Source organism: Dermacentor albipictus, chromosome 7 (genome assembly GCF_038994185.2).
Source record: "Dermacentor albipictus isolate Rhodes 1998 colony chromosome 7, USDA_Dalb.pri_finalv2, whole genome shotgun sequence".
In the NCBI taxonomy this organism is placed as follows: Eukaryota; Metazoa; Arthropoda; class Arachnida; order Ixodida; family Ixodidae; genus Dermacentor; species Dermacentor albipictus.
Genome location: NC_091827.1, coordinates 119232568 through 119338970, shown reverse-complemented (window position 1 = coordinate 119338970; position 106403 = coordinate 119232568). Strand labels below are relative to the sequence as shown.

The 106403-nt window shown below is 46.7% G+C and overlaps 1 protein-coding gene across 5 annotated transcripts; it reads right to left on the bottom strand.

Moving 5' to 3' along the window:
* Positions 1 to 1853: 1853 nt before the first annotated feature.
* LOC135909583 (epoxide hydrolase 4-like) lies at positions 1854 to 69379 on the bottom strand. 5 transcript variants are annotated; one of them, XM_065441555.2, is made up of 7 exons: positions 69286 to 69379; positions 33891 to 34294; positions 27557 to 27681; positions 8167 to 8279; positions 5997 to 6165; positions 3026 to 3162; positions 1854 to 2391 (listed from the first exon to the last, which is right to left on the bottom strand). In XM_065441555.2, the coding sequence occupies exons 2-7, from the start codon at positions 34095 to 34097 to the stop codon at positions 2132 to 2134; spliced, it is 1011 nt and encodes a 336-aa protein (XP_065297627.2). In that variant the 5' UTR covers positions 34098 to 34294; positions 69286 to 69379; the 3' UTR covers positions 1854 to 2131. The 5 variants fall into 5 exon arrangements, with proteins under 5 accessions (XP_065297627.2, XP_065297626.2, XP_065297628.2 ...); XM_065441554.2 differs by lacking the exon at positions 69286 to 69379 and adding an exon at positions 34738 to 34857; XM_065441556.2 differs by lacking the exon at positions 69286 to 69379 and adding an exon at positions 34694 to 34730.
* Positions 69380 to 106403: the final 37024 nt, after the last annotated feature.

The following is a 106403-nucleotide window of genomic DNA, read 5'->3' as shown; positions in this document are numbered from 1 at the left end:
CTAAGTAAAATGTACCCGGCACAATACAGAAACTCCTGCCCATGGTGCGGAGAAATACTAACTCTTTACCACATAACATGGGAATGTAAGCATAACTACACATTCCATAAACATAAAAACCGGAGTGCGGAGCAATGGGAGGGCCTGCTCACCAGCAGCGAGCTCGCCACCCAAAGGGCAATGGTGCAGCACGCGTGCGAAGTGGCTAGGCTCAGTGGAGCCCTGGAATAGAGGCACACCCGTGCTGAAGAGCCAGGCAGCAAGCGCAAGACGGCTCACCGCTAAACCCCTTGATAGACTCAATAATGTTTTTTTCTCTCTCTCCAATAACGAGCGATGAGATCAGAAGGGCCTTGCAAGACATGAAACGGGCTAAATCGGCAGGAGAAGATGGAATAACAGTTGATTTAACCAAAGGTGGAGGAGACATAATGCTTGGAAAACTGGCGGCTCTCTATACGAAGTGTCTGTCAACTGCAAAGGGCCCAGAAAACGGGAAGAATGCAAACGATATATTAATCGACAAAAAGGGAGACGTTAAAAATTGAGAAATTGTAGGCCCATTAGCTTATCCCCAGTATTATATAAAATATTCGCCAAAAGAATTTTTGATAGAGCAAGGGCAACACTGTACATTAGTCCTGGGATCAGGCTGACTTCAGAAAGGGATACTCTACAATTCATCACATCCATGTCGTTACTCAGGTAATCGAAAAATACGCAGATTAAAATAAGCGTCTCTATATGACTTTCATAGATTACGAAAAACCATTTCATTCAGTAGAGATACCAGCAATCATAGAGGCATTATTACATAATCAAGGAGTACAGATCACCTACGTAAATGCCATGCAAAATATCTACAGAGATCCCACGGCTACCTTAATTCTAATAAACAAGAAAAGTAAGAAGATACCTATAAAGAAAGGGGTCAGACAAAAATACACAAGCACGCAGCGAATAGCTGCGTGCTTGGAAGAAGTATTCAAGCTATTAAACTGGGAAGGCTTAGGAGTAAGGATCGGCAGCGAATATCTCAGAAACCTTTGGTTTGCCGATGACATTGTTCTATTCAGCAACACTGCAGACGAGTCAAAACAAATGATTGAGAACCTTAACAGGGAAAATGTAAGAGTTGGGTTGAAGATTAATATGCAGAAGACAAAGATAATGATGAATGAAAAGGAACAAGAGTTCAGGTTCGCCAGTCAGCCTTTAGAGTCTGTGAAGGAGTACGTTTACCTAGGTCAACTAATCACAGGGAACACTGGCCATGAGAAGGAAATTTACAGAAGAATAAAAATGGATTGGTACGCATTCGGCAGACATTAATTGTCAGCTACTGACTGGAAGCTTAGCATTATCGTTGAAAAGGAAGGTGCACAATCAGTGCATTTTAGCGGTGCTGACATATGAGGCCGAGACTTGGAGACTGACAAAGAAGCTTGAGACCAAATCAAGGACTGTGCAAAGAACGATGGAATGAAGAATGCAAGGCATAACGTTAAGAGACAGAAAGAGAGCGGTCTGAATCAGAGAGCAAATGTGTACTGCCGATATTCTAATTGACATTAAGAGAAAGAAATGGAGCTGGGCAGGTCATGTAATACGCAGGTTAGATAACCGTTAGGCCATTAGGGTTACAGAATGGGTACCAAGAGAAGAGAAACGCAGTCGAGGACGGCAGAAGACTAGGTGGAGTGATGAAATTAGGAAATTCGCGGGCGCTAGTTGGAATCGCTTGGCGCAGGAATGGGGTAATTGGAGATCGCAGGGAGAGGCCTTCGTCCTGCAGTTGACATATTATGATGATGATGATGATGATAATACAGTGACGAGTCTAGCTTACAGCGTTACGGAGAGAAAGGGAGATTTGTTTATTTCACTCTTAATAGACTATAATTTTGTCGCACTTGTAGGGGGCTGCCATTCTGTTCTGCCGACTGCAGCGACAGGCGAACGAACGAGAGGGATACAGCTGAACGTGCCCTCGTAGCACGCGCGGTCTATGCAGGGACAGTGAGCTGCACATGCGTCAAGATGCTGGGTGGTAACCCTCTTTCTCGTTCGCCTGTTGCCGCAATCTGCAGAACAAAATGGCCTCCCCTTACAAGCGCTACAAAATTGTGGTTCATAGCAGGAAGTGCCTGATGTGACCGTTGACTACTTCCGACCGCTCTCGCTGCACCCAGTGTCCCGCGTCAGGCACATATTCAACGCGGCCCCCAGTGGCGTAGTCCAAGCTCAGCGTGGCCAGCTCCTCGGTGAGTGCAAAGTCCAGCTGGCCCCACACTACGAGTGCCGGGATGGCCAGTCGGCGGAACTGGAGGCGACGTGCCGAGTGCCTCCGGAACGACGCTCGGTAGTAGTTAATGGGGCCGGTCAGCGCACCTGAGGCCAAATTTGAAGAACAGAGGAGAACAACGGTATATACCTTCTCCGCATACGTAATAAGTATCACGGAGTACTAGGCTAATCGAACCACTTATCAATTTATCGCACTGGGAACCAAAAAAGCATACGGTATAGGTGATAGCAAGCCATGTAGTAACCTGCATTTGATCTGTGGTGCCCTTCTTTTTAGACAACTGCCACGAAAACGCCAACGGACGTAGAGGCTTACTTTTCAGGTTCCAAGCATGGCATCTAGTATGATACCAGCGCAAGCTATCTGTTCCGTTGTTGTTTGTTTTTATTATGCAACATTTATATATATTTCTTGCTTCAATGAAACTTCGCAAATGAAAGTCAGTGCTTGTCCTTGCCTGCTTTTTTGGATTACGTGCACATAAAAAGCAATGCTGTTATACTTCGACTCACGCAGAACCTATTATCTGTCTGTTCTGTCCGCTTCATTTGAATTGGAATGAGACTCAAAACAGCCGCTCTCCGTTCAGCTGTCTATTAGTCTTTAGCTGTCTATTATTCAATAACTCTCACTGCTTGACCTCAAAGCGCCTTCGACGTACTCCTAATAAATGTAGTGCTAGCATTTGCGATGCACGCCTACAAGTGGTGCACGCACCGGGCTTCCCGAAGGTGTACTTGAAGGCCTCCCGCTCCTCGTCGCTGTAGGCGGCGTGCACCTTGTCCAAGGCCCGCATGTCGTTAGCGCGCAAGAATGCCTCCGGCACGCAGGGTGCCTGGAATGCCACGAAGTACCTGCGAAGCGATACACGTCATTGAGAAAATGCGAAAGTGAAATAAATGCTGGAGGCCTATGGATATATGAAAAGTCCTGCGCAAATGTTCTCAATGTTCGATGAAGGCTGTTTATAGATTTGATATCAACGAGAAACTTGTACAGAATCGTGAGAACAGTAGACTTTATTTTGTAGGTGCACGGTCGTATTTTGGTGTGCACACGATGAACTAGCAACCCTTTTCTGGGGACAAAGCTTTGTGACTGATCGCCCCATATTAAGAATAAAAAACAGGCATAAAGTAACCACAGAAGACTTGCGAATCGAGGACTGGAAAAGAGAACGCCGTCCACCCAGCATGCCGGTGCTCGCATAATTTGTTTTGTTTCCTTTAAAGAACAAGACAGTAGTAAGTCCCACATAGAATCAGAAATTTTTTAGCTGCGGAAGAAATTAACTGTATCATTATATCCCGTACCATCTTAACCGAAATAAAACCATATATTCTAGGTGTCATTTTTGTAATATTGATCTATTATTTACTACATACTACGATCTGTATAAATACCACGCACGAGGGTTACGAGACCACATTAGAAAAGGCAATAGTACATGAGTTCGACAAGAGCTAGAGCTATATGCTTCGCGTCAAAAAAATGAGAAGACTCAACATATTACATATAGAACCAGCAGCGATAAATGTTTATCGGTATAAGACGCGTGACAACCGTACGAAAATATGCGTGTTTAAATAGCTTCCTGTTATGATGTGGATTGTGTGATAGCGACGAGGCGAACGGCAGTGACGATGTGTATTATTGCGCGGCCATCACGCGAGGAAGTGGAAACGCGTGGCCACGAGGGCGGCGTGCGGCTCGAGCGAATGGAGCGACTCGGACTGCTGCTCGCCAATTTCGAGTCGCGACGTTCTAGAAGCGGGCGCCCTCCAGCCTGGTGGCGCGGCCTGGGACCAAGGAGGCGCTCGCCTGCGCTCCAGCTGATCCGGTGTGCCCGCAGCCTGCGGCAACAGTGACTGGCTAGCCACTGACTTGTACTGCAGCGGCCTGGTGTTCTGCAGGCCTGCTGTACACTTCCACTGCCCCTGCTACGTCATGGTCTGATAAAAGCCACCTCTGGTGGTGCTGGACTCACGACTCTCTCGCGGACCGGCCAGGACGATAACCGCCATGGCAGCGACACACCGGCGATTAGGACGGTCGATGTGTGCTTAGGTGCGTCAAGAATTCCCCACATTCTAGTTTATTACGATTGTCATTGTTCTGTTTGCCGAGTGTGTAAGTTATCGTGCCTGTGAAGTATAGTCTGGGTTGCCCGTACAGAGCACCTGAGCGCCGTGTCAGTTCTTAAGGATCCTGGGCCCACATTATCTATCATATCACACTTACATTGCAGTGTAATGTGCGTTCACAGGCGTTTGCACAGTCAGATGGAAAAACATGCCTCTGCCGTGAATCCTATTCATTGATTTTGCCTGAGAAGAAGGAGCCCTTGAACTTATCTGTGCGCACGGCGTATTCAAGCAGATTAGCAGTCTGTTCAGTGGGACTGGTTGGTTCATCTTTAGAATAAAAGGAGGAACAGCGCTCTTTACTGGTCCTGTGTTGCACTGTTCCTGTTTCTATTCTCAAGCAGATTATGCGTGCGTCGGTTGTTCCATGATGGGCGCAGGAACCGTAAGGTTCGCATGTATGCTAATTTTGACGAGATGACACGCACAGTGAGTGCAGATACTTGAGCAAACACATAGTGGCCACGACAGACGTAAGAAGGTTCTGCAAGCAAAGTTAGTTGCTCTTGTTTCTCACTTCTTTTAAGTTTGCATCGTATGATATTATTATTCATATTTAGCATCTAACTGTAACTGGGTAACCACCTTACTGAACATTTTAGAGAAGAAGCAGGGAGAGTAATTGGGGCATGTTGAAAAAAAGTAGCAGTAATATGACTCGTTCGGAATTGACAAAAATCATATACGCGAAAGGGCTCCTATGCTAACCGCTACTGTGCGAGTAACGCTAGTTAACCACCGATTGAGGTCACACTCGGCATGGTATTTTTCTACGTCCTAAAAGCAATAGAGAAGTCCCGCTTATGGATTCCTACATGGTGTCCTGCAGTGTAGAACATCGGCTTTTCGAACGCGTACAAGTTAGCGGTCCAAGTCCATTGAAGAAACCTTCTTTTTCCGATGTACTTAAGAACCTGATGAACCTGACGATACTGGAGCATGTACAAATGCCTCATTGACCCTTTAATAATTAGGACAGTACTTCTCGAGCTAGATAACTTATTGCAATTAATGAATTAAATATCAGTAACGAAAGAATTACTGGTGGCTATTTCACTGTACTGGAAGCAATACGCACTAGGTTTTCTTCGAGCAATGCAATTGCTCTTATTCAAAGAGTTAGTGCATGATTCACTCAATAAGCGAAATGAGGCCAAGCTGGATTCATTTAAAATCAGAATCAACAGCAGTAATGTGCAGGATCACTTAAACTTGGACTCGCAGAGAAAGAAAATAAATATACAGGAAGGCTGCAGTTCCCCCGGAAACGCGAAGCAGTATTAGTGATAGTGAAATATGCAACAATTACACAAAGGAAGATTACACCATCGAGAGGCGCCAGATTCTTGGTTGTGCGAGAGGACTCAGGCTTCCAAATTGAACTGTCTCCTACTATAAATCTTCTATGTTCTCATATAAGGCTGTCCCTTCAGTGTCCCTTCATGATGTGTCGGGCTAACACAGAGTACTCGGTGAAGTTGCTAGACCTTGCACTAATTGGCGATAGAGGACAACTTGAAGCACTCCAACTTGAGTACACTTACCACGACATGACGATCTGGCAGAGGCTGTTATGAAGCTGATGCTGCATGGCCATGGGATGCGGGCCATTGACGATGATTAGCTTTTCCACCAGGTCTTCGTGTTCTGTGGCGAAGCACCAGGCAATCACCGCACCCCAGTCATGGCCGACGACCGTCACCTTGCTCCGACCTGCGATGACGCCCATTTGGAAAGAACCGATTCCAATAATACTAAGTGTGTGGCATTCCTATGGACACAAGGGAGCGTTTAACCACAGTGCGCTATTAATGGTGCTGCTTTGTCTTCCGGTGTGTCGTCGTTTCGAAGGCGTTCCATAAGCCTTACGAAACTAGCGTGCCGCCCTCCAGAGCTGGCATGTTTTGTTCTGGCAGGAACTGTGCTTTAATTTAAGGAAAATGGCGCGAAGGCAAAAGTCTCTCTTTGTATGTTTATTAGCGATTTCTTCGCCAGCTTTTTCATCACGATATTAAAAATTAATTCTGTGGGCTTACATACCAAATTCATGATTTTAATATCAGCAACGCTATAGTGAAGGACTCCGGAATAATCATGGCCACCTGTGGTCCTTTAACTTTATTGGATCTTGCTCTTGAGCGTGGCAGTTGGCCGATGTTTAGGGAGACTTGGAGAAATGAGAGTTTATTTACATTATGTACAGGATTAGAAACAAGTAAAATATCAGTGAAAATTCATGGAGGACCGGCAGCAGATCGTATGCTGCAGCCTGTGGCAAGAGCGTCTCTCCCTTTCCGATGGTTGTCTGGCTTATAACCCCTTCATTCTGTCGGAGTCACGTCATTTTCAGCCATTCGTCGAGGACGTGCAGGCATCAACATTTTCATGCAATCGTTTAGCCCGCACAAGTGTCGTCATTTTCATACAATCGTAGGACCCATGCAAGCGGCCAATGGGGACACTTCCTGGGCTCTATCCTCAGATGGGCGTATCCGTCCGGCGTTGCCTCCTCTCCTGGTCGTCCTTGAACGACCTGCCAGTGCTGCAAAGCAGCTTTTCTCGGGACTAAGGTCAACTACCTCGAACCGTGCTGGCCTCCAAGTACACTTTTGGGAAGCGTCCCACAGGAGGTTGGGGAATAAAATCTCCACGAGCCGCACGCGAAGGCGGGGTATCTGGCCTGTCACGGGTCTGCTAGCATGGTCGACGCGGACTGGCGCACCATAATAGGAATGCCACGGCTAGTGGTTGCGCTCGGAGAACTTGAGCGATGCTAATAAATGGCCCGTATCTAACAACGTACGGCTAAATATAAGTATTTGAGCACTTTTGCATTTCGCCCCTACAGGCGAATCGGCATGCGTGGGAGGAGCTTCTGTCTGTGGCGGGCCTGTCAACTGCGGCTGAGCCCTGGTGTGCGTGCTCGGGACGTCCAAGTGCCACAGCGAACTTGACTTCACTAGAACAAGAATAAACCTCGGTGCTCTTCTTGAGGGCGACTGCCCAGTCCAAGAACCCATGTTATCACACATCTAACAATACCATTCCTGCACAGCGCCTCCATTAAAGTGAACTTGCACCAACTGGCCCACGTTTACCCCCGATTGCTTCCTTCAAGCTCACGCTGGTACAGCTATCAGGCATGCAAACTTTGTTTCGAAAAGAAGGCTTGTTAGCCTGCGCACGACACCACTGAGTACGTGAAACTGGATATGAGCCACCGATCCGCCGGTACAGGCATGTGCCAAAGTGGGCCGCCGCTCTGCGCAGCTCCAACCTCAAGACACAAGAGTGGGCGGTCCAGCAAGCCCGAGAGGCGGCGACGAGGCAAGGCCTCGAAGTCCCCTCATGGGAGACCTGAGCCCGGGTCGTCAAATTTGCCGGATTCAGAATAAAGTTGTTTCCATCCATCCATAGTGACTCTACGCGTATAGAACCGCTAAAGGTACTTAAATAGCGACCGTACTTAAATATTGACCACGTTCTGTCAACTTTCTTTCGTCGAAAAGCTTCACGGCTCACCTGCGTTACACAAACAGGTATAGCTACAGGCTCCGCTTGTGTCACCGGCTACTACTACTATCTCGCAAACTAAAACAGCATTCACGTCAGTTAGAGTGCAAAATAGCGTTAAACGCGACACGTTTTATGCGTATGAAAGCGTTTTATAAACGCCTGGAGCATTACCCTTGCGCCTCATCGCGCAAACCTCACCGAGCGATTTGACGAGTCCATGGACGTCCTCGATGAGCTTCAATGACTGATAGTCATCGACGCTGACGGGCTTTGACGACTGGCCATAACCACGGAGGTCGGGAGCAACGACCCTGCATAAAGAAAGGTGTTTTATTTCGCAACGCCGCTTCGTTAAAAAACGCAGGACACGCTAAATATAAGTTACCAGGTGTACACTGATTCGAAACGATATGCCACTATAAAACCGTTCATCCAGCTGAAAGAAGGAACCGTCCCAGCAGTGACTAAATTGACGGGGCTGATCCTATACAACATACCCCAGAGTGAGTTTATAGGTGGGCAATGTACGCTGCTGGATGGACTACAGGGACTTGAATATCAGTACTGGGAGGGAACTACAAGTATATTTTGTTTGGAGGCAAGGCGTTCAAGGTGAACCTTCCCGCACTTCGCTGGCCATGACGTCTAGGGCTGCTGCTGTCTTGTCGAAAAGCTCATCACCCTCCCCAAGCACAACCAGTAACGAACTCATAAAAAGTTAGTGACGTTTTACTTCATGAACATGGGTTACGTGCAAGCGTGTGGGTGCTATTCGCTTTTTGTGCATTACGCACAGAATATTTGAAAAATGCATTGATGTGTAAATTTGGCGGCATTTTCAAGGCTAATATCTTGGTCTGTATGTTTTATGTCCTTTTTATTTTGATAAAGTGTAAATTGCCATTAGGAACTATGGTAAGACATTGTAAGGAAATGCACAGTCTTTATTATTTCAAACCGTTCGGTTATGTACTATTCACATCATTCATTTTCCCGTTCTTCCTCCTCTGGAGTCTCCTAGGCACGCCAAGCCAACGCCTTTTGGCGGACTTGTTCAGCTCGTTTGGCGACGGCTTCGGAGTCCATCGACTCGCGCTCGGCCTGCCGAGCTCCTCCGTCATTCTCGCTCGGCAGCTCAGTCAATAGACGCATCCCGCAGGCTAATAGCGCACACAGAACTCGTAGCAATTGCCAAATGAGGCCAGCCGAGCGCGCTTCCGCCTACGCTCCCCCTCCGCGAGGTTTTGCCTCCTTTCTCCTTCCCCGCTTTGCTCAACACAACCTAGACTTTTCTCTCGGTGGCGTTGCTTTGCCGTGCACTCAGAGGATTTTGTTACGGAGGGACACGTTTTTTTGAGGGCTCCGTGGCGGCGACGAAATCACGAGACTCCTTTGTGCATGCTTTCAGCTCTTTTCTGTTTTGATGTACTAATTTTTTTAGCCTTTAAATAATCATAGGGCAGTTTCACTTTCTTTCACTCTCTTTTTTCGTGTGCGCGGGTGTGTTTCGTGGTTTGGCACGATATTCAGAGCATCCTTTCGCGCCACGTACTTCAACACTTGCAACCGGGTGAGACGTTAAGTCTTTACAGCCTTTAAATAGTAGATTGGAAGTGGCAGACTAATAGCTATTAGTGGTTTTACTGTGTGTGCTATGTATCGGGAATAATGCTTTGGTAGAAAAGTCAGAGCGTGGCCGCGTGGTTGAACACGTGCGAAAATGTCATACCTTAAGTCTCTGCGGCATTGATTGTTTTTAAAAAATTGGTCAGAGTTATTTGCGACATTTTAAGGATTTAGATCCTGTGCGTATCGGTTTTTGCCAAAAGGTACGTGCTCTTCATAATTATAGTATTATAGTATTTGCATGAGAAAAAGCCGTGGAATACATGGCATGAAAGCCGGGAAAGCAGACAGTGCGCGAGGGGTCCCTCAAGGCAGATGAGGGGACGGATGAGAATGCAGAGGGAATCGAGTCAATCGGAACACACTGTGATGTCGATGCTAGGCTGCAGAAAACGGAGGCTTTCCAGGAAGAGCATGTCAAACAGGTTGAAGAGCTCAAAATGAGCTAAATAGGGAGCGTGATGCTAAATAGGGAGCGTGGTGAAAAACATTTCTAGGCAGTCACCTAGGCAGACAAGGAAGGGGGTTTGGTAGTGCTTTCACAGGGTGTTTACCGTGATAAAGCCTGTGCTGCGGTATGTGCTGTCTTTAATCCTATTCGACGTGTTTGGCTGAAGAAAGTAAAGTTGCGAGCTAAGCAGATGTGTAAAGATCTTAATTTGGCAAACGTTGCTAAGAAAATCAATGGCACTGACGGTGACTGCCTAGAAATGTTTTTCACCGCGAAGACCCATAAGGATGATTGTCCTTTTCGTGTCATTGTTTCTGAATCCGGGACGTGGCAGAAGTGCGTCGCAGAATTCCTGCAAAATAGCCTGAGACTCCTCAACGTGGCGGATCCATTTCGTACCAAAGATTCTTCAGATGTGATCAACTTTTTAAATGGAGCTGACGGCCAGTGTCCAACTACATTTTCTGTGGACATAAAAGATTTGTTTTATTCATTGCCACATGAAGGTTTGCTGTGCAGTGTTGAGGCGGCAATAGATGAGCACGGCGCTGTCCTTTTTTCTAACGCTTGTGGTGTTAGTGTGGCAAGGTTTTTAGAGCTTTTATCATTTTATTTGAGGCCTACCTTTGTTCAATTTGACAATAACATTTACCTGCAAAAGCAGGGTGTTTGCATAGGCTCTTGCATAGCGCCCATTTTAAGTGACCTGTTTTTAGCTCGTTGTGACAAAGCTTTTGCTGTGCGGGTGGGTGATTTGGGCGTTTTGAAGGTTTTTAGATATGTAGATGATTTTTTTGGTATTTTTAGATAGACCACTACTTGTTCCGGCTGCCAGTTCTCACGTAGATTGCCGTTTTGACTGTTCAAACCCTGCTGTTAGCTGTATTCTTGCCTCTTTCAATGAGTATTATAGGCCACTTACGTTCACTACTGAATTTCCAGCGCAGGGCAATATCAGGTTTTTAAACTTGCGTTTGCATTTCAAAGCCGAACACGTGTGTTGGGTATATGAACCCAGAGCTAACAAGCCGCCCTTGAGGTACAGTTCCGCACACTCTAAACTCGTAAAAAGAAACACCGTACGTTCTTTCCTGTCATGCGCTCTATCTAAGTCACGTGCTCACTTGCTAGATGAAGGCCTTAGTAAGCAGGTGGCTCGTCTGGAAGCAGCGAACTATCCGAAACATATCATTATCTCGGTTGCTGAAGGCCTGCATCGTCAAAAGAAACTAACTTCAAGCATGAGCGATGAGCAGAGAGCGGACTACGTAAGAGAAAGGAAAGAAGAAAGAGAAAAACGTAAAGTGGCGGTAATTCCCTACTTTCATAAGGTTTCCCACAACCTAAAAAAGGTCGGGCAACGTTCTGGGGTAAACGTTGTGTTTACAGCACCTAACAAACTCTTGAGGTTGAGTGTGATGAGCTGTCCCATGAGGAAACCAAAGCCTGGTTGCGCTACCGCGCACAAAGATCCTTTTGTTCCATGCACTCGTAATGTGGTGTATAAGATCCCACTCTCGTGTGGGAAGTACTACGTGGGCCAGACGGGCAGATGTGTAAACGTGCGTCTGGCGGAGCATAGCAACAAAGTGGAGAGCATTGCAATAGATGGGCATCTGGCTGCCCATTGTAGGAAATGTGACGCGAAGGCTCCATGCTTCCCGCTATTCGAACGAACCGTTGTTGTCTATCGCCACAGGAATAAGATTACGAGGGAAATTGTGGAAGCAGCTGAGATAGCCAGAGCAGGTGAAGAGTGCGTTCACGCCGTCTATATTTTTATCAAGGAAAGAGCTTGAATTTTTGGGCATAGTAGTCACATGACTGTCTTTTCCTCCTTCCCTTCAGTCTGTTCTATTGTAGTGGCGTCCCAGTGAGTATATATATACTCACCAGCTGCAATAAATCAATTGTTGAAAGTTAGCGCTCGTCCTGTGTTCTGCTTGTCCCTGTGTAATAATTTTTTGCGCTATGTATCCCAGTCTGAATGCATCCCACCAACACGCCTAAACTTCTTCCCTGCTCATTAGCTGCTAAGAAGCAACTGTGGAGAGGGAGAATGACGATAAAAAAGTGGCGGTAGGGGCATTTCCGGAACGGACGCTGGGTGCTGTCATGGAGCGAATAAACGCAAAGCTCGCGGAAAATGCCCACGTACGCAACCTTGTCATAGTAGCAGATGGGCTAAATGACGTCCTAAACAGGAAAGGGACATGACTAGCCCAGCGTTTGGTGAAGAGGGTGGATGACTTGCGCGAGCTGTCCCCTCAGGTGCTGATCGTGGTGTGCACGGTGCCGGAGGTGCCTGTACGTGTGAGTCACTTACAAAAAACCGTGGTGACTGCTAATGAGGCAATATGGAAAATGAGCCGAGAGAAAGGCTTCGAGGTTGTCGAAGTAAACAGGGAAGTGAGAAGGTGTGGTGGTTTTCAACGAGACGGGATCCGCTTCAATTACAGGCTTGCACGAGAAGTGGGCTTGAGACTTGCTGGTCGTGCTGTTGCTTTTTAAGGGTTCCACGGGCGCTCAGGAGGCCCGAGTAGGTAGTAATGACGACGGTCCCCTAACGGAACCTCAGTATAGCATCGCCGTCAATAACAGAACAGTTTGTTAGTTAAATGAGGTTTAATGGTGCAAAAGCAGCTAAGGTTATGCTACGCCAAACACGAGGTGTTTTAAAATCCTGTTTGTGAAGGAAAAAGCTCTATTAGCAATCTATATTTTATGTAAAAATCCAGTGTCGTCTAGAAATTAACGGACGTCACATAATAGAGACTTTTAGCTTGTACGCTATTCCGGTAAACGGGAGCGGTTTGGGAGGATTACCGTATGGTCGGGGCGTAAACGTGAGCAGCCGGAGTGGTGAAGCCGCCTGGTGTTGTTGAGCTCAACCAGACAAACGCATAGCTACAACGGCTGTAACTCACCATATCCTGCTTCGCCACTCGTGCAAATTTTTGGCAGTGGCGTAATTGTGAACACGATTACACCACTGTCGAAAATTTACGCCAGCAGCTAAGCAGAATATAGTAATTAGCTCTGCATTTGTGTGGTTGAGCTTTGCGCCACCAGCTGGCGCCACCAATCTGGCCGCTCACGTTGACGCCCCCGCTAAACCGGAAAACCACCCGCGCTTGTCCGAATACCGGACACGCTAAAACTCTCTAATGGGACTAGCGGATCATCTCCTAAAATTAGAGCAGGGTATAAAGGCATGCGTAGTTGATATAATTTGTAAAAAAGTGTTCGTCTGTGTGTTTCAGTCACCGTACAAGTGAGTAATATGTGCATAACTGTTAGTGGCTGTTCACATTTCTCGCATGTTGGTGTGTCTTCTTTCGTAAGTAAGTAATGGTGTGTGAGGCGTGTGTGCCCAATGCGTAGTCGGCATAAAACTACTTCGATGAACCGCTCCTGATGATAGCATGACTTCCACTCGCCAACCATGGGTTTCGTGAGATGTAGCTTGTTGTCGGTACAACGGTCCCATTCGCGCTGCCATTTTACCGTTAAGGCTTTTCTAATTGCACGGATGCTATCATTATATGGGAGTGTCGTGTTTGTAATTTCTTTGTGCACTGCCATCAATGTATATCTATCAGCTGCTTCGTTACCCGGTATCCCAACATGGCTTGGGACCCAGCAGAAACGAACTAGCCTCCCGTATTCGTTAAAAGCCACCATGTTTAAAAGGTCTACAATCAGGGGTTCACACTCAGATTTCACGTGTAGAGCCTTTAGTGTGCTTAAAGAATCTGTGTATATGACTGCATTTTTGTGTTTATCAGCAATAATCTTTTTAACTACCCATATAGCGAAAACTTTGGCTGTGATAACAGAGGCGTGTTGTGGCAACCGAATACTTTTTTCCCAATTTTCCGTTACGACACCAACACCCACGTATTCTTTCGTTTTAGAACCATCAGTGCAAAATTCTATGTGGTTTTGATATTTGTCCTGAAGAGCACAGCATTATTGTATAATGTGTTCGCGTGGCGTGTCTTTCTTCTTTAAATGTGTTAATGTCCAGTCACACAACGGTTGAAAGTCGTGCCACAGGGGCAAGCGCTTTGGCTTTCTGGCAACCTGGAGCACTTCGCGAGGAATGTCGTAATCCTGGACATATTCCTCATATCGCAGGACAAGCGGCTTAATCATGTTCGGTTTATTTGCATAGTGTAGGCGTGAGTTGCATTCTGTGAGGATGTTGTAGCAAATGTGTTGCGGTGATGACTGAACTCTGAGAAGGTAAGAGAAAGTGAGTAATGCTCTGCGCTGCTGTAATGAGGGTTCATTACACTCAACGCATAAACTTTGAATAGGTGACGTTCTGCAGGCAGCACTGGCCAGTCACAGTCCAAGGTTATGTACTGGATCAAGTCGTTGAATGTAGGGCTATCTGGCTGAGCCGTAAACAATGCAGCCGTAGTCTAAAAGGCTACGAACAAGAGACCGGTAAATACGTAAAAGACAGGTTCGGTCGGAACCCCAGTGCTTATGAGATAACACTTTGAGGATATTCGATGGTTTATTTGCCTTAATCTTTGGTGCTTTAATGTGCGCAAGGAAGTTTAGTTCTTTGTCAAAGATTACTCCCAATAACTTATATTCTTGTTTTACCAGCAACGCAACATCATTCAATTTTAAATCCGGGTCAAAGTACAACCCTCGTTTTTTGCGAGAATGGCACTGTAACAGTTTTCTGAGTAGAGAAGCGGAAGCCATTTTTCTCAGCCCACTCCATTAGCTTATTCATTGTTATCTGGAGCTGCCTTTCACATGTTCGTAAGTTTGAGGCGCGGCACGTTATTTGCAGATCACCGACGTGTATGGAGTGCATAACAGAGGTGGGAATGACTGTTGACAGAGTTCATTTTTACTACAAAGAGTGTTGTGCTAAGTACGCAACCCTGTGGTATGCCATTTTCCTGGATAAACGTGCGCGAGAGCGCAGTGCCTAGACGGATTTGGAATGTTCTGTTGGACATAAAATCTGCGATACAGTTTAGCATTTTGCCACGGATTCCTAACGCTGCGAGGTCACATAAGATTCCAAACCTCCACGTGGTGTCATACGCTTTCTCTAGGTCAAAGAACACTGCCAGGCAGTGCTGTTTGTGTAAGAATGCTTCACGTATTTCATGATCAAGTCGGACGAGGTGGTCTGTCGTTGAACACCCTTCTTTACTCTGAATTCGAGAGTTGTCTATACAAAAGTGATCAGCTGTGGAAAAAACTAAATACCTTTATAAGGCCTAGAAAATCGACACCAGGTATCTGGAAATTGTCATTGGATGGCAGAGAAGTAAGCGGCAACGCACTTGCCGATTCCTTTAATGATCACTTCCATCAGTATTCAGAATGTGGAGTACTCAATGAGTTCATCGACTTCATGCCTGCTCACAACCAACGTTGCGCTTTTTTCAGTCCAGTAACCAGACCCGAGGTGATGTCAGTTTTTGCCTCTCTTAAAATTGGTCTAAGCTGTGACGCAGAACTTATGCAAATTCGTCCAATTAAATATGTTCTTGACATTCCGTGCCCCTATATAACTTACATTTTTAACATCCGCTTGTCGAGCGCCTTATTTCCGAAAACAATGCAAATTGCAAAAGTGACTGTACTGTTCAAAAAGGGTGATGCGAATGACATGGGTAATTATCGACCGATTTCTGTGCTACCCATATTCTCTAAGGGATTGGAGAAAGTTATCCACATTCGAATGTCCAGCTTCCTTGATAAACACAATTTAATCTCACCTGCACAGTTTGGATTCAGCAAAAACAAATCTACTGAAATGGCGTTACTTGAAGAGAAAGAATTTATTTTATCACATTTTGAAAAACAAATGTTAGTACTAGGTATTTATGTGGATTTCTCTAAAGCCTTGGACTGTATTCATCACTGTACACTACTTAAAAAACTTGAAATATATGGAATCCGCGGACATTTGCTACAACTAATTCAGTCGTACCTTAGTCACCGGCAACAGTTTGTAAAAAATTGAATCATATCAATCTGACTTAAAATCTATTCTTAGAGCTATTCCCCAAGGGAGCATTCTGGGCCCACTGCTCTTTAATCTTTACATCTAACCCTGGCATCATACAAGATGTGGACGTGCTCAGCAAGGTGCGCTGCAGTGACCATAGGATGGTAAGAACTCGAATTAACCTAGACCTGAGGAGGTAACGGAAGAAACTGGCACATAAGAAGCCGACCAATGGGTTAGCGGTAAGAGGGAAAAATAGAGGAGTTCCAGATCCAGCTACAGAACAGGTATTCGGCTTTAACTCAGGAAGAGGATCTTAGTGTTGAAGCAATGAACGACAATCTTGTGAGCATCATTAAGGAGTGTGCAATGGAAGTCGGTGGTAACTCCGTTAGGCAGGATACCAGTAAACTATCGCAGGAGACGAAAGATCTGACCAAGAAACGCCAATGTATGAAAGCCTCTAACCCTACAGCTAGAATAGAACTGGCAGAACTTTCTAAGTTAATCAACAAGCGTAAGACAATGGATATGAGGTACTATAATATGGATAGAATTGAACAGGCTCTCAGGAACGGAGGAAGCCTAAAAACAGTGAAGAAGAAACTAGGAATAGGCAAAAATCAGATGTGTGCGTTAAGAGACAAAGCCGGCAATATCGTTACTAATATGGATGCGATAGTTCAAGTGGCTGGGGAGTTCTATAGAGATTTATACAGTACCAGTGGCCCCACGACGATAATGGAAGATAAAATAGTCTAGACGAATTCAAAATCCCACAGGTAACGCCGAGAGAAGTAAAGAAAGCCTTGGGAGATATGCAAAGGGGGAAGGCAGCTGGGGAGGATCAGGTAAGAGCAGATTTGTTGAAGGATGGTGAGGAGATTTTTCTAGAGAAACTGGCCACCCTGTAAACGCAATGCCTCATGACCTCGAGCGTACCGGAATCTTGGAAAAACGCTAACATAATCCTAATCCATAAGAAAGGGGACGCCAAAGACTTGAAAAATTATAGACCGATCAGCTTACTGTCAGTTGCCTACAAACTATTTACTAAGGTAATCGCAAATAGAATCAGGAACACCTTAAACTTCTGTCAAGCACCAGGCAGGATTCCGTAAAGGCTACTCTCCAATAGACCATAGTTACACTATCGATCAGGTGATACAGAAACGCGCGGAATATAACCAACCCTTATATTTAACTTTCATTGATTACGAGAGAGCGTTTGATTCTGTCGAAACCTCAGCAGTCATGGAGGCATTACGGAATCAGGGTGTAGATGAGCCATATGTAAATATACTTAAAGATATCTATAGCGGCTCCACAGCCACCGTAGTCCTCCATAAAGAAAGCAACAAAGTCCCAATAAAGAAAGGCGTCAGGCAGGGAGATACAATCTCTCCAATGCTATTCACAGCGTGTTTACAGGAGGTATTCAGAGACCTGGATTGGGAAGAATTGGCGATAAAAGTTAATGGAGTAACTTTTATCGCCAATTTTTTTTAACTTAGTAACTTGCGATTCGCTGATGATATTGCCTGGCTTAGTCTCTCAAGGGACCAATTGCAATGCATGCTCACTGACCTGGAGAGGCAAAGCAGAAGAGTCGGTCTAAAAATTAGTCTGCAGAAAACTAAAGTAATGTTTAACAGTCTCGGAAGAGAACAGCAATTTACAATAGGTAGCGAGGCACTGGAAGTGGTAAGGGAATACATCTACTTAGGGAAGGTAGTAACGGCGCATCCGGATCATCAGACGGAAATAGTCACAAGAATAAGAATGGGCTGGGGTGCGTTTGGCAGGCATTCTCAGATCATGAACAGCAGGTTGCCATTATCCCTCACGAGGAAAGTGTATAATAGCTGTGTCTTACCAATACTCACCTACGCCCCGTAGGTGAGTACGAAAAGGGTTCTACTCAAATTGAGGACGACGCAACGAGCTATGGAAAGAAGAATGGTTGGTGTAACGTTAAGGGATAAGAAAAGAGCAGATTGGGTGAGGGAACAAACGCGAGTTAATGACATCTTAGATGAAATCAAGAAAAAGAAATGGGCATGGGCAGGACATGTAATGAGGACGGAAGATAACCGATGGTCATTAAGAGTTACGGAGTGGATTCCAAGGGAAGGGAAGTGTAGCAGGGGGTGGCAGAAAGTTAGGTGGGCGGATGAGATCAAGAAGTTTACAGGGATGACATGGCAACAATTAGTACATGACCGAGGTTGTTGGAGAAGTATGGGAGATGCCTTTGCCTTGCAGTGGGCGTAACCAGGCTGATGATGATGATGATGATGAGTCGTTACGTCTTCTACCCCGACCCAGTCATAAAAGTTGCTGATAGCTTGGGCCACTGGATATGCGTTCGGAGTCATGAGGCTGACTTGGTGTTGCATTGCCATCAATGCAACTTTGTCATCCAACTCTTGTCATGCCGTCGTTATGAAGCCATGGTCGTCACGCAGTCGTCGTCATACCGTAGTCGTCACGCTGTACTTTCGTGATTGCCATTTCATTGGCGGCATCCAATTGTCTCGCCATCGTCCTCATACTGTCCTTGTCATTCTAGCGACGTCCATCTTTCTTCATCGGTGCACTGAATTCACACTGTCGTCATTCAATCGGTATTATTTCACCCTCATCCCTTCGGCATCTTCAGACAGTCCCCATCATGCCTCTATTGTTAGGCGGTCGTCGTAATACCGTCAACTAGCGCTTTCCAACTACCTATGGTCGGCACGTGTTGACTACGATGATGATTTTAATACTACGGGTACACACGTACGACGGCGGATTAAAGAAGAAGCAGATGGCTCGTGTCGCGTCACCGAGTAGATCTTTTAGGTGGTCGCCGGGTGCGGATGATGAACATGATGTCCTACAATGTCACGTATCCACGGTGAGGAATCGGCCAAGAAACGTGTCCGCATGTTGACAATGATGATGTTAATTCTTATACAATGGCTCATGCCGAAGAATCAGGCGGTACAATGTCAAATGACCACAACAGGAGATTAGCCAAGAAGTCAACGGTGCATATTCTGACAACGCCAAGTGTCTCTTTTAGATGATCACAGTGTGTTGGTGATTTCGATTTCCATACCATGGCACCAAGAAGGATTAGCCAAGAACAAGGAGATTTAGCCAAGCAGCGTGTTGGTGCGTTGATTAGGTTGATTATTTTTATACAATTGCACATGCCCTCAACGGGCGATCGGCCAAAAGCAGCCGGGTACATTAGAAACAAACAAGAGGAAATGAGGAATATGGGGCGATATAAAGGTTCATAATAATGCGTAGCACGGGTGAGTTCACATATAGACTGTGCGCCTGTTTCCTTAATGCTTTCACAAAATGGGCAAAATTGTGGCATTTTTTACACAGTTTGATAAAAGCTTCGCGTCACATGACTCCAACATACAGGTTGGATCTGCATAACTAATGTATATGGGGGGGGGGGGGGGGGTTGCATGTGTATGTGCGTATGTGTGAGAGAGATTGTCGATATGATTAAATCAAGTGTGTAAACTACAACCGGTAGAATAAGGTGTACCTTGAAATAGGAACACGCGTCATCTAACAATTATTCAGACACCTACACAACCTATACAACTCCTTTAAAAGGCCTTCATATAATACGAAAGGCTCATGATTCAGTGCATATACTTGCACTCATGAAGACATTACGTTTACGTGGTAATTATTTGACCCTACACGAAATTTTATAAATGGCTTGTCGCGTATAGTGTAATTGTATTACTTGAGCTGGATTACCCGAAGCGGTGAACATTACTCCACGAAAAATCGATATGCGTTATCGAATAATCAACAAAACTCATTCATTAGTTTTTAATAGCTTACTTTAAGGCACATATTGCAGTTTACGAATTTTATCCAGTAAAATTGAAAGACATATCCACTTGGAATGACTTCTAAGGATAACGTGTACTTCGAGATATGGGCCGTAACACCTGCAGTAAAATGCGATATCATTCCACTTGCTTTTTTAAACACAGCGATTTTAGGAATGGAAGCACAAATGTAACTGGAACACATATGAATTTCTTCCTATGCATTGGGGATGAATATTTCGAAACTGATGGCATCCGGAAACTTCGTTTCAAATGCCAGGCCATGCGAACTCACCGGCTGCGCGTGGTAAATTGCAATTTGTGCCGAAATGTAATTATTTCAAAAACGAATGACCAATTTTTTTATGAATTAATCGATAATGCATTAGGATTTCTCTTGCAAGTAATGTCTGCCTCTATGAGTAATCCAGTTGAATGACTACAATGATGCTATCATATAATTATTATACCATATGGTTACATTAAAATTTCTATTTTTAGAAATCGCGGAGCAGGAGAAATTTTTTTCTCAACTGCGAAGCTTTCATTCTGATAAATCCATGCGGATTTTCTTTGAAGCTTCGGTCTGCGTTCGGCCGGATGAATTTTTTCTCTTTTCTGCACTTTCTCCCCTTTGCAGGCTTACTCAGAACTCACTTGCAAAAATTCTTTATTTTCTAGATATCATAGGAAAAAGTGCTACGTGATTGCGCAGCTACAGATGAAATATGCGAGATCGAAGCAGCTAGGATCGCGATTACTCGAAAAAAAGCCAACAGGCCACCGGGTTTCCAATCTTCACATTTATGTGCAGCGTATACCACCTATCTCATGTTCGAAAGCCAACAAATTTCATATCACTTCTTTTCACGAATGTCCCAAGCATCAGCAACAAACAAACATCACTGTCATCACATATCGACGCATGCTCAGCTGATATAGTCGTGCTCACGGAAACATGGCTCTCAGCAAAAATAAAAAAAATGTGAAATACTAGACTGTAAAAAAAACATTACTTTTACAGATACGATTACGATTTCGTACAGGTGGAGGGATAGTGATTGCCGTGAATTCGGCTATCAATTTCTTCACTATCTCCATTCATTCGCCATTAGAAATAGTTTGCACTCATGTAGGTTTTCCCACTGGCGATCCTGTCTGTTGCGCATGTTATAGGTCCCCCTCCTCACCTATTACTTTCTGCACTGACCTCCATGATGTCCTTAACAAATAATTGTTCGGTACCAAAAATCACATTTATTTTTACTAGGTAATTTTAACTTTCCAAACATAGTGTGGCAAAACGTTCTTCCCTTCCAAAAGCAGTAATCTTCCGAGTGCACCTATATTTTATATATCTGCGCTGATTTCGATCTAACCCAGCTGATTCATGAAGCCACATGCACTACCAGCACTTTCTCTAATACTTTAAATCTCTTTTTTAGAGCAGCTCCTGATTTGGTCTATCCGTGAACATACCTTAAAGGAATCAGTGACCACTCGCTTCTGCACTTTACACTTAAGAAGAAAGTTCACTCCAAAAAAAGTTGTTAAAACTATATGTGATTACAATGCCACCGATACCACATCCATTACAACTGAACTGGTATCATTCATTGCTGACTACACCCTAAACTTTTCTCAACGTACCGCTGAAGAGAAGTGGTCATTGTACAAGAACAGACTGCTAACACTAATGGATCGCTATGTCCCTAAAAGAAAGATTGTTTCGAATCCTGCCTCACCATGGTTTACTGGAATTCTACGCCGCCTACGCAACAAAAAGAAGCGTATTTTTCGTCGCTCCAAAGCAACTAACCTTTCAGAACACTGGACAGCATATCATCGAATTCACGGGGAATACGCCTTCACTATTATAAATGTAGAAAACCATTTTTTCGAAAACACTCTCCCGTCAGTACTGCAATCTAATCTACATAAATTCTGGAATATTGTTGGTGTCAAAGAAAGCAGAGTAACTAAACTAGCCCGTCCTGATAATGTCGCAATCCCTCGAAACCAGTGCTGTTTTGTTTTAAATGATGTATTTGCTTCCGTTTTCTACAAATATGCTCCGACTACTCTACCGTATGTAGCTAATTGCTCTTATGTACCAATGAGTTCAATTACTATAGATTGGGTCGGTATACAAAATCTGATTGAAAATTTGAAAATATCTTCTCCCTCAGGTTAAAATTCAATAAGTGGTAAAATGCTGAAAATTACTGGACCATATTCTTCCATCATGCTTTCAATGCTCTTTTCGCAGTCTCTAGGTTTCTCGGTACTTCCAAGCAATAGGAGGGTTGGCGAGGTTGTTCCGGTCCCTAAGTCAGGTCAACTAATTATGTCGATAGCTATCGTCTTATATCACTCACAAGTATATCATGAAAAATATTGGAGCGTATTATACATTCTCATCTGATCAATTTCCTTGAGTCTAATTTCTTCTTTTCGGCTGAACAACACTGTTTCAGGAAACCATTTTCATGCGAAACACAGCTGATATGTTTTACTAATGACCTATTTAGCCATACTGACATGGGCTTCGATGTAGACTGCGTGTTTTTGGACTATGCGAAAGCTTTCGACACTGTTTCACATGACCTCCTCATACATAAACTTAGCATGCTTAACAGTGATCCTAATGTATTGAACTGTATGAACTGGTTGAATGTCAATCCTTCTACAGTATTGAACTGGAATAAAAGCTTTCTATCTAATCGAACCCAGTACGTTTCTGCTAATGACTGTTCATCCTCTCACACTTCTGTAAGATTGGGTGTACCCACCCAAGGGATCACTACTAGGACCTCTCCCCTTCCTGGTTTACATTAACGACCTTCCTAAATACATTTTCCATTCGACTATCAGGTTTTTCGCAGACGACTGCGTCATTTATCGCAAAATAACTAACCGCACTGATTCTGATCAACTTCAAGACGATCTTACAAGCATATCCCACTGGTCTGATGAGTTGTTCATGCGACAAAATATTGATAAATGTAAAACATTGCATGTATCGCGTCGCACAAACAAAACTGACAACATACGTACTTACTTACTTCGAGACACTTTTCTTGAATCAATCAGCTCGCACAAATGCCTAGGCGTTCATATTTCACGTAACTTATCATGGCATGCACATATCGACATGTCACTAATAACGCTAACAGGGTTCTTCAATACTTGCGTCGAAATTTCCCTGCTGCGCCTCTGCCGATAAAGCTAACTTCCTACAAAACACTAGTGCGGCCAAAGCTAGAATGTGCTTCCACAGTATGGTATCCCTATCAATTCACACAGATGAACACGCTAGAATCGATCCAAAATCACGCAGCACGTTTCATCTTATCTAATTGTTGTCATTGTTGGATCTGGTGTTTGTGTCAGATAAAATAGGTGCTTATACTGTTAACGTTGCGAATGGTATCTCTGACCACAAGATGATTATTGTTACAATCTCAGTGGGAGCAAGTGTTTGTTTCAGGCCTTACATCCCTGTACGCATTAACGATTATGGACGCGTGGGTGATGTTTCCATCCTTGACTACCTGGATTCTGCATTTACTGACTTTGAAATTGAATTCCATACTAAAACAGTAGAAGAGTTGTAGCAGAACTTTAAGGTAATTGTACAACACTGCGAGGACACCTATATCCCTAAACGCGTAAAGAAGACAAAGCACCGAAGCCCCTGGATGACCAGGAACATAATTCATATGAAAAGAAAAATAAAAAGGCTACGTAAAAGCAAAAATAAATCTACTCAGGTTTCGCGACTTCGAGCTGAGATGAAGCAAGCCCTGCACGATTCGAAAAAAAAATTCTTCAGTGACACGCTTAGCCGCTTCCTCAGAACATCACCGCAAAAGCTTTGGCGATATTTCAGTGATAGAAAGGAAGAGGTACAGGAAATCAGGAAAGAAGATCAAGTTCTGATAAACAAAAAAGATATTGTAGAGCACTTTAATCACTTCGTTCAGTCCATGTTCACCACGAACGATGATGACGTCGATGTTAGTTCTGAAAGCATAGAGCCAAGCCAAAGGGATGACATCATAATTACACAGGAGGGCGTATTTCAGCAGCTCTTAAATTTAGATGCAAAAAAAGCATGTGGACCAGATGACATAGCGAACCAGTTTCTTCAAAGATATGCTGAATGGGCGTCGCGTTACTTGACCCTTATATTTCAAAAATCATTGCAAACTCATTCTGTACCCCAAGATTGGCGCAGTGCAATAGTTATTCCGGTGTTTAAAGGCGGCAATCGAACAATAGTGAATAATTACCGGCCTATATCTCTTACATCCATTTCTTATAAACTTCTTGAACACATAATAGCTAAGCATATCATTCGCCATTTAGAAAATAATTGTTTACTTTACCCATACCAGCATGGCTTCAGAACAGGCATTTCCACTACCCCACAACTCGTAGAGACAATTCGATTTCTCAATGGCGATTGATGCCAGGCAGCAGATTGACGTAATCGCCATAGATTTTGCCAAGGCCTTTGACAAGGTGCCACACAAGAAGCTGATTTACAAACTGGAAATAACCGGCCTTAATGCCACTTTAATAAAATGGATTAAAGCTTACTTAACGAATCGCAACCAGGTGGTCAGAATGGATGGTCATGTCTCCGGCTCACTGGCAGTACTCTCGGGAGTCCCGCAGGGATCTGTCCTGGGACCGCTTTTATTTTTGGTGTATATTAATGACATATTTGCTGTGATGGAACCAGATGTACATCTTAAACTGTTCGCGGATGACTGTTTATTTTATTCTACAGTACGAAACACGGCTGACCAACTTAAGCTTAATAACTGTCTAAAGGCGTTAAGCGGATGGTGCAACAAATGGAGTATGGAAATAAATTATTCTAAATCAACATATACACATATTACCACACAAAAAAGGGGCCTTCTTTTGTTTCCATATACTATCGGTGACAAGTGTCTGATGAATACAAGTCAGTTTAAATACCTGGGAATAACGATAACAGAAAGCTTATCGTGGAGTATACACATAAATAATCTTTGTTCAAAAGCATACGGGAGGGTATATTTCTTGCGAAAAAAATTGGAGGGTGCTACATGCGATGTACGACTCGCCGCATACAAAACTTTTGTAAGGCCACTTCTTGAGTACGCGTCAGAGGTATGGAGCCCTCATCAAGGTTATTTGAAGAAACAACTAGAGAAAATTCAGAGGTACGCGGTGCGCTTTATATGCTCCCGATATCGAAGGACTGATTCAGTCACAGAAATGCTCCGTTTTTCTAAACTGGACCTGCTAGAAACGCGTAGACAAAAACATCGATTGAAATTATTATTCCAAATACTTCAAGGCCAAATAAATATTAGGAAGGAAACATACATACTAGCACCTGGCAAACGGAGCTCCAGAACCAACCATAACCGATCTATCCAAGCTTATACCACTCACACTAATACATTCAGGCACTCCTTCTTCCCCGACGTGATTGAAATTGGAACAAGTTACCGATGTGTGTAGTGGAACATACTGATTTGTCCCAATTCAAAAAATCTCTGGATGACTATCTGTGCGAATGTGCCGCTTGATTTCGATGTATTCTGTGCTTGTGATTATTCCACAGGTTCTTTTCTTTTATACATATTTTTTCATAACCCTCTCTGCAAGGACCCTCGCAAAGGGGTTGACAGTATTGTTAAATAAATAAATAATTATTCCCGTTATGCCAGCATTCCTTCCATGAAAAACACACTTACCTTACCGGACCTTTCAGTGCGCCGTAAGTGTTTCAGACTGTGCCTTTTCCACAAAATGTATCACCATAACCCACTATTACAGGATCATCTTATTGCTCGCCCTTCATATATTTCATCCCGCTCCGATCGCATGTTTAAAGTTGGTGTTCCATTTTTAGAACCAATACGTGTCATCAGTCTTTTATTCACAAGACCAGTGCCAACTAGAACGACCTTCCTTCCTCCCTCCATCGCTGCCATTTCTGACATTGACAAATTCAAGACTACTGAATTTTCAGCCGCTCTTTAAAACCTCTTATTGTTTAATTATGTGCTACTTTTTCGTACTTGCCACTCATTTCTGTAATGTCTTCGGGTCAGGAACATAGTCGAAATCAATAAAGAAATAGACATGAGGAAACATACGTTATTACGATAAAGAAATAGATTATGAGGTTTTACGTGTCAAAACCACTTTCTGATTATGGGGCACGCCATAGTGGAGGACTCTGGAAATTTGGGTCACCTGGGGTTCCTTTACGTGCACCTAAATCTGAGTGCAAGAGTGTTTTCGCATTTCGCCCCCATCGAAAGGCAGCCGCCGTGGCGAGGATTTTTGTGGTAGGGCTTAGCAGCCCTACCACAAAAAAAAATATTCTTGAGACAGTTGGGAGACGGTGGAACAAAATAACAATAAATAAAGTCCTCATGTAACATTGCGGTGCGTGATTGCATGAGTGCAAGAAATAATAAAATTATAGACTGGAATGAATTAGGGGTAGATGATACCAAGGAGCCCCTCAACAAACAGCGGTTCACAGATCATATCGCCCAGCTAAGCAAGACTAAATATAACTAACAAGAAACTGTCCAGATCTTGAACCGGCTATAAAGAAGGTTTAAAGTTTGTCACCCACAAAACAGAAGCAAGCTGCAGTACCTCGGTAATGAAAGACCTGGTGATTGAGTGTCACCCTTTCGAAACTCTACGGGGGTATATTTAACCAAGTCGATTACTATAGTTGAAGAAGGCTCCTTCTTGGGCAAGTTGGTGTTTGCTTAGCATGATGCTTTTTAGCGCCTAAACTCGAATAAAAAGAAAACACAGAGAGGCAGAAGGGAAGGAAAGCGTTCGTCTTTCCTTTACTTTTGCTTCTCTGCTTTCTTTCTTTTTTCAATTTTTGCGCTAAAAAGCATCATGTAGAATAATATAAGTAGGCCCAGATTACAGGAGGTATAATTTTCGAGCGGATGAAATGAATTGTAGTAGGTGCAATAGCTTTTAAGCAAATTTAAGTGCTGCTGATAACTTTGTAGTCGATTTTGCCAAAAGTAGAGGTGAACTATCACTGGATTTTACTAGCACTATCAAATAGCTAGGACAGAAACTCGGAGAATGCCATAGAAGCTTGAGGAGAAGGCAAGAACCGCGCAATGAGCAGCGGAAAAAAAGTCAGGCGTAATGTTAAGAGACTGGAAGACAACCGTATGTATGACGCAGATAACACGCGTACGAGATAATCTCATTGATATTAAGACGACATTTAGTTAGTCAGGTAATGCAGCGCGCACAGCAGATGACTGGTGAGAGATAACGAAGTCTTTAGCGGGACAGAGCAGGTTCCAAGAGAAGGGAATGAGCGCAGTTGAGGAAGGTAAATGTACGGGTGCTGTGAAGATAATGGGAAATCGGCTGGCATTGTATGAGGTCAGCTAACGCAAGACATGGGTATTTGAACATCGCAGGCCCTGCTGTAAGCAGAAATTAGACACTGGAAAATGATTATGAAAATAAGTAATCAAGCCATAGGCACGCCCCACAAAAAAAAACATACCCTTCAACTCTCTACACACGAAAAACTCAGTCCTAAACAAGCGGTGTCTGAAACCCTTCTCACAGCACGTGTGTAGGGCTTGGCGAACGTACCAAAAGTCCTTCTTTAGGTCCAGTATCTGGTACTTCCAGGAAAACCAGAAGTCCTGGAAGCCGTGCAGGAGCAGAACCAGCGGCTTGTCTCTGCTTCCGGCCGACACGTAGTGCAACGTAACATCCTGCGGCGTTGGTAAAACGACACCGTGTGAGCGCATGACTAAACATAATTAAAGATTGTCTTTTCATACCTCGGCAATGATACTGAAACGCTAGTTTCTGATGCGTTCACCCATCAACATTATTGTTTTCTGCTTTATTTGCCAAAGCTTCTGTCAGGCGGACAGTGACACACGAATGAAATTTAAGAACGTCGCATTCTACTTTAGTGCCTTGGCACAAATCAGAACGACAAAAAGCTGAGCTAGTTGGCAAGGATTTATTATGCAAAGAAGGGGTAAAGCGTGCAGACACGGACACAAGAGAAGAGAAGTGGACAACAGGAACGGGTTGCCTCTATTCTTAGTGATATTTACCTGATAGAGATACACAGTTGCTTAGAGAAGGCCTTGGGCGATTATGTTATTGAGGTATTTCGTTACGTTGATGATTACCTGATTTTCAGCAATAGGAACGAATTTTATTCCGCTGCTACCTCAGTAAGCGAGCAAATTAAACTTAATGGAGGAGGATTAAAGTTTACCAAGGAATTTTCGCAGAGACGCGTAATGCAATTTCTAGACATTTCCTTGGTGTTCGAATAAAATCAAATCGTTGGCAGTACTCCCCTAGATCTTCGAAGCCGTTGTTAAGCATTCAATCCAAGTATTCCAAAAAAGTAAAAAACATAATTGCCATGTCATGCCTTAAGTCTTCTCTCACCAGATCGTGCATGCACAAAACGAGCGCCAGTCTTAATGTACAGGTCCGGCGCCTATTAGAAGCAAGGTATCTTATTGTAGCAGTCACCACTGTGGCTTAACGTGAAGTCGATTTTGAGGGGGACGGACGTAATTACAGAAGGCAGTAATAGCAAGAAAAGAGTAGTGGCTATTCCGTACATTCATTCAGTATTGCACAGGTTTAAAAAAGTTGCAAGTAGATATGTTCTTAATGTTGTTTTCGCTGCTCCCAATAAACTAGGATATGTGCTACCGTGCAGAAAAAGAAAGGAGCAGGTGAAAGGCAAAAAATAACAGATATTTGTTCAGTGAAGCACAGCAGGAAGAATACTTTTACTGACTGTCGTATGGGTGTGGTATATAAAGTTCCATTTAGCTGAGGCCATTTCTACGTAGGGCAAACGGGGCGGTGTATCAAAGAGAGGCTAATGGAACAGAAAAGGTCGTTAACCGGTGGATCGCCTTCTAATCTTTCCTTACACTGCCAAGACTGCCACGATTGTAACTGCACCCCTCAGTTAGATGAATGCACGATAGTGTACGCGCATAGAAATGAAGATACATGTCTTATGGTCGAGGCATGGCGTATCAACAATGGTGGAAGTGCGCGCGTGAGTCAGCCTTCGATTACCTTACCTAAGGAAGAGATCAAGTGCCTTAACAGTTACCTGTCACGTGGACCGGCACGCGTACCCGATCGACACGTGGTGCTACCATTCCAGAGCATGCGCAGATGAGTTTTGTGTCTTCTTTCTTTTTTTGCCTCAGTGCTTCCTTCAGTTGATAGTCGGCGTTCGTGCTGTCCTCTTTTCTTTTGTCCGTGTCTGCACGCCCTAGCTTTTCTTTGCATTATGAACAAATCAGAACTCATAGTTACTAAACCGGAAGCCGAGTACAGTTGCACTTTGGAACTGCTGTCACTATATTCTTTTGCCTATTATTTGGGTGAAACCTTTATTTTACGACATTTACGTACCAACAGTAGTACCCACCACAATTTAACAGGCCCCACAAACTCCTTGATACACGGATGATACAATAAATAATCAGTCTATTAATACACTGCGTAGAACAGAAAAGAATGTTTGCTGTGCTTCGCAAGGGAGCTACTACCGACGCGGCGAAATATTTACTAGCGCAGGTAGCATAGGTACATTTATTTTTAAATTCTGGCTAAAGTTATCTGGGGCACCCTGTAGCAAGGTTCAGTTTTTCGGCGGGTATATTTTGCTTTTGTTGCATTTCGTAGCACCACAGATATTTTGGCGGGATTTTCTGTAAAATTCTAAACAAATCAATATACACCCGTGGCACTTGCGATTCTCGCAACCTAAATAATTTAATGTCTCTGCTACCAAAATAGACAATAATAGACAGAGAGAGAAAGAAGAGCGAAAAAAGAGGCAGGTTAACCAGAACGGAACATTTGCATTGGCGTTGACGAAAGTGACAGGAGTGTTTCAGAAAGATTGGGTGTTAGATGAACCCCTGAATATTTATAAAACATCACCGGAAGCGAAGATGCATCACCAATGTTCTTTGAGGGCATGGCAAAATGTGGTGGGAATAGCGCACTGTTTATCATGCTATCAACTGCTCGCAAAGCTACTGCATTGTTAGCTTTTGTTTTGCATATAGCAGGACACAATCATTCGCAAAAGCGTTGATGGGTGACGTGAGGCTGTTAGGGAGATCGTATATTGTAAATATGGAAATATTTCAGTGGTGGGCTTAAGGTCACGAAATAGCGCAGCTTCCTATGCGGATGCCGTAGCAGATGACTCTTGGTTAGTTTTGAGCATTTGTGCATTTTAGTTTTTAGCTTGGACCCAAAGCACGAAACACGAGCATTTTAGTGTGCCGCTTCCATATGAATCTGGCTGCCAGGGCCGGGAGTTGAAGGCGTTACATCATGCTCATCGCCGCAACGTCATAGCCACTGAACCACCGGTGCAGGCAAATAAGAAGCAGCAATAGACGATGCACCGACTCTTGCGGAGCAGCAGACGTTACTGGAATTGAAAAAGGGTCTCGCCAATACTGCAAACGATTTCTCATAATGTTATGGAACCCTTTTAAAAAATTTTTGTCGAAATCAGGACTGCTGCATTTATGTAAACAAGTAAGCTAGGGGCATTTTTTTCAAATACATTCAATATGGCTAAGTATGCACAGCCTACCTCGATGTCATTATCAAGAGTCCAATGAATATAACTTATGAAGGTTAGCAGTTGCTTATTGCCAGAAAAAAAACCAATGTCATGATGAGCATTCACATAAAAAATGAAATTCTTGGGTTTTACGTGCGAGATCCACGATCTCATTGCGAGGCACGTCGTGTGGCGGACTCTGGGTTAATTTTGACCAGCATATCAGGACTTACATTTGGACATACATTTGGAAATGCGCCTGTTTTCTTGAAGTAAGGGTACAGTCAGGACTCAATGGCAGTCAAAGGTCAGTGGGACGCCTCACATAGGGCGCTCACGGGACGACTACAAATGAAACTGTGGAGCATGATATGGGCTGGACAAGTTTTGAAGTTGGGGAAGCTCAGAGTAATATTGATTTTGAAGAACCACTGAAGATTATGAAAGAAAGTATATGGGTGGCGAGAGTGTTCAAGTGTACAGGAAAAGACATCGAATCACAGTGGCGGAAAAGAACTAGGAAGCTTACCACCAAGTGTACGGCTGGTCTAGTGGGCCACATGAAAACAAAGAACGTCAAGCGCAATGTCAGAGATGCTGAGACAATATCCTGGGTGGCGGCCTAGGTAAAAAGGCAATACTACAAAATCTCAAAAAGCTGGATGTATGACGTAAAACATACGCGTACATCAAAGACTTCTTGACGGATCGTACCGCAACGATTTCAACTGGAGAATCCAAATAGGAGGCGTTCAAACTAGGTAATAGGGGTAGCCTGCAGGGTTCAGTCCTGTCTCCCTTTCTATTCAACGTGGCAATGATCGGTCTTCCTGCTAGACTCGAAAAGATAGAAGGACTCGAACACAGCCTATACGCCGACGACATCACCCCTTGGGTGGCGGGTGGAAGCGATCGGCATGTGGAAGAGATCCTTCAAACAGCAGTAAACACAGTTGAAGACTACATCAGAGACAAGGGACTGAAATGCCCCTCGCAAAAATCAGAACTTCTGCTCTATAGACCCACATCTATCTATAGACCCAAGTCTATCTATGTAGTCTTGGTTTTCAATAACCGAAAACCAAGACTACATAGATAGACTCGATCACCTTAAAGAAACGCTATCAAACAGGAACCACCCAAACAGTGACCTTCAAACAGCTTACATCGCTGCAACCAAACTTGATCGAGCCGAGGTCCTCAAGCCCCGCCCGAAGATCACAAGAACAACAACGCCTCTTCTTACTACTAAATTCTCAAACGCACTCCCAAACGTGAATAACATCCTAAGTAAATACTACCCGATTCTCACCAGCAACCAGAAACTTAAGAAGATTTTTCCCGACCCTCCCAGAGTGGCCTACAGACGCAACACTAATTTTAAAGATGTTCTTGTGCACGCCAAACTACAGAAAAAGAAGAAGTTGGGAACCAATCCCTGTGGTCGCCCCAGGTGCTCTACATGCAAACACATTCAATCCACTACTACAGTAAAAAGTACAGCGTCGAATTACACACACAAGGTAACTTCGGCTTTCACCTGCACATCAAGCAATGTAGTCTACTGTCTAGAATGCGCCGCTTGTAGCAAACAATACATAGGTGAAACCGGACAACAAATCAATACAAGACTCAATGGTCACCGCGCGGACACAAAACACAATTTACCCAAAGCAGTAGCCAGCCACTTTAATGAACATGGACATATGTTTGACAAAGCAAGGCTCTATATACTACAAACAAATTTCCGTTCCCCTCGCGAAAGGAAGTACACGGAATCATACCTCATACACAAGTTTAATTGCCTACACCCGACAGGAATTAATTTGGCACGCGGCAACTTAGAATCTTTAAAAGCTGTAACTTAAATCTGAAACTCTGATATCATCAACCAATACACAAAACACATTAGGCCACCAGCCAACTTTAATTCTTAACCTCACCTACTCTTCCATTTCGGGAAAAAAAAATTCCTGCCTACTACTCAATTTAATGTACTCTTTCAGGATTTTACTTCTATACCAACTGTACGATCCCCTTCTTCCATGTACACTTGCCCCCGCCCGCTTCTGCACGCCTCACCCTCCTGTTTGCTATACCGATTTCGCCCCCCCCTTCCCCCTGCCCCCTTTTTTAGTCTTTTTTTTTGAAACCCCCTCGACAACACATTCCGAAGTCAATATGCCTTTTTCGGCACCTCAACCCAGAGTATCGCCTTCTGGATGCCGCCGTAACGACACCTACGTTAAGCGCGTGGGGCAGTGCCCCTTGAAAGACCATGCCGCTGCCTTTCAGTCACCCCACACATTGCACCGCAGACTCCTCGTCGCCACCTTAACTATTTCAAAATTACTCGACCTATTGCTTGACCGGCCGTTCTAATGCCTCAAAAACATGCCGCCAACGACTCCCCCTGAATACCTCCTACCCTTTCGCATCCCCAACACGCTCCCAAGCCCCCGTATTTCTTAAAGATTTCATTTTTCTCTTTCTTTTTCTTTCACCCCCCCCCCCCCTTTGTTGTTTCTTGGTACGACCCTGGCTCCCCCCTCCTTTTTTTCCTTTTTTCCCTTTTTTTCTGCTTCTATTTCTTTTCTTTCCTCCCCGCGTGCCCACTCTCACGCTCTTGTCCCCTCGTCTTGAGAATGAGGCTCACAGACGTCGGACGACAGCGCCTGTTCCCTCTTGTAATCTCTCTCTTTAAAACCAGCCGCCAGCGACAACACCCGCACGTGACGCCACTGCACTAACCCTTTAAAACTAACACGCCGAGGATGACGAGGCCGCCTTTGACGAAGATAGGTCCACCTATCGAAACGTTGGCCAGCCTGTCTGAGGTACTTAATTCCTGTTTAAAAAATTTTATACCACAGGGAGCGGACGATAGTATGAAACGAGCGGTCCGGTTCAGACCAATTACAAATACGCACTGAGCGTTTTGGCAGGTCCGCATGCCAAGTTTCCCGCTCGCACGTCACTGAATGGACTGCTCTTATTGGTCTCCGTCGCTGTGCTCATGCGCACGGTTACGCCGCTTACGCAGCCGACACCGACGCTAACGCTCGGCGCAGGAACGGGCGCCTAAGAACTGCGCTCTAAAAACCACTACCTACCCGAGAGGGTTCCCTGACTCCTTGACTCTGACAGCAGTTCGGAGAAGTTAAAGCAATGCACGTTTGGTAGAACCTTTGTAATTAAACGAAGTCTACACCGCAAATTTATCGCTAGTTTAGGCAGCCGTGTTACCAAGGTAATACACGAATTATTTAGTAAGCTAGATTCAGCGATTATCCCACGGGTGGTTGCCAGAGCTTCGATAGACTTAGCTATATCACTCACCTCAAGCGTGACAAACTCGTGGGAGCCCAACTCCGGGTCCCGCAGGCACTCGGGCTCCTCGCGGCGTTCCTTGGGCTTCAAGACGCGCTTTCCTTTCAAGAGAACTTGAAGAGCGACGCTGATCGTCATCAGCGCACACCGAAATACTCCGATCGACAGGAGCAGGATGGTGCTCACCAACCGTCGCAGTGCACTGGTGGACGCCATATAGAGGACCAGCGCTTCAGCTACAGGCACTCTTCATACACGGCCCACCGCAAAAGTGAACGTGGTTGTAGCTGCGGCTGCCGTCTACACCAGTGCTCCTGGCACAGGCTGAAGACGATGACAGCAACGCGAGCTCGGAATGATGCCGCCTCTGAGTAGTCGAAATGAACGTCAGCAGCTGGAACCCACAGGGTACCCTGGAATAAAAGTGGTCGTCGTCGCCCCGCCAATAATCTCCACAACAAACCTGATGTATTTGATTTTGATTGCTTATATGTTCGCCCTGCGACGTTATGCAAGCCAGCAGGCTCCTGCTTGCTGCAGTAGCAGTCACTTAATGTCCCCACTCGTCAGTCGGACAACGGTAAACAAGAGCCTCTTGCGAGTCTTTGATTCGCTACCACATGGCCAGCAAAACGTTCCGCGGATATGTCGCAGCTTGAAAACTATGGTTTCCAGTTTTCCTCGACATCCGATGCCTTCACTCACGGATGATGACATCACATGCGGCGTCGGCCGCCCTGAAAATTACGAGCGTCACTAGACTATAGAAATGACACGACCTAGAATGCGTGCAGTCAGGGAGATCAGTGCACCTGTCCAAAGGATTTGTGCCGGTGCAGCCAACGGGCATACTCACGTGTACTCGTCACCGTTGTAACAAAGGAATGTCGAGAGGTTGCGCAGGGCGAGCCTACGCGTTCGAGTGGTGCGTTGCCAAGACTACGTCGATAAGGATTGTCGGTGCATACTATGTTCGTCTCTCGAAGGGAATACCTTTTTTTTTCCTATCACGTTACCTGCTCACCTCGCAGTTTCTCAAGATGACGTATTCGAACGTAACCTTCATCGACGCATACGTGACAGCAATAATCGCTTATGACTATACATCTTCAGCAAAATATAAAACAGCAAATAAATGGGCAACTGCTTTCAAAACACCATAAATAAAGTTACAAAGGGGAAGCGATTTTTCGTTAGACGCAGGCGCAAATCGAACAAACCACCTGTTTTAAGCTTTCTAATAGCAGATAACTTTTTCACGCGTGTAAGAAAGTAGAGTTTCATCATCTAACAAGCAAAATAACGAGGAACTTTGTTTAGAAATGTGGAGAAAATACACGTGACCATATGAAAACACAGGCTCAGCCGCTCGACAGATGCCTCGCAACATTAAAAATTAAATTATGCGGTTTTACATGCAATAACCACGATCTGATTATGAGGCACGCCGTAGTTATTTCGAAAACTCGGACCACCTGGGGTTCATTACCATTCACCTAAATCTTAGTGCACAGGTGCTTCCATATTTCGCCCCCATCGAAATGCGGCCGCCGTGGCCAGGATTCGATCCAGGGACCTCGTGCTTAGCAGCCCAATTACTCATTTTGCCTTACTAATTACTTATTTTACCATTTTTTACTCTTTCAGTGTGTTCTCGCCCCGCCCCTCTGCAATGTACAACTATGTAGCTTGACGGTCTCACAAATAAGTAAATAAATAAATAAATATATAAATAAATAAATAAATAAACACGATAGCCACTTAGCAACCACAGCGGGTATGCCTCGCAACTACGGCATAGTAAAGATGGCGGGCGAGACCAGTTTTGCCAGAGAACTGTGTACGTTCAATATCTTCTATTGGAAATGGTCGAGCATTAGAAAGGATGGTAAAGACTGCGATTCGAACGCCACATTTTTCAGTGTGCCATTGTTTACAAAATATACAATGATAAACAATGGCTGGTGGAGACGTCCCCGTGTCGCGATTATGAAATTTCACAATCGTGTTAGTATGCGCATCTCAGTTGAAGCACACACTATCGATAAACACGTGGTCATACATTATTGCCACGGAGGAGTCGTTGTTACGCTAACTTCTGGTTAATTCTCACAACTTTCCTCTGGCACATCGCACGCTGTATGAAGAATCCTCAGATATGCGTAAACGAGAGCGCTACAGCTTATATGCGTTTTTAAGAATCTAACTTTTTTCGTGGGAACGTCTAAGTTTCAAAATAATACGGCGGGTACTGTTTCTATATCTTCTACAAATTCTGTGACATCCTTCGATTTGGGGACAATAAATGTCGAGTGTTTGACTGAAAAACTTGGAAGCTCAAAAATTCATTCTGTTCATTTTCACTTGTGAGGAAATTTCTTCTTCACTTTCAAGCACCCTTTTATTTTTTCTCACTGTGGCGTCCCGAGCGCTCCACACAGTGCTGCCTGCGTTTGACCCCATTCACAAACTCTGCTGCTCCTCTGAACCCAAGAGCAACCTACCCAACGCCGTATGGGAACCCAGAGTATTGGATCCCTAATTCTAAAACTCTGTATTGTCACACCTTTTACACTGACCCCATGACCCAAGTTGTCTAATACCTTGGGCAGCAACATATTTGCCCGTGATCGTGGTGTCATCGTGGCCGTCGCATTGTCGTAACCATTCCATCATCGTTGTGCAACTTTTGTCATACCGTCGTCATCACGCCATCACCGTCATGGAGTCCTTATGTATTCGTCTTCATGCTGTCGCAGTCACGCCGTCGTGGTTATTCCATCGTCGCGACTCCAGCTTCGTCATCCGATTCCCGTCATGCCGTAGACATTACGGCGTAATTGTCATGAAACTGTCGCCACAGAGTCATCGTCACGCTGTCATTGTTACGCCCTCGTCGTGATACTCTTGTCACCAGCCCATTGTCCTCACACAGTTTTCATGCCATCGGCGACATTGCGTCGCCGTCATACACAGGCCGTCATGCACTTGTTATCATACCGTTGCCGCGATTACGTTGTCGTCGCCCCACATTGTCAATAAAACTTCATCACACAAATGTCATCATTGCATCGTCACGCCGTTGTCAACTCCTAATTTTCACACAGCCGTCATCAGAGCATTTTCGTCTTGCCGTCTTCGTCACTCATGCCCGCACTGTTAAAAAAATTACTCCCTTTAGGGCTTATCTTGTCCCACAGCAGTAATCGTCATCTGTGTTGCCCGCGTTTCCTTTCTTCTACGTTGCGAGCTCGGTACTTCCCAGTCACGAACGGCCCGCGCGTTATCAGTGTGGCACAGCATTCTCGACAGGAAAGTAGCGAGCGCCGAGTTTTCAAGAAAAGAAACGCAAGCAAGGCAGATTACGATTACTGTTGTGGGACAAATGCACTCCCCAAAGGGTGCAACCGTTTTAAGAGTGTAGTCTCAGCAACTTCGTCACTTCACACACGTCATCCCACTATCGTCATACCAGCGTCGTCATACCGCCTTCTTCATTCCGTCTGAGTCATTAGTTCTTCGTATTACTACCATAATCATGTCGTCGTTGTTCACTCGTAATTATGCCGCCGCTGGCATGCCATTCTGATCACTGCGTTGTCGTCGGACAGTCATCGTCATGCATTTATTTCTATACCTTCGTCGTCATGCCGTCGTGCTCGTTCCATCATCGTCGTTCCAGTTTCGCCAACCAGTTGTCGTCACATCGTCGTCGTCGTCACGCCTTCGTCATCATACAGCCTTCTTGATACTGTCGTTGTCGCCTCATCTTAATACACTCGTCGTCATCCCACTGTCTTCATGTCGTTGGCGTCACGCTGTCGTCTTTATACCGTCGTGATGATTTGAGAATGGTCATCTGATTGTCGTCACGCTGTCATTGACATCGCCTGTTCGTCATTCCATTGTCGCCATGCAGTCGTCGTCATGCGATCATGCTCATGGACGCTTTTGGAAAGCGAGTGTCATATAAAAGCGATCAAACGCGGGAGACAATCGGGCACTTTCTTTTACCTACACGGGCTGCTCGAGTGTAGCTTACGTAGACAGTCACCATCTTATTTATTTGTAGTAGAAGAAGTGTAGCTCCATCCCCCTACATGAAGCTTTGTACAGCAGAAGTGTAGCACAAAACTACACTTTCTACAACGTAGTCTTGATCAGTGCCGGCAGCAGGTGGCACGCAAACAGGCTAACGTTGCAAACGTGTGGCGTCATGTTGCATGCTACAGTCAGCGCTATCTGTGAACATTTGCGGAGACGACATGGAACGCTCGCTGCAGGGACCACAGCGATGAGCTTGAGTGACCATGTGTCACAGAGGAAGATGAGCTAATCTTCCAAGATGGTGCCATATTCAGACTCAGTGCTGTATTCTATGCATTGTAATGAAGACGACGAATGCCGGCGAATCCTCACCACCAGCGCTCGGCACGTGGTTCGCCGCGCGTACTGGGACTCTTGCTGCTGCTTGACCACCGCGTTGGCCGCTCTAAGTCCGCACCCAATAAATCTTTTCACAGCACAGAAAAACTGTTTTCACGGGCTGCCTATTCACACTTTTAGATGCAGTTTACCTGGTTGTGTTGCTTAGAGAAAACCAATACATCGGCTTTTGATGCTCAGGCAAGTGCATACACGCAGCCAGTGGGTGCTAAGTCAGACGAAGTGCAATGCCAGGCCCCCCTTCGTTTGATTATGCAGAAGACTACGCGCAGCCAGCTCTGATTGGCCACAGACCAATCATTCCAGTGCAGCACACGACGTCATTGCCTCGGCCCGACACTACACTAGTCTTTAAAAGCTTGCACGAAGTGTAGGTAAAAAAAATATAACCCTATAGTATGTCCCTTGCAGCTGAAGCGAGAAAGCCTCAGAATAACCACTGCACAATGTAAATAAAAGTGTTTTCGGTCATATGGTGTGTCGGTACATTGCTTAACTATGCTGATCTCATTATCGTTGAAATTCATGGGCTCTGCCGAATTTCTTCGCTAAGTTGCTAAGTGAACGCTCTGTCATCCAGTCGAGTCAAAGCAGCACGCAATGCCTGTCTTTAGCTGTCAAAAAAGGGACAGTATAGTAAGATATGTCATATGGTCTCGTTGCAATCAGAAACCCTGCATGAGGCACGTGTTCATCATGTCGATAAGGAAGCATTAGGCGTTCGTGAAGGCGACGCCCTGCCACAAGCGACACAGTAAAGTGGCATCGCATCAGGACAGAGCGCACGGTAGTCCAAGTTGCAATGAAGGGTCAAGTGAGTGAAGTCGTGAGTTTTCACATTCCGGTGAATTCTAATGTTCTAGGGTACTACGACGAGCAAGTAGGTGAAGTATCCACGCTGCATCAGGCCTTCACACTGGCACAGGCAAACACTGGAGAGAGAGAGAGAGAGAAAGCAAGTTGAGGAAAGGCAGGAAGGTTAACCAGACGAGCGTTCGGTATGCTACCCTACACTGGGGTAAGAGAAAGGGCGAATAGAAAGTGGAAAAGGGGAAAAGGATCTTCTGTGTGTGAACCTTTTTATTGCAGCCTTTGTCTCTGTATTTACAGAAAAGCCTACCACGTGCCTTCTTCACTCATGTACTAATGCAACATGTGCTGTGCCGACCATGACCGTTTTAGCAGGTGGTATTTCATCGCTAATCGACAGTGTTAAACTCACGTCGTCAGCCGGTGTGCATAACATTATTTCGAAACTGTTAAAGAATGCTAAATATGTCACCGCGCCGTTCTTGTGTATGCTGTTTTCGCGGTCACTTTCAAGTGCCGTATGACTGGAGAGTGGGGAAGGTGGTTCCCATTGACAAAGCAGGTGACAGGAATAGTCCGCTTAATTATCACCCTATTTCATTAATGAGTGTGCTCTGTAAGCTCATGGAACGCGACATGTACACAGAAATCATGAAGTTTTTTTACTCGAATAAATACTTTGAATCTTCATAGCATCAGTTCCGTAAAGGCTTCTTGCTGCTAAACACAAGTGGCCTTTTTCCTGCATGATATTCACACCAACTTAGATTCTAGCCTCCAGACAGACGCGATACCTTTAGATTTTGCCAAAGCGTTCGAGAAGGTACCACACCAACGTCTATTACTAGAATTTTCTCTTGCGAACCTTAACCCCGACATTTTACGACGGATCGAAGCGTTCCTGACAAACCGATTCAACTGCGCATCTAACCTCCTACCAGTGACTTGCGGTGCATCGCAAAGCTCTGTTCTTGGGCCCCTGCTCTTCTCAATATGCATTTATGATTTATCCCTTCACGTGTCTTGCAACGGTCGTCTGTTCGCAGATTACTGCGTCATTTATGGAAGAATTACTAGCATACGTAATCAAGGCTCACGTCAATGGGACGTTAGCTGTTTAAAGCAATAGTGCGACCATTGGTTAATGGAACTTAAACCTAATAAATGCTACTTAAATGTATTTTCTCATCGGCGCGATCCAGTTCCTTACAAATGCAGAATCAATGGCATTTCCGTGTGTGTTGAGCATTCTTACAAGTACCTAGGTGTGACAATCACTAACGACGTATCCTACAAGTTTATCACACCTCGTGTTATCAACCACCGTACGTCCTCCCGAACATCTCATCGTACGAGGCACACTTTCCAAGTGGGCCGACCTCGCATGCGCACTTTTACTTTTTCCCCCGTCATTCTTTTGCCATGTGGCTACAGATTTGAACAGTCTGCCCCCCGAAATCACCGCCATGATTTCCCCATGTACGTTAATGGAAAGTGCCAATGCGCACTTTTCGCAATTAAACGGGCTTGTGTTAACGAACTTACCTTCTTGTGCAATTTTAGTTTGTAATTGGGGTTTTTGTAGTTGTTGTGACGCATTTAACTCTTTACCTCATGTGAAAACATGGAGAAGGCGGGAGGTGGAAATTCAAGACGATGAGCAAAACGACAACAAGGTGGAAGTAGGAGCCGACGTTTCGACAAGTGTACTTGTCTTCTTCAAGGCGACATATGCTTTCCTCGCCACAGTATATATAGGTGGGGTTCTTCTGAAGGGGAGAGGTCGTAAGGTGGGTGGGCGCGGCCACGAGTGAAGGTGTGTTAGCGTGTCGAATTGAGAGTAAAGGAGTGCTGCGCACAAGGCCAGGGACCGGGCCGTCTGTCAGTCACGTGCGAACGCCCGCGTGTCGGACAGCGTGTCAACGGCGTGCGCAGCAGCCCTCTCTTAGCTGTTTCACTGGTGGCCATAGGCTATCGTGTCTCTGAAAGAGATAACAGAAGGAGCGGCACTAACCGGTGCTCGTGAAAAAAGGGGAAAAAGGACAATACTGAAACGGTATAAATAAATAAATAAGTAAATGAATGAATAAATAAATAAATAAATAAATAATGGGGGAGAAAACGGAAGGAAGAACGAAAGAAAGGAGACAAGAAAAAGGGAAAGAAACGCTAAGAAACCAAACTAAGTGTTTTTGCCTATAGCTTGAAATTTAGCATAGCGAATAGGTTATAAAGCTCCCTTTGAAACGTTTATACCTATTGGTTGCAATGTCTTAAACTTATGGATAAGGTATGTAGTTATTTTTACTTTTCTTTCTGTTGCTGTAGTTGACGTGTTCAATCATTTATTATGTAAATTATGTATTTTTGTATTTTGTAAAGAGTCTTTAAAGTAATAAAGTGCGAGCAGTGAGTGCGCGTGGGAGGGTGCACAGGGGCACTATAACTGTCTCTCAAGCCGGTGCACTCAAAGTGCCGTACTAGAGCACGAACCACTTTTTGTGCCAGGGACGGCTGTGGCCACGGTCCGAGTAGCGTTGACTAACATCGCCCCTGTGCTTTGTGTGTGGCATAGGCGAAGACATGACCCACTTATTCTTACATTTGCAGGCTATTTACACTAGGAAGAACATCATTAAGGGGTATTGGCACGTCGACCCAAAGTCTGCCGCCTAGCCCAACGCGGCACAGCGCCCACTTGGACGAAGCGGATTAGGTGCTGGTGGCGCAATCGACCACGGCTCAGCCACGTCATGCTCGTCAGCGGAGTTCGGTTCGTTGTGTGAGTACCCCTTCAGTGGGCGTACGGAACATTAATCAAAGAGTGTCATCCCTTGAGCTAAGACCAGTCTATGGCCCACGGGCTAAAACTGGCTGTGCATCTCGCGCAACAAACGCACATTTAGACTTCCTCGGAGAGACTGATCTCCATACGACACTTTAGCTTCTTGCAGTGTGTGTTTTGTTCATGTTATGTATTTATCGTAGGTCCATGTATACCATTTCACTTTTCTATGATAGCGATCTGGAGTAGCATGCTATAGGCGCAATGCCGCCCGGCAGACCTCTCCAGCACTTTTTAAAGATCCCCCCCCCCCTCTCCCTAAGCGCCGAGAACGAAAGAAGCACGCGACCCTCGCTCTGTGCGCATAGCTGTAACATCTGCTCCTGCGAAACCGCTGACTCACTAGAATACCGCGAAACAAACTCACTTGCGTCGGGCGCAGAGCTGTGCAGCTGTGGGACATTTCCTTCCCCCCAAAAAAATCTGAAAGAATAAAGAAGAGGATGTGCGCCGTACTGATAACATTTTTGGCGGGTAAGAGCTTACGTGTAATGCCAGAAGAAAGCAAATTAAAAAGTTAGCGAGAAGAATCCTACACACACCGAAGGATACTTGCTCTGTACTCAATATGACAACGTTCATTTAAAACAACTTTTCATGTGCATGACGAAAAAAGCTAAATCCAAAAAACTAAATGTCGATTGGAAAGCAATAGATGCCGTGTCAAGTAGAGATACGCAAATTAGAGCAATGTCCGGCCCACATACTGCACTCGCTATTTGTGCACGGCGACTTCTTAGCTATGAGGGCATGCACTAGAAATCTGGCAAACTTATTCTGTCAGGTAACTGCATCCTGAAGGATTCAGAGGCTTCCAATGCTTCAAGTGTTCAAGGAACGACAACAACATGCGAATCCGAGGGACCTCACATTTTTTGTTACTAAAACATTGGAAGTAAGAAACAATCAAGGCTGCGGGGAGGCATTCGTAATGTTTAATTTAAATGTGGAAAAACTAAGCAAATATTAGCGCCGCTAACTCGCCGAGTTTGTGGTGTCTAGGCAGCTGCGTTCACGTGCGTTACGAACGCTCTTTCACGCTCTCATTCATCAAAGTGACGTTTTTATGCCTTGTACCGCTTACCCACTTTCGATTTCGTGCACACTATGACACGTTCAAGTGCGATCGACACACCTCGTGTTTTCAGTAGGACACTTCCAAAGTGGGTGAAATCAGGCTCTACCGCTACAGGTTTGCGAGATCAATGGTGTGAGCGAGCCTCTTCCTTCCAGCGGAGCAGCTCTAACCATTAGGCCACGATCGCAACGCATGATTCGGTCGTGCCCAAGTTGGTCTCCGAAACGTGGCGCGTGCGTCACTCGCAAGTTTCCTGCATTCTTCACTCGTGACCGCCAGGGTTTGGGACACTGTGCTAGACTTCGAAATCGGCCTTCATTTTTCAGACGGCGCTGCTTTTGGGAATAATTGGCTCGCCTTCATTAGGTCTGACCATGACGCCTCCACAGTGAAGTGCGTCTATAATGTTATTTGTTTTTCCATCCGTGTATTTTTAATTCATTCAACCCTCAGAGTCTACCAAATAACATTTCATTGTTAATAAGATATCACGAAATTAAAGTGGCGAAAAGGTAATTTGCGACAGGTAACTTGCCGCGCGTTCTACATTGCGCGTGCTGTGCTTTACTAGTTACGCTACCTATCGCGGTCTTCATCTGGCTCCTTTTCTCAGAGGGCGTTTGTGCACAAGGTTCCCTCGGCATTGTTAGCCAGTGCCGTTCATAGCCAAGGCGGCGGACATGAAACGTCCTGTTAACTGCAGAACTTACAAAGTATACTATAAGTGAGCTTAGGGGCAGGCAACTGGTCAATAAACCCTCGTATGCTACCTCGTGATATTAAGACTGCAAAATTCGAGAACACGTGTGTCCCAGGGCTGATATTGTGGCTAACAGCACCTTCATCAAAAATTTTAGCTAGGAGTAATGTGCATTTGCTAAGGGTATTTCACCCGTTTTTTACTTTCTCGTTTCGTATTGCAGTTACGTAACTTGCACAACGGCCAACCATCAAAGACCATTGGTTTGGAGGGGTAGGTGAAGGTGAGGACGAATATTATCTTTCAAACTTACCAATGAATCAGTTGCATAAAGCATTGAGCGCACTGAATTGTAAACAATTGTATAAAAGAAATTCTATCGTCAGTTCTGGTAGCCATATTTGCCACGAGGCCTTCTGGAAAACAATAATGTCATACTGGACTCAATTTAAGTTCCCTTTCTCTTGAATACAGCAGTTGTCGCATTTCGTTGTCTTTAACATTTATGCCACTGACCCCACAAAGATCGACATCGATCAGATTCATGTTCTCAGGTCATTTCAACGCGACTGGAACTTGCGGCTCTCAGAGTCGCTGTTGACTACATATATCAACAAGCCCCTAACCGTTGGCCCGTATTCAGTTATCCGATGGCGGTCCTCAATACACTGCAGTCAAGCCTGCTTCAGGGTCCTCATCAACAGGCGGTATGTGAGACCCGAGAATTTCATCACCGCGCTGTTAATAACGGGCAGATATTCAAATTTCACTGGCTGCTGGGTGAAATCGTGGCACCGTCGGCAACGAAAGAGCTGAAGAAGCAGCGCGTTCGGCCTACGAACAAGTCCAGCATGTGCCCTTTAGCCTTTTCCCGCAAGCGACACAACCTGCCTCTTGTGGCTGGAAGTGGCGTTCACGAACGCTTGCTGCTATCGTATGAGAATGGGCGAGAGCCCAATGTGCGACTCCTGCAGGGGCAAGGAAACGATCGAGCCGCTATTGTGTGCCTGTCTTCGCTACGACGTACAACGCCTGTGTCTCCTGACAACTTCAATCCAACTGGATTCGAGACCGTTGTCTGATGTCGAATTCCAATGGGAGATCATGATCAAGTTTTTCTGCTCTGTATGGAGCAATGCTATTCCAAAGGCAGAACGGGAGCGTGAGTTGTATGTTCCAATGGCAGATTGGGACCAGCCGCCGATTTCGGATCGCTCTGTGGAGCAAAAATATTTGCTCCGACGAAATCGGCAGATTTGACCGGGAGTCCGCGTGACGTATTTCCTTCACCCGCCTCTAATTCCTGTCACGGTCGCCTGTTTCATGTCGCGGGCACATATGGACAACATGGAAAACATGGAGGCTGCGTCGCGCCGTGCACTTTTGTTCGTGCTCCTAGACAGTGACAGCTGCGACTCGGACACTACAATTTCCAAGTCCAGTGATGATTCTTCGAACGCGGACAGTGAGTGTGACACAGCTGTGTGCCAAGGGCATTTGATGTGATGTTCCGCCTGCCTGCAAAGGGGCCTAAAGTGATTGGCTTCGTCGAGGACGTCGTTCGGCGATACTCGGACGACGAAGTACCGTAAAGCTCAAGGTGGTTCTAGTGTAAACAAAAAAAAAGCCTTTTTGTGCAAAATTATCTTTTTCCCTTGTTCCGCGAGCACTTACATCTGTCGAGACCTGTAGCGGAGCAACGGACTGCGAGATTTGCCGCTTCGCCGGCGTGCCCGTCAAGCAGCCATGGCGGAGTGCCCAGAAAATCTGCAGAAACTCGTGTGCCGACTTCCATATGGTGAGTTCACTCGTGACCGCCAGCATTTGGGACACTGTGTTAGACTTCGGGATCGGCCTTCATTTCTAAGACGGCGCTGCTTTTGGGATTAATTGGCTCGCCTTTAGCGAGTTTTCAAGCGAACGACGGAGCGCTGAAAGCGCTCCGTCGTTCGCTCGTGCCTATCGGCGAGTGAATCGACTGGCATTGTCTCTGCAGCCCTTCGTTACTCTGAGAAACGTGTCCAATGTTTAACCAAGTCGAAGCATTCGTAAGCAACTAGCTGTTTTGCCCAAGCACGCCATGCAAAAAGATCTTTCTTTTTTTCACCGATAGCGAAGAGGAACGCGTGCCTAATGCTCCGTTTGCTAAATAATCAGACTGCTGTGGTTACAAAAAAGGACAAATATCTTTTTAAAGCAAGAGTGCTACAAATCACAGCGCACTTCATTGCCGGCACCATAGTGAACGCCTCCGAACAGACACCGCGCGAACACTGCAGTTTTCAAACATCCGGCCTTAGGAGTTCACTACATGTGCGCTTCTGCAGGTGTTTGGAATGCTTAGAAAGCACGAAGAGGACCACATACTTTGTGCTGCCAGCTCAATGCCGCCTACATCCTCAGATAATTTTACCGGCTGTGCTACAATGTGCTCTCGTCTCTAGACTTTCGATTTCCCTGGAGACTAGGGCTAACAACAGTACCCTGATTTGAGCGAGTTGGTTCATCGTGACAGTGCTCATAAAACAGGGCTGTGGGCGAGGACGAAAAGCACACAAACGTCACCACAGGTGTACAGCCTTGTGTGCATATGCAGTCTTGATTATACCCTAGTGGATTATAGCCGCAGTGCACAAATGCCGAGCACTGACCTTTTTTAAAACAACTGATGCCGTCGCCTTGCTAGGCTCGATCATGGGCAGAATGGCTGCCACGAAATTTTGAGATACAAATGTGTAGCTTCACGTGACCTACTACGCTTCTCCGCGCATATTTGATTCATCCACCTAAACAGTTCGTACCAATACATTAGGAAACAACTGTCTAAAACTAGAAATTTCATACGTTTCTAGTAATTCCTGCGCTAAACCATAGGATACACTTTCCCTGCAAGCTCGCCATTCAGAGCAACTAGAATTATTCAGACCCGCCGTGGTTGCTCAGTGGCTATGGTGTTAGGCTGCTCAGCACGAGGTCACGGGATCGAATCCCGGCCACGGCGGCCGCATTTCTATGGGGACGAAATGCGAAAACACCCGGGTACTTAGATTTAGGTGCACGTTAAAGAACCCCAGGTGGTCGAAATTTCCGGAGTCCTCCACTACGGCATGCCTCATAATCAGAAAGTGGTTTTGGCACGTAAAACCCCATAATTTTTTAGAATTATTCCATTCCAGAATTATTCCAGATGCCCTTGGGAACTATTGTCGTCATGAATACTTTCAGGACACCAGCCTGCAGAAGGGCAAAGGAAAGACCAGGAAGAGAATCTTATGAAACAAGAAGTTTCAAGTTGGAAATCCCAAGTTACATTGCATCAAACTCTGAGCTAGTGCAATTAAGTGTTAGGCACACTTCATAAACATCACTGACGGATGAATTCAGTCCCCGCGAAACAAGATATTGCCGCGTTCAATAGCAGAAGAATATAAAACATAGCATGTTGTATTACTTTCAACCACACAAAGCTACCTGAACAAGTGAAGCATATGTTGGTTAAATGCCAAATCAAAGCATCACATATCAAGTCCAAGGAATTGCTTCAAGTGCCAATGCATTGACCACAGTGCCGCGGCAGATCCACAAGTGACGCGCAGCAGGGAGAACGGCCACATAGCCGAGCGACGACGATGAAAGGCGCGAATTGCTCGAGGTTTAATCCAGCCTGCTCGAGACCACGTCACAAGTTCAGATCAGAACGAAAGAGAATGTGTATTTTGCAGGAGTGCGGAAATGAGGCTCTTGCCTAGGTAGCAGCTCTACTCGGATGCAGCCTGCAGGAGGGGACGGCACTTTTCTTGCCTTGAGACACAGGATGTGAAACTCTAGAGGTGTGCGAGTATTCGAAACATTTGGATAACGACTGGAATATTGTATTATTTGACTCAGTCCTCGAACCGAATAGTCACTACTGAAAATAATAGCTTTCAAATACTTTTTTATCACTTTACCTTGTCAACTCTACAGGATCAAGCACAAAATTGAAGCAAAAATGCAATATCTTTCTCACCTCTCACAGTGGGCACGACGTACTAGAGCATCTAATGGTGTGTCGCTCAGACAGCCGGACTTTTTCGGCTCAAATCGATCACTCGCAATAAAATGGTTTTTAGACACTGCATTCGCCGGTAGCTATTGTTTTGTAATAATTATACATGCAACATCTGTGTTCCACTCATCGGAATAAATTAAAATACTTTCCGTTGCAGCATACTTAAACGATAGTAGCGCCATCTGCCACAGCAATCTCAACTGGACAAAATCGCTGTTTATTTTTCACTCTTCCATCACTGCAGAAAAGACGCATGTTAGGTCGCGACGGTATACACAGATAATAATTGATCTACAAGGTTACCTTTATATATCGATAGTGCAAGACCAGGCATTCTCTGCAGAGCCTCGAGTTTGTGGGGTTCTCAATTAACCGTGCTCTTGGGACAAAGAAACGACAACACAGCAGTGCGAGGGCATTTGTTGTGCCTTTTATACACTTATGCTTGCTAGCCGAATTGCTATCCACAAAACATGCTGATGGGCGCGCGACAAATCGCGGAAGTCCCACTCACCGCGATTGGATAGCGAGCGAATATGTTCGTCCATTCCGGTGTAGGCCTCGCGAGATAGTCTCGCAGAAGCCCGGATCAGCGCACGCGCGGAACGGCCGCGCCGCCTGCCGATCCGGAGCCAAAGTCGCGTTCGACCAACCCCGCCATTAGCTGGCGCTCGCGCCATCCGTCGTAATGCGCTGCAACCTGACCGACCGCCGCCGGAACTAAGCTACGCGGAGAAGCCGGATTTCAGGAGACGTGAGACATGCGGGGAAAACAACATATCAAGGGACGCGTGAGAGTCGAGCATCTGCACAAGTGAGCGAACAATATTAGTTGTTCCTGATGCTCCCATTGTTTTGTTTTGTTTTCTAACGCTTTTTCTATAAAGTGCAGTGACTGAGAGAATTCTTTGGTTGTGAATACCACGGATATAAAATTGTTTGATGATAATGGTGAAAAGGCTGTATATTATTCGCAAACAAATCAAAAAGTATTCGACATTTATTTCGTTTCCTTTATGGCACAATTCGATTTGTATTCGATTCGGTATCAGAAAACTCCTAGTCCAACTGCCCCATGAAGCTCGGTAGTTTTAATCCGCATTGCCACAGCCGGGTTCGGGGGGGGGGGGGGGTGAATGGAGCAATTACTACTGATTCGTTATAAATCACTTACTCAACTATGAAGAAAAAGATTACGGAAAGGATAGTTGCTTGGCACGCGGCCAAATCTCTCTGGATGGCAGCGGAGGAAGCCATGTCAGCCACAAACAAGGCGGCACCGGTGGTGAATGCCATTCCAACGATGCGTATTGTTCGCATACGAGCCCCCGCTTCTGCCATTTTTGCAGCACTACATCTCCTGACGTCTACCTTATCACATGATGTAAGGGGAAAGCGTGAAACTCTCCGAAGGTGCGGGGCCAGTCTTTTCATCTCGAGCTGCACAACTATTCACGAGACGTATGGTAAACACACGAATTACACTTTTGTGAAATCAAAACGAAGGCCTCACGTCTAAATCTCATGAAATCAGAATAGCGGGCATAGAATAAATTTTCGCGCCCCCCGCCACAAAAAAAGTAATATTATGTAAAAACAATCGAAGAAAAATAATTCACATTCAGATTGCTTCAACGGAAGCGCCATTGTTTGTTATATGACATCGAAAATTTTTGAAAACAATTACATATACTTGATATTCATATGTTTTGTGCCTGTATCTTGTTTTCTTGTTTTCCTTTTTTTTTCTTCACTGCCCACTCCTGCAATAGCCTCACCGAGGCTGCAGTATGTATAAATAAAATTAAAAAATAAAATCTCGAATACTTCCTGTAAGCCTTCGCTTACATCCCCCACTGTAAGCACGCGCAGCTACGTGCTTACAGGATATCACTCAGCAAGTCAATCAAGTTAGCACCATCACGTATTGCATTGCTTTTAGTCCCGTTATTCTACACACACAGCTAGTTGTTGCTGAGGTACTATTGCGCTCAGTAACAGCTACAACGCGCGACCGCTTTGCAAAGCGCTTTCGCGTTGTAACTCATGATGAGAGCGGCATTAGCTTTGGCAACTAACCTAGAGACGGCGGCTGTCTACTCCCTGTGCCTCCCCACGCGAAATATATTGATGCAAGGCAGAAACATAATTAAACCACGCGCGCAGGTTCGTGCCCCCCCCCCCCCCCCAATAGGACAACGGCGTATTGAAAGAGGACGAAATAATGGCACGTGTTTTCGCCGCACGCACTCGCATCGTAGGTGGCCGTTGTCGGCGTGTACAAGAAGAAGAGGGGAAGCGACGCTCGAGATAAGACGAAGAAGACATTCCTGATCTCCTGTTTAGAACGCGGCAGTCCTTTTTATTTACCCCCAGGGCACAAATTAGCCCACAATAAATAGTTGTGTCTGGACTCCCTTAACTGTTCGTTACAATTCCGGTGGAGGTGCTGGGTAATTATTTCCAGCCCAATTCGAGTAGGAGAAAGCAGCCCGGAGCCACGCCATCTCAGACCCAACGAGCGCACACCTGTCCACCAGCGCACGAGTCGTCGCCTACGTGGGGAGCCGCCCGAGTTTCCTCTTTTGCCGGAGCAAACTATAAAAGCAGCAGCAGACAATACTGAAATGACATCCCAGACAGCCTCAACCCGCATCGTTGTTAATCAGCCGCGGACGCCCGAGCCTTTTCACGGCGACACCTTCGAAGACGCCGAGGACTGGTTGGAAGGCTTCGAGCGCGTCGCTGACTACAAAGGATGGGACGAAAACCGGAAGCTCCGCAACGTTTACTTCGCGTTGCAAGACGGTACACGAACGAGGTTTGAAAACCATGAAGCTGTCCTCCGGTCGTGGGATGACTTCCGACGGGAGCTCTTGGCCACGTATATATCTGAGCACAGACCGCCGGGAAAGAGCTGAAGCCGCTTTGCAAGCAAGAAGCCAACGAAACAACGAAAGCGTGGCAATGTATCTGGAAAATATGTCCCGCTTATCCTGCCGGGCCGATCCGAGCATGAGCGAGGACAGGAAGCTTCGGCACCTGATGCGCGGTGTGAAGCAGGAGCTTTTTGTCGGTTTGTTTCGCAGCCCTCCACGCACCGTTGCCGGATTCCGCTCCCAGGCGACAACTATGGAAAGGACCGCCGCGTTCTAAACAGGAGATCAGGAATGCCTTCTTCATCTATAGAGTGTCGCTTCACCTCTTCTTCTTGCACACGTCGACAACGGCCACCTACGATGCGAGTGCGTGCGGCAAACACACGTGACATTATTTTGTCGTCTTCCAAACGCCGTTGTCCTCTCGGGGGGGAGGCGCACGAATCTGAGCGCATGGTTTAAATATGTTTCTGCCTTGTATCATTATACCCCAGGAGCCCCGTTCGAGCAAGTAGGAATGGACTTTCTCGGTCCCTTTCCGACAACGTCATCAGGGAAAGGATGGATTGTAGTAGCGACGGACTACCTAACCCGATATGCCGAGGCATCCTCTCTAATCAGTGCAACGGCTGTTGAAGTGGCTGAATTTTTATGCAAAGCATATTACTAGAGCTCAACCCAGCTCCTGAGGCGCGGCGGTGTCACCTTCAATACCACGTGACACCGTGACGTCACGACAGAGGAGAAACGGGGCTCCAACTCGCGCCGTCGCTCGCGGCGTCGCGGCGAGGAGTTACGGAGTCGCCATCTATCGGAAGCGCCTCGCTGGCCTAGTATGAGGGATCACGTGGCGCACTCCTCATAGGTTTTGCTGTCAGCGCTCACTGAAAACACCACGCGCGAGCTCTCCCGGACATTTCTGTAAGTACTTTCGAAACGAGAGAAATTTCTTACTGTATAAATAATAATCTTGGGCAAACTCAAAGCACACAATCGTTTACAGACGCTAACTCTTTACCCAATACGTACAGCGAACGCCACTGCACGCGGTCGCCGCGATGGAGTCTCCCGAACCGGCTTCTTGCGTGAAAGGTAGGTAAACGCTGGGAGCAAACTATGTGAACTATGTTCTTATAGTGTTTGTATAACTAGATGGAGTGTAATAGAACGAAGCCTTAATGCAGCGATCGCGCAGATTCGCAGCGACCGACTGCGCGTCTGCATGCTTGTCCGCGCACTGCGTCGCTTTCCCTGCGCGCGCGTTTTCGCACCGTGCCATGAGCTTTAGGCCGCAGAATATGAGCATTTGACAGTATACAAGCAACCATTGTTGCGGGGGCGCTATCAGAGCTGTTCAAAAATAATTTCTTTGTAGAGACTTCGACGCCTACGGGGACTGTGATGTGCCGTCGCGACGATTCAACCTTTTTTTTCTTCTAAATTCTTCGACCTTTCAATACTATTTCTCGAGTTGCGTCGCACTGTATGTTTATCGGTGTTCTCAGCGTGCAATTTCCCGCTTCTCCTTTTTTATAATCCAGTGCATTAATTCATAACACAAACATGACCATATGCCATGCTTTTTTTTTAATGTGCTTCTTACCGCTCCCTTTCCATTCCAGTGAACTTGCCAGTATATATAGCATCGACAAGTTCATAGACCAAACCATCATGACATTAGTCGGGCAGCGGACTCGGGCGAGCGTCTCAGTGCGCGTTTGCAGAACATCGCAGACCGGGCGCCGTAGCAGAAATCTTCCTCGCGTCTGTGCTTGCTGCATACCCGAGTTGTAGCCGATGACTGTTTGCCGGTTTTATGTTTCGCGAGCCAAGCTTCACGCAGCTTCTTGTCCTGCGGCTACGTGTGAATGAGCCTGACACCGGCCTCCCTTACGTGCGTCCGGCCCTGCGGCACCGAGCAGTAGCCTACCTTGTTGCGCGCCTTCAAAGGCAGCCACTACCTATTGTAGTGCTTTCAAGCGTTGTAAAGGAGACACTCGAAGCGGGAAATTTTCGCCTCTGGACCGCAGCGTACGAGGGAATTTAAACTCGTTTTCAGCTCGCTTCGGCGCGCCCGAAGCAGCCGACGCGGCCGCTATGTCCACGTGATCCCTCCTAGCACGTCACGCCGATGGTGGCGCCAGCTTTTCCAGTGGTGGAGCTCGAGGCCAGCGCTTGCCTCTGCAAGACACTCACGAGGTGAGATGCCTCCTGGAGACAGAGCTGCTCGTTGGAATGAGAAGCGAAGGTTGCGGCGTGCTACAGAGACTGTTTCTAGGTGGCTTTGCTACGGCGCAGCGACTACGCGCCCCGCATCGGACGCGGTGAGCGTCGAGCAACGCAGCGTTCGGCGCGACAACGAAATGTGCGCCTGAGCAAGCGCCGCACGCCTGAGCCGACGCCGTCGACACCGGCTTTTCTGCGACACGAGCTCCTTAACGCTGCCACGTTAAAATAAAGGCTAGTATGCTTCGCATCCTGGGCTTAACCTTAGCTAAGCCACAGCCAGTTTTTTGTCACCAAGATAGTATTACGACAGGGTGCACCTGCAATTATTATCACGGACCGAAGAACTTCGTTCACAGCCGATTTGACGCAATCTATTATGAAACTGACTTATACCAGCCACAGGAAAACTGCTGCCTATCACCCTCAAACAAATGGGCTGACCGAGCGATTGAACAGGACGCTGAACGATGTTGTCAATTTACGTAGACTTAGAGCACCGTACAAGGGACAAGATACTACCCTATGCAACATTCGCCTACAATACCGTATTGCAAGATACCACTCAAGTAACGCCATTCCAGCTTGTTTTTGGTCGAACAGTTACTACACCCTTGGATGCAATGAAGCCTGTCAGCAACAGTACAGAACATAACCCTGACATCAGCGACTTTACACAGAGGGCGGAAGAAGCACGTCAGCTGGCGCGACATCGCATTCAACAAAGGCAGCGCATCGACGCGGACCGATACAACCTGCGGCGAAGGGAAGTCGAGTATGCCCCAGGCGACAGAGTATGGGTGTGGACTGCCGTGCGGACGCGCGGCCTGTGCGAAAAGTTTTTGAGCCGTTATTTCGGCCCTTACCGAGTGCTTCGCCGCCTCAGTCCCTCGAACTACGAAGTTATGCCAGAAGGACAAGTGAGCTCATCACGATGTTGGCGTCGCACAGAAACTGTACATGTGGTCAGACTGAAGCCATATCATGACAGGCAGTGAATATTCGACCAAACATCTATTGTGCCATATACCACTTTAGTATGGGCAACAGCTTGTGAACAATTTCGTACGCATCGGGATGATGCGTTTTGGAGGAGGGATAATGATTCAAGGCAGAAACATGTTTAAACACGCGCGCAGATTCGTGCGCCCCCACAACGGCGTATTGGAAGAGAAGACGACCAGCCCCAGTTTAGAACGCGGCGGTCCTTTTTGTTTACCCCCAGGGCACAAGTTCGCCAACAATAAATAGTTGTGTCTGGACTCCCTTAACTGTTCGTTACAAGATGCATGTAATAGAACCCTGGATAAGCTTTTACCTCAGCTTTCGCAGCCCTTCATATTATTCGGCTATGTGCACAACCATAATGCCATCTGGGGTAGCACGTACGCGGGGGCTCCAGAGGGAGGGAAATCGAATCGAAAAGCTCACTGCGTAGAATCATTCACTTTTATTTTTCTTACTGCTTTTTATGCGAAGCATATTACGAGGGCTCAACCCAGCTCCTCAGGCGCGGCGGTGTCGCCTTCAATACCACGTGACACCGTGACGTCACGACAGAGGAGCAATGGGGCTCCAACTCGCGCCGTCGCTCGCGGCGTCGCGGCGGTATATAAGCAGCTGCGCTTGCCTCTGCTAAACACTCACGAGGTGATATGCCTCCTGGAGACAGAGCAGCTCGTTGGAATGAGAAGCGAAGGTTGCGGCGTGCTACAGAGACTGTTTCTAGGTGGCTTTGGCTCAACTCTTGCAAGATGGGCTGGGTGGGAATCGAACCAGGGTCTCCGGAGTGTGAGACGGAGACGCTACCACTGAGCCACGAGTACGATGCTTCAAAGCGCTACAAAAGCACCTCTAGTGAATGCGGTCTTGCCTTAGAAACGAGCTGTTTCTAAGGCTCAGGCGTGCGTCGCTTGCTCAGGAGCACATTTCATTGCCGCGCCGAACGCTGCGTTGCTCGACGCTCACCGCGTCCAATGCGGGGCGCGTAGTCGCTGCGTCGTAGCCCATTGTCTTACACCCCTTGGCGGGTCGACGGGAACGCTGTCGCGTTCCGCTCTTGAAGGCGAAGCAGAGTAACGCATGAGTTGTTTCTTCGTCTAGCCGAACCAAATATAGCCAAGCAACAGGAGTTCACCAGGCTAAACAGTGGTTCAACAACTAAAATAAAGGCTAGTATGCTTCGCATCCTGGGCTTCACCTTAGCTGAACCACAGCCATTTTTTTCTTCTTTCGTACTTCACGCACATATGCAGTCCACCACACATGGTAAAACGCCACGCATGAAATTAATCCTACGAAGCCAACGGACAAAGAAGCCAGAGAAAGAATAGGGGATATTGATTGAGCTTTTTATTTTGAACGTAGAATCAATAAGAAAAACCGAAAAGAAAGTGGTTCGAAAAGACAAATTCCCGCTGGCGGGAACCGAGCCCACAGCCTCCGGATTACGTGCGCAATGCTCTACCACTAGAGATACGGCGAGGGCTATGAATCCGACCACTATCTTGGACATTTGTGCGTGCGCACGCGATCTGGCTGAGACAGCCAGCGCCGCTGGTGGCCATGGTGGCGGACGGGGCGGTGAGGATGCGCTGGTTCGTCCACTCTCATTACTCTTTTTCTTTTTATATGTACATTTGAATTGAAAGCCACAGTTGTGCTTTTCTTGACTTCATTGCCACTTGGCTTCACATAGTTGAAGATAAGAAAAAACGAGCCCCTCGTTCCCCTTCGCGTTCCATACGTAAACCTATTCTCGCGCCCAACTTCGCGCCCATCCACGACACTTACGCCAAAACTTTCAGTAACTTTCCCAGTCTTCTGTAAATTCTGCAGTCCACCGCGTCGGACACTCAAGTCAGGAGACTGGCACTAATATGCAGGACCGAGGTAGAAATCTGGTGCCTTGCAAAAGGTTAGACCATACGCATGCAGAATTCGTCGTAAAACCAAGCGACATTTACGGCAAAAACCATACTGCGTTTTCTTCATAAAATTGTTCGGCATATGAAGAAATGTAGGGAAAGTGAAAAAGATGAAACATTCTATGCTACGAACTTGAACGCTAAAAGCTCATCGTTTCCCATATCTCGAGGATAAAACGCAGCGAGGAACTGCATACGAGTACACGATAACAAACGTATTTCTGCGTGTTTCTGAGTCTTTGTGGATGTTATCGTGTAAATCCGGGAACCGCCAACAGCTGAAATCGGCCGCACTAGTTCTCAGCTACACGTGGTCGATGAACAGGTTGCACGCTTCTGAACGACCGTCTGAGAGCGATGCCTCTGTCGGGAAGCGTCGCTGGTGAGCTGTTCCCGTTTATCTTCACCAGTGACAGTCGCTTGCACATTTCTCCACCTAAAAACGATTATAACCCTAAGGCCTGCCTCCAATCCGAGATAAAGAAGGACACAGTGAACAAATTAACCAAGAAGGAAACGATACAACTATTTAAATGGGGAAAATCCGTTTCCCTCTTGGCATTGATTTGGTGCTTTATTCATATTTTTTTAAAACCTGAAAATTTAGTCAGCAAAACTGAGCAGCCGTAAGAAACTTTAACTATATATCAATTCAATTCAATTCAATTTTTATTTTTCCAGAAATAATAGGTCCTGGAAAGGGTCAAGAGCTAAAAGCTGTCTCGACAGCTTGACTAGGCCCATGACCCCCTCTACAAGGCAGTATTGATGTACAGCAACAGGTAGTGTCCATGACATCAAGAAATACGAAGAACAATGTATTATACAGTAGCAAATGGATAATTAATTAACAAATCTACAGCATATGATTTCAAAATGTGTGTAATAACTTTATAGTTGTGAACATATGACAATACAAACAAAAAGAAGTTTAAAACACCAGAGTATAAAGAAAATAGAATACATACATGTTCATGTGAAACAGTACTTGCAAAACAAAAGGCAAACATACATAGCCATTCATTCTTTAGATACAAAATACATTCTCAGTCCTTTTACGCCGTAACTGATCACACATTTATGCTGATTTAGAATAAATGGAAGATTATGCTGTAATGACTGAACTTTATAATTATTTCGAAATTTCGGTCGAAACCAAACGTCATCATTACGTGTGGATAGTGTAATATGTCTTTTTCTTAGCGATGCTAGATTCATTAGAAAATCTTTGGAAGCTACAGTGGAAAAGTAAAAGGAGCGGAGCAAGCGATACGGATACATATATTCCGCCCTAATTATATTGTAGCTTATAAAAGCACTTCGCGTGGAAGACTGGTGATCAAGGTTTGCAATATGTCGTACGATCCTCTTTTGAAGTGCACCTATCTTTGCAACGTTTCCCTTTGTCGTTGTAGCCCATACAAGACCACAGTAGTTAATATATGAAGCAAACAGTGCATGATAAATTTGGATTTTAGCCTGTGTTGGAAGAAGATGTCGGCAACGAGATAAGATTCCTGTCACTGCGGCTAGTTTACTACAAACATCTTCTATGTGTTTATCCCAACTTAAGTTTGAAGAAAACGTAACCCCGAGAATTTTGTGTTCGTTCACTACTTTAACTTCTTGGCCTTGGCATTTGACAGCATGGCATGTTTTGACTATCTTATTTTTAGCTCTAAATATTACTACTTTCGTCTTCTTTGGATTTATTCTAATGCAATTCAAATTGGACCAGAGGTGTAATTTGTCAAGTATTTGATTACATTTGATAATTAGATCGTCTGCATTAGGACCCCAAATTAATATGCTGCTGTCGTCCGCATATATGATAAATTTTACGGTTGAATCAATGCTCACAATATCATTAATATATATATTAAAAAGCAAAGGCCCTAACACGCTGCCTTGTGGTACACCGTTTTGCACTGGTAAAAAAAGGATTGTTGATTGTCTATATATACTGCCTGCTTCCTGTTTTCTAAGTAAGACTTTATGAGTGCCAGAGGTGTTCCGCGGATTCCACTAATTGAAAGCTTGTAAATTAAAATATTATGTTTGAGACAGTCAAACGCCTTGCTAAAATCGATAAACAGGCCGAGAGTGAAAAGGTTGTCTTGAATATTTTGCACGATGATTTCTTTAATGGTTAGCAGGGCGCTTTCGGTTGATCGCCCTTTCCGGAAGCCGAATTGGGCGTCACATATAATATTCTTACAATGGAAAAATTTAGACAAACGAGTGAATGTCACCTTTTCTAATCCTTTCGAAAATATAGGAATGACAGAGACTGGCCTATAATTGCTTGTGTCGTTTCTGTCACCGCCCTTGAATAAGACGGTCACCCTACTTTTCTTCATTTCATCAGGATAGACGCCAGTTTCTAGAATCAGGTTAAAAATATGAGCAATCACAGGAGCTATGAATTCTATGACATACTTAACTGGTTTTATTTGAAGGTTGTCTATGTCTAAGGCCTTGCTATTGTTTAAGTTCATGAATGTCCTGTAAACCTCAACTTCATCGGTAGGCTCAAGGAAAATGCTGTCGGTGCATGTGTTCGTCGGCGTTTCTGAATTCGGTATCTGATTTACTGGTATTCCAATGTTCGTGAAGTGAATATTGAAATGGTCAGCAAGTGCTTTTCCCGATAGCTCACTTCCTTTATGGTTTATTCTTCCTACTGACGCGTTCTTTCTGGTGCGGCCCATAACGTCATTTATCAATTTCCAAACTACACTGGGCTGTTTCCATGCAAGTTCAGAAAATATTTGCTGATAGTATGTTCGCTTGTCGTGTCTAAGCTCACCGTTTAGTTTGTTTCGTGCGCTTTTGAATCTAATCAAAATTTCTGGCGACCGAGTACGTAGAAAAGCATGGTAAAGCTTATTCTTGTTCTTTATCATTTTAATATGAGCGGGTGTGACCCACGGTTTTCTGATTTTTCTGATTCTGATCACCAGCTTTTTAGAACGTTGTCGTCATGTTGTTCTCGCTCTAGGTTGTTTTATTCCATACATGAACCAAAGCAACAAGTTAATCATATCCACCAATAAAACGCATTTTTTTATGTTTCGCTTGGCTTCAGTGATTTACAGCTGCCACTCATAGCGGCTAGTTTCTCTTGTAGAAGCGTCTGCTATTTCAAAAAATACTGTTCATGTATTCACAGCACTGTGCGCTGGTACACACATTTCCTGTGTAATCTTCCGTAAATGGAAGAAACTTTAAGAGCGACTATCGAAATTGCCGAAAATGCCTGCATCTTCAATGCTTTCTAGCTTTGTTAACATTGTTAACTGAGGGCGCGCCTTCTCACAATAATAGTAAGCGATCAAAGCTGCAGAAGACTGCACTAATAGTTCATGTGCGGCTCTTCAGCCGTCAGTGGAGTAACCTCGCATGGTTCATTTTGCAGCAGCAGGTCGCTACACATACAGTCCAACGTCACGCCATGCAACGCAATCTATCTGCTTTGCCGACAAACGTTCTAAATGCGCAAATAAAATGAAAATGACAAAAAAATCACCGGCGATTTCTATACATATCCGAACCCGGTGGCCTTCCAACGCTACAACCTAGACCTTTACACGATTAGATGCAGATTCTGTCAAGGAAGGGCGGACCCACAACAAATGGTTTGGGCTTGTCCTCGGACACCCACACAGAATAAAACACACAAGACTAGAGAGCCGTGGGAACCCGCGTTGCTCAGCTCTACACCGGAAGACCAACTTAAGACAATCCGGCAGGCTGAAGACGGCGCCAAGGCCCAAGGGATCGAGGCCATCATCTAAGTAGAGAGGCCTAGGTCTCATAAATCTGCTGTACTAAAATAAAGTTTATTCCTTCTCCCACCTGAGGCCACCACAACCAAAACTGCTGGACCATTCTTTTCATTAAAGTTTATTTTGTTCTTTTCTCCTGCTAATGCGAAATTTTAGCGCAGCTCTATGCACGTTTTCATTTCGCGGTATGTTGGCTGGCGCTGAAAATCTGGCTCATGTAGCACGTTGCAAGTGAAGCGAAGTGCGGCGTGACTGCCTTGCTAATCTGGAGATAGCGATAGCCAGCGCCTTGGTAAAGCGAGGACGCAATTCATAGCACTCGCCACCGACAGACCTCCTAGACGGCGCGCGCTACTCTGGCGCCAAGGCATCATTGCCGCACTAGGCTTTTCTTCTCGCGTTTTCGCCATACGCTCCTCCGCTTTCTGCCTCATTTTTCCGCTGCCCTCCCCTCTCCCCTTTCCCCCTCTCTTCTTTCATCCCCCACTGCGCTCCAGGTTCGCTTTCATCTTTCGCTGTGCTCGTTCGCTCGGTTACGCCACCGCCGATGCCGACGATCACCGCAGGAACAGGTGCTTAAGAGCTGCGCTCTAAACTTGCGCACAGAAAGCAGTAGCATGGTTTTAACAGTAGCTTCTTTATAAATATTTAATTAGCTTAGGTGCTCAAAATAGCAAATAGGTTTTTTTTCGAATACGAATAGTTAGTGTACAACATTCGACTCGTATTCGAAACTTGTGATATTCACCTAACCCTAATTAAGAAATGCTACTTGCGCTAACCAAAATGACGAGTGTATGCGGACCCTTCCGTGAGCTCCTCCGTGCCAGTCAGTGTGCACGTAGTCTTGACACGGTGACTTCACTGCGTGACTCCCAGTTACTGTATCCACACGAATACGCTCCGAAGAGCGGCTGTGTGTTTGTGTGAGAAGCACCGCCCGAACGCGGGAGGTAATAAGGTGCTTGGGTGGCACCTTTGAGGTACCCTGTGAAGCGAGGGAAGGCTTTGAGACCCTGCCGACGTAAGGGTGCACACACGCACGTTTCCTCAAAGGCGAACGGGCACAGACGTACACATTCAAGGATTCTACGCACCTTGGTCGTCGCACACTTTCCGGCACCACCGATAAAACTGGCACGGAGAAACAGACGCACGAAGCAAATACACTAAGTGCGCTTTTCGTTTGCCAACGCAGAGCACAAGGCCCCCGTTTCTCTCGAAACACACAGCCGGAAACTGGCCGCACTAAATTTATGATGTCTGGCTTTCCCGTATGTATTGCAACACTTGTCTGACGTGCCAGGATATCCTGCCTTGGTGTGCTATTGTCTGGGATGTGAAAGACCCGATTCTCCCCAGAATCAGGGCCGTTTCGCTTCGTCCTCCTGCGCTTTCTGACATGCCGCTCTCTTGTAAAACAACTCAGCTGCAGCTGAAACGAGTGTAACGACGATCGGCATTAGTGAGGCTGTCAAAATTCAGCTGTTGCAATGAGATGTCTGCGAAAGCTCAATTAATTTGTGTGCTTCCGTGCTGCACTCGCATTTTTTCACTGTTTAATAATTTACAAATCCCACTGTCAAGTGACACTGCATGGCCCCACGGATTATGTCATGAATAGAAGACGCATAACTCCGCCAAGAGAACTCAAGAACATAGAACTCCAAAGGAGCGTCTGCGTAAGCAGACGTTTGGTGTGTTGCGACATCACCGACCCAAGCACATGAGGATTTGAGCCTCCCGCGTGTAGCCGTACGTGGCTTAGTCTTGCCCGGGGAAAAAAGGATCCTTGGCGTTGAGCTGACGCCGGACGTTCGGACCCTCGGCGGAGGCAATGCGCACATTTGCCCTAGCTTCACGTAGACGGCACCCCTGTATTGACCAACCCGGGGGAAATCGGCAGTCGCCTTTTCTAATCACTCTTCACACCCTTTACCTTTTTTTTTTATCATCTTCCCTGTCGCCTTCTTTTTCATGTCGGTTTCCTTCGCTTTCGGTGGCAACGCACTCTTAAAAAAGTTTACACCCTTTGGGTTGTATTTTGTCCCACAATAATATTCGTCATTTGTCGTGTCCGCATTTCTTTCATGTAACGCTGTGAGCCCGCTACTTCCTAGACACGAACGGCTTGCGCGTTATCAGCTTGACACTACATTCTCGACAGGAAATTAGCGAGCGCCGAGTTTCCAAGAAAGGAAACGCAAGTAAGGCAGATGACGATTATCGTTGTGGTACGAGATAAGCCCGAAAGGGTGTAAACTTTTTTAAGAGTGCGGTTAATCTAGTGTAATCAATCCAACCTAGGGTATGTTATATTGGGTTCTAAACCGCTTCATTGAGGACGCCGCCATCTTGCGATACAAGGTTCGTCTATCATCCGGCCCTATGCTGGTATGTGGGATCGCGCTGGAACGTGCACAGTGAAGATGCTATTGACAAAGAGGGACAAGTTTTCGCTTTTTCCTGAGAGATCTGAACGCGTCTTTGGGATTGGGAAACTTCGAAGGCCGTCGTTACTAAGCTTTGAGCTTTGATATAGTCGCAATGTCGAACGCGACGGGCATAAAAGCGCAGCCACAGCTCTGCCAAAGATTGAAATAGGAGGCGAGTCAATATTATTTGGTGTCTAGCCGTGATTAAGCCGTGCGTAAGGTATCACTCAGGTGACAACAATCAGATGTGTCTCCGTGTGCCGTGCGGTGTGCCGCACTAGCGTACACTGCAATCCAGGCAACTAGTATAGCTGGGAGGAAACACGTTTTGCCAGCTTTCATGCTCCTAGAATTTTTTCGGTACAATTTTCTAAGCATGTTTACCTGTCACCCGGGCATCAAGCTTTACAAAATAAAAACTATAATATAACTCGAGCGGCAGGGCCATTCACACAGATTAAGAGGCCTGATGACAGTGGCCGCGAATATACCACGATAAACCACATGCAAGCGACGCGTAAAATTAATATGCGAACTCTAAGGTCACGAGTGGTGCCTTTGTAAAGACACCTCACCATGTCGAGAGGGATGAAAACAAAAAGTTGCTATCTACAACAGCAAGTTTGTTTTCAGAAATAATACAGCGCGTAATGCGCAGCGTCTACCTGACAGCTTACCGGTGAGATTCGGAGTCACGGAGAGAGAAAGATAGAAAGGGATATAAGGAAGACAGGGAAGTTAACAAATCAAGAGTCTGGTTGGCTACCCTACGCTGGGGGGAAGGGAAAAGGGGAAGAGAGAGAGAGCGTGTGTATAGAGATATGCACCTACAGACAGTCATTGAGTCAAAGCCGCTCGTGGAAACCAGATGTTCTGAGAAAGCACAAAAGTGCCTTCCCTGCCTTCTGAGCCAATAATCGATGCTCTAGTACTGTCTGTTCACTCAGAAGACGATAATCTAGTTTCCTCAATGTGCTGGACAAAGATTGTGTTTGTGCCTGAAATTGAGTACAGTGGCACAATAAGTGGTCAATGTTCTCCTCGCATTCCCAAACATCACATGCAGGAATATCAGCCACTCCAATTATTGCTGAATAAGCTCTTGTGAAGGCTACTCCCAGCCACAACGGACACAGAAGAGACGCTTCGCGTCGGTGCAGTCCACCCAGAGGCCTGAGTTCTAGTGAAGGGTTTATTCTGTGCAGTCTGGTGTCCTTGTATGTGCGGTATTCCACTCTGCTAAGTAGAGTGTGCGTGCTAGAATGCGAAGTTGTCTCGCAGCATCGGTCCGTGAGAGAGGAATGCGGACACAGCGGTCTTTGTTTGACGTCTGAGCTGCCTTATCTGCGTCATAATTTCCGATGATACTGCATTGACCTGGTATCAACTGAAAGGAGATATCATTACATTTTTCTCTCAAGTGATGGACAAGTTCCACGATTTCGCACTTGGGCTGATCGTGAATTCCACGTCGGAAAAACGACGGCACACAGTGCAAGACCGGCCTTCAATTCTAGAAGACTGCCCACTTTCGAGGACTTTCAGCATTTATCGCATGCAGCGCGTCGCGGAGAGCCGCGAGCTCTGCAGCTGCAGACGTAGTAATATGGAAATTATTGAACCACTAGGTTAGTCCCATTGTTGGTATAACTACAGCGCCACCAGAACTGGTTGATGTAGTTGGTCCATCAGTATCGATGTATGTGCAGTCGCTGTATTTCTCACACCAGAGAAGTAAGTAAGGAGCTTGAGTGCTGATAATCGCAAGTCCGACTTTTTCTGAAGTCCTGGGATTGTAAGGTTTACTGAGTACGGCTCACACACCATGGATTAATCGAAGGCCTTGCCGCAGGTACGTAACCTGACCTGAGAGAGGCACGGTGCGCGAAGACAGTTGCACTGAATGCCATGTGGGGCCTTTCTACTGGGAGACTTGCGAGGTGGTGGGTAGGGGTCCGGGCGTAGTGCCTTATGCGCACACGCATTGTTTCAATCGTAATGTGCATTCTTATAGCGTAATCTTGAGCGACTGCAATAACTTCAGTCGTTGACGCACTCCGCGGTAAACCAAGGCATACCTTGAGGGCTTGGGCTTGGATGCTTTGGATTATATTCAGGTTAGATCTGCAAGTGTTGGAGATGACCAGTAGGCTGTACCGCAGAAATCCAGTAAAGAGGACCCTGTACAGTTGCAACATAGATTGTACTGGCACTCACCAGGTCTTTTCTGCTAGGAACCTAAACAAATGGCAAATTCCTGTCAGGCGTTATCTCACATAATTCACATGAGGGTTCCAGGATATATTTCTGTCAATCACCACCCAAAAAATCTGTGAGTTGTGCTGTATGAGATCAGCTGTCAGTCCACGGATATCGCTTATGGAGACATTGGTTTCCTAGTAAATGCGACCACTGCACTTCTTACATAATACATTAATTCCTTGTTCTCCAAGGTAGGTTATGTCAAAGTGGCTGCCTTCTGAAGCCGCGCGCGAAGCTGCAGTCGCATCACACCCGACGTCCACATACAAATGTCGTCGGCATCAATGGACATCCTAACGGTGCGTGGAAGGATGTCGGCGAGTCCAATGAGTGTTATATTGAAGAGCATTTGGCTCAGTACTCCACCCTGAGGCGCCCCACGGTTATTGTAATGCTGGGAGTTTGGGCGATCCTCGGTAAGTATGAAAAATGATCTTTTATGTAGATAGCTCCTAATCCAGAAATAGACCTTGCCGCCAAGCTCTACTGCCTCTAAGGCGTTGAAAATCGCTTCATGCGTTACGTTATCGTATGCTCCTTTAACATCTAGGAACAGGGCAGGAATTCATCTTTTGCAGGACTTCTGGAGCTCGACGTACGTCAGCAAGTCGATAACGTTGTCTAGAAAAGAACGGCCACGCCTGAAACCGGCCATTGCATCTGTATATACCTGGTAATGTTCGAGGTACCCTTCCAGCCGTACTAGAACCATGCTCTCCATTAGTTTTCCGATGCAACTGACAAGCGCAGTTAGTCGATATTGACACGTGTACTTATGTTTATCGGGCGACCACGTTTCCCCGCTTGACAACTGTAATCGCACAGCGAGGGACGCGCCTGAATGTATCCGATGTTTCTGGAAAGTTATCGATGCTTCTACCCGGCTGTCTGTTGTCAATGTCGACTCCCTGTTCTCGAACCACGTTCTGGCGGCGTCTTCTAGGGCGAAGTATACGTGCCGCAACTTGTCGTCGGAGTCCCAGTTGTTGAAAGTCGCGATTCGCTCGTACGTCTCCAGCCAGTATTCCGGGTCCTCAGTTGCTGCTCCATGGAAAGTTGGTGGGTCCCGAGGTTGCTGTAGGATAACGGGGGACGCTGGGGCAGCCATTGGAGTTGTTTTGACCACGATCTTCTTTGTTGACTCAGGTAGAAGTCCGTGCTCTGGGGGCAGTCCTTTCAGTCTGCGGCTAGCACGCTGGTCTTCGGCGATGTTAGTTTGGTCCTCGGGCTTCGGGCTTGGATCGCGGCTTTGCGGGGGCGTTGACACGCCGGGTATTGACACGTGTACTTATGTTTATCGGGCGACCACGTTTCCCCGCTTGACAACTGTAATCGCACAGCGAGGGACGCGCCTGAATGTATCCGATGTTTCTGGAAAGTTATCGATGCTTCTACCCGGCTGTCTGTTGTCGCCGAACCTTGTGTTATCTGATTTCATCACGTAACGCGAATGGTGTAGAACTTTGTGGAAGGCACACGGGTCCGAACGATTAATCTGGAACATTCGACGACGACGCTCGACGCCATGCTGCCCCACGTCACTGACGAAGAGAATGTTGACGTCGCTAGCTACCTCCAGCGCGCCGAAGAAGCCCGACAGCTCGCCCGCCTACGGATCAAGAACCAACAGAGGACCGACAGCCGACACTACAACCTCCGACGACGCTTTGTTGAGTACCAGCCCGGCGACCGTGTTTGGGTTTGGACACCGATACGCCGACGAGGACTCAGTGAGAAACTACTCCGACGCTATTTCGGACCCTACAAGGTCATCCGACGTATTGGCGCTCTGGACTATGAGGTCGTGCCAGACGGCATTTCGCATTCACAGCGGCGCCGCGCACGATCTGAAGTGGTCCACGTGGTGCGCCTTAAACCCTTTTACGGACGCTGACGAAATTCTTTATTTTTTGTTGTTGTTTTCTTTGCTACGGGTGTTTTTATTTCGCTTGTATGTAGCATCGGGTCGATGCTTTTTAAGAGGGGGGTATTGACACGTGTACTTATGACGCGCCTGAATGTATCCGATGTTTCTGGAAAGTTATCGATGCTTCTACCCGGCTGTCTGTTGTCGCCGAACCTTGTGTTATCTGATTTCATCACGTAACGCGAATGGTGTAGAACTTTGTGGAAGGCACACGGGTCCGAACGATTAATCTGGAACATTCGACGACTGCTCTATAAAAGCCGTCGCGCTTGAACCGCTGATCAGATTTTCGACGATCGCCGACTGTGTTCGCCGCTATCGTTGTGCTTTAAGTGTAGCCTGTTTTGTGGGCACAGGTTCGCCCAATAAAAGGTAGTTTTGCCTTTCACAGTACTGCTACTGTGTTCTCTCTTCACCGTCACTACCACGTGACAATATGATGCCGTGTCTACAGGCAACTTGCCAGGCTTGAGCAGTGGAATTAGGCGACTGGTCTTCCATCCCTGGGGGACCGTACCTCTCTGCCATGAGCTGTTGAACAAGAGCAGGAGCAGTTTCCGAGCCTCTTCGCCAAGATTACATAGGGCACGGTAGGTTATACCGTCGGGTCCTCGTGATGAACGCTTGCACAAGGCAAGCGCAGCTCCTAGTTCATCCATGGTAAAAGACTGTCCATGCGGGGGTCACCTGCAACCGGTGAGTGGTCTACTACTACTACTCTACTACAACCCAGCGGATCTACTTTCGCCAACAATCGTCCTGCCGAAATCGTCAGCGACGTCAATCTCTGCGTTCATGGTAAGGGTTGTAACAGCGCACACAAAACAGGGACAACAGAAGGAATGAAACGACGACACAGCCATGACCATACCATGAATCCACGAATACCATGAATCCATACCATGAATCCCAACCAACTGGCCCAACTTGCCGTTCTGATGCCGTAAATCTCTGTATTGTTGATGAAGGGCCAAAGACTTGAAAGGGTGGCGCGGCTGAGGGGTTCCACGGAGACCACGAATAGTTCTCCATGTGTGAGACACAGGTTATCGTGGATCTAAAGACTCGCAGAATTACATCCATCTTTGCGATACAAGTTTGTCCATGCGACGCTGAATTTTCTTTTCACTTCTCGCCAACCTCAAGTCATGTACAGACATTGTAGGCCTCCCACAAAACAGAGAACCTCTTAAAAATCTCTTGAAACGGCTCCAAACGGCTATAGACGTCTTGGTCTATGCTAAGACTGAAAATAGAATTTCTTCTTAACATAACCTCAGCATGTGGAATATACTAGTATGTATTGTATCTGCGGTAAAACCCACTACTGGTGTCACCAGAGCCTATTGTGGTAGACACATTCAGAACATCTAACTCAAGAACATTTTTTAGATCTTTTTGTCTAAAATGCATAAAATGCCAAACGGCTTGTTAAAAGTGCGGTTACCGTCGGCCGTCAGCGTTAACGAATAAAAGACGTCACAGACAAATCGAACTCGTAGGAAGCAACATAGTAAGCTGGCTTTATAGTTAAATAATTTCACACCAGCACTTCAAGAATCAATGGCGTGTTATTGTTTTCCATATGAAGCGCGCGCACGACACCTGGAAACCATTCTTCTATGCTCGCGCAGCAGGTACCGACAGCAGCAGGAGCGAAACGCCGGTGTCGCAGTGACCACAGCAGTGTCACAGAGCCACCGCGCTGCGATCCCTCCATTGTCAGTCAAGTAGACACGCTACAGGCATCTCATTCCGTGATCGAAACAATGGGAGGCAGGAAGTTTGAAAAAAACGGCCACTGCCGCCCGCTATGTCTCGGTCGTGGATTCGTTATGCCAGTTGTACGTCATTCTAAGCAGTTCTGTACATTTATACTAGATATTAACTGGAGTAATTTAGCTGTGCTGATGCTGTGTGCCGTGTGTTTTGCATCAGTGCTTCGTGACATCGGCTGTATTGCGTGTTTTCGCCGACTATTACCACAATGGCGAGATCTGCATTCGCCACCTTCGTTGTTCTCGGTGCGTCTATGGACTTCTAGCCATGATAGTGCGTCTTTGTACGTCGCACGTTCGGATAACACTTTTTGCGGTGAGTGAAATACATTGCACTTCGTTTTTTTTCAACAATGTAAATATTTTTAGGTCTTATCCGTGACAATTCTTGATGGATGGGATCTTCTGCCCTGCGAGTTTTCGTCATCTTTACTTTTATACGAAGGTTATTGCTTGTTAATCTTTGTAGTTAACGTAGCATGAATCAACCGAAGGGAGTGCATTCGAAGACGACGCGCTGGCTGTAATCCTGAACCAGACTGAGCTCGCCCTATTTTGTGTCCTTTTGTTCTTGCATGGATTACAGCGTTGCGTGCGCGCGCGCCTGTGTCAGTGACTATGCAGCATGTAGCGTTCCTACTTTATAGCAAAACAAAAATATAACTGCAAAAATATAACTGCAATCGTATATACAATTCCAAATGCAATCGGCTGCTGATCTAAAAATTTCACTTGTTTTGTTCTAAATAAGCAGCAAAGCTTTTAGCCTAGTAGGTGCTTCATCTGGGAGTGCAATCACGACTGCTTGGCATTTATTCATGAATGACTGTGGGTCACCTCATTTGTAATTGCAAATATGTCTTTCAACTGACATGGTGATCTCATATTTTTTTTCTTTTCACTCTGTAGACGGCTGGGCATCCTTTTTGTCCCTTGGTGCTAGCTAGATGACGGGAACTCATCATGATCAGTTTAAGCCAATGTACTGTACCCTGTCTGGTTCTCCCAGTGCTTTGTATATGGGTTAAGGCGAGGGAGCGCTTCGTGGTAAAATAGCTAGTTGGTGTCTCACAAACGGGCATCTCTTGCACTTGTCCCTTATAAGCTGCCACTATTATAACCATTTTATCAGTGCCAGTGTACATACACAGGTCTACTATTAATTAGTTTCCCTAAGCCTTACAGAAATTAACTCTAGGTAGTCAGTGCTATGTAAGAACTTACAAATTAACTCTGTTGTGTCATCACTTACCAGTTTTCCACACATGAGTAAAAATTTGCTACATCAGTGTATAGGGTGGTCCTTCATGAAAGGGAACAGGCGAGCGCGTGGCCTGTGATCTGCGGAGGCCTTTTAGAGCGCCAGCAACAGGCAGCAAGGGCAAGCACGTCCGCTTGTAGCGCCATCTATTGGCGGCCAGAATAAGCAGACACGGCTGATGGGCAAAGCGGCTGTGGACTGCCTCCGACGGCGCGGCCTGCAACGCAGCGTCTGCTGCTAGCAAACCGCACTCGGAACGCTAGCACAGTGGAAACATGGGAGGGCGAACATTAGCCCGCTAGTTAATAGGCACTCCCAGCGTATTTTAATGCGTAAGCATTCTTTGGCGAGTACCGCAGCAAGATATGTCCGCCACGCGAAAAGTGTAATGCTTTTTATCTGCCCAAAATTGCGCAATGTGTGAAGTTACGAGATTCAATCATTATAATATTGTAAATGTAGATTATTGGTAGCTTTATAAGCGATCAGAAACAATCGAGAAAAATGATTAGAGGGAATAGCCATAGAGATACATCGGGTCCACAAGAAAAGCATGGGTAATCCTATATAGGGGTGGGCTAACTTGAAATTTTGGAGTAGGCTAACATAAATTTGGGAGTGGGCCAATTTAAATTTCGGGATGCGCTAACTTACAATTTGGGAGTGGGCCAACTTGAAATTTCGGGTAGGGCCAACCTAAATTTGGTAGTGGGCCAACTTAAATTTGGGGGTGGGCAAATTTCAATTTGGGGTAAGGCTTATGCACACTTTGACAACTCCAGTAGTGTTTCTGCATACTTTTTTGCAGTACGGAGCCCTGGCTACTCACCCCTCCCATGGCATGAATAAGCCTCGCCAGATTTGAAGCCTTTTAGGAGAGAAGTGCACATAAGTGAAGCTTTAGCTTAGGTAAATAAACGTAATTATATTATTTATTGTCACGTGGTAATGACATTAAAGAACGCAGCAGCAATACTGCGAAAGATAAAACTAACTTTTAGTGGGTGGACCTGTGCCCACAAAAAGAGGCTACACTTAAAGAACGATAGCGGCGAACACAGTCGGCGATCGTCGAAAATCTGATCAGCGGGTCAAGCGCGTCAGCTTTTATACATCAGTCGTCGAATGTTCCAGGGTAATCGCTGGGACCCGCGTGCCTTCCACAAAGTTCTACATTATTCGCGTCGCGCACACATGCAATCAGATTACACAAGGTTCGGTCACAGACAGCGGATGGAAGCATCGATAACATTCCAGAAACTTCCGATAGATGCAGGCGTGTCCTGCGCTGTGCGATAACGTTTGTTAGGCGGTGAATCGTGTCGCCCGATAAAGACAAACAAGTACACGTGTCATTATTATTCAGGCTTCGTTATCTCTATAACGACGGCACTCGCCTAACTACTTAATTAACCTTAGTTCATGATATGGCGACGGCGTTTATATCTGTACATAATTAGTTAGGTCTAACTAATCTCAAGGTACCCTTAATTGTTGATTAGGCTCCGTTGATTTAGCCTCAGTAACTTTTGATTTGTCTAATAGCTTGACATTAATTGATTTTAATTAGCCTCCCTCTTCCATATTACCATCAATTAATCACCGTTACACTTAATTATTTTTATCGTAGCTAATCTTATCATTCATTTTTAATTTACTTACACTTATACCTCTCAGTACTTGCCATAAATAGTCGTATCATAAGTCTCATTAGTCATACGTAATCATAAGACATTTTCATATACACCTCCGTCAGACCTCATGTATAACTATGCATGCAGTTGATCGTGTCTCGCGTTGCAGACAGTAAAACGGATGGACGGACGTACAAAGTTCCGAGGGAAGAAGCACTAGAATGCTTATGCGTTAATATAGGTACGCCTAATAACTACCGGGTGTATATTGGCGCTTCAACGTTTCCACTGCACTTGCGCATCCAACGGGGCTTGCTAGCAGCAGACGTTGCGCAGCCGACATGCGAGGAGGGGGAGGCGGTTCCAGCTAATTCTAGCACGCGTTTGCCTGTCAGCCATGCCTGGTTATTCGGGCCGCCAACAGATCACGCCACAAGCAGACGTGCTTTAAGGTCCCTCGAGGGACTTAACGTGCTTCCCCTTGCTGCCTGTTGCTGCGCTCTGAGCAGCCTCCGCATAGTGTTCCCGTATATGTTCCCGCTCCCTGCGGGAGCATATACAGGAACACTACCTAAGCAGAGCACGGGCCATGCGCTCGCATGTTCCCTTTCATAAAGGACCGCCCTGTACATTACACCTTGTTTTCCTAATGCACAAATGTATTCAAGCCAGTATCTGATTAGTTCTGTAATCTAACTATTTTCTGTGTGATTTAGTTTCGTTACAGGAATTTACTGTAGAGCATCAGCAAACAGTCTAATTTAAGATTTATGTGTGTCCTGCAAAAGGTATGCTTTGCCGCTACAGTTGATAAAACATGGCCCGAGGCTTCCATACAAGAACAAACTTCAATTTGACTCTACCACCATCGGCACTTGGCTGGCGCATGCCAAATGAATCACATCACGTAGCATGTGCAGACTGTTTTAACCTTATTGTGAGGAGATCACACAATGATGTGCCGAGGCGCCTGCATCTAAGATATGCTGCAACATATGTGCATGCAGAACAAGCATCATGCTCAGGGTTCCCGCAGTTTGCGGAGGTGCTTTTAAAATTTTTTCATAACTATATAACTTTACCTGTGCTTTATTTTGTCATCTATTTAAATAATACGATTGGAGGTGTTATCAGAATTTAGCAATTTATCTGCCCTGGCCCATTAAGCTGCCACATTTGACCATTCACTAGGTGGGCAATTATTCAACATGGACCATTACTTAATACATATTTTTGTATGCAGTGGCTTCTCAACTGCAAGTCAACGAAGATGCTAATAATTACCTGAGGCTATAGATGCACTTATGAATGTGCTACCTATACAAATCACTTTGCACTTTCTCGCGCAACAAGCATGTTAGCAATCCCAAGACAGTGGGCAATGTTATCGTTTGATCACATCATGAGATACTTTCTATTGTTATGATGTATCATCCAAAATGATGAGTCATTGCTGCGAGGTATTGCCCTAAGCTAATTAGGGTCACATGAATATATATCAACAAAAGTGATTGATCCAGCCTAGAAGTGTTGCTTTGGGACACTACTTTAGCACCAGTCCTCCTTTGCATGCTACCTGCTCAACCTGTACTGTGTCATGTTTAAGTTTGAAAAAATGGTGACAGCTAGACAGTGCAAAATGCCAAATTTGCTTTTGGTTTAAGAATATAAAATTCTAATTAACTTTTTAATAAAGTTAGTACGTCATTTACCTGCAGAGTGGATTACTCTTTTAGACTGATTATATTCTGCAGGATGCTTCTCAGTCTTGTTTGACAAGTTGATAAGTGCCTTTTTAGCCACAAAACATCATATAAAAATTTGAAGGCTGACTTTGACTCTGCTCTGCAATTTAATAACTATATGCCAGGAAATATACGAGTAATTTTAAACATCATCACATACATACCTTAATATACCCGTAATTTAAGAGAAAGGAGCGGTTAAATTTATTTTTAATGGGAGCCAAGCTTCCTAAAAACCACATATTGCCAATTGAAGTTCCAATTTGAACATTCCTGTTTCCTCCCTCGCCTTTTCCCCCTATTCTGTGCAGGTATTGCTTGCCTATGTCTACAAGAACCTTCACGTGTGGCTTGTGACAGCAAGCTTTTGTGGGCAGTCAGTGCTGTCTACGAAGGCTGGCCTGCTCTGGTAGCGGTGGCAACCATCTTCAACATTCATGCATGATCACCTTTGCTCCTATTTGTCACTCTTGTTAATTACACTTTCTGCATATTTTCTAATTTATTAGGTACTATAGTATGACTAAGTGACATGGTGTGAAGCAGATGTCTTGCTGTATTTTCGCTTGCAATGATGTTTTATGCATGAAAAACTGATCGTACAGCGTATGAAAAAAAAATAAATAAAAAAAATAACAGCATATCATGATTTATGTTTCAGTTCCGGTAACATGCAACGTGCAATGAATTCAGTAATGGGCAGTATGTTGAAGTACTGGCCATTATTTCTGCGTGATGATGTGTAAGCATGTGTTACCTTACAAAAAGCACCCACAAAGTAAGTTACAATTTACTTTTAAATGAGGCATGGCCATCAGAAAAACAAATATTTATATTGCCTGTTTGAGTGGCCCGCAGAGTGTTTTTCCACATCTGAACTATCCTTTATTTCTTAACAATTCATTGCAGCACAGCGTTATGTTTCGTATACTAGTGTCAGGCTGTCCTCCCCTTGTAGCGGAAACTAGGATGTAATATTTGCCTGAACTGCAGCATGACTGACAAAATGTTTCCCTGCTAGAAACTATTTCAATGCGGTGGAAACTCAGCAGGGGGAAGTTTTGTCAATAATGACGTGTTTCATGCAGAGGTGTTCTTGTTTAGTTTGGTGGGCGAGCATTGGCATGATATCAGCATACAATACAGATCTTGTTTTAGCAGCCAAATAATTCTGACAGGCGGCATTCAACTGATTGGTCTAAGTAAAAAGCACTAATAGACCAATATGAGACTGTACTACACTAACCCCATGGCTCACATCTGGAAAAACTACCTGTGCATCACCCCATTCGACAGCATATACTTATTTTCTGAGGTCCGTGCCTCGTTTAAAATAAATTGACTGTGGACAAACCTCGTGTTACTGTAACTGCTGCTGCAAAAATTTATGGGAATGTTTGTAGAGTCTTCAATTGTTTTTGTCAAATTGTCCATGAGCCAACTTTTGGCTTAACGTTAGCAGGGTTCACTGAAGTACTTCTAGACGTCCACGGCTACAAAATGTCTTGATCAAGACAGCTACTAGACTTTTGAATTAGCCGTTCCAGACTTCTTTTAGACAACAAATAGCTGCTTCCGTGTTTCGTGGGCTGTATCTTCGCTCTGCAAGGCGACAAAGTGCACGAAGCTTCTCCAGCTCAATGTCGTATTCGATGCGTGTAGACGTTCTCGGAAGCGAATGCGTCGCAGTCTCTAGGGTACCCTTTATGATGTCCTCTAGGCTAGAGGACAAGCAATCACGACAGTCGTCTTCGACAATTGATTTGAACATCAGCCAGTCGATACATTAAGTGACGCCGGCTAACTTGGAGCCCGTCAACCCTTCAATCCTAAGATAAGTGGGTAGGTGGTCAATTCACCGCGTTTCAACACCCAGAAACCACCTGACCTTTCTAGTGAAGGAGTGTGAAACAAAGGTGAGGTCCAGGCAGCTACACTAGACAGTTCTACGAAGAAAGGTGGAGATTCCATCATTTAACAAGCCCAGTTCTTGTTCGGAGGCAAAAGACACTAATCGTCTGCCCTCGAGTTTATCTTAGGACTTCCCCAGAGGTAGTGGTGGGCACAAAAATCTCCAGTCATCACCAAAGGATGCAGAGTCGCTGTCGTGATTCGCCGTGACCGCTCGAAGTCCCGCCGACTTGAAGGCGAGATGTAGGCTTCAACTACTGTGAAAGTGAGCTTGCATTTCTTTACTGTCAGACATACGTACTGGTTGTCTTGGTCAGGTCGCACTGAATGATGGACATACGTAAGATCACGAAGTGTGAAAACGATAATCTTCCTGCATTCTCCGTGGGTGGCGGACATGAAACACCCATACCCGGACAGTCTGATGTTAGCTGATAGGGGCTCGCAGATGACGATGTTGGGGAAATAATTCATGAACACAAACTGTCGTAAGTCCGACATGTGTGACTTAAAACTTCTGGCATTCCACTGAAATATCGACACGTTCGAGGACGTTTTGGAGAACCATGATTTCAACCAAGAGCTGCAAGTACTGTATTCGAGGTGTCCAGCACCTGTAGCTCGCTTTGCGCAGACGAAGATTTCATGTTGTTAAGTGTAACACGAATGACATTCATGAGCGACCGTAGAATGTTGATGACCTGGAGATCATCAGCCAGCGTCGCTTCAACAGTTGCCGAAGCCATCGAGGTCGGTGCGTTTTCAAGTAACTTTGCAGGGTGTTGTGCCCTCGGTAGCTCAGGCCATTCTTCGGGACGGGTGAGCCTTCCCGCTTTGTTTGCTTGTCTTGTATCTGCATTGGTGGCACTATGCGTGATGCGGCAATCCTGACGGAAGATGACTTGTCACTATCTGCAGTTGCGGCATTCAGTGAACGTTTTCTGTGTCGATGCCGACGTTGCCGAAAAGCGGCAGCAGCCTCTCGATGCATTGAAATGTTTCGCACCATTCGTTTGAGGATCGCGAATTCGTCCCGCACCCGTGGGCACTCCGTTGATGAGGCCTTGTGAGCACCACTGCAGTTAGGGCACTTCAGAACATCTGTGCTGCAGGCGTCTTCTGAATGGGACTCAGAGCACCGCGGGCACGCAACGTTGTTCACGCAGGCACCCGTTACGTGGCCAATCTTGCCACACTTGAAACACTGGAGGGGCTTCGGTACGAATGGTTGTACTGCATGGCGCATGTGTCCTACTTTGACGTGGGAAGGCTGTCTCTTTCAAACAAAATGTTCACACAGCGTGTGCTTCCCAGTCTGAAAATGCTCGTAATGAAAGTTCCTTGTCTTTGGTATGATCAGTATAGGCAGGTCTTAATTAGGGATGGCAATGTCGATGTCATATATGACGCCCGTAGCACCATCGTCGCCTGTAGGGATCGTTGATCACACGTTTACATTATCGATCTCAGTTATATTACGTAGGCCTTGTATGGCGCTGCGATGCAACACATCAACTGCCAGGACATATTTGTGAAGGCTTATTCTCACGTCTTTAATCTCATTTGGTGCGATTCTTTTGAGAAAAAAAGAGAGGACCTGCCTGTTTGGGAGCCGCAATTTGGTCGGTCCACGGGCATGAAGAGCACAGTGTGCGGCAAGCGCTGCGATGCACTCTTCATGGTAAACGCACTTGGCGACGAAGATGTCTACAGTAGTCTACTTTTTGCTGATCGATTCACGACCTTGAAGTCATCGTCCGACCAGTCGCAGCTGTCCGAGCACAACTCAGTGGCCTCGCTGTCTCGATCGCTTGACGCACTTGCACGTTTTCCGGACGTTATCCGACCTGACGGCTGCGCACCAGGAAGATCCTCGGAGATCTCTTCATCCATTTCCGCAAGGAGGGAACGGCAGTTTTCAAAAATGCAGGGAAACAAAGCGAAAAAGCAAAGACAAAAGTCCAAAGTAGAAGCACGAAGAGCCCATATGAACTATAGGAGCGGCCAGTTTCCTGTAGTCTGCAAGGCGGTTTCCTCATTCTCTGCGGCGTGTCCGACATTTCAATGAGCATTCCTTCTCTGCAGCATTCTGCCTCCTTCAAAATTATAGCGAATGAATCCTGCGTCTGAAGATCTGCAGAGGGTCTTCTCCAAGATTTCCACAGCCTTCTTGGCGCCAGCTGAGCTGTACCGCGGGCTTTGTAACGCCTTTGCCAGCTGTTCACATGATCCGAACACTTTGATCGCAGAAGTTAAATAGAACACTGTTTGGAGCCTTTTTATGCGTTTCGGGAACCCAATCAAAGAATGCTCTTCTGCCGTCCGTGACATCCACCTTGTGTTGCTAGAATTTCTTCTAAGGTGCGGTGCACTCGCTCGTAGTTTTCGCGGAAGCGGGACAAGGACTTCACCGCCCAGCGTGTTGGCCAGAGCGGGAATAAGTTGTGAACCTTTAGACTTGCGGATATTATCACATGGCTGGAGTGTGACGTCCATGTACACGCACTTTTTCTTGGCCAATTCTAAGATGACATTCGAGACGTCCTTCTCTATTGTAAGCACCTCGCACACTTCCTCACATTTTCATGATACCTCCTGGAATGCGAAATCCAAAGCATGCATGGTTGCAGCAGTGAATGTAGGTGCTTTTAAGTTGTTCGTCACACAGGATTTTTTGAACCCCATGTAGGCGGCCAGACATGTTAGCGGCGCCGTCCATAGAGTTTCATACAATAATTACTAGAGGGAACTCTGGCGCTAGTGTCTACGGGAGCTGCAATGAGAGCGGTTGTACCAGCATGGGAATTATGGGAAGTCCATGGATTTGCCTAAACTTCGTCTTTTTGGCTTCAAACGGCTCTGTGACTTTGTAAACTCGCCGTTTTCAACAATGTACTGCGCAATAAATGATTAAATAAACATCATCAAAATTGTTTGATGGCAGGATTCGAACACAGGAACTCTAGCACAGAAGCCTGATATTAAAACCATTAAGCCATGGACGCATGTATCGACGAGCGAATGAAACGGCCTTACGAATTTATAGCGGGAAGGCCAGTGCCTTGAGACGCTTGGCGCGTTTCAATTTGGCCACCTGAACAGTCTCAATCATTGCAACTAATACCAAAGGCGCGTGTTCGTGGCGTCTTTTGCACTTCGAAGATCATAGATCGCGCTGAAATATACGACAATAAGATTTATATAGCGCAAAATACAAAGCCACAAGAACGTCTGAATCCACAAGCACGAAGATCAGACAAATCCATGTACTTCCCATCATTCCCACGGTGGTACAACGACTGCAGCGCCAGAATTCCCTCTAATAATTATTGTACGAAACTCTATGGCGCCGTCAGAAGAGTGCCTGCGAAGGTCCTGCACGCTAAGAGTAAGCCTCACGAGCACGTCTTTAATAGAAGCCGTCAGCGTTGCTGCTGGCAGCTTCTGGTGGGTTGTGTAAGCCAATAAAGTCTTCCTTGACAGAGGACAATTGTGTAGCCACGCAGCGTACACAAAGAGCGAGCTGTTATATGCCTGCCATGTCAGTAGTCGAATCAGCAATAACTGCGTGGATCGAATGGAGATCTTTTGATCTCGTCGGCGATGTCTCGCTGCGCCATATGAGTCGGTATTTCAAGTATTTCATTTTAGATGGATGGCGCTGACCCCGCTTTAGCCGCGCCTTAGCTCCCGAACCTCACTTGCTTTCTCTTCCAATATTTACACAAGGTTCCCAACGTCCGCACTCTGACCCCGTATACCATTGCCTGTGCGTGCCAGATACCTCATTGAACTCATAACTACAAATAGAACTCTTAGGGCTTTTTTCTGCTCGGAAATATTGTGCTCAACGAGTTAAAATATCACCGGAGCGCCTTGTTGCCGTTCAATAACTATTTCTGTAGATTTCCGATGAAAAACGCTACTCTTGTGAGATCTGAACTTCTCGGTTGCTTTCTTCCAATTACGACACCCCGTGGTCAGAAAAGCCATTTCCTGACTCTCTATGGACCGACGTTTTGCGATGTCATCATCATCATCATCAGCCTGGTTACGCCCACTGCAGGGCAAAGGCCTCTCCCATATTTCTCCAACAACCCCGGTCATGTACTAATTGTGGCCATGCCGTCCCTGCAAACTTCTTAATCTCATCCACCCACCTAACTTTCTGCCGTCCCCTGCTACGCTTCCCTTCCCTTGGAATCCAGTCCGTAACCCTTAATGACCATCGGTTATCTTCCCTCCTCATTACATGTCCTGCCCATGCCCATTTCTTTTTCTTGATTTCAACTAAGATGTCATTAACTCGCGTTTCTTCCCTCACCCAATCTGCTCTTTTCTTATCCCTTAACGTTACACCTATCATTCTTCTTTCCATAGCTCGTTGCGTCGTCCTCAATTTGAGTAGAACCCTTTTCGTAAGCGTCCAGGTTTCTGCCCCGTAGGTGAGTACTGGTAAGACACAGCTATTATACACTTTTCTCTTGAGGGATAATGGCAACCTGCTGTTCATGATCTGAGAATGCCTGCCAAACGCACCCCAGCCCATTCTTATTCTTCTGATTATTTCTGTCTCATGATCCGGATCCGCAGTCACTACCTGCCCTAAGTAGATATATTCCCTTACGACTTCCAGTGCCTCGCTGCCTATTGTAAACTGCTGTTCTATTCCGAGACTGTTAAACATTACTTTAGTTTTCTGCAGATTAATTTTTAGACCCACTCTTCTGCTTTGCCTCTCCAGGTCAGTGAGCAAGCATTGCAGTTGGTCCCCTGAGTTACTAAGCAAGGCAATATCATCAGCGAATCGCAAGTTACTAAGGTATTCTCCATTAACTTTTATCCCCATTTCTTCCCAATCCAGGTCTCTGAATACCTCCTGTAAACACGCTGTGAATAGCATTGGAGAGATCGTATCTCCCTGCCTGACGCCTTTCTTTATTGGGATTTTGTTGCTTTCTTTATGGAGGACTATGGTGGCTGTGGAGCCGCCATAGATATTTTTCAGTATTTTTACATATGGCTCGTCTACACCCTGATTCCGTAATGCCTCCATGACTGCTGAGGTTTCGACAGAATCAAATGCTTTCTCGTAATCAATGAAAGCTATATACAAGGGTTGGTTATATTCCGCACATTTCTCTATCACCTGATTGATAGTGTGAATATGATCTATCGTTGAGTAGCCTTTACGGAATCCTGCCTGGTCCTTTGCTTGACAGAAGTCTAAGGTGTTCCTGATTCTATTTGCGATTACCTTAGTAAATAGTTTGTAGGCAACGGACAGTAAGCTGATTGGTCTATAATTTTTCAAGTCTTTGGCGTCCCCTTTCTTATGGATTAGGATTATGTTAGCATTTTTCCAAGATTCCGGTACGCTCGACGTTATGAGGCATTGCGTATACAGGGTGGCCAGTTTCTCTAGAACAATCTGCCCACCATCCTTCAACAAATCTGCTGTTGCCTGATCCTCCCCAGCTGCCTTCCCCCTTTGCATATCTCCCAAAGCTTTCTTTACTTCTTCCGGCGTTACCTGTGGGATTTCGAATTCCTCTAGACTATTTTCTCTTCCATTATCGTCGTGGGTGCCACTGGTACTGTACAAATCTCTATAGAACTCCTCAGCCACTTGTACTATCTCATCCATATTAGTAATGATATTGCTGGCTTTGTCTCTTAATATCATTACTGGCTTTGTCTCTTAAGAGAAGACGAAGAAGTGGCTCTTGTGTGGAACCCCGTTTTCTACTGCTCTCTTTTTGCGAGTATTTTTGCGTGTTTTCGGGAGGCGCCGCTTCCGAGACCTTCGGCGATGGAAGCGGAGTCAGCTAGACGTCCGGAGGAGACCGACGTCACAGCGTCGTGCGCTCCGAGGAAGCGCAATCACCTGATGAGCGACACAGGCAGCGAGGACACCTTGATGTACTACTCTGCTTCCGAAGAAGATTTGCCGGATGACGGCGACTACTTGACAGTTGTGAGGAAAAAAGGAAAGAGGAGAATCGTCACTGCCTCATCGTCTTCAACAAGGACGACGGCGTCAGCAAAGGCCCATGACACGGCTCATACCATCCTCTTCTTACCCGAGACGCCGACCGACATCCTGAATCGGCTAAACAGGCAAGCTGTATCTGTAACACTAGAGGCGCTTGTTCCAAATGAGATCACGGATATGAGAATTAACACCCGTAAGAACATCCTCGCGGTTGATGTCAAGAACAGAGCAGCATTGGACATCTTGAATACAGTGAAGATGCTGGGCAAGATAAATGTTCGCACCATAATACCGCAGGACAGCAATACTATATCAGGTGTGATTTATGATGTCGATGAGTCCATCGACGACAACGATCTGCCTATTTTGGTCAAACCCGCCACAGCAGATGTACCTATTATTGAAATCCGTCGCCTAGGACATTCACGCTGTGTGAGGATAACTTTCAAGGGAGGTAGCCTGCCATCCCACATGAAAGTTGGATTTTTCCGTCATCCAGTGCGACCGTTTGTTCCAAGACCACTTCAGTGTCGTAATTGTTTGAAGATCGGGCATGTCAGCGGCACATGCAAAAATTCGACCGTGTGCGCAAGATGCTCTGAGCAGCACAGCGCAGATGCTTGCCGTGCGACTCACTTCAAATGTGCCAATTGCTCCGGACCCCATGAAGCATCGTCGAAAGACTGCCCGAGACACAAGACAGAGCGGAAAGTCCTAAAACAAATGGTGAGAGATAACTCAACTCACAGAGAGGCCGCCGCCAAAGTACGACGGCGTAGTGTCCGCCGTCACCGTAGACGATCCTCGTCTACTAGAAATACTGGTACCATCGCAAGACAGACGATACTTCCTGAGGCTGGTGCTCCCAAGGCGCTGACCTACACTAACACGGTGTCTGATGACGCAGTGAATGCCTCTACTGCAAACGACTGGCCTGCACTTCCGACATTAAGTCCTCCAGCCCAACAAATGTCGACGGTGGACTACCGACGAACCAATGAGGGCACAGATCACGTGCGAGGTCAAGACAACCAAGTAATCGCCATAATAAAGTCTCTAATGAAAGTCATTCGCGTGTTGATAAACGACATGCAGACGCCATCTGCTCGAGGTGCACTACAAGTGCTGGACGGCCTGGATCCGCTTCTTGCGAGCCTCGAGTAGCAAGCACAATGGCTCTATCGCGTCAGCCGTTCTTCAGACAAGTCAAGGAAGCATCTATTATGCAATGGAATGCCCGTGGCCTGAAATCCCGCAGTGATTTTCGCCATTACGTTTTCACCAATCGATTCCCCATTGTGGTCGTCTGTGAACCGAAACTACAGAAACCCGTCCGGATCTCAGGCTATGAACCTCATGTGTCATCCACTTGTGCTGGCATTAGCAAAGTGACCATCTACATACGGTGTGAACTGACTTATGTTGTTCATCCAGTGCGGCCACATGACACTAATCAGTATGTGTGTTTGACCGTGAAAAAACAAAAACTTTCGTTTACTTTAGTGGGCGCTTACCTTTCTCCATCGAGTCGTTTCGATAGGCAGAGACTGAGTGACATTATAGACGCGACACCTGGTCCATGGATTGTTGTTGGGGACTTCAACGCGCATCATTCACTTTGGGGAAGCAACGAGATTACTTCCAATGAAAGAAACCTCGTGTCCTTTGCTTGCGACCATGAACTTTGTTGTCTAAATGATGGCAGTCCCACGTTTCTGCGTGGCCGGACGTACAGCAGTTGTTTAGACTTAGCTTTTGTTTCGCGATGCCTCACTCACAGCGTCCATTGGTTCGCAGATATAGAAACCCACGGAAGCGACCACATTCCTACCTACCTGAAGATAAAGGGCCTCACCAAATCCGTTCCATCAAATGTTAAACAAACAATAGATTGCCCGTGTTTAAATCACTTATGGAAGACGCATGCCACGAAGGCATTTCGTCCACACTAGAATTTGAGATCGCCAAGGCTATGCAGGATGCTATGCGCTCATATCGGCCATCAGAGAAATACACAGACTTTGATTCGGAAATACAGAGCCTCCGTGCAATCCGCCGGCGAGCGGAGCGACGGTACAGACGAACTAAATCATTATACGACCTTAGAGAGGCCAGACGCATTCAAAAGAAAATTCAGCGTCGCCTTGCTGCACTGCAAAATCAACGCTGGAAATCGTTTTGTGAGTCTCTCGACCCGCGTAAACCTCTGTCGGTTGTTTGGAAAACAATCCGTGGACTTCGATCAGCTCCTCAACAGCGTCGTCCATTTCAGTCTCTAGCCCTACATCAAGGACGCCGAGAAGTCGAGGTAGCTGAAGATTACTGCGCAAGGATCGCGCGTCCGGCGCTCAGGTATTCACCTTGCGCACCTACTCCCATTGTGCCCCCTTGCTCCCGAGATCCTCGTATGGACGCTGCTTTCTCCTTCGAAGAACTGGAGGCCGCACTTGCTGGGTGCAGGCGATCTTCGTCACCAGGACACGATGGCATCACATACTCTGCGCTTGCAAACCTTGGTCAAGAAGCCAGAGATGCCCTTCTTGGCCTATACAACGCATCATGGCGTGACGGCCTGGTCCCTACAACGTGGAAATCCAGTCGGCTTGTTCTACTCCTCAAGGCTGGCAAATCCCCGTTGGAATTATCATCTTACCGTCCAATAGCACTGGCCAGCTGTGTCGGCAAGGTAATGGAGAGAATGATCCTCGCACGGTTAGAACGGTACTTGGAATTTTACAACGTCTATCCAGAGGTAATGGCTGGTTTTCGACGTGGCCGCTCGTCAATAGATAGCGTTATCGACCTGGTAACATACGTACAACACCAGAAACATCTGAAACGAATCACTGCGGCCCTATTCCTTGACGTTAAAGGTGCGTACGACAATGTAGGTCATCATGCAATACTGGACGCCTTAGAAGCTGTAGGGATTGGTGGACGCACCTTTCGCTGGATATGCAACTATTTGAATGGGAGATCTCTTTTTATTTTGACTGAAGACGGCCCAACGCAGCCTAGCTATACCAGTCGTGGTGTACCGCAAGGCGGAGTACTCAGCCCTACCCTTTTCAACCGGGTGCTCGTTGGTCTCGCTCATTCGTTACCGCAAACCGTTCAACTCTCCGTATATGCAGACGACATTTGCATATGGGCTTCAGGTGTGACACGTGTACAACTCCGCGCACGACTTCAGAAAGCCTCAACGGCTGTGTCAAGATACCTAAGAAAACAAGGCCTGGAGCTTTCCGCTGAGAAATGTGTACTCGTTGCTTTTACTCGCAAATCGATGGCCCCTTATGCTTTGCGGATTAATGACCAAGTTATACGATATAGCCGAACGCACCGATTTCTTGGCGTCATCATTGATAGAGACTTGTCTTGGAGCCCTCACATCTCGTACATGACAAAGCGTTTGGCCGCCATTGTGGACCACTTGCGTTTCTCGGCGGGAAGTCCTTGGGCGCGACAGTACCGTCAATGTTGCAGCTATACAAAACACTGTTTTCGGGCTTCCTGCGGTACAGCTTACCTGTAATAGGAAATACTTGCACTACGAATATTCGCAAACTCCAGAGCGTGCAAGCCCAAGCACTCAGGACTTGTCTCGGTCTTCCCAAAACAACGTCATCGATTGCGACAGTGGCCATAGCCAGAGACGCTCCTTTGACAGTATACATTGATACAGATGTCCTGAGAGTGCACATCCGACACCTGACTCGGATCCCCTCACACCATCTTGCTTGCTTGCCAGCAAAAAGGCCACTTTCAACTTTTGCTAAAACTATTGCAAGACATCAATCGTACTTGCCATCAGAATTTACGCCCGCTACACGATTGTCAGATCCATTGTGGTGTCTGCACCAGCCCCAAGTTCAACTGACAATTCCAGGAATCAGAAAGAAAGCTGGAGCGCCATTGCAAGCTTTGAAACAAGCAACATTGGAGCACATTCACAACGTGCATAGATTCCGGCAACATGTATACACAGATGGCTCAGTAAAACTGAACAGCTCTGCTGCTGCAGTCATCATCCCGGCACAATCTGAGGAAATCAAATTAAGAACTTCATGTGTGACCACATCGACGGGTGCAGAACTCGCGGCGCTCCGTGCTGCACTTGATTTCATTAAGCAGAAGCCACCGCAACAATGGACAGTCTTTAGTGACTCCAAGGCAGCCCTTCAGTGCATACGAAGCCCAATGCGCCACGGACCGAATGAACAACTGGCCTCAGAAATTCGGTACATATATCATCAAAGCTATGACAAGGGACACGACATAATCTTTCAGTGGCTTCCAGGACATAGTAACATCAGCGGGAATGACCACGCCGACGAAGCCGCCCGATCTGCACATGAAAGTGGTCAACGAGTCGTCATTCCGCTTTCGCGAACAGACGCTGCGGCTGAGTTGCGATTGATGTCCCGTGAGTGTACTTTGCCCCTGTGGGACTCAAATGTTTTCACCATGTGTCGGTTGCGTTCATTGTCTCCGGACATACGGATGCACCTCCCGCCTGGATTACCACGACGTGAACAGACCATGCTCTACCGTCTGTGGCTAGGCGTTGCCTTTACAAACGCCTATGCTTTCCTCATAGGAATGGCCAACAGCCCCACGTGCGACACATGTAACATCGACGAGACGCTCGCACACATTATCTGTGTCTGCCCGCGATACAGTGCTGAGAGACAAGTGATGTGCAGTGTACTGGACCAGTTGGACAATCGTCCACTTTCAGAACTAAAAGCTTTAGGCCAATGCTCCGAAAGGACATCCGCGTTGAAGGCCTTACACGCGATAGTAAGGTTCTTGCGGTCTACGGGGCTTCACGACAGACTCTAAGAATGCCGCCCCCTACTGCTCTGTAGTGTACGCGCTTTGTTCGTGCTTGTCTCCCTTTCTATCTCCCCCTTCTCCTCTGTTTCTCTTTTTATCCCTCTTCACCCTTCCCCCTGCGCAGAGTAGCCAACCGGAACTACCTCTGGTTAACCTCCCTGCCTTTCTCTACATTATTTTTTCTCTCTCTCTTGTCTCTTAACGCGTACATCTGATTCTTGCCAATTCCTAGTTTCTTCTTCACTGTTTTTAGGCTTCCTCCGTTCCTGAGAGCATGTTCAATTCTATCCATATTATACTTCCTTATGTCAGCTGTCTTACGCTTGTTTATTAACTTCGAAAGTTCTGCCAGTTCTATTCTAGCTGTAGGGTTAGAGGCTTTCATACATTGGCGTTTCTTGATCAGATCTTTCGTCTCCTGCGATAGTTTACTGGTATCCTGCCTAACGGAGTTACCACCGACTTCCATTGCACACTCCTTAATGATGTCCACAAGATTGTCGTTCATTGCTTCAACACTATAATTTCCTCTTCCTGAGTTAAAGCCGAATACCTGTTCTGTAGCTTGATCTGGAATTGTTCTATGTTCCCTCTTACCGCTAACTCATTGATCGGCTTCTTATGTACCAGTTTCTTCCGTTCCCTTCTCAGGTCTAGGCTAATTCGAGTTCTTACCATCCTGTGGTCACTGCAGCGCACCTTGCCGAGCACGTCCACATCTTTTATGATGCCAGGGTTAGCGCAGAGTATGAAGTCAATTTCATTTCTAGTCTCGCCGTTCGGGCCCCTCCACGTCCACTTTCGGCTATCCCGTTTGCGGAAGAAGGCATTCATTATCCTCATATTATTCTGTTCCGCAAACTCTACCAATAACTCCCCCCTGATATTCCTAGTGCCTATGCCATATTCCCCCACTGCCTTGTCTCGAGCCTGCTTTTTGCCTACCTTGGCATTAAAGTCACCCATTAGTATAGTGTATTTAGTTTTCACTCTACCCATCGCCGATTCCACGTCTTCATAGAAACTTTCGACTTCCTGGTCATCATGACTGGATGTAGGGGCGTAGACCTGTACAATCTTCATTTTGTACCTCTTATTAAGTTTCACAACAAGACCTGCCATCCTCTCGTTAATGCTATAGAATTCCTGTATGTTACCAGCTATATTCTTATTAATCAGGAATCCGACGCCTAGTTCCCTTCTCTCCTCTAAGCCCCGGTAGCACAGGACGTGCCCGCTTTTTAGCACTGTATATGCTTCTTTTGGCCTCCTAACTTCGCTGAGCCCTATTATATCCCATTTACTGCCCTCTAATTCCTCCAATAGCACTGCTAGACTCGCCTCACTAGATAACGTTCTAGCGTTAAACGTTGCCAGGTTCATATTCCAATGGCGGCCTGTCCGGAGCCAGTGATTCTTAGCACCCTCTGCAGCGTCGCAGGTCTGACCGCCGCCGTGGTCAGTTGCTTCGCAGCTGCTGGGGACTGAGGGCCGGGGTTTGATTGTGTTGTTCATGTAGGAGGTTGTGGCCAAGTACTGCACCAGGGTGGCCAGTCCTGCTCTGGTGAGGGAGTGCGTTACCGGTTCTGGTCACCGGGATCAGGCCACACTCCAGGCCTGTTTAAGCAATTTTATCAACACGCGGATTTTTTTTTTTTTAATCCGGTGGAAAATTGCCGGCACCGGGATTCGAACCACGGATCTCTTGCACGCGAGGCGGGTGTTCTACCTCTACGCCACCGCTGCAACTGAAATGATGCGATGTGAAATGCACTTATACAGTGAAAGCGTAGGCAGTCGCGTTCCTGGTCGTAGTGTAGCCAGTTGAAAGTGGTGAACCATTCGTAACGGCAACTTCGCCCATCGGCCTGCGGGAACTCAGTTGTCTTAAGCGGTCGACGCTGCTCAATCACAATAATGTCTGGGCGTCCTTTGGGATTGAACGGCGTACAGCCGAAGCAGGGTTTGCGTGAATATTCGCATTGCCTGGACAGACACAGTCGAATGATTAGTTAACTTATTGTTTAAATTGTAGCTTAAGTAAAATCTAATACAGTCAACGCACGTCAATATCGAGGGCCCTTTCATACTTAAGCGTCAAGAGCGAGTGTAGAGCTACTGGAGCGAGCAATCTTTTGCCGCGTGCGTTGTGGAACACAGATGTGCCTCGGAATCACTGCAGACCTGCGCTCGCCAACTCGCCTTTGGACTGATGCGAATGAAACGAAAAAACAAAAATAACCAGTGCAGTCGCACACGTCACATTGCAATTTTCGAAGAGCACTTGTCAGATGTTTGCGATTCTGCTGGTTCGATGTCGACGGTTACTTTCTATCATTACGTTTGGGAAGACGCCGAATAAATATTAAAATGTAATGTAAAAATCTACACGTTATGATGTCGTTGACCTGTAACAAGGGCATATAATATGCGTATTTTGCAAGTAAGCAACCGATTTAATTTTTTTAAATTTATTTCTGAGCGCGCAGCAGCGTTGGCTGAAATTAAGCGCATGAAGATATGGCGGCTAGCTGTCGGCTGTTTTTCGCAGTTTTACAGAAACCGGTTCCAGCAACGTCGTTGTGCCAGTGCAGCTATAGATGTATAATAACATATATACAATACATATTGTTACGTAGGAAGACACCGACGAAAAGCTATTTACAAGTATATTTACAAGGCAATACGCCGCAGTTGACCAAGAGCAACAGCCCGCGCTAGCTTCCAATCGTCGTCTTCGTCTTCTTCCTGCGCGGCTCTTTGTCATTGGGAATACTACCCCGTAGCACTACCCCCGGCGGCAAAAGCGCCGTCCCGGAGCGACTAAAGGCTGGACTCTGAAGCAGTGTAGTAGCTCTTGAGCCTACTGACGTGCACAACATCACTAGACGCCAGAGTAGATGACGAGGTTGAGCTCACAGGAGCAATTTCATAAGTCACAGGCGTCACCTGGCGCAGCACGGGGTAGGGCCCTGTGTACCGCGAAAGGAGCTTTTCGGAAAGTCCAACGTGACGACAGGGCGACCACAGGAGCACGAGTGCACCAGGCGAAAACTGTACGTCACGGTGGCGGGCGTTGTACCGACGCTGCTGCGTGGTTTGCGAGTCCGTCAGTCGAGCACGGGCAAGCTGGCGTGCATGATCGGCGAGGGCGATGGCGTCGCGCGCATACTCGGTTGTTGAGGTCGCAGCAGGAGGAAGTACCGTGTCAAGGGGCAAGGTCGGTTCGCGACCGTACAGTAGATAAAATGGAGAAAATCCGGCGGTGTCGTGCCGGGAAGAATTGTAAGCAAAGGTGACGTAAGGAAGGGCAACGTCCCAGTCGTGGTGGTCCTTCGAAACGTACTTGGACAGCATGTCGGTAAGAGTACGGTTTAAGCGCTCTGTCAGGCCATTGGTTTGAGGATGGTATGAAGTAGTCAGCTTGTGTTGAATAGAGCAGGAACGTACAATGTCGGCGATAACTTTCGAGAGGAAGTTACGACCACGGTCAGTGAGCAGCTGTCGCGGGGCGCCATGCACTAAGATAATGTCACGCAAGAGAAAGTCGGCGACGTCAGTGGCGCAACTGGTAGGTAGAGCCCGCGTGATAGCGTATCGGGTGGCGTAATCAGTTGCGACGGCTACCCATTTGTTCTCAGAGGATGACGTGGGAAAGGGACCGAGGAGGTCTAATCCAACACGAAAAAACGGTTCCACAGGGACGGTGACCGGCTGGAGATGACCGGAAGGTAGCACCTGAGGTGTTTTCCGACGCTGGCAGGGATCACAGGCAGCAACATAGCGTCGGACGGAGCGAGCAAGACCAGGCCAATAGAAGCGGCGGCGGACGCGGTCGTACGTGCGGGTTACGCCAAGATGTCCTGCAGTGGGTGCGTCATGCATCTGAAAGAGCACAGTTTGTCGTAGATGTTTTGGTACGACAAGAAGAAGATCAGGGCCATCAGGGAGGAAGCTCCTTCGGTACAGAATGCCGCCCTGGAGGACATATCGGCGAACGGATGCGTCGGTAGGTGTAGAGCGCAGACGCTCGATGAGTACTCGCAGCAATAGGTCTCGGTACTGCTCATCGGCGATGTTAGCGAAGGCAGACACAGAGAAAATGCCGTCGGTGGTACTACTGTCGGCGTCGTCAGGCTCGTCTACCGGGTAGCGAGACAGGCAGTCAGCGTCCTTGTGTAGTCGGCCAGATTTGTAGGTGACAGAGAACGAATATTCTTGGAGGCGTAAGGCCCAGCGACCAAGTCTTCCTGAAGGGTCTTTCAAGGAGCATAACCAACAAAGCGCGTGATGGTCTGTGATAACGGAAAAGGGTCGGCCATATAAGTATGGGCGGAACTTCGCAACCGCCCAAACTAGGGCCAGACACTCACGCTCAGTGATGGAATAGTTGCGCTCCGCGGGCGAGAGGAGCCTGCTGGCGTAAGCGATAACACGGTCGTGGCCACGCTGGCGTTGTGCCAGTACTGCGCCAATTCCGTGACCGCTGGCATCAGTACGGACTTCGGTAGGCGCAGAAGGATCGAAATGGGCCAGAACGGGAGGCGTTGTGAGAAGATCGATGAGAAGCGAGAATGCAGAGGCCTCGTTATCGCCCCACTGGAAAGGGGCATCTTTTTTCAAAAGCTCGGTTAGTGGTCGTGCTATGGCCGCGAAATTTTTGACGAAACGGCGAAAGTACGAGCAAAGGCCGATGAAGCTGCGCACATCCTTGACACACTTCGGAACAGGGAAGTGCGTAACAGCATGGATCTTGCCAGCGTCCGGTTGCACTCCGTTCGCGTCAACGAGATGTCCAAGGACGGTAATCTGGCGACGGCCGAATTGGCACTTCGATGCGTTGAGTTGCAGACCGGCTCGCCGAAAAACGTCCAGGACTGCTGAGAGGCGCTCGAGGTGCGTAGCGAATGTTGGGGAGAATACTATAACGTCGTCCAAGTAGCACAGGCACGTGGACCATTTGAAACCGTGAAGAAGGGAGTCCATCATGCGTTCAAAAGTGGCAGGAGCATTACATAGGCCGAACGGCATCACCTTGAATTGATAAAGACCGTCGGGTGTTACAAAGGCAGTCTTCTCGCGGTCGAGATCGTCCACGGCAATCTGCCAATAGCCGGAGCGAAGGTCAATAGAGGAGAAATAGCGAGCACCGTGGAGGCAGTCAAGGGCGTCATCAATCCGAGGTAGGGGATACACGTCCTTTTTGGTAACCCTGTTAAGGTGCCGATAATCCACGCAAAAGCGCCATGAGCCATCCTTCTTTTTTACCAGCACAACCGGTGACGCCCATGGACTACATGACGGTTCAATCATGTTCTTGGCAAGCATTTTGCGAACTTCGGTGTGAATCACTTGACGCTCAGCCGGTGATACTCGATACGGGCGGCGATGAATAGGAGGAGCATCGCCGGTATTAATGCGATGTTTAACAGCTGTTGTTTGGGCCAAAGGACGATCGTTAAAGTCAAAAATATCTTGGTAGGAAATCAGAACGCGGTAGAGCGCACGAGCGTGCTCGGAGGGCAGGTCGGGTGCAATCAGTTTCTGTAAGTTGGCGATGGTACAAGTTGCCGACTGCGATGGTAGAGGAGGATCGGTTGAATTGTCGTCTACTGAAATCGATGCTACAGAGTGATCCTCGAATGAGCAAAGTTCGGCCAGAGACATCCCGCGTGGCAGCACTTGTGTCGTCAAGGCAAAATTGACCACTGGCAGGCAGACGCAATTCGCCGTAATAGATAAAATAGTATGAGGTAGTGTGATCCCGTGTGTAAGGAGGACGTCTTGCATAGGAGCCGCGATGTAGTGACCGCCGGGCACTGGTGGGGATGACACGAAGTCAACGTAAGTCAGTGCCGAAGGTGGCAAGCGAACGAAGTCGACGGAACTGAGGCGAGGAAGGTGTTCTTCAGCGGGGTCCAGAACAGGCCGGTCGAGGCGGAGAGTGCTGGCGGAGCAATCGATGAGAGCAGAATGTGCGGAGAGGAAGTCGAGGCCGAGGATGATGTCGTGGGGACAGTGAGCGATGACTGTGAATAGCACGGTAGTGGAGCGATCGGCGAAGGAGACGCGGCGGCACACATACCAATTACGGGGGCTGTTCCGCCATCGGCGACACGGACAACAGGCGTCGTGGCGGGCGTGATTATTTTCCTCAGCCGGTTACGAAGATCCGCGCTCATTACCGACAAATGCGCCCCAGTGTCAATGAGAGCTGATACAGGAACACCGTCGACTCACGTCAAGAAGGTTCAGATGAGTGGGCAACGTCAGGAGAGGATTTGGCGGCGTAGGGAGCAATGCAGCGTCACCTCGAGGCGCTGCATCGTCTAGTTTTCCGGCTGGGAGCGGCGTCCGAAGGGAGTCGGCGAATAGGAACGACGGGGCTGGGGAGAGCGAGATTGTCGTCGTTGGGGCGAAGGCGAACGAGAATAGGGGCGGTTCTGCGCAGGAGAATCGGTGGCGGCATTATCTGAGCGGGCAGCATAGGGACGAGAAAGGCCACCTGGGGGGCGAGAGTAGGCAGTATATGTAGACTGGTTCAGGGAACTCCAGCGACTGCGGCAGTGCCGAGAAATGTGCCCAATTCGATGGCAGTGAAAACAAATTGGCTTGTCGTCTGCAGTGCGCCATTCAGAGGGGTTGCGGAAACGTGCTGGGTAAGAAGGTGCGGGACGGGTTGGAATCGAAGATGCCGGGTGGGGATCAGGGCGATGGGCCGAGCAGATGGTGTGAATACCCATGTTGGCGAACTCCTGGCGGACAACTGCCTGGATCAGGGAAACAGTGACTGCGGGTGCATTGGAGGGGCTGGAGTCGAACGCAGCCGGATAGGAGGCCTCGAGCTCACGCCGGACAATCCTGGTAACATCGCCAGTGTTGTTGGGACGAGGAGCGTCGGCACAGGAAGATGTCGCTGGGGTGTTGGGCAGACGGGCAAACTGTTGGTCGATACGTCGGCTTTTAGCGAATTCCAGGCGGCGGCACTCTTTTATAACTGCATCCACCGTCGCGACGTTGTTAAATACGAGCAAGTTGAAGGCGTCATCGGCAATGCCTTTGAGGATGTGGGAGACCTTGTCGGACTCAGTCATGTGTGCGTCAACTTTGCGGCATAGAGCCAAAACGTCCTGAATGTACGTGACGTAGGGCTCCGTTGACGTCTGCACACGACCGGAAAGCGCCTTCTGCGCGGCAAGTTGGTGACCGTAGGGGTTGCCGAACAAGTCTCGAAGCTTTTGCTTAAGCGAATCCCAACTGGTCAGCTCATCTTCGTGCGTCCGATACCAAACGCGAGGTGTGCCGCCGAGGTAAAAGACGACGTTGGCGAGCATGATAGTTGGGTCCCACCGGTTATTGCGGCTGACGTGTTCGTAAAGGCTGATCCAGTCCTAGACGTCTTCCCCATCTTTTGCCGAGAATACGCCAGGATCACGGGGAGGGGAGAGGGTGATGTAGGTCGTCGAAGGGGCAGCAGGTGTCGGAGCCGGTGGAGTCGGGTTGGCGTCGCCGGGAGCCATGAAGGTAGGCTCGACGTACCGTCCACTGCGAAGCTCCGTGACGAGGGACAGGGAACGTCCACCTCCACCAAATATGTTACGTAGGAAGACACCGACGAAAAGCTATTTACAAGTATATTTACAAGGCAATACGCCGCAGTTGACCAAGAGGCAACAGCCCGCGCTAGCTTCCAATCGTCGTCTTCGTCTTCTTCCTGCGCGGCTCTTTGTCATTGGGAATACTACCCCGTAGCAATATTATACTTCATATGTAACGATCACTCATCGTATAACTACTAATTACCCCTTAAAGTGACAGTGATTAGGTGCAATAGATACGTGGTCCACAAAATCTTACAAATTTATAGATTCCCGCACAGAAAAAAATTATACTACACCAAACTAAACAGATAAATGCATGTAATCATATGTGATTCTAGTGTATTTCAGTGCAACTTGCTTCTGTGTACTATGAGAACGTCGAAATTGATGTATCAATTCCCACCCAAGGTTCTTCAACCGAAGCAGGACCCTGCACAAGCCGATCCAATTTTACTGATTCTAACGTGGGTTAGTCTACATATAATTCTTAGTCTATACTATGTAGTACAACATGCGAATGCAAATACTTATACCATGTGTCCCAGCTAACGTTAGCGATAAAAAAAAGCAAGATGCGGTGCGAGAAAAAATTTATGCAGATACTGCGGGTATCGATGCAAGCGAAACTTTCTGTGCTGGTTGCTTTGATTGACAATAATTAGCGGTGATGCTGATGGCTAAAGCTTGATTTATTTAACGTTTAGTCTAACACCAGAGTGGTGAGTTGACGTTAAACGCTATACCTTGCGTGCACCACTGCTGTTTGTGTGCTTAGTACACAGAACACACAGGGAGAAGTGTTTGCTTGAGGCGTTGTGGCGTGCGATATTTCATAACCTCTGAGAAGCTTGAGCATTGTCATTCCTTCACATGGCACATCGCATCGTGGCAGAAGTGCTCAACTTGAATTCGATTATGGGGCTGTACGTGCCAAAACCACAATCGGATTGTGATGCACGCCGTAGTAGCGGACTCCGGATTAATTCTGACACCGTCAGAATTAATCCGGAGTCCCAAACGTGTCCCAAAATCTAAGCGTACGTGCGTTTTCTATTTCTCCACCATCGAAATGCGGCTGCCGCGGTCGGGATCAAATTAATACATGGCCTCTAGCAATGCCATAGCCGCAAAGCTACCGCGACAGGCACAGAAGTGTTAATTTGACGGTCGACCGGTCCCGTATATATTGTCGCCTGGAGCCTGTAGTGCGTTTTAATTAATCCGGCTCCGCTTCTACACACCCTAAATAATTTGTCCGCTTGGCATATTTGCATGGTGTTCATTTTTCAGACATAGTAGGGAATTTACTGTACAGTACCTTGAACTTAAGTTTATCCAGTTTCCCCGCAACTGCTTTCGTATAGTAGCAGGGTTTCCTTGCCTTCTCACGTCACCTCCCCTCCCCCCTTGTATGGGAAGTGCCTCTTCCCATACAGCTCTCTACAGTTCTATCTACGTCCCCTCAGGACTCGCACGTTAGTCGAAAGGGAAGCGCTGCAGTTTCTGCAATGATTTCGAGGGGGATCACCATAATTACAGCTATCAAGAGGCCCATTGTGGCGACGCCCAGGGAGCTCCAGAGGGCATTGAGCACATTCGACGCTGTGGGGTCCAAACGAGTTTCTCGCGTCGTATTTCCTCTCTACAGCACTCCTGTCATGTATACACACGCTCTGAACCACACCCCGAAGCGGGGTGCCAGACAGCAGCAGCAGCAGCTGTGAGGAAGTCGAAGGAAGAGACAAAGAAAGCTTCTCTGTAATATATTTGCAAGACCTGTGTGCTCCGTCGTCAGAGGACTGATGACCGAACACCGTAGGGTCTTAAAATCATGCCATCGACCATATTTGAATTTTTTTCGTCTAACAGCTTGGCTAACATTAGCTGAGACACCATGTATCACTAAAACACTGTATGCGTACCTGCCTCGGAGGCAGTTGCTACAGCGAGAGGCGCTAGTGCACAAGCAACCGCGTCGTACGTTCTACGAGTTGCAGATAACCGCGGTCCTTTCACCACAAATTTATCCATTGTGAGAAAGTTCTTCGACCTGCAAAAAAAAAGAAAGGAAATACAGCCGACTTGTGCCACTTTGAATAATTACATCTCAATTTCCAGCGAAGGCGTTTCTCGCGAAAAGTTGCATCAAAACTTTTGGGGTCCGTAAATAAACAACGCACCTTAAAACTGTACGCTTATGACTCGCGCGTGCAAGAACCTTGATCGCATATAGCATTTTCGAACACTTGTAGAAAAAATTTTTTTGCATAAGCAATAGTTTCTACACACAGAGGTAAGTTTCACTGAATTTTGATCCCGATGGAAGTTGCAATTCTCAAAGACAGCGAGTTGTACCGGCTGATCATTTTTAAGGTTAACGGAATTTTTGAAAATCGCCGACGGCAGTTATCAGGATTCTTTTCCTTGAGCTGTATTCAAAGTGGTGGACGTTACTAGCACGCTCGTCCCGCGTGCACTACCAATGCCGTGAATGCACGAAAACGGCGGCGGGGTCGCCAGCGGCGCGAACGCGTGTCTGCATATGCAATCGCAATAGGGAATTCGTCCCAATTCCCGACCTCACCACGCAATAACACGTGGTAGTGAAATAGATAAGAACGCTGCTACCACGCCAGTGCATGTGCCTAGGTCAACTCAGTTAAGTATAGCACTCACCAAGAAACACAGTCACGATCCTGCGTTGTCCATCCAAGCGCAGCCTGCCGACCCGCTTTGTGGAAAGGGTTCGCATAGGAGACAAAGAGTTCGCATCACCCTCCCCCTCGGTACCCCTGCCACACGAGCACAGAAAATGACATTAACTGGCTAATGCCTTAAACTTTATTGTCATTCGCGGGGTGCCACACGGACATGCTTAATAACATTAACGCTTAATGCCATTCGCGACGTAGTGCGTTCTCGTAACTCACTTTGCCATCACATGCGTACTCTCGTTCCCAATATCTCCATATTCTGCCGTGACTAAAGGAATTATTAGTGAAGAACAATTAATATATTCTTCACTTTCTTTATAAAGTTGCTCTTCCTCGCGGCGTAGTGCGTTAATTCTTACAATTATTTCAACTCACTTGGCCGTCGAATGCGTACTCTCGTTTACAATGTCCCCGCCGTGGCCGTAGTCACCATATTCTCACGATATTAAGCAAACTTGTAGATAAAAACAACTAATATATTCTTCGCTTTATTAAAAGGAGCTTTTTTGTTTTCGTAGAGATCAGCAGGCGATCTCGCCGCTACTCACGGCTAGAGCACTAATGGTGAGCTCGTTAGCCAGGAGAAGCTGTTCGACTGTACGGCGGCGGCTCCTTGCCTTGGTAACCTCATACGAATTCGAATTTATTGCCGATGCTTGACTCGAAGCACATACGCCAGAACAAACTGGAGCACATGGTCAAATTCTTCAGCATCGCTGCTTGAGAGCTCTGAAGCTGTGAGCGCCATTTTTCCAATTTCAATGCTTTGGCTACGCTGGATTGGCCTTCGAGCTAGCTTTGGCTTCATATAATTTACGGCTGGGCGCAACAATGACATTCCTGAAGTAAACTACAAAAAATACGCCGATTAATTTTTCTCATGCCATTTCTTAAACATCTGCTCCCTAGATAACTGTTTTTTTATTGTATTACGATTGGCAAGCAAACTTAACCGTTTCACTGCAGCTGTCGCCATCATACGCTTAATGTGATTAAGTATGCGCATGTAGTAGCGATCGAAATATAATGCCATTAAGAAACTTAAGGTCTTAAACTTTTAATGGCATGCCACTGAGATGCCGGGAAGTGTGCCGGGGATGATGCAAGCGGTGCAAGCTCATGGTTTAGTGATAACTCCTTGGCGGTAGTCTTCTCCGCAACATTCAGTACAAGGCGAGAAAGCATCCCTCAGGCGATTCTCATCGCCTAAGAAGAAGCAAGGGACACGCATTAAAATTCATTACTTACGCGGCTGATATACGCTGAAAGAAAAGTTGGCCTCAGTTGCTGTGGTATCTGCCAGGGGACAGCCGATATTGCTCACTTTCAAAAGTGGTGGGGAGGCAAATGGCACACTTTGCCCCCCCCCCCAGTTTTGGCAAAGGGGGCGGGGGAGTGACCCCTTGCACCCCCCTGGTAGATAAGCCTATGTGCGTGTGCAATTTTGCGACAGTCACACAGAAGGTGCACAATCGTCCCTTAAGAGACGATAGCGCACCTTCTGTTTCATTGTCGCCGTTTTGATGCACAAAGTCCTCAGCATCATGCTCGACAGGATTTTTGGACCCTGGTTCAAGCCGACATTGGCACGAACTGCTTTTTAAAGGAAACGGGACTCATGAAGAACTATAAAATGTGCGAACTGTTACATTCCTTTTTCTTCTTTTCCTTTTTTTTAACCTTCTCTTGTTTTCTTATCTTTTGTGCCCTTACCCCATTCCCCTGTGCATAGTAGCCAACGGGACATCTTAATCTGGTTAACCTCGCTGCCTTTCACCTCTTGTTTTCCTTCCTTCCTTTCTTTCGGCTGTCTCACTCTTCAGCATTTGCCGGCTTAATTGTTGAATAGCGCGGCAGCCGCGTACATTCCTATATTTCTGTTTCTGCATGGACTTTGAGGCCATTCACCTACCTACCTTCCCACTGCTCACTCCCAAAGAGAAAGATCAATGAGACATACTTCTGCCGAAAGCATACCAACAAGCGCTCGGCCTACCACCGGGAACAGCCACACTCAAGCTCGAAGCCCTAGGAGTCCATCACACAATTAAGAGAATTCATAAACACACACCTCACAAGCCAATGAGAACATCTAGCCCTCACACCAACAGGAAGAACAGTCCTAGCGTGCCCAGGCTACCCCACACACGGTAAAGGCCACAAACAAGCAGTCTATCTGGCCCCCAACATCCGGCAGCACATCAAGGTAACCCCCTATCCCCAGAAGCATGCACCCGGAACATCATGCCAGTCATCGTCAAGCTTGTGCAAAGACTCTCCAGACAAGATACGGCAGTCTCCCCACCACACTATACATAGATTACACGCACTACCTTCAAAAAGCAGCCATGACGGCCAGTGTTGTCGGCCATAACCTTCAAGAAGTGGTCTCAATGATAGTCCGTGCTGCTAGTGATCCTGAAGTGGAGGAGACAGCCATACTTTTGGCCATCACATCTATTGTCTAACCAAAGAACACGTCACAATTATTGCTGACTCCCAGGCAGCTTGCCATAGCTACACGAGAGGCAGACTATCTTTCATCGCCCACCGACTCCTCAAACAAGCCTCCCAATTCCCGGACGTTGAAGTAGAATGGACTCCAGGACACGAGTCTCTCCATGGAAATCAGCGTGCACATGCTGTTGCCCGAGCTCATTCATGCCTCCTGGGCACCGCAAGATAGGGTTATGGCCGTATCTGTGAGCATGGACGTTTACAATATGCCATACTACACCACCACAGATTGAACAGATGACAATACCCACCTCCACACAATACTCTCTCACGCGAGAATGCCGCAGCATGGGGACAATTACAAACATACACATACCCCCATTTAAGCAGACTACACGCAATATGCCCTACACTAATACTCATACAAATGTCCCCTTTCTAACAACTATGCCTCCCTAATCATGCCACATGGGCGTGCCCCAACGTAAAGGCAGCCCCGCAAATATCCAACCCCATACCCAAGCAGAGGGCGCCTCCCCGCAGAAGCAGGACACCTGCTTGTTTTATTGTTTTTTTTTTCAATAATTGTTTTTCTCCTCCTCTCTTCCGGGTTAATTGTCGAACAGAGCGGCAGCCCCTAACATTCCTATATTTCTGTTTCTGCGTGGACTTTGAGGCCATTCACCTACCTGCCCTCTCACCTGTTTGTTGTGGCGGTTTCTTAGCTTCCTTGGCCCAGCACCTCTGTCCTTGATATATCTTGCTGGGTACAAATCAGCGTTCTGTAGGTCTCTCTCTCTCTTGTCCATCTTTTGCGCTGTTTTTATTCTTAACAGCACATTTCAGTAAGCTCTACTTAAGTCTGCTAACATAATGAAAGTCAGAGACAAGGGAAGAAAAAGAGGGGAGGTGCTTATTTTAAGTTTCCTAGACTGCTTTTCTTCCGCGCAGTGTGGTCGACGATTTGGTCAAGAACCAGAATTGAGAAGCTCTTTGACGACAGGAAGGCCTGGTGGGGAGCAACAATGCCTCCCAAGTTGAAAGCACGCACTCGTCCCGCTTTTATCTGTGTGTGGAATTTTTAGCGCTGACCCCCCTCAGCAGTTATGGGTAACATGATCCGGAGTGATGTAGAGGCGTGCCATGAATGGGACCGCGATGTTCTCTGCATGGAGGAGCTAGGGGATCGCCCCCATGGCAACTCGCCTGTCAGTTGGAAATCAAGAAATTTATTTCTGAGGTTTTACCCTCCAAAACTAAGATATTACCGTGAGGCAAGCTGTAGTGGGGCACTGCGAATTAATTTTGACCACCTGGGGTTCTTTTGTGCACACAATGCATGGCACAAAGATGTTTTTCCATTAAGCCTCTATTAGCCCCGAGAACGAACACGAGCGGCGCTGCGAGCGCCGCTCGCGTGACGTCAGGGCACGGACTCGCGCCTGTCGTCTGCTACAGTTCGGGCGTTGTCCGGGCGCTTTCTGCGGTGTTTTCGTTTGTTCGCCCTCGTTCTCTCTGCTTGTATACTTATGGTGGTCGTCTCAAATATATTTTTACGACGTCTTCCTTTGCGAACATTTATTCAAAGAGCTAATTTCTTAGACAACAATGCAGCTCTCGAAGGCAACGCTACAGTGCCAGCCGAAGCGACGCAGACCAGCCCATTGCGGGTTTTTCATACGCGGATAGACAATCGCAAGAGCATAGCCTATAGGAATCCAGTTATGATACCATACCTGCCGCGGTGCAACAAGTATGTCACAAAGCTGGCTATATATGACTGCTAGAGCAGTTACGTTGATTTTATTCCGCTAAAACAGGTTTGCTCACGACGAGTAGTTCATGGTATAATATCGAATTTTTGCATTTCCTCACAGAAACGCTCGGCAGTAGCACGGGGACTTAACTAATACTGGAGCTTAGATTCTACACGCCTCACTTGCTTCTTTAACTGCTTGTCAACATTAGGCGGTTCTTCACGTGTTTATTTTTTTTAAGCGGCGGAAATTTGAAGTAAAGTTAATGAAGGCTTACAGCTGTTTACAGAGTAAATAGGAATGTACCAATATATATTCCCTTTTCCGTGCTACATGTTCAACTAACCACTTTTGAGTGCGTTTGTTAATGATTAATAATGTATGTTATGTTCCTCTTTTTTTGTCTATGTTGCCAAGTGTATATCATTTATTTATTTCAATGCCGCAGTGTGTTTTACATTGTTATTGCGGAAATATTTCACTGTTCTTTCATATATTGTATAACTGCAATGTTTTACGGCCACTATATAAATGTAACTTATATGGTGCTTGATGTGTTACCCCATGCAGCCATATTGTACCTAAGGGGGTGAGGTTACCTCAAGCCGCGTCTGTGCGGCTTTTTTCCCTCATCCGCCTCCATTTACCACTCCTCTGTACATGTGTGCGTGTGTAAATGGAAATTAATAAAACAAATCAAATCAAACTCACTTGAAAAATTTACTGGTGCTTGTTGCTTGAGGAATATACATGACGAATCTGTTTGGCGAACTGACACAGGCTGCTCGGCCCAATTTTTTTAGTGAAGTATGCCTGCTGGACCGCATAGCTACAGCCAGAAAGAAGTCGAAGCGTCAATGACTAGTAGTATGGGACATACTGAAGATGTCGAAATTCCCCCGGTGGAGGGTCAGAAATCAAGTGAAAGTATATGCAAGGCTTGTGGTGCTTTCTTTATGAATGTTTGCGATTGGATTGGAGCAAACTTTATTTAACCTGCAAGGTTCTCTTTTGTGTACCGACGAAGCGAATAGTTATCCGTTTGTATAATTAAATAACGCTGGATCGAGACATCGTGAGACAGAAGGTGCTTGAATTTTCCTTTTGTAGGCAATCTAAGCTGCGGTGTAGTAGCTCGAGAATACTTTAGCCATTCCAGTTGGCGCTGTAAAAAAATGCTTTATGGTTTTATCTCGAAGTTGTAGTGAACTGATGGGTTTCGCGAACATAGCGTGCCTCGCCGTACGGACAGTCGATTGCTACCGTTACGTGATCAGGGGTATGCCATATTGTCGATAAAGGCTACTGAGGGCCACTATGAAACATTTCATCACTTTCAATTGAGTGGCTCTCGATCTTAACAACGAAACTTTTCTCTCAGGTGATATCTACTATGGTGTTTGTGAATGAACTATGTAAATACTCTACATGAGGCGCTGTCGTGTTAGCAGCCATGAGCAATTCGTTTTTTTGGAGGCCGGTTTCAGAGGGGGATGAAAGTAGCAGCAAACTTTTTCATAAGAAATGCGCGCCTATTTTTTACGCATTAATGAATGGTCATATTTGAATAGAACAACACACCAGAGTAATAGGAATCATGATGACAGCTTCGCTGGGCAGTGTCTTTCTAATATCGGATAACATGTTGACGCCAATTACCAAATTTTTCTTCCACGTAAAATGTAATGCCTCTCATAGCTAAATACTGAAGGAATGTTAAGTGTTAGCGAAGCATCATACATAACTTCGCGCGTTGAATTTGCAGATATTCTTTTTTTAGTCAAAATTTACCGATAGACAGGGCGCATATACGCATTGCAAAACCTAGTAGACCCCTTTAACGCTACTTAGCTTGCGATATCCAAGCCGCAAAGTTTCTCGACTCACACGCTTTTGAAGAAGAAACTGTGGTTAAGGTATGGCAGCTGAAAGAAGCCGACGTATTCTTCAATACGTACGGCTCGAGCCATCCATACCCCAAGCATACACGAAGGGAACGAGCGCGCGCGGCAGCCGAGCGAGCCGGAGCGACCGGCGTCCTGGCCGTGACGTCACTCGCGAGAGGGCGCCACTCCTAATTCTCGGGGCTAATAGAAATGCGGCCACCATGGCGGCGATTTGATCCCGTGCCTTTGGGCTTAGCAGTGCGATGCAATGTCCACTTTGCCACTATGGTAGGTGCTGGGAATACAGACAAATCTTCGCTTCAGGAAGCACAAGATCTCCAGGAAATGCAACTTTCACACTTGGCCTTTAAGTACAATTACAACCGCCATTATTCCTACATCAGCACCAAAACTTGTCATACATACAGATTCAATCGCATGAGCCATAGTATACGTTTCTTTTTAAAGACCATACAGAATATTAGAAGTCGCCTGTTGCAGATGGAGTAATTGTAGCCCTAGAGGTGGATTATTTGAAGTGGGAGTCATTGCTCTCATAAAGAATTTATATGGTTGACAACAAAAATTTACTAATTAACTGTTCTAAATAATTGCATTACAGTACATATTGCAATTTACAAATGGTACCCAGTACAGTTTGCAAGGCATATCCACTTGGAATTACTTCTAAGTATTGCGCAGGTTTGATACGATATGAAAATTGTAGTAAATTAGTACTCTTGCTATACTTAGTTTTTTAACAAACCATCATTTTATGCATCGAAGCAGAAAAATAACTCGCATGCTCATGCATTTTGCTGCTCTACTTTAGAATGATTGTCATGAGCCAATAAAGAAAGAAAAGAGGAGAAGCAAAAGCAGACGAGGACAAGGAAGCACGAGGAGTCGGTGGAAAAAATAAACAAAGAAGTCAGAAAATAAGAGCATCCGAATAAAAAGAATACAAAATACAATATATAAATTGAGGACGACGCAACGAGCTATACGCGCCGTGCACGCCGACGGACGCGCCACTGGTGGCGGCCTTGCGCAGGACACGCGGGAGAGGAGCCTGGCGCGCGCCGTAGTTTGGTGCGTCGTTGGTCGTGTTTCTCTGTTTTATTCACGTTTTAAGTGCAAGATAGGCAACACCATACGCACGTGTGGGGTGGCCAAAGCTTCAGGGAATGTCGAAGAAGAATTGTTGCAGGGTGGGGGGCTCAAATATCAGTGAAAACGCGCCGGCGATATGGTTCTAATCATTCCCGGCAAAGCCTCATCAGCGGTAGCAAGGGTAACGAAAATGGATCGTCGCTTCGAAGGGAAATTTCTTGTTCTCATCCTTTCCTTTGTCTCGTCGATGTTTTTTTCCACTCGATCATAGTTAGACGCGTGAGCAACGAAGTTCGTCTGCAGTGCAGCATGAGGTTTAAAGGCATTTCGCTAAAGTTCGGAATGCTGTTTGCCGCTTATATTGTTTCCGCTTCTTTACCACGTTGCGCTAGCTAGGCAACACGACTGCACGAGCGCATTGCGTTGTATGTTAAAGCTACTGAAGTTTGCAAGAACTGAAATTGTTCGTTTCATTTGGCGCGGTAAATCCTCGCGCCAGCTGTCGCGCACTACATGTTTTTACATCTGTTTTATGCGTGGCTTTGCACATGTTTAACTGTTGCTAGTTGCTCTATGCATAATCTTGTCGATTCTTTTGAGCTGCGAAGTTTTCACCCTGCCTTGTTTGTAAAGGATATAAACCACGCTGTGCCTTATCGGAATGATACAAAGGAAGTGCTTCTTTAACAGCTTTATTCTTTTCACCCGAGGGCATCTTAGATATTGTTTGCGTTTTTGGAAATGTGTTTAGAAAATAGGTAGTTCAGGGCGAGAATTGCTAATAGATGCTCCATATGGTATTTTTGTTCCATTTCTCGCTGAAAAGTTCGCTTCCCGTCTGGGAAGTCATCACACCTCGATGCTGCCTGAGCAAACTCGACACGCCGAGTGATTTGTTTGTTTCACAACGTAGTCCCTTCTTGCATGTGAGTTTTGTACTCAACTGAATTCTTTCTTATACTTACGCTGCAGACGACTAAACCGGGCCTTGTCGCCAGCGCTCATCTACTTTGACTGGCGCTGCTCTGCCTTTAAATATACCATGTGGCACCTCTCTCTAGTAATATAGAAACGTACTGAAAAGTTAGTCAGTCTTTAGCTTTGTACGTTTCCAAACAGCTCCCTTGGGGAATTTAAAATTGCACAAACTGCAGCGGGAACGGTAGTTCATCGGCGTACGCAGCAGAATTGCATCGGCGGTGCAGCACTAACACGTTGGCTAGTGTACGCGTTTCCATCAATAAATTGGCAATTGCTCTTCTTGAGGCGACTTCGACTGCACTTATTCGGCGATGTCACATGTATTCATCGGCAGAAAAATCACAACGGCATATGCAAAGATCCAACCGTGCGGATTTGTTTGATATATAAGTCTGCACTAACGACGGGTGCTTATTATTCAGGTACAGAAGCAGCATTGCGGCAAGGGTAGAATAAAAAAAAATCATCGAGAGATCACATCACTCAACAAAATTTATCGGCTAGTGAACATGAGCTCCACGTCATGTAAATGGGGCTCATGGCGTGTGTCTGCGGGACACACCTCGCACGTATGTGGACCATGTTGTCCCAAACATCGGTGACATCGTGTTCACACCCGCTCGCACAGAGGTCAGCATTTTCCCTACAGCTGTCACCGCAGAAGAAGAAGCCCGGCACCCGAACAAAGAAGAAATCGCAGCCGCGAACTTCAGCCATCCTGGCTGCAAAGGGTTGTCGTCTGCTACTGCTCCTGCGTGTACTGTTGGAAGCGTCCACTAGGTGGCTTTCAGTGGCGCCTCTATAGGCGGTGCACGAGGCGTAAGAAAGAAGAATGATGGGTGTAACGTTAAGGGATAAGAAGAGAGCAGATTGGGTGAGGTAACAAATGCGAGGTAATGACATCTTAGTTAAAATTGAGAAAAAGAAATGTGCATGGGCAGGGCATGTAATGAGGAGGGAAGATGACCGGTGGTCATTAAGGGTTACGGAGTGGATTCCAAGAGAATGGAAGCGTAGTAGGGGGCAGCAGAAAGTTTAGTTGGACGGATGAGATTAAGAAGTTTGCAGGGACAACATGGCCACAATTAGTACATGACCGGGCTAGTTGGAGAAGCATGGGATACACGGGATGGACGGGATGCCTGCTGACAAGGACCTGCTGGGCGCCATCGAGTCTTCCGTTCCAGTCCTCACAGCAACAAAGGAGGGCAGCACGGTAACCATACGGTTTGCGGGGCAGGTCCCCCCTGAACAAGTGAGCATCTTCAAGCTCTGGTTCAGGGTAAGGCCGGCAAGGCCTCGTCCACTACAGTGCCGGCAATGCGGCCGTTTCGGCCACGTGGTGGAGAGCTGGAAGTGGCCGACAGGCTGCATTTCCTGTGGCAGGAGTCACCCTGAAGGCTCCCCTTGCCAGGCAGTCCGCTGTGTGAACTGCGGTGGCGCCCACACCGCGGACACTCCGGCCTGTCCCAAGTGGCAGGAGGAACGACGGGTGGCCACCATCATGGCGTCCTCCACCACTGCACTGTCCAGGCGTGCGGTGCGGGCAGCGGTCTGTGAGGAGAGCCAGTTGGTGCAGGCCACTACACCCTCGTCGCGCTCCTATGCAAACGCAGTCAAGGGCATCGCTGATTTTCCAAGGCGTCCGGTACCAGCCCCACGCAGCTCCCAACGCCCGGTGTCGCAGGCCACTGCTGTCCTCTCGACCACACCCCCCTGGTGCAGACAACCGTGGAACAGCTGGTGGCAAACCTGCTGCTGACTATGCAGGCAGTCAGCACCATGCTTCCTGCTGACCACCCTTTCCACGCTATCTGCCTACAGGAGTGGCACTCCAGAACCAGACCACTCAACATGGCTGATTCCTCCGCTACAAGGAAGGGCCGCCGTCGTCCAAGTGTTCTCCAGTGGACCGTCAACTCACTGCGGCGGCGGCATGCGGACCTCTCGCTACATCTCCTTCAGAGTGAATACGATGTGCTTGCTCTGCAGGAGGTGTACGTTGCTGCAGGGAAGCTGCGACTGCCAGGCTACGTGGGCTACAGTGCTCGCACTTCCTGCTCATAGGAATCATGCCAGGCCGCCCCCTACCTCGATGACACACATCAGCAAAGAGCTCCCCGCTGCGCAGTGTACGTGAGGCGAGAGCTACCCCATGGCGGAGATACAAGTGGCTGACCTGACTGGCGGGCCGTTTGAGTGCTGTGCAGTGCGCGTACGCATCGGGGGCGTGGACACTACTATCGCCTGTGTATATGTCCGACCCTGCCAGCCTTGGGACCCCTCCTGCCTGCTGCGTTTGGCTAGTCCCCTTGGCAAAGACTTCGTCCTCTGTGGCGATTTCAATGCCCACCACACAGCCTTGGGTGGCCGGCACTGCTGTCCTCGTGGCAAGGCACTACGGGATGCTGCTGACCAACTCGGCCTGCAGATCCTAAACACTGGCGCCCCCACTTTCATCCGGCGCGGAGCTCGT

Bases quoted from the DNA above. Each gene is read 5' to 3' on its own strand.
- LOC135909583 (XM_065441555.2), bottom strand. From the start codon at position 34,097: ATGGCGTCCACCAGTGCACTGCGACGGTTGGTGAGCACCATCCTGCTC. The intron at 6,166-8,166 runs GTGAGGTTTGCG...GCGTCATCGCAG, and splicing joins TGGACTCGTCAAATCGCTCG to GTCGGAGCAAGGTGACGGTC. The intron at 3,163-5,996 runs GTAAGTGTACTC...ATCGCTTCGCAG, and splicing joins TGCCAGATCGTCATGTCGTG to GTACTTCGTGGCATTCCAGG.